At 38.6% G+C, this 144179-nt stretch overlaps 1 protein-coding gene across 2 annotated transcripts; it reads left to right on the top strand.

Moving 5' to 3' along the window:
- Positions 1 to 49141: 49141 nt before the first annotated feature.
- On the top strand, positions 49142 to 106340 carry lcorl.S (ligand dependent nuclear receptor corepressor like S homeolog). Of its 2 annotated transcripts, XM_018243065.2 has the most exons (9): positions 49142 to 49389; positions 76520 to 76585; positions 78312 to 78391; positions 79649 to 79778; positions 82641 to 82868; positions 84517 to 84592; positions 97522 to 101519; positions 104044 to 104147; positions 105770 to 106340. In XM_018243065.2, exons 1-9 carry the CDS (start codon positions 49293 to 49295, stop codon positions 105770 to 105772), a joined length of 4782 nt encoding a protein of 1593 aa, XP_018098554.1. In that variant the 5' UTR covers positions 49142 to 49292; the 3' UTR covers positions 105773 to 106340. The 2 variants fall into 2 exon arrangements, with proteins under 2 accessions (XP_018098554.1, XP_018098555.1); XM_018243066.2 differs by lacking the exons at positions 97522 to 101519; positions 104044 to 104147; positions 105770 to 106340 and adding an exon at positions 85298 to 86843.
- The last annotated feature ends 37839 nt before the right edge of the window (positions 106341 to 144179 follow it).

The raw sequence follows: 144179 nt of genomic DNA, 5'->3' as shown, positions 1-144179 counted from the left end.
GTATGGGGGAGGCAGGAAGCGCAGTCCGTTCTCACTGCCTGCTAGGGTTGTTACTTGTCCGGTTTTGACTTGGACAGCCCTGCCCTGTTTTCCAAATTAGGAAAGTCGGGCAGGACTTTCCTATATTGATGCAGCAATCAGCCAATTGCCAATCACCACATCATAACCTCCACCCTGTAATGGTGCCACCCCACCATGTGACATCATTGCCTAACTCCCTGTCCAGATACCTTGACAAAGAAAGGTGGCAACCCTTCTGTAAGACACGCCGGAGATTGTTGGGCTTGCCATCTGCCTTCAGCCAGATGTCCCCAGCCATCACCGCTGGTTGGAGTGCATGAGAATGGGAATGGCTTTGGCTGGGGGTGGAGCGGGATGGTGGACCCTTGACTCAAGTACGAGGTAGGCCCCAGATGCCCAGTCTGACTTTGGCTTTACTTCTCGCATCTGAGAACAAAAGTGCTTGATAAATGAGCATTAAGTGATAGGTTCTACCACTTGGATGCTCAAGGAAATATAAATGACCCCTAAAATCTGCTTAAATCCAAACAGTTTCTATCTGATTTATTGGCACAGATTGTATCATTTAATACAGGTCCCCAGTACAGTACAGCTGCCAGAGGACTGAGACAGTAGACAGTGTTGTTTTTTTATTGCAGACTTCAGTTGCCTTCCGTGTAATAGAGGTCTGCAACAGTGTGTGTGCAGGATAAATACCAGTGCAATTCCTTCGCCGCCATTCTCTTAAAGGAAACTAATTTCTGAAAACATATTTTCTTTTTTAGTGTGCTATTCAGCAAAGAGCCAGTTGCTGTTTCATGTTACATTTTAAATGTTCGGCGTTGTTTAACCTCGTTAAATCTCAAATCTCTGAAATCTTCCATTCAGGGAAGTGGTTGTTGCTAAATCTCTTTGTCAGTTATAAAACTGCGTAATTGAAATTTAAACCATTGTGAACAAAAAAAAATCACAAAAGGGATTGTTAACTTTTGCTTTTAGAATTCTTGCATTCCGACCTTCTCATTGTTTGAACAAATATTCTATGTCAAATAAGTGATGGGGGGAAAAAATCAACATCCAAGGGATCAAATTAAACTCGAAAATCAGGTTTCAAACCCTGGAGGAAATATAATACATGGCAAATAGTTGGACTATAGGGTTCATTTATTACTACGGGGCAAGGTGCAAAGTTCAAAAACAGTGTCAAATCATACCCACTTTAGAAGTCAGGGAGAACCAGCCAGTTCAAGGTTCAGTCAATGCTAGACCAAATGACAGTGTCACCCCCAAAGCAAGGCCCCTCACTTCCACTCTTGGTTGACCCCATACCATGTACACACACTTGTCACTATGAAGCACAATAGCACCCTCAGCCATGGGAGATACAGTATGGCTGGAACTAGGGGTAGGAGCGTTATGTGCCTAGCACCCCCTACAGTTGCGCCCTAAGCATATCCCTCTTCCAGACCTGGAATTCTGTTATTGGACACTAAAAAACACAAATGTTCGACCCTAAGTATTTTTGAACATTCATATGGGGAAATAATAAATCCATTTAATGGTATGTAATTTGCACATTTAATTAATTCCCCTTAAACAATGATCTATGATGATCTTGGTTTATGCCAGTGGCGCATTTCAATGTGTTTTGATACCTGAATCTATTAGGCAAGTGGCACACTACTAAAGAGAAAAGGCAGATCTGTTGACTTTCTGTCAGTGCACAAGATTTCAGCATAAAAATGCATAATATTCCACTCCAAAAATCACTCAAGTGTGTGCTGGCATGCTGCGCATTGAGAATCCTAAATATGTCTGAAGATTGGCTTTTTTAGTTTCTATGCAGATGGAGAGCATACAGGGCAGATCAACAACGTCCACTTCGCACCCCCAGTGCAACACTTCATCTGGCGAAAATTCATTCAGACAACGATATTTCACTAAAATGCAGAGTTTTGCGAATTTTGCGAAACGGCGAAAAATTTGCGAAATGGCTCCGGTGTCTCGTTTTTGACGCCGGCGTAAAAAAAAACCGGGCTCCGGTGTCAAAAACGGGCGTCGGCGTCAAAAACGAGACGCCGGCGGCGTTTCGTGTATTTTTCGCCGTTTCGCGAAAATTTTATTTAAATTCACCCATCACTAACCGATAGCGACAGTCCCATTCACTAGCCTCTGCCTGTTAGTAAATTGGCGATGTCCCTGCAGGCGGCTACGCCGGCAAATTGTCGCTGGCGTTAGCCACTTTGCCCTTTAGTAAATCTGCCCCCTAGTGTGCCACTGGCCTTTAGGTGGCCATACATGTATCAATCATGATCTTTCCAGCGACCAATGGCCATTTGTTTCATTACGTTCTACATTCAGCAGTAAACAATGGGCAATTTCCGTCTCGGTTGATCAACAAGACGACCGATATCTAAGTCTTTTGTTGATATTGGTTGTCTCTTCTCCCGCCATATACACTGAACGATAATATCTGTGCATGTATGGCCACCTTTAGCAGCTCAGATGCTTGGATCACAGTGCATAATACTGCCCCCATTGACCTCTACAACAACACCTAAAATGACAAACACTTTTTGGACAATTTCTGCATGGAAACATGGCAATGCACATTTCGGGGGTTATTTATCAAAATCCAAATTTTTCTGGTTTTTAAATAAAAAAAAAGTCTGGCTAAACTAAAACCCACGGTTTACCTTTATTTATCAATAAAAAAAACCCAAAAAAATAGATCGTCCAAAACCGTGACTTTTTCGCATTGTCACACAAAAAATTTGAATTCTACCTTCAGCAGTAAACAATAGTCGATTTCCGTCTTGGTTGATCAACGGGATGACCGATTTCAAAGTCTTTTGTTGATATCAACAAAAACTGTGACTTTTTTGGATTGTTGCATGAAAACCGTGACTTTTTCGCGAAAAATTCAGATTTGACACCTGAAAAGTCAAATTTTTTTGTGAAATCGTCAGAAAAGCCCTAAATGTTTGGATTATCATACGAAACCCAGCGCAGACAATTATATCTTCAAATTGCAAATAAGACCTCTGCCATTGATTTCTATAGGACCTCGACATCCTTGGTGTATGATAAATCTCTATTTTTTTTCCACTAAAAATTTGGAATTTATAGTAAAAAAACAATTTTTTTTTTAAAGTTTTTACCATTAGGACTTTAAAAAATAACCCCCTCACAAGCATGTTCTGCTGCTATCTATTAGCTAAAGCCTGGTCAGCCTTAAGAATGTTTACTGAGTAGTAGACGCAGATCATAACCATAACCTGTGTTTGTTTACTATAAAATGTTTGTCTAGCGATATATTCCGCTCATAGGCCACTGGAAACATTGAGTTTGATGTGGTGTCTCACAATGTGCTGATCTTGCTTTACTGACTGAGTGCAGAAACCTGCAATTTGATTTACTGTAACCAAATCTGATTTATTATAAATTATTATAATAATGATCAGATCTGAAATAACCCCTACACTACAGAATATTTCTATTTATATACACATATATAATGCATAATATAATAATACCTACAATACAAATAATATATATATATATATATATATATATAAATAATATATATAATACATTCTGTACAAAATGCATTATAGTACAGAACTGATATGATGATACTGCTGAATCCCAAAGGCAGACTACTAGAGATGCTGCAAATTGTTTTGTGTGTTCTAACAAATATTGTACATAGAAACAAAATATACCAAAAATATATTGTTTATAATAGGGGGCACATTTACATAGGGTCGAATATAGAGGGTTAATTAACCCTCGATATTCGACTGTCAAAGTTAAATCTGTCGAAGTTAAAACGAAGGATTTACCGCAATTCATTCGATAGAACGATTAAATCCTTCGAAACTAACGATTCGAAGGATTTTAATCCATCGATCGAACGATTTTTCTATGACCAGAAATTTGTTAGAAAGCCTATGGGGACCTTCCCCATAGGCTAGCATTGATGTTTGGTAGGTTTTAGGTGGCGAAGTAGGAGGTCGAAGTTTTTTTAAAGAGACAGTACTTCGACTATCGAATGGTCGATTAGTCGAACGATTTTTAGTTTGAATCGTTCGATTCGAAGTCGAAGTCGTAGTCGAAGGTCGAAGTAGCCAATTCGATGGTCGAAGTAGCCAAAAAAACACTTTGAAATTCGAAGTTTTTTGCATTCAAATCCTTCACTCGAGCTAAGTAAATGTGCCCCTAAGTGTTTTATTAGGGTTTATTTCCTTACTTGGATGATGGCAAACAGTGCTACTCTCCTAGCTTGACTTTCTTTCATTGCTCAAAGAAAGGGCAAGTCCGTGTATTTACTCAGATCAAATATAGGGTTAAATCCCCTACTGGTTTGGGAATGACTCTACTAGTCTGATTTTCCATTGAATTGCATCATAGCCCTGCCTTGTGATGGACCTTGCCCTGCCCCGTGATGTCACTGGCCTGCCCCTGTGATGCCACCACCCCACCACCTCCCCAGATCGTGAGCCATAGAAAGGTAGCAACCCTACTCAGGAGTTTGTCACCATATCAAAAGCTACAGGATACTAGGACTATGCATTAAACTTGGGACCAGTCTATAATACATACCCCAGGGAGCACAGAAAAGCTCCTTAAAAAGTTACAAAATCATTAATGCCTACAGCCTGGGAAAGACCCATGCAATTCAAACTGTATATGCTGAAGCTACAGTCGTGTATAGCTAAAATAATTGGGTTCACGCCTAAAAAAAGAGGTAAATAAGTAGTGAATAAAGTTGTTGGCCAGCAAAGACACACTTTTTTACCATGGGGTGCTTCTACCTCCATAACATATATGCTTTACTGACTCAACTTAAATCAGTATGTTATCGAAATCCCTATTCATACCAACTTTTCAGTTGGTCTCTTTTATAGTTATACTTTTTTTTATATATTTGCCTTTTTTTAGCTTTATTTACAGTTTTTAACTGGGGGTCACAGAGAGCGGCATCTGAAAAACAATTGCACTCTAGAGGCTACTGAAGCTAAAGAATTAGATCTACAAATATTTAAGTTACTGTTGGAAGTGAATTCATTTTTTTTATTGTTATTATTTTAATTATTATTATTACACTTTTCTTTCTTTTCAGGCCTACTCCTAGTCATCTTCCAGTTATTCATTCTTTAATGGCAACAGATTAAATTCTGCATTCCCAGGTGAACAAACAGCTTAAAATGATTTTATCCCCCCAAATTGGTTATAAGGTTTCTGAACTGTACTGCTACAAGGGACTGCGTTTCAGCATAGCCCTACGTAGCACATTGTTTTCAAATGTCCCTATTTAAATGGAGATTTCTATGATATATTCATCTAAAAAGCAATTTTACCTACATAAAGTTGGAAACGTTGAGAATTATGTTAATAGCGGCACACAGATATGTCATGTCCTACAAATTATGCCTCAGTGTAATACATTTACATGAATTAATTAAGTATAACCTAATTTGGGAATAAAACCACGTCTTAAATAATATATATACAATATACATTGTCTGTCTAATAAATATTCCAATTCCGGGGAATCAGTGCAGAATTCACTACTGTGCCTTTGTCGGGTTCATGGAGTTGATGCTCACAGTACAATAGCTGATGACAAGCTTGAAATGTCAGGTTTCAAGATACATAAAAACCTTGTCAGGTGTGTATTTATTACAAAAGATAAACAACTTTTTGCCAAGTGGGTTGGCAAAAAGATAATACAGTATGTTGCCTTTACTTACAAAGAGCCATGTGCATAGTGGCATTTTTTTGAAATGACTGAGCTTGTTTTTTTAAAGAATTTCAGCAACATTGCAGCTACGGGTGGACTTGCGTCTGCCACAATTGCATGCAACGTCTCAACAAAAACACACACACGTTTTCTTGAATCAGGGAAATATGCAACTAGCATTTTCAGAGTGGAGATTGAGTTACTTCTGAAGTGTATGTTAAAATCAATATTTGTGTTCAGATAGCTGGGTGCAACTATGTAGCACCAATCAGCGGAACCCAGCATTGTTCATCAAAGGATGGATCAATTATCAGTGCAGTTGCAGTCACACTTGGGGGTAAATTTACTTAGCGGTGAAAATTTACCAGCGACAGCTTTGCAGCCATCGCAACACTTCACCAGGTGATAATTCGCTCAGGTAACGCTAATTTACTAAAATGCAAAGTTGCATCCATGGCGCCAAATGCTGACGAATTTTCGCTAGCGTTATTTGGCAATGCAAGCAACTCAAAGCAAAGATGCGCTAGAGCTCAATTCTGCCTAGTGCAACTTCGTTGGAGGTCTTCGCTCAGGCTAATTTGCGGCGGTAAATTATAAAGTTGAATGGATGTATATGTTGCAGCAAATATATTACATTACACAAGACTAGGGAACCTTAATAAAGAAAATAGAGTTGTTATACGGCCCTACACATGAGCCCAGTGTATAGTTAATGTGCCATATATTAGAAAATGTATGGGGGAACCCAGTTACCCAGAAAATAAATTTTTTTTGCAGGCTATCACTCTGAAAAAAAGAAAAGACACCAGCATTTTTTGGACAAAAATATGATGTAAGTAACAGAAGATTGAGGAAGATCTATGTGCTCCAATGCACTTTGCCTGGTCTGCGAAGGCAAGTCTGGTGAAAGAGGTAATGTCCAGTAAAATCCACATCTTAGTGAATTTGGGAGTAGCGTCCATTCGCGTAGAGTGAAAAGTCGCCTGGCGATAGAGTGCAATTCACCGCTAGCGTCTATCTCCTTCACTAGCAAAGTGACGACTGTGCCCTTTAGTAAATCTGCAAAGTCCCTGAAAACGGTAACACTGGCGAATTTTCACAAGCATTAGTCACTTCGCCCTTTAGTAAATGTGCCCCTAAGTTGTTCCTAGTGAGCTGTGCAAAAAATCCCATTCAATTAAAGGTACATGTAACAACATGCACTCATTGCACCACTGCCATTCTACTTCCATCGCTTCCAGTTTTGTATATTTGAACCCACTGATGCAGGCGGTTAATGCCACCCTTGAACTAGGCGGTAGCTCCATGGTTCCCACAGTGGCCTGCATAATACAACGCCGCACAGTTGCATCGTTAACAGTAGGGTGCACATGTCACTCATGATGGAGATCAAATTGATTTTTCAGAACATTTTCAATGTAAGCGAAATCACAGAATTTGTCAGTTGCATCTCCCTAAACTATACCAATTATGCTGGAATAATGGGAAAAAACCTTTGCACCAGTGGCATAACTAGATATCACTGGGCCCCACCGCAAATTATACAAATTAGGGCCTCATGGAGCCCCTATAGATCCTGGGCCCCCCTGCAGCCACAGGGTCTGCTTCCTCTGTAGTTATGCCCCTGCTTTGCACTTAGTCCACTGCACCTGCACTTGTAAATGATCTGCATGCACAAAGCAAATATCTTAAATAGCGTCAATACAACTTTTCCTCCATTTTAGCAAGTCCTACTTGCACTTAAAGTCTAAAGCTTAGAACTAAAGCTTAAATAAAAATGTAATTAGAAATGTTGTACATTATGTTTTGTGCTTCTGTACCAGCCCAAGGCAACCACAGCCCTTTAGCAGTAAAGATCTGTGTCTCCAAAGATGCCCCAGTAGCTCCCCATCTTCTTTTCTGCTGATTCACTGCACATGCTCTGTGCTGTTGTCACTTACTGAGCTTAGGGACCCACTTACAATATACAGTACACATAGAATAGAAATGTCACAGTATGAGGCTGATTAGTAATTAATACAGATAATTACTACATGGCAGCACAGAAACCAGTGCAATTAGCATCAGAATTTAATAATCAGCAAACCTGTAGCATCAGCTTATATTACAGGGGAAGCTCATTTTCTGCTGGATAATTAGTGACGAGCGCTAAGCTTAGCTTCTCAACAGCTGCTCAGAGCCCACTGAGCATGTGAGACACTTTCCAAGATGGTGACCCCCTGTGACAAGTTTGAAGTCCTGGATCATTGCTGCTATTGACAAGCTGAAACTTTAAGGTTTAGTTCTCCTTTAAATGTAGCTTAATATCTGATTGCTTATTTTATCCTTCGATGATAGTTTTACTATCTGTATCTAAGAGGCAGTGCACCAGGATTAATTCATCTGGCGAGGAATGCCTAGAAAACCCGAGAAAGTCGAGCTCCTTGTCTCAGACGGAAATTGTTTTCCTTCCTCTGCATTACCCTAGATCTCTCCAAGGGTTAAACTGATGCCTGACCTAACATTTATTGTTAAATAATTTCATTTTCTCCTCTTATTTTTGTTGCAAAAGTAATTTTAACACCTAAGGACAACTGTAGACAGCTAATTACGAGCATATACAGTTTCACTGTTTTCCTGAACTGCTCTGTGGGATGTCAGAATATTTAATTCAGGATGTTAAAAAGATTCCAAAATGTCACAATAATTATATCACAGCAGGCAATTAAAACACAAGTAAAATGCCAAGCGACTGAGTGTGTTCCTTGTTATTTAAGAAAATGTTGAGTGACTGACAACCAAAAAAATCAAAATATAAATTATAGAATTTGCAACTGAAAGAAACCTGGTGCAGAAAATGGCAGTATTTGGCTCTGAAATAATTCCTGGTGCAGAACAGTAAATCTATGATAATAAATATTGGGACTGGCACTATAAGAGGACATACCATAAAGAGCATTTAGGAAAGGACAATGGGTGCATGCGTATTTTTTGCTTCTCATGAATCTATAATGGGGTACTTGCTGTGACAATGTTGCATATATGTCATATATATATATATATGCTTATGCCCTCTGTTGTTGCTTATACTTGCTTTCAGCTATATAAGTATAGGATGCATGACCAGGAAATCCTTTATCCAGAAAGCTCCATATTACGTGAATGCCATCTCCCATAAACTCCATTTTAATCAAGCAATTGATTTTTTTTTAAAATTATTGAAATGATTTCCTTTTTCTCTGCAATAATAAAACAGTACCTTGTACTTGATCCCAACTAAAATATAATTAATCCTTATTGGAGGCAAAGCAAATAGTGATAGGCGAAAATTTTCTAAACGCATTGAAGTCAATGGGCATCAAAATTATTGTGCGTTTTGCCGCCGACTAATAAATTTGCAAAACTCCTGCGAAAATTCGCCAGCGTCAAAAAATTTGGACATGTGTCAGAAAAGTCGCTTGTGTCAAAACTGTCACCTGTAAACAAATTGAAGCGGGTGTCAAAATTCAAGTTTCTTGGGAGAAATTTGCCCATCTCTAAAAATAAACAGTGATGCTCGAATTTGCCCAGTTTCCCATCTTAAAAAATTGTATGAAATGTCAAAATTTCCCCAAATTGGAGACAAAAGCAAGGTGTCAGCCAGGGGCGTAACTACAGAGGAAGCAGACCCTGCAGCTGCAGGGGGCCAGGAGTTATAGGGGCCCCATGAGGTCCTAATTTATATACAATTTAAATAAATATTGGTAAAACTAGTCAACATGGGGTCCTGAAAAATAATCTGCTGTGGGGCCCAGTAATATCTAGTTACACCACTGGTGTCAACATTTTTTCTGTTTTTACTTCCAACACCAAAAAAAAAAAATCAGACAAATCCTTCTCCTGTTTTTCTGTCTGTGATGTCATTTAGCCCAGTTACAGCCTAGTGAGCCGTAAGATTGGCTGGGTGCCCAGTGCATCCTTGGGAGAGAGAGGGAGTGCCTGACTTTGGAACCATTTGTGCAGGGTCTCCAACAGAGTTTAACGGGGGTTATATGCTGCAACATCCAGCAAGAACCAGTTCTTGTGAGACTGTCCAAGCTGTTGCATCTGTAGAAGTATAGAGAGAGTCCATCCTGTTCCCTGCCAAGCTGCTAGAGACTCAGAAGGAGAAAGGTGCCACTGGTGAGATTGATCCTGCTGCAGAGCTGCCTGTATCCTCCAGTGTGACTGCCTCTGAGAGCACCCCTGTGAGTGAGCCACCCAAGGAAGGATACTGGCAAGGATACAAACGCGGGGCCCTAATTTGAGGACAGGTCCTCTGCATTTACCTGCTATGTGGGAGTGGCTGCTAAGTTCCAAAGGGAGAGGTACTTTTGGAAAAGGTAGCGCTACCTGGGGTATAAGAGCTCTGGGAAAGGGACATTCTATTTGAACTGAACTGGACTTTGATAATAAAAATGACTGTGTTGGAGAAACAGTGAGGTACCTAATAGTAAGTTAGGTAGGTCCCACGTTTCCCCAGTGCAGTAGTGCATTGTGTGCTAGATTGCCTAAGTTCTTTCACTACTGTTTTATATTAAGTTTATATTTGTTTCATTTGCAAACTGTGTGTTTTATTTTTCCTAGTTGAAACCCCCTCAGTGCTCCTCAGTGTTCCATACGTGGAGGCACTGCACTGTAAATCACAGTACTTTTTACATGCATAAGGGACTCAGGGCCCCTGGATTGCTAAGGGTTAATTGCTATTTAAAGAGTCAGTAACCAAATTAGGGTTACACATAATAGAAATTTTAGGTACAACTTGGCTACCCAATTAAAACTAGGAAAAAGACTGCCAGAGTAACGTTAATTAAAGCATGTATATTAATTACTATAATATATTATGTATTATTAGTGGTATACATGCTACTTATTCTGCAGTGTTTGGAAAGGCGATGGTAATTGTAAGACCATAAGCTCTGACTTGTACAATTAATCTCTGTGCATTACATTTGAAATATTATCACTAGACAGCATTCTCACTAAACTGGTAAATTCATTTTCCTACCACATTTCAGAGATCAGAAACCTAGTATCCCACAATAGGGGAAAAAACTGATTTTCTGCCATCAGTAATTTGCATTTGCAAAAGGGTGCTTGGAGACAGAGCTTGTGAGAGGCAGGAAACAATCAAATATTCAGGAAAATGAATCAGGCAGCCTGTTTTGATATCTGAATTCAATTTGTTTCTTTAGGTACAATTAAACTCCTAGATTCTCACCAATATCCTGTAATAATTTTTTCCCATATGTCTCATTTAAATATCAATGTACCGACAATATTTATTTTGTGTTAGCCCTATGTTCTATTATGGTGTATGGGGCACTCTCTAGACTAGAGCATTTTTTGGACTAATCTCTGCCCAGTGCCGGCTCTGTCAATCATTTAGGCATCTCTGCCTGGATTCTGATTAGCCTGCTGAGACCTTGGCTTGACTGCTCATGAAACCAGAAAGAAAGACAATGGCAGCTTAGGCAAAGCTGACACATTTAATTATGCATTAAACTAATACAAAATAAAAAGTTACAATAAAAAAGGGCAACTAAAAAGTTACAATATTTTGAATACTGAGAGATGCTGGAGAACAATTTTGCCATTGGCTATAACAGTTTATGCGCCCCTAAGTGCATGCCAGGTTGGCCATCAGGGTTTAAAGGAGAAGGAGAGGTTAAAACTAAGTAAGACTTATCAGAAAGGTCCACCGAAATATACCAGTAAAACATCAAAGTAGTGTTGCTCTGAGTCCTCTTTCAAAAGAAACACAGCATTTCTTTCCTTCTATTGTGTACACATGGGCTTCTGTATCAGACTTCCTGCCTTCAGCTTAAACCTCCTTGCCCCGGGCGTGAGCATGCTCAGTTTGCTCCTCTTCCCCTCCCCCTTCTCTGCTGTAATCTGAGTCCAGAGCTATAAGTGAGCAGGAAGAGACTCAGGCAGGAAGTGATGTCACACCAAGCAATAATAATACTGCAGCTGCTATCCTAAACAAACAGAGCTTTTTACTCAGGTATGGTAAAACATTCTTCACAATAAATATAGCATTCTAGTTTGCACTATTGCAGCTGATCTATTGGCAATAAAATGCATCTGTAGCTTTCCTTCTCCTTTAACAGGGTGGACCGTTGTTCCAGGCCCTGTGGTTTTTATGGTTTAAAGGGGGGTCAGCCATGCTGCATTCCTCGGATAAGCCCCCTCCCCCTTGAGTTGCTGAAGCAGCAACAAAGCCTCTGAAAGGGTCTGCAAGTTGCCTTATGGAGCCGAAGAAGAGAAGAAGCTGCCTAAAGGTTCTTTAAAGGTAAGTTCAATTGAACGAAAACCCCTTGACGCCAATGTTTTTTTTAACTTTTTTTGCACAAGAACTATGACTTGACACACAAAAGCACAAAAAACATGAAAACCCAAATCAAAGAAAGATCTTCCAGATTGACTTGATTTTCAGAGGTTTTAGTAGGAGCGTTTTCAGATTCTAAATTGTTTCATATTTGTCACTTAATAAATCCAGAAAAAGCTGTGTTGGTTTTTTTATTGTGAATTTTTCTGGGTTTTAGTGTAAAAAAATAAAAGCTGCGGTTTAATATATCAACCCTGAAAAAATCGCTTCCTAAAAAAAAAGAGAAATTCCTGTGTAAATAGGCCCCTTAGGTAGTGTTGAGTGATTTTTTTGGCAGGCATGGATTAGTGGCAAACTCAGCATCTCACCATCTGTGAATTTTTTCTTGAAACTTTGGCAAAAATCCACCACGAAAAATTATGCCACGACAAAAAAGACACCAAGACAAAAAAATTGCTATAAGAAAAAACTCCCATTGATTAATGCGTTTGAACCAAACAAATTCGCTAAGACAAAAAAGTTGCCAAGGCAAAAAAGTCACCACAAGAAAATCACCCATTAACTTTAATGCATTTGGAGTGAGAAAAAATTGCTGCGTACATAAAAATTGTCGCACATAAAAAAAATTTTGAACACCTATTGACTTCAATGTGTTTTGCAAATTTTTTGCTGTTTCACAATTTTTTGTTTTACGAATTCTTTGGTTGAAACGTGACAGATTCTCTCATCACTACCCTCAGGTTCACAATGAGAATAAAAAAAAAATTGAACGTTATTCGAAAGTAGAAACATATGAAGGCTTTGTGCCATTTTAGTCACAGTATATATGTGTTTTCCATCCGAGGCTCATTCATACCTTACAGGAGTTTGAGTTTCCCTTGATTTCATTTAATTTTTCAGGGGGATTGATTTAGCTTCAGTGTTTTTCATGAATATATTAACATATGTAATCAGGGTTTGAGAAATCAATGGCTCCCTCTTTGTTGAGGAATCCTGTGAAACCTTTGCCTATTGCTTCTCTGTGCGTTCATAGAGGATTTCTGCAGAATAAATTTCCATTGTTTACTCAAAGCCTTATATTTGCAAAAATAAAATTTATATTTTTTATGGATTAATAATATATTATTAATATGTGGTTCCACAAAGGACTCATGTTGCTTTCACATCTATAAGCCATTGAAAGTCAAAGTTTTCTTTATTCCTTACTAGATAATTTGCACTAATTCTAATCCTTCTAGTGTTTTGGTATTAGAGCTTAGGTCCCAGCTAAAATATAATTAAATTTTATTGGAGGAAAAACATTCCTAGTGGTTTTATTTAGGGAGTTATTTACTAAAATCCTAATTTTCCTCTTTTTTTTTATTGACAACTTCGACCAAACCCCCCATTCCACAATTTTACCTTATTTATCAATAAAATAATTCGAAAAATCCGGTGTGGGAAAATGGTTAAAATTGTGAAAACATTTTTCCGGATTTGACTCCCGAAAAACCACATATTATTCGGATTATTGTACGAAACCCAGCCCAGATTATGATATCTTCCAATTGTAAAAGGGACATTTGCCATTGGTTTCTACATGACCTCGGCAGGTTTGAGATGGAGCATTTTTTTATTCTGACTTTTAGCAACCTTGGGGTATAATAGTAAAAAAACTCCTTAAATGTTTACATAATTTTTTTAGTAGACTTAGGGGCAGATTTATCAAGGTCCGAATTTATCTCTGTATTTCTAATATCCAACTCCAAATTCCCGAAAGAACCTTATTTATGAAGAAAAAAGCCCTGAAACAATAGAGTTGGCAATACTACAAAAACTTTGCAGCTTTCCTCGAAAACTCAGAATTGTTAAGAGTTTTCTGCAAAAACTACGATTTTTTTTGGAGTTTTCAGAGTTTTTTGTGCTAAAACCCCGAAATCATCTGATATCAGTACGGACATCAGTGCAGAAACAGGTACCTTCCCCATTGACTCATACAGGACCTTGAGAGCTTTTAGATGCCGGGGGTTTCGGATTCAGAGTTTTTAGACCATCAGACTTTAATAAATCTCAAAAAAATTGTAGGTTTTTTTATTTTTTTGCTCCGAAAACTACGAATTATTCGAGGTTCGGATATTCGGAGCCCCCTTAATGTATGAAGATCTAAACTATAGAAAGACCCCTTATCTGGAAAACCGCAGGACCGATGTATTCTGTATAACAGGTCTCATACCGGTACTTGAAATATTGCCCAAAAGCTCCATAGACATCTTTCATGTCATTAACCCTCCCCCACACACACACCCCTCATCTTTTCTGTATCAAATGGTTGATTCGCAATTTGAAAAAAGTTGGACAGTATGGCTCTGTGGAACGTTCACCTGGACAATAACCCAGGGCATCAAATGGTTAAGTAACAGAACACCTTCAGTGAAAGATTCACAACCTACAGAATAGTTTCCTTCAATTTTCAGCATTAAATTCACTCATAATTCTTTCCCCCCACATATATTTTATACAACGGTCTCATGGATATCACGCTAGACAATAAAGAAGCCTTGAAGAGAAAAAATAATCATCTCTTTTTATTATTGAACTGAGATCCCTGAGTACTTGTATATGTATGCTTTTTATATTATTTGTATCTGATGGCTAATGGACATTGTCAAGCATTGGAGAAGGACATGTTGGAAGTCTAGTTTTTGTTCGGCTGAGTGTTAATCTGTTGTCCCTAAAAACCATGTGATGACGGAACAAAGGATGGAGCAGAATGCTTCAGAAATAAAGGCTGTGTAGAATATTGCAAACACAAAAAAACATGTAAATCTACTATCATATTCATCCCCTTTTTCTCTTGCTTTAGTGTGAAAGCTGTCATGGGGCTAGAATATGGCTTTAAAGGCAGTGACAGATCTTAGCCTTCCATTAGCCCCTTCAATCAATGTGCAGCTGTACTGTGTTTAGCACATAAAATGCAGTGTATTCCAATCACCTTCTCTTCCAGGAGTGACTTTAGAAGCACCTACACTTGTATTATATGGACTTTTTTGTGCTTACTATGAATGGGTCTATACTATATATACAGTTCAATATACAATATGTGGTTGGATACAATTGTAAATAAAGCACAGTATAAATAGAAGAGGAGGCCTCGTTTGCGAATGGAAACTCAGAATGCAAAGCGCAAAAAAGGCAGCATTTTTAGTGTTTTTCATGCTGTTTCAGCCTTCAAATATCCACAGGGCATTTCAGAGAGCAGGGACCTCAGACTGCTCTTACAAACTATATTAGGCTACATTAAGCACTGCGTATCTTGACAGCGCTATATAAATAAATGATGATGATGATGATGATTAAATTCTAAAAGGGCAGGACATGTAGTTTCCCTTCCGTTCCGCCCCCACCTTGCGCATCATTCTGAGTCCACAGTTAGTGGCTGGATGTGCAACCTACATTGAAGACTAGTGGCATAACTAGATATAATACACAAAAGCCATGAATATCCTGTAAATTATATCCTTATAAACGGTGAGTTCTGATGTCATCAGTTATAAATGGTGAGTTCTGATGTCATTTCTGTCACATGACTCACTGAAACTTGTGTATTATAATAAATAATGTACCCCCAGTTGCAAAATATTAGGATATCCTTATAATTTACAAGAGGGGGTACTTTATTCACTATATTATTGGGCCCCACAGCAAGTTATGTTTCAGGCCTCCAAAATGTTTAGCGGTTGACTTGTTTTACCAATATTTATTGAAATTGTATATGAATTAGGGCCTTATGGGGCCCCTATACCTCCTGGGCCCCCCTGCAGTCGCAGGGTCTGCTTCCTCCATAGTTACACCCCTGTTGGAGACCCTCAGGCATCCTCTCCCTAGTGTAGATGTGCATCTTGCATCAGTCCTTTTATGACTTTGTCTCATACCTTCCTGATCCACTGCTTTGGATAACCAATTAAGTGCCTATGAACTTCTCATTATTTAAGCACATCTGATACTCTTTAACTGGGCTCAGTCCTCTTCTAACCTGGACATTAAATTCCCAGGGAGATGCAGTGAGCATGCTCTTGCACCCCTTAGTTTCCTTGAATAAATTACCTCTTGTGTTTTAAGGGAAATTGCATTCTATTTATGTCACTTGAGGCAACTGAAATTCATGAGAAGTGTTGGAAACAGGGTTGGACTGGAGCCTTGGAGGCCCTCCGGGGGCCGCAAATGAAGGGCCCTCCCGCCCGCCCTCCAATTTAAGGCCCGGTGCGCGCATGCGTGAACGCCACAGCGCAGGTTCAGTTCTTTAAGGGGCAGCAGGGGGGAGCAGGTCTGGGCTGGGGCTCACCGAGTTTTTTCCTGGGGTCCCACTGGCCCAGCCCAACACTGTCTGGGAAGCTTACTTTTGCCGTCAGGTTAGACACTAATTTAAACCCTAAATTCCCCAAATGTTATTGCACAAGATTTTAAGACTTCCTCTTTTTGGAAATCATATGGGAAGGCATAGTTACCAAAAATTCACTAGAGTGAAATGAGTTAAGACACGATCAAGTGATTGAATATAGATAGATGCCAAGGCAAGTCAAGGCACAGACCTGGGTCACTCTGGAGATGGTTAACAAGCTGAGATCAGATACTTGGAGATGAGATGGTGGGACAGGATGTGATAGCTGTACAGGAGGCAATAAGGGATCTTTCTGTACTTTGGATCTATATACCATAATTCTACTAAAAATCAATTAAACATTAAAGACAATAGCATTGTTTTGCCACCAACTGGATTCATGCAGCCTAGTTACCATCAAGTACAAGGTACTGCCTTATTATTAAAGAGAAAAAGCTAATTATTTTTTTAAAAATTACAACTATTTGCTTTAGCTTATAGTTGAGTCCCTCAGTTTGGAGCTTTCTGGATAACGGGTTACATACCTGTAATAAAAGATTTTGGGGCTTTCAACATATATAACAAAAAAAGCTGTATGTATCCATGTATCAACGCGGATTCAAACTATCAGCCTCTCACCTCAACACACTCACTCTTCTTTATCATCATTTTTATTTCCACATATTTTCTGTGTTTTACTTTTTTCTTTTTTTTATTAATTAATATTTACTTACACAGATTCTAGATCATTCTCGTCAGTCCTGCACCAGTGGCACATTCAGTCTAAGGTTACACACACACACACAAGTCATTAAACCTGCCTGTATACTTTTTGGAGTGTAGGAGTAAAACATAGTACCGGGAGGAAAAACCCACTCAGATACAACAAGAACGTTCAGATTAGCCTCCAGCACTGCAAGGCAGCAATACTAACCCTATTATGTTTCAATGCACTGCTTGAAAAATAACTTATATAAGAAAAGAAAAGCACTACTGGAAAACTCTTGCTTTTATATCGTTATAAATTCTACAGGATATTTGTGAAGGTGCTCAACAGATCTATTTAATAAGTAATAAAGACTTTACTGCTTTATTAAAATAAAATTGATAGGGACATAACAAAGGTGGATTTCACATTTTCGAATTAAGTTGGATATTTCTATTATGGGACTGATTAAACTGTATTTATTAAACTGCAACTTTTTGGCTCCAAAAAAACAAAAAAAAAGGCGCAGAAAAAAAGGGCTCCTTTTCCTGGGATTTATTATGCCACAAAACTGTGGCAATTCCTAATCCGAAAAAAAAACATTAAAATCATGAAGAAGTCAGATGTCTTTTTCAGGCAGAGATGTAGATGTCTCTTTTTCAACTGGAAGATCTTTCTTTGATTTGTGGTGATAGCAGTTTTCGGGTATTTTTGACGCTGGCTTTTGTGTAACAATATGAAAAAGTTGTAGTTACTATGCAACAAGTAAAAAAAATTGCGGTTTTCGTTGCTTTTCTTGTTCATGTTTCTTCAGCTCGGATCTTTTAATAAATTTCATGACATTCGTGGTTTTAGAGAAAGCGAGTTTAGTTGTGGCTAGTGATGGGCAAATTTGTCCTGTTTTGCCGGAAAATTCACAAATTTCCCACGAAATTCTTGAAACAGTGAAAAATTTTGTGAAACTCGTTGAATTCAATGGGCGTCAAAATTATTTTGACGCTGGTCAATTTCGATGCCTGTGACAGCTCAGCTGTGATACGCGCACCTATTTTGGCCAAATGCATTAAAGTCAGCAGGCATCCAAATATTTTTGATGCGCAACAATGTTTATGCGTGCGACTATTCTGACGCGCAACCAATTTTTTTGGGACTTCGTATTTTTCACTGGCGTATTTTCCACGGAGTTTCACAAATTTATTCACTGGCGACAAAACACAGAAATACCCCGCAAATTCACACCTGGCGAATTTATTCACCCATCACTAGTTGTGGCTGATAAGCTTCCGACTTGCTGAGCATAAATCTTCCCAGCTTAAGTTAAAAAATATGAAAAGTTGTTTTCAAGTTACCAAATTTTTCCATAGACTTACATTGCTTTACATTTTGTCACTGTTCAAATTCTCTGTAGATGGGATTCATTATCCAGAAAGCTACCATTTGAAGCAAACCGTTCTTATCCCTTTAATGTTTTCCTTTTATTCTGTAATAATTAAACAGCAATTAAACAGAATCCTTATGCCCCTAATGACACAGAGTTAGTTGGAATCAAATGTTTAAGTCATTTCTTTATTATAAAATGTAAGCAAGCTTAATGGCCGTTTCACCTCGGTGTGTCCAGCAGAAGGAAATCTGGAGATAGTTTGCCTTCAGTACGGGATAACATATGAGAAGTTTCAAGACGGAGAAAATAATATTACAAATAGAAACAAGCAATTAGTAGCTGATGATCTGCAGCTGGGTTTTCTCCTATATGTTAACCTTTTGAGCGCTTTATTTTTTTTTAACTGATAGAGGGAATTCATAATATATTTTTTAAAAGCAAAATATAGGGGGGGAAAAAAATCGAATTTCTCTTGATTTATTATAGCCCAAGGATGGAAAAAGTCAGAATCCAAAAATCCGGCACATCTCAGACCTGCCCAGGTTGTATATAAATCATTGGGAGAAGTCCCGAAGATATCCTGATCTGCACTGGGTTTCGTGCAAAAATCGGAATATTTCCTGGTTTTCGGGAAAAATCCAAAAAATCATATGACTTTTGCGATATTTTCAAGTTTTTTCTCCGCACTCGAATTTTTCAGGAAAATGTATTAACAAATAAGGGGAAATAAACCGTTCGGATTTGGTCGGAGTATATTTCAGAAAAAAATAATTTAAATTCAGATTTTTATAAATAACCCCCTTAGTTCTACACTGTAAAATGCAATGAATAATATATTTACTACCAGTACCAGCAAAGTCCAAACCTGGGCTGCATACAATTAGGAACAGATGACAAAGGCCTATATAAGCCTGGTTGGTAGGGAGCCCTGAGAGACCCAGGGAGTTCCGATAATCCAGGGGTAATTCTGCTTTAGATCCTGTGGGAAAGTAGCAAACCATACATACGCCTATGTGTGCCAGTAAAATAAACTGCCTAATGTAAGATCTGTCAGCTGTGGTAAGCAGCCGAGAAAATAAATGTCATCAAAAAGAAGATATTATAGTGCAATACAGGTAGAGGATAGTATAGGATACAGGTATAGGATACGTTATATAGAAAGGTCTAAATTTGTTAGTCAACTTGTTTTATTGTAAAATCGAATAAAAAGAATTTGAAAAGAAAGAAGAAAGGTCTTAATAACCGGAAAATTATCTCCAAATGACTCCAACTAATTTTTTTAAATGATTACCTTTCTCTCTGTATTAATAAAACAGTGCCTAGTACAGGTATGGGATCCATTATCCGGACACCCATTATCCAGAAAGCTCCAAATTACAGAAAGGCTGTACCCTATAGACTCCATTTTATCCAAATAATTTTTAAAAAAGATTTCCTTTTTCCCTGTAATAATAAAACAGTAGCTTGTACTTGATCCAAACTAAGATATAATTAATCCTTATTGGAAGCAGAACCAGCCTATTGGGTTTATTTAATGTTTACATGATTTTCTAGTAGACTTAAAGGGATCCTGTCATCGGAAAACATGTTTTTTTCAAATCAGTTAATAGTGCTACTCCAGCAGAATTCTGCGCTGAAATCCATTTCTCAAAAGAGCAAACAGATTTTTTTATATTCAATTTTGAAATCTGACATGGGGCTAGACAGTTTGTCAATTTCCCAGCTGCCCCTGGTCATGTGACTTGTGCCTGCACTTTAGGAGAGAACTGCTTTCTGGCAGGCTGCTTATTTTCCTTCTCAATGTAACTGAATGTGTCTCAGTGGGACATGGGTTTTTACTATTGAGTGTTGTTCTTAGATCTACCAGGCAGCTGTTATCTTGTGTTAGGGAGCTGTTATCTGGTTACCTTCCCATTGTTCTTTTGTTTTGCTGCTGGGGGGGAAAAGGGAGGGGGTGATATTACTCCAACTTGCAGTACAGCAGTAAAGAGTGATTGAAGTTTATCAGAGCACAAGTCACATGACTTGGGGCAGCTGGGAAATTGACAATATGTCTAGCCCCATGTCAGATTTAAAAATTGAATCTGTTTGCTCTTTTGAGAAATGGATTTCAGTGCAGAATTCTGCTGGAGCAGCACTATTAACTGATTCATTTTGAAAAAAAATTTTTTCCCATGACAGTATCCCTTTAAGGTACTGTATGAAGAAAAATCTGGTATCTGGGAAAGCCCCAGGTCCCGAGCATTCTGGACAACGGCTCATACCTGTACTTGATTCTAACTAAATCTCACCAAAGATGTTAAGCTTTTTCTCTCCTTGGCGACCGATTTTAGTGCGATCCAACAAATCTGTCAAATTATCGTGAGGTTTATGGGGACCAAACGATCGTGCATCTAACGATTTTCCATCCGACATTGGTCAGAAAATTGATTAGGCAGGTTAGAAGATTTTCATTGTTTACAGTGAAATGTAAACATTGTCCAATTATTTGCAGGGCCAAGCAAGCAGATACCCGCAGTTTTCCTGGCTTCAACTAGACGATATCACTTGAAATGATCGTTTCAGTTGGTCTTACAATAACAAAAAGATCTTTTAAAAATCTTAATGATTATTATTAATTATTATCTTTATTGGAAGCAAAACAATCCAATTGTGGTTATTTATCAAAATCTGATTTTTTAAATAAAAAAAGTCCAACTTTAACTAGAATCCTCGATTTGACCTTATTTATTATTAAAAAAATGCTTGATTTAATCGGTTCTGGTAAAAACTCAATATAACCAAGCGAAAAATCAAATCGTACCATTTTTTTCTCAAATTGCTTGATTTTTTTCCCAAAAACCCAGATTTTTTCCGGATTTTTGCCCGAAAAGCCAGACAAGGTCAGATTTTCGGGCTAATTCCACAGAAACAAAATAGGTTCAGGATCTCTGCCATTGACTTACACACAACCTTGGCAGGTCTGAGATAGTAGATTTTCTGATTCAACACTTTTTGCTGCATCGGACTTTAATAAATCTTAAAAACTTGAGTTTTATATAAAAAAAAATACGAGTTTTGCCACAAAAAGCCCAAACGGAGTTTAGTAAATAACCCCCTTAATGTTTAAATGATTTTTTAATAGATATGGTATGGAGAACCAAATTACAGAAAAATCTTTTATCCGGAAAGCTCCAGGTCCCGAGTATTCTTGATAACAGGTCTCATTCCTGTAATATCAGAAAAGATTCTTTTCTAGCACTTTATCTGGCACCCAAGGGCCCCAGTAATGCTGGGCAAGATTTCCCTGTGGCAGTAGTAATTGCAGAACAGTCACCTCTCTGCTCAGAGTAGTGTAAATGCACTATGACATGCAAATCTGACAGTTGATGATACTAAAGCATTGTGCCGGGAATGGAAAAAAATACACATAATCATTTATTTATATAGCACCAGCATCAAAGATAAATATCTGTGTTATTTTATAATGAATGATTGGCAGTCCTTAATATGTAGAGCAATATTATTGATTTCCATTGTAATACTCCAAGAACCATCTTATTAATCCTTGTATATTGCATAATGGCAATAATTCTGATTTTCTTCAACATTCAGTTTTTTTAAAGCTGAGAAGACACATTCAGTATTGCCATATACCCTTTTATTCAGACCTATGCCGTGCGGAGCTAGCCCAGGCACTACAAGAACAATGCATTGCTATAGTAATGAAAAGGTTAATTCTTTTTTTCCTTTCCAAGGTCACATTCAGTCCAATTACTCCTACAGTGTCCTTATAATTAGTCAATAATACTTCCTCAGTATTTGTTCAGGGATAATGGTATACAGGAAAATTGTATTGGTAGTTCAAAAGGTGCTCAGAGCCGCAGTGGTAATAACAGACATTATTAGACTTCATTTTATCCAAATAATCCAAATTTTTTAAAAACGATTTCCTTTCTCTGTGTAGTAATAAAACAGTACCTTGTACATGATCCAAACTAAGATATACAGAAATTAAACCTTAGTGGAAGTTTAACCAGCCTATTGAGTTTATTAATGGTTACATGAGTTTTGATGAAGAGCCAAATAACGTAAAGATCCATTATCCGGAAACCCCAGGTCCCGAGCATTCTGGATAACAGGTCCCATACCTGTATCAGGTTTTCTAGGGCCAACTAGAATGGGTCTCCTCTTCATCAACAGGGACTAGGTTTCTTGTAAAAACAAAAGGAATAATATGGTGCAAAATACAGGGTAATTCAAAAAATCTCTTTTTGAATTACCCTGTAAATAAAACTAAACTCTTGAGAAAAGTAAGTCTTTCAGAAGGACAATTATCCCAAACCAGGCCAAAGTAACACTAAAATGGCTCAAGAACAAAATGACTTTTTTTGTCCAGAGAATCTGGTTCTTTTTTACAAGCCTTATACAAATCCACCTAGAAGATTAGACCTAAAAATCATCTTCACGCTGTGAGGTTCATACTTACCCCAAAATGTTTGTGCAAAACAAACATTCACAAAGACCATTGCAAATGGCAGTGACCGTGTTTACGATCTTTTTGTCCACTTACAGTCCTGAACGACTTCCTTGCAATGTTTGTGAACAAGCTTAGTATATGTAGTTTTGCGATTGCAAAGGATTTTTTTGGCTGCAAAATGTTTAAAGAAAAGCAGGTTCTAACGCTAACCTTTACTTAGATATAATGAGAGGTGTAATATTCATCAGCGAATGATTTTACATTGCGAGCAGCGCTATACATGTGATTTTAAACATTGCCTACGATTTTAAAGCTTAAAACTAAGTAAGCCTTAACAGAAAGATCCACCTAAATATACCAGTAAACCCTCAAAGTAATGCTGCTCTGAGTCCTCTGTCAAAAGAAACACAGCATTTCTTTCCTTCTATTGTGTACTCATGGGCTTCTGTATCAGACTTCCTGTTTTCAGCTTAAACCTCCTTGCCCCGGGCATGAGCATGCTCAGTTTGCTCCTCTTCCCCCCCCCTCTCTGCTGTAATCTGAGCCCAGAGCTATGGGGGAAATTCACTAAGGTGCGAAGTGGTGAACACTGGCGTTAAGTAAGTCAGCCAGCGTTAAGTAAGTTCGATACTTCGCCTATTTACTAATAGGTGCTGGCGAAAATACGCTAGCGAAGGAGATAGACTCTAGCACAACTTTCGCACTCTAACGCCAGGTGAATTTTCGCCAGGGCTAAATATCGTTACTACGCAAATTCACTAAGAAGTTGATTTTACTGAACGTTACCTCTTACGCCAGACTTTCCTTCGCCAGCTCAGACCTGGCGAAGTGCAATAGAGTAGATAGGACTTCAAAAAAAAAAGTCAAAAAGTCCCAAAAAACACTGGTGTCTTTTCCATTTTCATGGGTGATAGGCTGCAAAAGGACGAAAAATTTTTTAAGGGGGAACCCTTACTTTTCATAACATATGGCACATAAAATATACTCTGGGCACATGTGTAGGGCAATAAAACATCTCTATTTGCATTCATTAAGGTTCCCTGGGCTTGTGTAGTTTTATGCATTTGCTGTAACATATACGTCCATTCAAACTTTAAGTTCCCGCTTTATGCAAATTCCCCTTCGCTAGTGCAACTTCACTTTGCCTGGCGAATTTTCACTAGCGCAACTTCGCTACCTTTCCCTTTGCTGAGCGCAACTTCGAATTTTAGTGAATTTGCCGAGCACTGGCGAAAATTCGCGAGGTGAAGTGCGGCGAAGCCATCACTGGCGCAACTCCGCCGGTTAGTGAATTTGCCCCATATGAGTGAGCAGGGAGAGACTCAGGCAGGAAGTGATGCCACACCAAGCTAATACTGCAGCTGCTAGCCTAAACAAACAAGTCAAGTCAAGTCAAGTGGATTTTATTGTCATTTCAGCCATATACAGTAAATAAAGTACATAGTAGAAACGAGAGAGAGAGAGTAGAAACAGAGAGCTTCTAGAGCTTTTTATTCAGGTATGGTAAGACATTCTCAGAATAAATATAGCATTCTAGCCTGCACTATTGCAGCTAATATATTGGCAATAAAAATACCTCTGTAGCTTTCCTTCTCCTTTAATTACATCCCTCATTTAGAGCTGCTTTTGCAGCAAAAGGTGACACTACAAAATATTTAAATACGGGGAATCCATTACCCAAGAAACGCATCTTATTTACGAGTTTTTTTGTAAAGCAAAGTGTTATTAACTTTGAGGTTTCATTGCTTTGAAATAAAAACATAGCAGAAAGGCTACTCGGGCATTAAACTGATTTTAATGATGCAATCTATCATATTCGTTTCAAACATCTTTTCTATCCCTCCTGCTGCTTTGTGTATGTTTTTCTATAGTTCGACATTGGTTTAGTTTTCTGATGGGTAGTCTCTGTAGCTAGCAATTAATTTATCATAGGCATTCTTAACCTGTGAGTCTCAGTAAAGCAGAGGGGTAGGCAGCCACTATCATTGATCACATCTGGCATCAGGTTCCCTTGCAACAATTACAGACCAGGAGCATACAGACTAGAAGCCAGGACCAGATCAGCATTCCAGTGAATTCATGGTTTATTTTTTTTATAAAATCGGACTTTTAAAAAATCACGGATTTTTCGGATTTTATTAAACCCTGAGGATGGAAAAGTCCAAATCGGAAAATCTCAGACCTGTCAAGGTTGCATATAAGTCAATGGGAGAAGTCCCAATGACTTTTGGATGTGGGATGGGTTTCGTGAAATACCCCGAAGTTTTTGGGTGAAAATTCCCGAAAAAATAGTGAAATTCATGAAAATCGGATGAAAAAAATCAGAAAAAATCATGAAAATCCCGCAAATTTTCGGGAAAATGTAATAATAAATTTCAGACTTTGATAAACAAGTGTCCTTGGCGGACACGAAACGCGTAAGGCTTTTTTTAACAAAATGTAAAATAAAAACCTTTTGTATTAGCTAAACTTTGGGCTCCTGGATTCTACTCTATGGTGTTCCGGATTAATGCCTGCCTACAATTGAATTTCCGTGACGTACTCCCCCTTGCTGAAAGTCTGGGGCATGAGCACCCGGACCCACCATGGAAAGCGGTAAGCTTATCCTATAATCCAAAGATTCAAGCTTCTTATAGTTTGGAAATATATGGACTGCAGTCAGGCAGCCTAATACCAAATGTAACACAACTAAAGATAGTGGTAAACAGTTCTGCAAATGAGGGTTGTAAAATGATGCAGTTATTTCATGGAGTTTTGGTATAAACCTCCATTTGAGTTTCAAGATACTGGACCAGCCATAATTATAACATCTAGGGTAGCAAATAAACAAAGTATTCACTAGGAGAACTAAACCCTAAAAATCAATATGGCTAGAAATCCCATATTTAATATATTGAACTTACTGAACCAGCCCAAAGCTTTATAGAAGTAATAATACAGACCTTCAAAGTTATCACAGGTGTTTCGCATCTTGGATTTTGTGTCAGTTGCACTGCACATGCTCAGTGGGCTCTGAGCAGCTGTTGAGAAGCTAAGCTTAGGGCTCGTTACTAATTATCCAGCAGAAAATGAGCTTCCCCTGTAATATAAGCTGATGCTACAGGGCTGATGATTACATTTGGATGCTAAATGCTGGCATTTGAGCTGTCATGTGGCAATAATATGAATTAATTACTAATCAGGCTTACAATTGTGACATTTATATCATATATATGATTCACTATATTGTGAGTGGGTCCCTAAGCTCAGTAAGCGACAGCAGCACAGAGCATGTGCAGTGAATCAGCAGAAAAGAAGATGGGGAGCTACTGGGGCATCTTTGGAGACACAGATTTTTACTGCTAAAGGGCTGTGGTTGCCTTGGACTGGTACAGAAGCACAAAACATAATGTACAACATTTCTAGATTACTTTTTCATAAAAAGTAAAGTTCTCCTTTAAGACTGAGTATCTAGAATAGCAAGTTAGCATTTTCTCTAAATCCTAAAGGAGAATTTAAGTAAAGAGTTAGGGCCATTTGCCCGGTGTAGCAGCTAGGATGGGGGGAGGAGGCAGGGGGGGGTCTATGTAGGGTAGGGTTTTTTTATTTAACGGTTGAATTCTCCTTTAACCCTAGTTGCCCCAAGTTGAGCACATCTGTCACTGCTCTGGCTAACCCCAAAGTTTGGGAACCACTGATCTAGTGTGAAGGATGGCGCCCGGTCTCCCAACACTCCATCATAGTCCTGTCATAGTCCATCATAGTTTGTTAGGTGAGGCACTCTTCCTTCAGTTTTCAGTTAGATTGCTGCCAGAGTAAATGGTGGTAATTTAGTAAACGAAGGGCAAAGTACAAAAGTAAACACAAGCCAACATATTTTTGTACTTTGTACCCTGCCATTAATAGAAATGGAGCTTTTAATTTTTACCAGTTTTGCAGAGCCGGCACACATAGGCCATAATGTAACCATTTATGTACCACTTGCCTTATGGCAAGGCCAGCGCTGACTTGTGTACCACCAGCGCTGCACTCTGCTGCTCTTACATCCAGACTCAAAGTAAATGGCCTCTAGTAAGTTATTCTAGAAATCAAATTCTGGGTAAAGTAGTCTATGGGGCACATTTACTAAGGGTCGAATATCGAGGGTTAATTAACCCTCGAATTCGACCCTCGAGGTAAAATCCTTCGACTTCGAATATAGAAGTCGAAGGATTTACCGTAAATCCTACGATCAATCGATCGAAGGAAAAATCACTCAAAGGATTTTCTTTCGATCAGAAAAAGCTTAGAAAACTGATGGGGAAGGTCCCCATATACTAACATTGTAGCTGGGTAGGTTTAAAGTGGCGAAGTAGGTAGTCAAAGTTTTTTTTAAAGAGACAGTACTTCGACTATAGAATGGTCAAATAGTTGAACGATTTTTACTTCGAATCGTTTGAATCAAAGTCGAAGTTGAAGGTCAAAGTAGCCTATTCGATGTTCGAAGTACCCAAAAAAACCCTTCGAAATTCAAAGTTTTTTTACTTCGAATCCTTCACTCGAGCTTAGTAAATGTGCCCCTATATCTAAGCGAAATGCATCTGGAGGCGACAGGGCTGCAAGAGAAATAATGTACAGGTATGGGACCTGTTATCTAGAATGTTTACGACCTGGGGTATTCTGGATAATGGATCTTTCCATAATTTGGATCTTCATACCTTAAGTCTACTAGAAAATCATGTAGACATAAAATAAACCTAATAGACGTGTCCTGCTTTCATTATATCTTAGTTTGAACCAAGTACAATGTACTGTTTTATTACTACAGAGAAAAAGGAAATTATTTTTAAAAATTTGGATTATTTGGATAAAATGGAGACTATGGGAGATGGCCTTTCCGTAATTCGGAATACCTGTAGCTGGTGAAACCTTTTTTGTTATTCTGTGCTCCCACACTTTAATTCTTCTTTAATAATAGAGGACTGATCATGAGTTATAACTCCATACACCAAACACCACCATTCAAGATGGCGTTATCTCCCCATTCTGTACATTGGGGCAACACGTATGGATCTGTCCATGAATATACCTTAAATGAATAGAAAAATATTTACCCAATGCAAAGTTATAAAAAAAAACTGTAGAAAATTCGAGAACAAAAGGACAACAGAGAATAGCAGGAAAAGGAGCTCAGAAAGAAACAGACAAGGCAAACTACAAATTACATTGTACAAATCTTAATATGACACATCAAATGTAAATAACAGGCAGTGAGTGATTCTAAAACAAATGCAACTGCTGCTTATTACATCAAATAAATGACAAACAGCAAGTGTTAAGTCAAAACATGTAATCAAAGGCTCCCTAATGTACAATATGCATAAGAAGATACAGTACATACATTCTCAGAAATGAGCGACTCTCATGATTGGTGGTCACTCTCTTCCACCCCTCGTGAGTGACATTTTTTTCCATTTTCTTTGGTGCTGGAATTTAACTGGAGTATATATTTATGTAAAATGTTGTGTATAATAAAAAAGTAGCTGTATGTAAACTGGGCACAGCCTTTGAAAGCTCCTCTTTCTTAACATACAAGGGGAGGCCCATTTATTAGCAGTCATTTTAGTGGATTTAGAGGTTTTTTAAATCATGAATAAACTCCTTTTCTCTAAAACTACGAATGTCATGTAATTTATTAAAAGACCCCAATATGAAAAGTAGGAACCCCTCTAAAAATGTGAGTTTTTAAGACAATTCCTAGTGAACAAAAATACACCGGGAAAAAAACCTGATGGGCCCATGCTCTCTCAGTTTTCCTTTTTTATTATTTGTGGTTTTTGAGTTATTTAGCTTTTTATTCAGCAGCTCTTTAATTTGCATTATAAACAATGTGGTTGCTAGGGTCCAAATTACCCTAGTAAACATGCATTGATTTGAATAAGAGACTGGAATATGAATAGTAGAGGACCTTACTAGAAGGATGAGAAAGAAAAATTAGCAATAACTATAGATTTGTAGCCTTACAGAGCATTTGCTTTTAGAAGGGGTCAGTGAGGCCCATTTGAAAGCTGGAAAGAGTCAGAGGGAAAAGGCAAATAATTATAAAACTATTAAAAATAAATATTGAAAACAAATGGAAAAGTTGCTTAGAATTGGTCATTCTATTACATACTAAAAGTTTACTTAAAGGTGAAACACCCCTTTAAAAGATTCAAATATTAAAAGTATAAACAGAAGAAAATGCTGAACAAAGAAAAAAAAAGAGGAAAATCTCAAAAAATTCAAGTTCTTTGAATAATTACTAGAAAAAAAAAACAGAAAACCTCTAAAAGTCCCAATTGATTAAAACTGGTCCAATGTTATCAGCACACCTCCTTTTGACCTCGGCAGCTTTACTTGGAGCAGTTTTGTACTAGAGGTTTTATGGTTTTTAAACTTTATGAATCTTGAATTTTTTTAGATATTAGAGAAAAAGAAAAAGACTAAAAAATTTTAGAGAAAAAATATGATTCCTAGAAAAAAAATATATAAATTCACTACTAACTCACAGGATTCATTTGGTAAAAAGTGTAGAGTTGAAGGTTCTGGCAGGTGATGGTGGTTTCTCGGTGTCAATTCGGGGAAGAGGATATCACGAGGATGGGGAGGAGTTCTGGCATAACCCACAGGGCCTAAAGAATCTTGCCTCTAAGGGAAGTGTCCAGGTGATATCCAGAACCATTTATGCATCACAAACTAGATTAGTCATTGTCATGCCAGGGTATTGCTCTGTCCCAGCAGGCAATAAAAAGGTGATAGACCCAGTACCCAAGGTCATGCAAAAGAGGCTCCATACCCAGATTGTATGCCTATTGTTTCCTAACTCTTGCCTCAGAGGACACAACAGGAAATTCTCAACTTGGTAAAGTAGGACTTTCTTTGTGTTTTACTCCTTTTTATTTTATTTACTGTATTTGCAATTTTATGTCTTCTTTGTAATATATTGTTTTATATACATGCACTGTTACTTTTAAAACTAAATACATTTTAATACCTTTTGTCCTTAGCTCTAACGAACTCATAGCCCATATGAATGCTTGTGCCTAAGTGTATTAACTCTGTGTATGCGTGGAAAGGGAAAGTTGCCTATTTATATGTTTAATAACTAGTTTGGCTAGTAGAAAAGTGTGTTTGACTGTAAATTAACCCTTTGGCTGCTGGAGTGCTTGTTTAACTAGTAGGGTCCTACCCTGACTAACTACCATAAGAGAGAGTGTTTGATGCATTTCTGTAGTGTGAGTTATTACCTGTTATAGAGGGCAGGGGAATAGTCACAAGTTTCTATGCCAGTTAATGATAGATGGTGGCAGTTAATTCATTTTGTGGGTATTGGTGTGTTTTGGGGTGTCTGGTGTTAGTCTAACCTGTGTGTAAGGTGATTGAGAGACTGAGTGTAACCCCTTATAGTCAAACCCAAGAGTTATGTGTGGTTGAGAGTCATAATGTTAGCCAGTTAGTGATAAGGCAGATTCTGTGGAGGCCCCTGTAGTAGAAGAAAGTTAAAGGGGAACTATTGTGAAAATGAAAATATAATATAAGCTTCCTCATACTGAAGTAAGGAGCTTTCTAAATACAATCAATTAAACATTCTGCATTGTTTCTGAAATAATCAAGTTTATCTTCACTATTCCTCTCTCGGCATCTGTTTCTCTTCATTCTGTCTTCATGCAGCAGTTGGGTGTCAGATATTCATTGACAATTAGATCCAATACATATTCCTTTTCTAGCAGATGAATTAGAGCTCATTTAAATAACTGATTCCAGTACAAGCAAAATAACTGCCTTTTGCACAAATTCTGCATGTAGAGAGACATGATATCTGGTGATTTTAATAGAGTGAGCTCTAATACTCCTTCTAGGCAAAAGGAGCCCTTATAAGATATATTGGATCATTCATCTGACACCCAACTCCTGCATGAAGAGATAAAGAGGAGAAACAGATGCTGAGAGAGGAATAGTGAAGTTAAACTTGATTATTTCAGAAACAGTACAGAATGTTTAAATTGATTATATTTAGAAAGTTACTTATTTCAGTATGCTGAAGCTAATATAAAATTTTCATTTTCATGATAGTTCCCCATTAAGGAGAGGGCAGCAAGGTAGGCTCCATCAAGGTATCACCACCTTGAAGTGGTAAAGCTATATAAAAAGGTTACTATGGAAAAAGTTCTTAGGCTCATGTTTAAATACAAGTGAAAGTTCACAATAAGATCACAAATATAGCCACAAAGTGCAAGTTGCAGGGGTTAGTGCTCCCAAACAACTTTCTGGAAAGAAGCAAATTAGGAAGGAAAATAATGGCAAACAATAAAATGAAAACTAACTGAGAAGTTTCTAAGAATTGGTCAGTCTATAACAATAATTACATACTGTGCAATCAGCCCCTTGTACAGTATGTCTTAGACCCTTTTAACAACACCCAGACCCATAATTTCCATTTGGTAGCTTCTTTTCTTCTCAATCTGCAATGGTCACTCCCAGCCTTTAATAGAGAAAGAGCAGCCACAAGATGGTCATAATTGTTTAAAATGTATTATTACTTCTTTGTTCATCTTTTTCCTTTCATCCTCCCATCAGACCATAAATAATAAAGTGTAAACAAATAATAATTAGCCCTGGCTAGTTGTTTAAAGGGTAGATAATCACTGTATGCAAAAAAAGAGAAGGACAAAAGGAAACATATCAAATAATATGTTTACTTTCCCATTAATGTATAGCATTGCCATACATCTGTCGGGTGCTTGAAAGCAGGGATTAAATCTATTTCTAAGAATCTTTATCAGATTTAATTTGCATAATCTTTCTAGTGAGTCTATTGCACGCAAATGCTCTTCTTTCTCATGAATAGGAGTGTGCCAGGCTAGCAGTGACAGCTGTAACATACAGTATGGGCTGCAAGTGAACCTTGAGCACTTATTTGAATTTATGTCTCTGTTAGTTTCAGTTAGACTGGACATACAATTCTGTCTACTGTTTTTTCTGTGAAGTGTGTGTGGCAAAGGAAAACGAAGGCGTAGATTCGTCAGGACAACGCTAATTCACTAAAATCTGAAGTTGCGTCCAGGATGCCAAATGTTGGTGAAGTTGCGCTAACGCTACTGCTCCAAGCAAAGCAAAGTTGCGCTGGCAGACGGCGGGAAGTTAAAGTACAATGGACGTATATGTTGCAGCAAATACATTACATTACACAAGCCTGGGAAACCTTAATAAAATAAAATAGATTTGTTATATTGCCCTACACATGAGCCCAGTGTATAGTTTATGTGCCATATGTTAGGAAATGTAGGGGGGAAGGCGGTTATCCCAAAAAAAAAATTACGCTCTTTTTCAGCCAATCATCCTGAAAAAGGAAAAGACGCAATATTTTTTTAGGAACTTCGCATTTTAGTAAATTTGCCCCATAGTTTCTAGGGGCATATTAACTTAAGTGCAAACTGTTGTTCGGAAGGCTCCGGCATACTTCACATAACTACGTCAGACGTTATTTTGTGGCGAATATGTGTATTTATCAAAATGTTAACAAACTTACGTTTACATCAATTTAAATATGGTGGCAACATACAAGTTATGTGTATGTATTTATTAGAGATGTTGATGAAATTGCAGGAAGTGTCCATTTATTATTAAAAATGTCTAAGGATGCAAAATAAAGACAAAAGAGATCCTCTATTGTCCTAGACATGAGCCTACCCTAGAACAATCGGGAATGACCTTCAAATGGTTAAAAGGTGTAAATAACATATATTTAACAGTTACAATTTATAAATATAATCCCACTTTAATACATGAAAAAACACCAGCATTTTGTCTTTTTTATGACCTTTTTGGAGTACAGGATATGATGTTACTGATATTATAATGTTGAGGACGTAGATTCATCTTATCAATGGCCAGCTAGAACCAGGCGAAATACCCTTGGAGAAAGGGGTAATGTATAGTCCATCAGGCAGTGCACATATATAAACATACATTTACAGACCTATCCGATTATGTGTATATCTGTGCTTCTATGCATATGAGTAAGTTTGGAGGTGTACATATATATGAGTATCCCTGCAAGTGCATAAGTGTGCAAGGTGCAAATATGCCTGTATTTTCCCATGGTCAGACTGGTTGATGTCATCTGCACAGCACAGGGGGTGACTGATGTTATTGGGTTATTGGTCGGTCAGTTGTGGCAGGTGCCCTTGAGCTCAGGTCCTCCAGAGGGCCCAAGGGTTCTCAGTCCAAAACTGTATTTTTTCCAAGTATGAAAATACATGCCTGCCATTAAGAGGGCTTATATATGTTTACCATGTTTACCATGTGTGTTTCTGAGCCGAAGTCCTGAAGAGCCAAAGCCGTGAAAAGACCCAAAGTCCCGAATCGTGAAAAGACCCGAAGCGTAAGGAGCAGAAGCTGAAGTCCCAAAGCGGCCAAAAGACCCGAAGCCACGAAACGATCCAAAGTCACGGAAGGAGCCTAAGTTGAAGTCTCAAAGCATGAAAAGACCCGAAGCCACGAAAGGAGCTGAAGTTGAAGTCCCAAAGCAGCGAAAAGACCCAAAGCCATGAAAGGAGCCAAAATTAAAGTCCTGAAGCCATGAGTTCAGTTCTACTGAACACCAATATGTTTTTTTAATTTTATTAAACCCCTGGCCACCAATGTATTATTTTAATACTCTATAGGCCCCTGCTACCAATGTTTTTTTAAAAAAATAATTCTCTGGGGCCCCAACGTTTCTCTTGGCCCTGTCATCAACTTTTTTTTTAACTTATGGGGGGCCCTGACCATCCATGATTTTTTAAAAACTTTTATGGGGGCCCTGATGCCACTCTTATTTTTTTAACTTATAGGGGGGGGCTGGTCACCAATTTTTTTTTTAACTTGTAGGGGGCCCTGACCACCAATGTTTTTTTAAAAAACTTTTATGGGGGGCCAGGGCATCACAGTTTTTTCTTTTAACTTATAAGGGGGCCCTCACCATGTAAATTCGTATAGAGGGTTTACTATGTTTAGCGCTAATGTGCGTGTGGTCTTTTAACTGTGGGCGGGCGGGGTCTACGTGGGGCTTGGGTGGGCGGGGCCCAGAAAATTTTGGTGTATGGGGCCCGAAAATTTTGTTGTACGGGGCCCCGTGATTTCTAATGGCCTTTCTTGAATATGTGTGATAAGATCTTCCAAAAAGACTCTGCTTCCTGTTTTGTTCATATTTTTAGTTTTCTTCTTTCTAATTCTTTTTCTTTTTGTTGAACTCTCCATTTTAATGAGACCCTTCCTATATATTTATCCACTGTATCTACTCAGCTCAACATGTTTTTTCCTTTAAATTCCTTATTTCCGTTGGAACATTTTTAATCATATCACACATATGACATTATTCATTTAGGAGAAATACTATTCTTTATTCCATATTATTTTGGATATATAGTAAATTCCTAGAGTTCTAAATATTTGTATGTAAATTCCTCCCTGCCTACACTGTTAATAAATGGCTCAGGTTTTTTTTTTTCCTCTGCACTTTGGAGAATGGGGGCTGATGCATTTGCAAATGCAAGGTCAAGTTAAATTTGTTTTCACATTACAATATGTCCTGTAGATGTAGGAAAGGCTATTTGGGGGAGGATTTGGGTTTCTATGGAGATTTCCATCCCCCTCTTCCTTATTTGCAACAGCACAGATAAGGCACAAATGAGGGATACTATGGGATGGCTTCCCATCAATGTTCCTCTGTATTTTGTCTTCCACCAAATAATTACATTTGGTATGTATTCCCTAAGGGCTTTGTATAGGATAAATGTTTGAGAGTTAATATAGATGGAATATATTTATAATCTTTTCCATCGTCTGTAATGCTTGAGAGATCCAAACAGAAATGGTAAGCTGATTACTTCATACCATATTTTACACATTAAGCAACAGTAAAAGATAATGGATCTGTAACGTATTCTGACTTCAGTTGTAACAATAAAAACATTAACATCAATCTTGTCCTGCTGAAATTATGTTGCTTTTCAGGTAAAAAAAAAAAAAAGACTTAAAAAGCTTCCACCTACCGCCTGAAAATAAAAGAAAATGTCGAGCTTGAGATTTACATTAACATAAAAATATATATATATATTCGCTCCAAATCGGCACTCACCATTCACTGTTCACTGTGACGCTGGCCCGGTGCTGACCAAATAATATGTAGTCCAATAGTAGAAAGCACTCACGGCACTACGGTTTTCATAAAAAAGGTGAACACCGTTTATTCAGTCTACATATATATGATATGAAGACTGAATAAACGTTGTTCACCTTTTTTATGAAAACCAAAGTGCCGTGAGTGCTTTCTACTATTGGACTATATAAATATATATATATATATTTATATATATATATATATATATATATATATATATATATATATATATATATATATATATATATATATATATATATATATATATTAATTGTGGTAGCATTCAAATTTGTCAAATTTTTTCTGTTTGTTTGGTTTGTTTTGTTGGGACTATAACAGCTGTTAGGCTATCAGAAATTTAAATGCTAATAAAAAGGTTGGGGGTACAGGTTTTGAGAGTTCCTAGCTCTCCCTGCCCCAGTGGAGCTTACAGTCTAATTCACTACCATGGGCACATGCATTAATCAGTTTCATAATGACCCAGTTAACCTGTTCTGTTTCATTTTAGAGATGGGGAGGAAATCAGATTAGACTCAGATGGAACACCTACAAACTCATAGCAGATAGTAACCCAACCAGAATCTCACCCAGGACCCAAGAAATGCATCAAATGTAGGCAGTGCACCACCACTCATATGCCCATTTTGCCCTTGCAAGCCCTATATGAGCTAAGACACTATCCTCAGTCTGCATTGCTGGTAAACACCACAGACAAGCCATTTAAGAGATAGGTGGCAGGCTGGGTTTAAAAATGAACCCTTAGTACAAAAACCTCTAGATAATATAAATTGTTTGAGATAAAAGTTAAGCTACATCAGGAAGATTGTGCTAACAGTAGCCCATAGAAAGTAATAATTAGCATTTATTGGTCTACTGCAGTCAGAATTCTGAAAGCAATCATCTGATTGGTGGCTATGGGTTACCATACCAGGACAAATAGTAGTTCAGCTAATCTCATTGTAAGTCTGGTCTATCTAGTAGAGGGGCCTAGAGCAATTGGACTTTCTGAGTAATCATTGAAGACTTTTTAATGCTCATCTGAGCAGCTTCAGCTGACTGGTATGAGAAGTCCTCAACATATAAACTCTATCCCTGGATAGTTACATTGCACTATTGTCATTGGATTATTTGAAGGGTTTATAGAGAACTTCATGTATCAGTGAGTTTACTGTAGAAACTGTTTAGATGAAACATCTTCAATGATTACTCAGCAAGTCCAGTTTCTCTAGATTTACTTCTACTAGAAAAACTATGACCTGGATTAATGAAAAACCTTCACAGATATGTCTAGTCATTTAAAGATTCAACCTTGCCATTTTACAAGGGGAAATCCCATTCTACTGAGGAAAAGGGCAGCCAGACATAATTATCATCTTTATGCCTTAGACAAATATGGGTTTTACATGCAGAAGGAGTTTTCAAGGTGAGCTGTGAGGAACACAAAGCCATAACTTTGTTTGTACTAGGCTCTTGTGCTTTGGTATGTGGTTATAGCAGCCACCTACTAATGGGCCCTTTGGTAAGTGGTTACTATAACCACATACCCTCCAAAAACTGACCACAGAATTACAGCTCATTAACTTCACCAGGCAATCTTCTATATTGATCCAATCCCTTCATAAAACATCTTTGCATTTTTGTGAGTACTGATCCAAAGCAGGCAGATACATGTTGTCTTTCTAACTTCTGCAAAAGGTGAATTACACTGTGGATTCCAGGTTCTCTGTCTACGATACTTCCAAGATTCTAAAGGCTTTTTATTCCAGGTGTACTGCATTTGGAATATATTCATTCCTTCAAGTACTCACTGTAGAGAAATCTACCCACCAAACCTCTCTACATCTTCTAGCTCAGCTGCCATTTTCATCACCTTCTATATAACCAAAAATATCTGGCCTTAATACTTTAATTTGAATTTGTTTCCTGTTTACGTTAACATTACTGGGGCCCATCCATGTGGATGAAGTAAAAGTGAGGAGGAAGCTTCCAGACAGATCAACAAAACTTAAGCCAAATATAGCAAGGACAGAGGGCAGGACCAGATCAAGGCAGGAGGACATTTTTTCACAGCTACAGTACATGCACAGCAGTGAGACAGCAATCACTAGTATATACTAGGCTGATTGAAGTTTCCAAACATCATCAACATCTAAGAGCACCTTGAAATAAAAGGAAGGTGTAATGTGGTTCCTCCACCACTAGAAATGCCCAAAACCATCTGTGCTACCTTCTATAGACTTGGACTGGAAACTGTCTGAACCCAGGGCCGCCATCAGAAATAACAGGCAGAAATTTCCTGGGCCCCCTGGGCTGCGCCCTCCGTAAGTCCCATCCCACAAGCCCACCCCCTACCACACAGTAAAAACCAAAAAAACATTGGTGGCTAGGGTCCCCACATGTTAATAAAAAAATATTGGTGGTCAGGGCCCCCCATTAAAAAATATTGGTGGCTAGGACCCCACACGGTAAAAAAAAATTGGTGTCCAGGGCCCCCCCACACTATAAAAACATTGGTGGCCAGGGCCCCCCTTAAACGTCCTTTTTAAAAAATCGCCCCCCCCCTAGAAGTTTTTAAGAAAAATTTGTGCCCAGGCCATTTAGGGGGGCCATGCCATGTTGCACTTACTTCATTAGTGTGGCCCACCTGCTGTAAGTGAGCTGCCAACTTCAGAAGGGAGGAGGGGAGCACAGGTGGCTGCATCTTCTTCCAGTGACAGCATTTTCTTCCCTTACTGGACACAGAATTTCAAGTCCTGGTAAAGCTGCATGGTGATTGGATGAGCTGGAGGAAGTTCAAACCTCAACTATCCAATTCCTGAGCAGCTCAAACGGGACTTAAACTCTCTGACCAATAAGGGAAAGGAATGGACAGAATATACCTCCCCTTGTGCTCCTGCCCTGCTTTCCCAAAGTCGGCAGCTCTCAGAAAGCAGGGGGCCCGGCTAATCAAGTAAGTGTGGTGTGGTTGGGCCCCCCTTACCCTCAGGGCCCCCTACAACTCTCCCCCCTGTCCCCCCCCCGATGTCGGCCCTGTCTGAACCCACTGGTACATACCTGATAATTATTCAATGTATAACAACATCTTAACTTTCTACCCAGTACGGTATATATATACGGTCTATATACGGTCTATATCAAGGCACCATCATCAAACCAAGGCCATAGATGTTCAGCATTGCAAGACAGAAGTTCTGTTTATGTAACCTCCTCACCTGCCCCTCTAGCAACCTGGTATGATCAGGGCCCATTACATATGTTCCTTCTGCATCCGGCTTAATATTTTTCCTTTTTCTCTTAACATACCAAATAGCTCAGTGGAAAAATGCTGCTGCTTTAGAATTAAACTCTAATAATAATAATTTGCTTCTCTGAGCCAGAGATGGGAGGTGAACACAGCCATTTCCTCTGAGTACAATATGCGCGGCTGCTTTCCAAGCTATCTAAGGAAACTAAGAAACAGCATCCTCAACTGACTTTCAATTATTATTTAGTGTGTCTCATAAAATAGCTCTGATGTGTTTACCTGTTTTGTGTTGACCAAAAGAAAATGCTTTATGGTTTGCAACTATTGTTATTCAGGGTTGCTGTCGCTTCGCCTGTTGAAAGCATAAGACATTCTCAAACAAGAATAGCTTTAAAGGAAAACTAAAGACTAACTTATGACTAACTAATGAAGTAGGCTAGAAATGTTGTGCATTATGTTTTGGGCTTCTGTACCAGCCCAAGGCAACCACAGCCCTTTAGCAGTAAAAATCTGTGTCTCCAAAGATGCCCCAGTAGCTTCCCATCTTCTTTTCTGCTGATTCACTGCACATGCTCTGTGCTGCTGTTACTTACTGAGCTTAGGGATCCACTCACAATATACAGTACACATAGAATAGAACTGTCACAATATAAGAATGATTAGTAATTAATACAGATAATTACTACATGGCAGCACAGAAACCAGTGCAATTAGCATCAGAATTTAATAATCAGCCTTGTAGCATCAGCTTATATTACAGACCAACCTCATTTTCTGCTTGATAATTTGTGACGACCCCTAAGCTTAGCTTCTCAACAGCTGCTCAGAGCCCACTGAGCATGTGAGTGTCACAGACACTTTCCAAGATGATGACCCCCTGTGACAAGTTTGAAGTCCTGGATCATTATGTAAAGTATGGCATTTTTACCCATAGTCATTTTTAAGGTTTAGTTCTCCTTTAAAGCACTTCTAGCTCAGTATTATTTGCTTTCACATTCAGTCAGGCATAATTTATTGCTGATTACTTTTTGTGACAACCTTTTTTTACCTACTTTAGTATTTAATTGCACCTGTAATTACTTTTAGGGTACAACATATGAGTTGCCCATGGTATAATCAATGAGCTTTATAGGATGTTGAATAAAAATGACTTTCAGGTTAAAAAACAAGATTCCTTTTGTTTGGCTGGTTTCTTTGTGTAAGAAGTTGTGTTTGACTATGCAAGAGCTAAATTTCAGATTGCATGAAAAATATGTAATAAAATATTAGTGGGGAAATGTTTTTCATTGCTCTTATTTCAACAATAATTTTGTATCATTATAAATGGAACCAGGGATTTAAAAAAAAAGTTAATTTAATTGATAATATTCAAAACTTACTCTTTCTTTGTAACATATCATCACGGAAAATGTGTTTTTATTTATTTATTTAATTTTTTTGAAAATGTAATTTTCTGCAGGAAACCGGAGCTACAAACCAGAAATTAAGTAAAATGAAGGTATAAAAAAAAAAAAGATGGTTCTGCGTGTCCCTGGTGACCTGAAGCCATCTGCTAACCTTGTGGTGAGGAAGAGGAAGCATGATATTTATCCTTTACATACAACAATTACCTAAAGCTGTGCTGACTCCCAGGAGGAACTGTTGGATCTTGTTCTGTCTTGGACCAAAATAGCTTCTACCAGACAAAGAAAACAGCAGGGATTACATGAAGTCATGTTCCTTGTAGAGCAGAATTTTAAATCTTGGCTTTCTTGTAATGAGTGTCCAAAAAGGTAGAACCAGCTAGCAACTAAACCTTCGAGGTACAGCAAAAATATTCCAGGGGAACTTGCATTTTAGTGAATAACTACTAGTTAAATGTTCAAATTTGTTCAAATAAACAGTAGTTATTGTGAGTCCCATAACAGCATGATGCAACTGTATATAATCATTGCTCACTACCCCCATTACTCACTGCTTAGATGATATTATAAACCTGTGTGATGGTAGGACACAGGATTTCAGAGAACATTCCACACCCTGAAATATCTCAATAAAGAAACAAGGTGTGGACTGTGGAGTATTTAAAAGCTGTGGTTGAAGCAGGTTGGTTGCTTGTTTAGTTCCTCTTAGCACCAGCTAGCTGTACGCAGTTACTTCAAGCTCCTAATACGTCAGTTGCATTGTGTCTTTGTTTACCGCTTGTTAATACTCACTAATAAGTCACCTAAAAGTAAAATTGTATTTGACTTATTTACCTCTACAGTTATGAACAATCTGGTTGTTAACGGTAACAAAGACTCCAATGAAGCAGGTACTCGAATGGTAGGTTAGAGGATCTATGGGAGAAGGACAAAATTAAAAGGGTAGTTCACCTTTAAATTAATTTTTACTAAGATGAAGACATTAATTTAAGAAGTTATTTAGCTTTTTGTTTAGCAGATCACTAGTTTGGTATTTGAGCATCCATATGTTTCCTAGGGTCTTATTTACCCTAACGACCAAGCAGTAGTTTGAGTGACAGGAAGATGAAGAGAAGACTGGCTAGAAAGATAAGTAATACAAATTAACAATAATAATAATAATAATATAATATCTATTATAATAATTATTTTAATATTAATATAATAATTCTATAATATAATAATAATAAAAAAATGGTAGCCTCACAGAGCAATATGTTTTAGCTGTCGGGTCAGTGACCCCCAATTAAAAGCTGGGAAGAGGTAGAAGAGTAGGTAATAGTTTAAATAAATTTAAATAGTTTAATAGTTTCATAAATAATGAAAACCAAATGTAAATCTGCTAGGAATAGGTCATTCTGTAACATACTAAAAATGAACTAAAAAGTTAACCACCCCTTGAAAAGAAAGGTAACAATCATTTAGAAGATTAATAAAAAACAAAACAAAAAAAAAACAGCCGCATAATTCTGTGCCAGGTTGACAGTCATTCATTTTAGGTTTGAAAAAAACAAGGTAAATTATTAAAACACCACAAAAATAAGATATAAAGGCAGAATGGAGGAATGCACAGGGGTTTTTTTTATCAAGGTCCGAATTTATCTCAATATCGGCTGCTACAAACTCCGATCTAACCCACTCGGGTTGTAAATGCTTATTTATTATTACATTTTCCCGAAAATTACCTTTGCGGGAAAAGCTCAGATTTTCACAATTTTTTTGTGACTTTTTCCCGGGAAACTCAGAATGTTTTCACCCGAAAGCCCTGAAAACATTGTGAAATTGCCCAAAACCCCCGACACAACCAAAAATCAATGGGACTGTTCCCATTAACTTTTAGGCAACCTCGACAGGTTTGAGATGCCGTATTTTTATATTCTGGCTTTTTAGCCCTCGGGGTTTAATAAATTCCGAAAAATTCGTGATTTTTTTTAAGCCTATCATAACACAAAAAATCATGAATTTTTCAGATTTTGGGAAATTGTGGGTATTCGGAGCTTAGTAAATAATCCCCTTAGTGTACCTACATTTACAAACACAGGTGCAACACCTTAAATAAATATATAATTTGTTCTATGTTATATTAGCATGACGTTCAATCTATAGTAACCTAGGAGGAGCTTCCAACTCTGTAAAGACACTCTTCTCAGATTCAGCAACTCTAGATTTGAATTTTCACAGCATTTAGTAGATTGCTGATGTTTTCAATAGACAATACATTCTAATTTCTTCAGTTTTCAAAAAAACATTTGTGGTTCTGAAAGATCTTACCAGCAATAAAAGTTAAAATAAAATGCCCCCCTATGATCATACGGCATTTCACTGCTTAAAAATGAGAAACGAGGATAATCAGGATGGGAATGTATGTCAGGATGTCCTTTATTCATAACCATATGTTTCCATGTGAGAAATACATTCCATTGTATGTCTTTTTTTTTCTGTCAAGCTTCAATAAATACAAAGTTTAAAAAAAAAAAAAAAAAATGCCCCATTTAATATCAGTCAGAAAAAAACAGCATTTGCTTCAGTTGAAGGTTAGGTAAGGCATGTACCTTTTAAAAGGTAAAGCAAATTTTATGTATTTTTCTACACAACCCAGCAATTGTTTTTAGTTATTACTTGAATGCCTTTTAATTTTTTTCATCTTCCTGCATATCGTGTACTTAATATAAATCAGAACTTGTTCTTTCTTGTCTTATTTCAAAGGACAGTCCCAGACTTTAGCTTTTACTATAGATTCACTATGCTTATTATTTGATTTGACGTCAACTAAGAAGTTATTATACTGCAGAGGAGTTTTAACATGCTGCCTGATATGCTCTGCAGTCTGCACCCACAAGTGGAAATAACTCAACCTCTTTTTTTTCTGTCCACCGAGGGCAATTTAGAGTGGGTTGTGCAGAAGTGACAGGGAAGACTTCATGGGGGAAAAAAACAAATAAAGGATGAAAGCAAAATAATGTTATACAACGGCAAAGTTTTCACCAGGTCAATTAGCCCATAGCAACCAATCAGATACATACCTTTAAACCAGGGCCGGGCCAAGCTGCATGCGCAGTAGCGGAGGTGAGGGTGAGGAAGGGGAGAGTGAAGGAAAGAAGGGGAGTAAAGAAGAGGAGGGAGGGCAGTGAACAAGGACTAGGGGAAGGCAAAAGATGCTTAATAGGTAACTACCAAGCACAGGTGCCTCTTCTGCCTACCCTTAAATCGCCAATAAATGCTAATTGGTAATTGGTTGCTATGGGCTACTAGACCTCGAACTTTATGAATTTTATTCCATTACTCTATCCACATATAAAAATAAAGTGAGGATTTTAGGAGCCATTTAATGCCTGTATTTATAACAGATGCATGATTACAAAATACAACTTTGCTCTGCACACACCCAACAACACACACACATATACTACATATACACATATCCACAGAAACACAAACAGCAATTGCACCTGCTGAGATGACTCCCTATTTATCCACAGTTTTATAATACTTACGACACTCACTTTTCTGGCAAGACTCAGAACTACTGAAACTGAATTTGTCAATGTCCAAATTCTGGTCACAGATTTGGAATAAGTCAGTAAATGCCCCCTAATTTTTAGAAATATACAGATATGAGATCCATTATCTAGAAAACCGTTATCCAGAAATCTCTGGATTACAGAAAGACCACTGTTTTATCCAAATAAGCCAATATTTTAAAAATGATTTCCTTTTTCTCTGTAATAATAAAACAGTAGCTTGTACTTGATCCAAACTATAATCTGTAATCATCATTGGAAACAGAACCAGTCTATTGGGTTTATTTAATGTTTAAATAATTTTCTCGAAGACTTACGGGATGAAGATCAAAAATACGGTAAGATCTGTTATCCGGAAAACCCCAGGTCCCGAGAATTCTGGGTAACGGGTCCCATATCTGGATATGGAAAATGACATATCACATTTTTATCTAAATGGGACCCTAAAATATAGATGGTGCCCCAGTGCGCTTGCTGTGCCACTTGTAGTTCCTCTGCAAAATGTCCAGAAAGTAAACTCATCTAAACCAGTTGTATTCTAAAATCATTATATACCCGTAGAACCTTTATTGTTATCCTAATCTGAAAAACGGTTATATGAGTTATTAATAAAACACGAAAACAAACTCCTGCAGAAATGCTGTTTGCACCGTCCTATAAAATGTTAAGTCGACAAACATTATTTCCCAAAACCCAGATAACGTAAATCAGTTTATATGGGTCTAGACAAAAACTGGCTCCAATGAATTAATCTGTTTGGATTGAACAAACTCTTTGCCTAAAAACTGACACAGCCTTTTAAAATACATTATCGCCTCATAATATTGCTGTAAAGGCTTAAGCTTCTAAACAATCTACTTTGCTTTGCAGTTTACTGTCTGTTAAATCTTTTGGACACTGGTGTTGTAAAAAAAAGGTAGTGTTATTGATTTTACCACTTTTGGAGTTAATTTATTAGTGTATTTGAAGCTCCAGCAGTAAATCACATCCACAAACATCACCGTTAACTAAATGCGTGTCTATTTAAAAAGGTGCCTGGAATGTTTTGTCCTTGATTCATCATAAATCAGTAACACAATTTAAATATATATATATATAATGTGTGTGTGTGTGTGTGTGTGTGTGTGTGTGTGTGTGTATATATATATATATATATATATATATATATATATATATATATATATATATATATATACATATATACCTATTTGTAGTTCAGCAACAGCACTCACGCTTCAATCTCTGTGTGTGTGGTGCAAGTCCAAAGCGAGGTTTCTGGTTTTCCCTCAGTATTTAGTATCAAGAAATGGACAGCACTCACAACTTAATGCAAAAAAATTTTATATTGTGAAAATTGAATACATCACCATACAGTATATGCACACATTCTGTAGCGACTTTCGATGCCAAGTTTGGCTCTCTCTCAAGCCATGTGAAAAATTTAAATGTATATTATATATATATTGTATATATATATATATATATATATATATATATATATATATATATATATATATATATATATATATATACTGTATCTATCTATCTAATCTATATATATATATATATATATATATAATATATATATATATAGTCCAGAAATAAAAGGAAGCACTCACGGCATAAAGTTTGTTAGAAGTCCTTTACTGAATCATACAGACATCAAGATGACGAGATGAGATGTCTGTATGATTCAGTAAAGGACTTCTAACAACCTTTATGCCGTGAGTGCTTCCTTTTATTTCTGGACTATATATTGAATTTGGTTAGCACCCGGCGAAATTACCGAATGGCGGAGGTGAGTGCCGGCAATCAATGGTTCAAGGTTGAGAAAGGCCCTAATGTGGGCGGAAACATTGGATATGCATTGAATAAAGACACATTTATTTCACAAATAAATGAACTGCTGGTCCTTCTATTAAGCTGGATAACAAATACTCTACATAAAATATATACAATATATAGTGAATAAAGTACCCCCTCTTGTAAAATATAAGGATATTATAAGTTACCGAGGAGTTTCATGACCATATAAAAACACGAGGCCGAAGGCCGAGTGTTTTTATACAGGTCATGGAACTCCGAGGTAACTTCTAATATCCTCATATTTTACAACTGGGGGTGCTTTATTTATTATAATACACAAATTTTAGTGAGTCATGTGACAGAAATGACATCACTACTCACCGTTTATAACTGATGACATCACTACTCACCGTTTATAAGGATATAATTTACAGGATATTCATGGCTTTTGTGTATTATATATATATAGATAATTATGAAGAGGACCAGCACTCCGTTTCCAAAACACAATCATTTATTGTAGTGTCACAATGTCTCCGAGACACTGGAGACACTGTGACACTACAATAAATTATTGTGTTTTGGAAACGGAGTGCTGGTCCTCTTCATAATTATCTACATATTATTTTGGCCAAGCACCCGGAAAACGATACATTGTGAAGGAGTGCGGGTATCATCTGTATTATCGTTTCCAAACCTGCAAAACTTTAGCTTTCCAAAACCTGCCACTGTAGGACCCGGACTGGCATCTTCCCACTCCATACACGACTTCTGCATGTGCTTCTAGTTACAAGACAGAAAATCTTCAGGAGCAGAGGAGGTGACCATTGCATACCAAACCTGCAATGGTCACCAAAAAATGTAAACTTTAATCCCAAGCATCACTGGTCTGCTGTGTACTTTATTTACTGTATCATACTCATACTCATTTGTTCCCCTTCTACTCCACTTCACTTTCCCTTCAGTTTCTTTACTGCTCTTCTTTTCCATATACACAGGGATGGGGAATCCCTAACATAAGGGAGGCTGCATTGCTCTCTGTTATTCCTTTGAACAACAAGTCAACTTATGTAAGCCTCCCTTAATCACATAGCAGAAATATAGCTGTGACATGTATAACTCTATTCTTTCATTTGGTTTTCTGCTGCACACCCCATAAAGCAGGGGTTGCAAATCTGATATGGGTTTCTGCAATGCAAGTAGGAAACCATAGAAGTCAGAACAGGAGGTGGATGTTCAAACTGAAAATCTGATGTCTCAAACCCAACACAGAAGGGTTGGCATTTCAATAAATATAAACAGTACTGTTTACACTGTTCACTATGAAACAGCACAATAGATTCCTTTATTTTAGATGCACGCACACCTCTGCTTGGCCTTGGGCTTCTGCAATGCCATGAATACATTAAAAGGGGAAGTGTATTCCCCCCTCCCCCCAATAAAATTCAAGTACACATGCTTAATGTTCTCTTCTGAGCAATTTTGCAGTTTATATAAATGTTTTACTTTTAGACATTTTAAAGATCTAAGTAGATTTATACTGCTAATATCTTGCTATTGACTCAGCAGCTCTGTTCTACTTTTGCTCTGGGCTAAAAGATAGAGGGAAGTGTCTCAACATGGGATGTTAAAGGACCCACATAATATTATATAATATTGTCAGCATTATGACCTGGTCCGAGTGTCCCCACTTATTTACCTAAGAATCTTTGACAAGATCTGATGTTAAGCTTATCTTAGAAACTCGTGCTCTAGTGATGTGCGGGTCAGGAAAAACTCAACCTGCACCCGACCCTAACCCAAAAAAACCTTAATCCGCAACCGACCCTAACCCGCAAAATGTTGCCACTGTAGGACCTGAACCAAGGCCCAAATTTGTGGAAAGGTTACAAAGGCCTGTACCTAGGGTTGACTAGCCAGATCGCAATTGGTTCGAATACCCTGGAGACATGCAGGGGATTCCCCCATGCTCCAGATTTAACGAGAAAAGAGTTGCACATACATGTGGGCGCATATGAAGAAGAGTGGCAGGAGGGGGACCCCTTATGTATAAATCCGACCCATACCCATGTCTCTCTCTGTACGATACTTCTGTACGTTCCTATGGTTCCAAGACATGAATTCTTCGGGAGAAAAGGCACTGCCCCAGTCTGATCCACACCCAACCCAAACTCAACTGGTACTCAACCCATGGATCACCACGGGTTTCAGGTCAACCAGCACATACTATTGTGCAGGGGCAGATTAATGCATAGGCTAACCTAGGCAGGGGCGGGAGAAAGGGGTAGCATAGGGGCCTAATATACTGTTAATCCGCCACTGCTATTGTGCAGGCTGGAGGGCAAGTGCTGCTTCCCGAGAGCCAGGGCCAGAACTGGTGGTAGGCAGAGTAGGCACATGCCTACGGCGCAAAGCTGGGGGGAGCCAGCACTGGCGTTTCCGTGATGTGGCATTTTCCAGACACCATTCCCCCTTTCCCCTATGTGCTTTCAACTTTTAGCGTCGGAGCAGGTCCAGGAGGGCAGCATCGCTAGTGTAATGAGCACTCTCTCCGTTCCCCTCTCTCCTCACTCTCATTGCCGGCTGTGCAGGCGTGCAACCGGCCAGACTGCCTAGGTCTTCTGGCCCCCCAGGCCCAGTGCTGGATTTATCAGAGCGGGATTTATATCTGGCACTGCCTAAGGCATAGTCACGTGTCCCGCCACTCTTCTACCCCATTGGCATATTATATAGTGAATAAAGTACCCCTTCTTGTAAAACATAAGGATATAAGTTACCGAGGAGTTTCATGACCTTATAAAAACACGAGGCCGAAGGCCGAGTGCTTTTATACAGGTCATGAAACTCCGAGGTAACTTCTAATATCCTCATATTTTGCAACAGGGGGTACTTTATTTATTATACACAAGTTTCAGTGAGTCATGTGACAGAAATGACATCAGAACTCACCGTTTATAACTGATGACATCAGAACTCACCGTTTATAAGGATATAATTTACAAGATATTCATGGCTTTTGTGTATTATATATGTATCACACTATTGATGGGCGAATTTGTCCTGTTTTGCTAAAAAAGGTGAAAAAAAAAAGACGCTTGCGTCAGTTCTGACGCTGGCGTTAAAGTCAATGGGTGTCCGAATAATGTTGATGCGCGACGGTTTTGACGCAATCGACTTTTCCGATGCGCGTCCAAATTTTTTTGATGCAGGCGAATTTTCGCAAATTTATTTGCCAGTGGCGAAACTAGGAAATTTGCCGCAAATTTGCGCCTGCCGAATTTATTCAGCCATCACTATATCACACACGTCCCAGCGTCAGCCAATGAAACGTAAAAGAATAGGAACCTTATTGCGGATGTCACCTGCCTCATTATACAGCACAGCAGTTGAGCAAAAAACAAACAAAAGTATAAAACTGCTAACATTCTGAAAAAAATATGCAAAAGTGCACAGAAAAGCTTTTGTTTTATTTATTTTTTTGGTTGGGAAGGGGTTAATAAAGGAAAATAACGATTATAACATTTGTCCCAATCTCCAGTAGCAGAAATGTACCAAACCCTCAGCTCCTGACAATGATCACTGATCCACTCCTGGTATTTCACAAAACCATCTTGTACTTTCTAATAATTAGTAAAGTGCAGCAAATTGGCCGGCAAAACCAGGACTGGATCATTTGTAACGCAGGGGAGATTCTGCTCCTCAAACACTTTCACTCGGCCTCCAACATACGATTTCTCCGTCGTTGTTAAAGCGATTTGCGCATTTTCTCACGACTTTCCCAGTCCCACTATATTTGGGAACCACCAGAACAAAAACAAGAAGTTCGGCAGAATGACAGTTAGGAATAGAGAAACTGAAAAGAATAACTGGAGCCGCCCCTTCAGCGCTTGACAGCTGGTACAATCCCTCGCCACGCCTATTCCTAAAAGCTTGTCACTCACAATAAGACTGGCCCATCCTTCTCCTCTGAACCTTCAAAGAGATCGTCCACCGCGGCGGGAAGCACCGCCCCTTCATCCGTACGTTGATTGGCCAGTCCGCCTGACAATCAGCGCACTAGCACTTCCCGCCTCCGTGTGAGTGAGTTGTAGGTTTGACGGGCGGTGACGTCAGAGGCAGATGGAAAAAGGGGAACCGACGGAATGGCTGCCCAGTGCCGGAGCCCGCGGTGCACGGCGGAGAGGAAGGGATTCAGGAGGGAGCTCGACTCTTGGCGGCACCGGCTCATCCACTGTGTAGGTAAGTGCACGTGTCGGTGGTCGGTTTCGAGGAGCTTCGGGAGTGTTCGGCGGTGGGTGTCAGTGCCCTGAGGGAGGGGGGTCTCAGTGACAGGAGGAGGAGGAGGGAGACGGGATGGTAATTAGAGGAGGGAAGAAAAGAAACAATAAGAGGAGGAATCCTTCTCATACCGACCCGCGGCTCTCCAGCTGTTATTAAAGGGGCCGCAACTCCCAGCACTAAGCGAAAGCTCCTCACTGGGGAGGGGGAGTCACGTGGGTAGGGGCAGGGTACGGGGCACCGGCCGGCTTGTTCTCTGTTAAAGGGCAAGTAACATCAAACTGACCGACTACTTTACTTATCTCACAAACTGACATAATGCAGAGAAATAAGCGGGGAGTTGACTATATATATATATATTTCCAGCTGCCGTCCAGTAACCACCTTCCTTCCTCTCCTCATAGACAAGGGCTGTCAGACTTGCACTTCTAATTCACAGCTGGAGGATCCTACATCCCTCCTCATGAACTACAACTCCCAGCCGCCTCCCTTCTTCTTCTCATAGACAAGGGCTGTTAGACTTGCTCTTCTAGTTCACAGCTGGGGGATCCTACATCCCTCCTCATGAACTACAACTCCCAGCAGCCTCCCTTCCTCTCCTCATAGACAAGGGCTGTCAGACTTGCTCTTCTAGTTCACAGCTGGGGGAACCTACATCCCTCCTCATGAACTACAACTCCCAGCAGCCTGACATCATCTCCTATGCTGCAGGCTTGCCTGTAGCTTCTGCAGGAGCTGGAGGGCAGTAGCTGATCCAGTAAGGCAGTGTGGGGAACTTAGCTCAGATACACACACACACCTGTTGGATAAAATAAACAGATCCCTACTCCTTCTACTACCCAAAAGGTAGATCGGAATTTACAAGTGGACCTTTAGTTGGTGATCAGTAGATCGCAAGACACTGTCAGCTTCTCTAAATCTCCCTCCTGTTTCATGATTTTCATTCAGATATTTATTATGCAGAGCTAACATAAAATATAATTTAGCCATATACATTTTCTGATTAATCAATATCTAAGTCATGTTTTCCATGGAACAGAATGCTAACAATGCTTTTGTGGATGTAGATCATAATGGGACAAGATACGGGCACTCCTGGTCTATACTTTATGGAAAGGCATAATCTGTATGTAAACAAAGACTTTGTCCTCTGACTTTTAGACACGTCCAGTCGCTGGGCTCTGCCTATGGTCACGTTGTCGTTTGGAAATGTGACAGTTTGCTGCACAGATCCGAATATCCTTTTTGTTTATTATTACGCTGTACCTGTTATAGTACCGTGGAACGAGACACTTATAAGGTTTCCTGCATTCCATCTTTATTGCTTTAGAAGCAAGGGGCAAGCACAGAACAGTTTATGAAATCATTTGAGCTCTCCGCAGTGAAGGATAACAGAATATATGGTTCAGTAACTTGAGTGCAAGCTGTTTGGCTTGTGCCTCTCCTGTTGGTAGATGAGCCCCTGTAAGTGCAATGGGAATGCTTGGCGTACGTAAATCCTTGTATGATAAGTGATTGTGTTTACTGTATAGGGCTGTATTGTCGTGTTTACTGTATAGGGCTGTATTGTCGTGTTTACTGTATAGGGCTGTATTGTCGTGTTTACTGTATAGGGCTGCATTGTCGTGTTTACTGTATAGGGCTGCATTGTCGTGTTTACTGTATAGGGCTGCATTGTCGTGTTTACTGTATAGGGCTGTATAGTGTTTACTGTATAAGCATGTATTGTTGTGTTTACTGTATAGGGCTTTTTTGTTGTTTTTACTGTATTGTTGTATTTACTCTATGGGGGTGTATTGTTGTGTTTACTTGTAGGGGTGTATTGTTGTGTTTACTTGTATATGGCTGTATTGTATCCCCCCAACTTCTGGCCAACCAGCTGTTGACAAGCTGCAATTCCCTGGGGATGGTGAGAGCCAGAGGGGAGCAGGATGGGAGCCAGAGGGGAACATTATTTCTTTTTAAAATATCGAAAGTAATGGGGGATTATGCAGGATGTGTTCATATGAGGTGTAAGTGTATCTATACAGTTCCCATCCACAGTCATAGGTGAAATCTTTTGTATGTATCACTCGGTTACCTGGATGTGTTTACTTAGGTAATAGCAGGGGTTATGTTATTTATTTTATTGCATTTTCCATAGTTACGTAGTTAAATCGGGTTGAAAAAAGACAGTCCCTCAAGTTCAACCCCTCCAGCATCCATACACACACCCCTCCCACCTGACATGAATTATATATACTCATATCAATACTAACTATAGATGATGATGTGTTTGGGCACCTAACAGGGGTTCAGTATGCTTTTACTTCAGCTTGCTTGCCCTTTAGAAACACTAGGGTACTATTTAAAGGAACAGTAACAACAAAAAAATGAAAGCGTTTTTAAGTAATGAAAATATCATGTGCTGTTTTCGTGCACTGTTAAAACGGATGTGTTTGATTCAAAAACACTGTTATAGTTCATAAAAGCAAGCTGATGTGTAGCAATGGTGGAAATTGAAAAAATCCTAAATGGCACAGAGGAATAGGGGATGACAGATAACACCATTATGTTCTACAGAGCTTATCTGCTATCTGCTGTGTAACCTGAGCCTTTGCTTCTTTGAATGGCTGCCCCCATTACGACACAGCAGTTCATTTATATAAACAATGGTAGTGTTTCTGAAGCAAACACATCTGTTTTACCAGTGCAGGGCAACACTGCATTATATTTATAAAGGAATTGTTCAGTGTAAAAATAAAAACTGGTTAAATAGGCTGTGCAAAATAAATTATGTTTCTGATATAGTTAGTTAGGCAAACATGTAATGTATAAAGACTGGAGTGACTTGATGTGTAACATAATAGTCAGAACACTACTTCCTGCTTTTCAGCTCTCTTGGTTTCCACTGATTGGTTACCAGGCAGTAACCAATCAGAGACTTGAGGGGGGCCACATGGCTCATAACTGTTGCTTGTGAATCTGAGCTGAATGCTGAGGATCAATTTCAAATTCACTGACCAAATATGTTCAATGTGGCCCCCCTTCAAGTCGCTGACTAACTCAGAGTTAGAGAGCTGAAAAGCAGGAAGTAGTGTTCTTGCTATTATGTTAGACATCCAGTCACTCCAGTCTTTATACATTACATTTTTGGCTGACTATATTAGAAACATTTTTTATTTTGCACAGCCTATCTATTCACACAGTTTTTATTTTCACACTGATCTGTTCCTTTAAAACACTTTCATTTTTCGATGTTACTGTTCCTTTAAACTGACTGTACTTGTGATATGACAGCTCTGTTTTTTTTTCTCTCTCTTTATTGCCATTGTTCTTTGTTGCTTCTTCTATCAATGTGAGCAGCAGGGACCTTAGCAAATGTACCGTAACTAAGTTAAGGAATAAACTGGGCTCTCTGGAGTCCTTTACTTAAACAGCAGATCTCTCTCTGGGAAACGACGACGTCTCTCAGAAGAAAAGAATATTTAGAAATACTGATAACGTTGTATTTAGTTTTTTCCTGAAAACGTTACACTTTAAATGAAGAAGAGGGTTTTTGCGTGGTGATATCCAGTTAAGAAGCAGCCTTTCCACGGGATAAACACTGAAGGGTTTTAATCGCCTTTAAATCCCACCACGTCCTACTCTGATGCTGATGGAGTCAATGGTAGAATCTGCATGAAGGGTTCCGAGGACACACCCCTCCTGTCAGACCTAAATGTGCAGCAGCCCGAGTGTGTTATTGGCAGCCATAAGAAGATTTGCACAAAAGGGCTGCATCTAATTGCACCTGCAGGGGGGAAGATAATATATCTGGCAGTCTAATTTCCTTAACCCTTTCACTGCCAGACTACCAAAGCGTACTTTTGTGAAAGCTTTTGCTTGCATCCGTAACCTTTGTGCACAGAGCAACAATCCTAACCTTGTGCTGCCAGTGCCCAGTGCACAGAAATACCAGAAAACCATGCGATTGGTTATCTTACTGACTTCCTGGTTAGTTATTTGAATTGCATTAAAGCTGCAGCCTTTAAAGGTCCGTGTATTTCTGTGACAGTCATTTCCTTGTCACTTAAAGGGGTGGTTCACCATTTAGTGTGCTATAGAATGGTCAGTTCAAAGCAACTTTTCAATTGGTTTTCTTTATTTATTTTGAATAGTTTTTGAATTATTTACCTTTTTCTTCTGACTCTTTGCAGCTTTCAAATGGGCGTCGCTGACCCCTTCTAAAAAAAACAAATGCTCTGAAAGGCTACACAATTATTGTTATTGCTACTTTCATTCCTCATCTTTCTATTCAGGCCTCTCCTATTCATGTTCCAGTCTCTTATTCAAATCAATAGGATAACTTGGACCCTAGCTACCAGATTGCTTCAAATGCAAATTGAAGAGCTGCTGAATAAAAAGCTAAATAACCCAAAAACCTTGAATAATAAAAAATCCAAAACTTATTGCAAATTGTCTCAGAATATCACTCTCTACATCATACTTAAAGTTATCTCAAAGGTTAACAACCCCTTTAAGGAGAAAGAAAGCTACCGAAGCAGTTTATTGCCAATACATTAGCCACAATAGTGCTAGCTATAACACTATATTTAATCTGCAGAATGATTTACCATACCTGAGTAAACCACTCTGGAAGCTCTCACAGTTTGTTTAGGATAGCAGCTGCCATAGTAGCTTGGTGTGACATCATATCCTGCCTGAGTCTCTACCTGCTCACTCATAGCTCTGGGCTCAGATTACAGCATGGAGGGGGGAAAAGGGAGGGAGAGAGGAGCAAACTGAGCATGCTCAAGCCCTGGAGGTTTAAGATGAAAACAGGAAGTCTGATACAGAAGCCCATGTGTACACAATAGAAGGAAAGAAATGTGGTGTTTCTTTTAGCAGAGGACTCAGAGCAGCATTAGTTTGAAGGTTTACTGGTGTATTTGTATAGACCTTTATGATAAAGCTTACTTAGTTTTAGCCTTTTCTTCTCCTTTAAGCACCTCAAATTAGCGAGAATTTTCATATTTATCAAAATGCTTCTTTTGCAGAAGGCATAAATCTAGTGTGTAAAGCAAAGTATTACCACTGACTTACTGGTTAACTGTGAACGGTTAATTTAAGTATTGCTTGATTACCAAGCACCTTGCTGACCTTGTAAATACACTAATCATCTTTTAGAGGACCAAAATAGTATTTTTAGCTTCGTCTTCTGCCGGATTTTGCAAACAATAGCAAGAGATTGTGCCTTCTGTACAAGTGTACTAATCAAGATTGTTGTTTGTGTTAATTGCAGTCCAAACTGTTAATGTTTATGGTGTAAACAGTGCTTGTTCTTATGTTATAAATAACACATACATTCTTCTTATGTTATAAATAACACATATTTTTTTGCCGTTATATGTTCATTTAACTTTAAGTGGTAGATATTTTAATACAAATTTTCAAATTTGTTTTTATGGTCAAAACTCTCAAATTTGAATTGTGAATAATCCAAACTCGATTCGAATTTCGAGATTTATCAAAGAATGGCCGTTTAAAATTCGAATTAGACTATTTGTCAACTAAAACCTGCCGAGTTCATGTATAAGTCAATGCAAGAGGTCCAGGGACCAATTTGAACATGTTACTAGTCTTCCTGACGTTCAAGTTTTTTTTTTTTGTTTTTTCAGAGAAAAAAAACTTGATTTGAGTTCAGTCAAATTTTATTCAAAGAGTTTACAGGACGGTAATATTTGTTCAAGTTTTAGATATACTATTGTTTTATTAAGTAACCCCCCAATCGAATTTCAAGTATATTCAAATGTATTCGAGTTAAAAAAAAAAAATTCACTTGAATCTAAATGTGACCTGTGCCTCTAAATGTCTACTCGGTGAAATGTCACCAGGAAGTGATTATATTTTTGAGCTTACCATTTCAATCGTTGTGATTTTTTTCCCAAAATAATTATTCTAAAAATGTAGAACTGCACTTCGTAGGAATTGGAGACTGCTTGCCTATATTATTAGTGCACCGTGTTAATGGAAAGACCACATTTACATTAAACCTCACAAGACCCACGCGTCTATTTTACTTTCTTTTTATAGCTTTTCCCTTTTCAGCGATGTGAAATAACGGCTCTCAAGTGAAGTCCTCAAAGGAGATACAAAAGGCAAACGATAGTGTAACAGTTTTACAATCCTGCATCCTGATTGAATTGTGCTCTCCTTTAGCTAGTTGTTTTTAAACACGGCGTACAATCACTATTAACCTGCTGTTCGGTGGCTCTTTTCGGCAACTCCTGCCATGTTTTTCTGCCCTCTATTTCTTTCAGATGTTTCCGGTAAATAGAGTGCAGGTTCTGCAGTGACCAGCAGCTGGACAAGGGAGGTCTGCCCCAAGACTGCACTTAAAGGGGATGGAAAGGCAAAAAAATAAAATCCCATTTTTACTTTCTTTATTGAAAAAGAAACCTATCTCCAATATACTTTAATTAAAACATGCGTACTGTTTTTATAAGAAACCTGACTGTATTTAGTGAAATTCACCCTTTGTTTTACTTGCTCTGGCAGCTGCAGATAGGAAACTTCAGACAGTCCCTAACTGCTGTGCAGGGAAACAATCCCCCACCTTTCTTCCCAGAACTCAAGCAGCTTTGTTTGTTTCCCTGTAACAACTGTGCAGATTTGTATCCACAGACCCAGTGCAGTCTGTATATTCTAATTATTAATCATTTCTGTTCCTGTATCGGCTTCTGACAGATTTTATTTGATCTGTGCTGTTTTGATCATTTATAACGATCCTTAAGGAAAACTACACCCCCCAAACAATGTAGGTCTCTATTAAAAGATACTGAGTAAAACAGCTCATGTGTAAAACCCTGCTTCATGTAAATGAACAATTATCATAATAATATACTTTTTTAGTAGTATGTGCCATTGGTAATCATAGATAGAAAATTGCCATTTTAAAAAATAAGGGCCGCCCCCCTGAGATCGTAAGATTCACTGTGCACACATACAAACCACATGTTCGGTCACATGAGCCAATTAACAGACAGAGTTCTGCCTTTTGCTTCCTTACTTCTTCCTGTTACAGTTAGTGTTGTAGTATTTCTGGTCAGGTGATCTCTGAGGCAGCACAGATAGAGTCACGAAATGGTGGTTCAAGGCAAGAGATGTAAAAGGGCAATATTTATGTAAATATATATTCCAGTTTGGTAAGATTCTTTAATATGTCATTCAATTTGATATAAACTATCTGTTGCTTAAGTATTCATTTTGGGGGTATAAGTTTTCCTTTAAGCTTAACCTCCCAACTGAAGCCCAGACCACACTGAGCATGTGCGCAGTCTTGGTATTGTAAAGATGTTTAACAAAGTTGCAAGATGACAGCCCCCTGCGCTAACTTTAAAAGCATAAATCCTTTGTTTAGTTTGGCTTCTGGTGTAGTAAGTTCATGTTTATATTTAGTATACAAAATACAGCATTTCTAACATTATTCTAAATTATTAAAGTAAAATAGACGGTGCGTGGGTCTTGTGATGTTTTCATGTATAAATTATTCTAAATTCACCCCATAGATTTTAGTCTAGTGCTGTTATATTTTTTGTAGTCCACATCATATGGTCATAAGTCTCCAGACACTTGCCCTCACAACATCTTATTCATAAAGCCAGGAAATTAACCTGAAACTTGCTTCTGTAACAATTTCTTATTTTCTTGACAGACTTTCTAGTAAAAATGTTATTGGATTGTTGGTGGGATTTGATTTTTAAGGACCTGCTAGCCTAGCATGGGCCAAACCTCATTGATGCTATCGGACCTTGCCTACACTTGGGGATTCAGTTCATCCCAGGGGGCAAATTCACTATGCGCCAAAAATGCGATAGTGACAGCTTCGCCACACTTCGAATGGTTGCGAAGTTGTGCTAGCGATAATACGATAAGCAGTCTGAAGTTACGCTAGCGATGCCTAATTAGCATATGCCGTGCAGTTTAAGTGCAATGGATGTGTATGCTGCAGCAAATACTTTACACTACACAAGACCAGGGAACTTTAATAAAATTAGAGTTGTTATATTGCCCTACACATGTGCCCACTGTATAGTTTAGGAGCCAAATATAGGGGGGAAAGGAGGGTACCCCAAAAAAAATTACGATCTTGTTCAGCCTATCACCCTGTAAAAAGTAAAAAACGCCAGCATTTTTTGGAACTTAGAAAAATTTTCAACTTTTTTTTTTTTTTTTTTTTTTACAAACTCCTATCTACTCTATTGCACTTCTCCTGGTCTGAGCTGGCGAAGTAAAGTCTGGCGCAAGAGGTAATGTTCAGTAAAATCTGCAAGTTAGTGAATTAGTATAGTTATGTCCCTTTGCCAGAGCGCAACTTCGCCTGGCGTAAGGGTGCGAAGTAGCGCTAGAGTAGGTCTACTTCACTAGCGAATTTACGCCAGCACCCGTTAGTAAATCAGTGAAGTGGCAAAATGACGTCACGCTGGCGAGATTTTCGCTAGCGTTAACCACTTCGCTCTTTAGTAAATTTGCCCCCAAGGGTGTATTTTTTTGGGTTGAGGTCCGTGCTCTGTGTTGGCCAGTCAAGTTCTTTACTCCTATAGAGGCATTATAATGCTGTAACAATTGAGTCTCGTCCCCAAACCGTTGGCTCGGTGTAAAATGCACTAAGTTGTCAAGAATGTAATTGTATGCTGTTGTGTTAAGGTTTGCTTTCACTGGACCCATAAGCTCTAGCACATCATTTTTTCTCCTTTCCCAAACCTTATTATATTTGGCATTGTCACCTAGTATATTAATCAGGGCTGGATTTACATAGTGGGCAGCCCTAGGCCCATTGCAATTTGTCACCCCGGTCCCCTCCCCTTTATTTGGGCAAATTGTCGTCATCGGGACCGGAGCAATGGGGATTGGTGCACAGGAAATTTAAAAAAAGATCGTATCTCCTGCTAATCACCAATGTTTCTGAAACAATATGGGTGTGGTTGGGCAGCATGCCCCTAAAATCCTGCCACCCTAGGCCCGGGCCTTGGTGGCCTTTCCACAAATCCGGGCCTGATTTTAATGGCATCTTATCAAACCCAAATCTTTACACCACTCTAGGCATTGCTAACTGTGATATTATACTCGTGTTTTCTGTTCTCCCATATTGAACCCATGCTGCTGAGGAGTAGGTTCTTTGCTGACATGACTTCCAGAGGCTGTTTGGAACCCAGCTGTAGTGATGGGCGAATTTATTCGCCAGTCATGGATATGCGGTGAATTTCAACATTTCTTTATAAATTTGCTGCAACAATAAAGTCGCACGTGTAAAAATTTTCGCACGTCAAAATAATTATGTAGCCCATTGACCTTAAAAAGATACTAAAACCAGAAATTAAACTTTTTTTTTTTTTTACACTTATCCTAATATTGTCTTCGCATAATATCTATAATTTTGCCATAAAAGTATTTACAGATGCTTTTACTGTACATTACCCATCTGATCCCCCCCGTGCTCCTCTCTGAGGGTGAGGGGGCTGCCATATTTGAGCTTCAGCAGTCTGTTAGCATTAGAAACTCTGACATGTTGAGAAGGGACAGTCAGGTTTAGGATCATGATCAACATGAGCTATAGGTAACTTGATGTACACTAATATTTGAATAATTATTTTCTAGTGTCAGTATCACTTTAATGCATTTGGACAAAAAACGCCTACTTTTTTCTGGGTTTCACAAATTTGTGACATATTCGCCCATCACAACTCAGCAGTGAGTGTTCCATCATGGGTCATAACATTTTAGAAGGGCTGTTTTTGAAAATTTCTTGCCAAAAATGCATATGCCAATATAGTTAACATGGCAGTTTGAAATGGGTCTTTATCCTTAAAGTAGGACTAACCCCCCCCATGTAATTTCAACTATTGGGGCCCCTGTACAGATATCTCTGCTCCCTCCTGAACCACACAAAAGACAGCCATCCTCCGCAGTACTGAATTTCCAAAGCAGAGCTGTGCAGTTGGGTTTGGCAATTTTGCCCCACCTTGTTCTAGGTTCCTGACTCTGATTACCAGAAAGGATCACATGCAGTGGACGCCAGGATAAAATTGGTCACTACTACAAATACTTCTGACCAGAACCAGCAACTGAAGTAATGCTGTCAAACATGGCCGACAGTCCCCTTGCACAGCTCAGCCTTTGAATATCTGGTATGGGGGAGTAGGGCTGTCTCTGGCAGTCATTTTGGTACGTTTGAGGAGGGATTAGGGTTATTGTTGTGGAGCCAGAATAGTTTAAAAAAGCATGTAGGGGGTTAATTCTCCTTTTAATTGGAATATTAACCAATTAAATTGGTAAAAACAAAAAAGTAGTGCCGCTTTTCACATGGAAGCAATAATTTCATGTATTCATGAGCCACATTAAAATGTAAAAAGAGTTGGGGAGCAACACAAGCATGAAAAAGTCCCTTGAGGTGTCAAATAAATAAATTGATGATGATGAAATAATGGCTATTTGGATTTGGATTTCCTATTTGGATTTTCAGCCTGCAGGAGACTCTACTTGGCAATATACTTAGTTTTAATGCAAATAAAACTTGCTTTCAAGCCAGGAATTCAAAAATAAGCACCTATATTTGAGGACCCTGAGAGCAACAGCCAAGGGGTTGGAGAGCAATATGTTGCTCACGAGCTACTGGTTGGGGATCACTGCTGGTAGAGTATCTAATATTTGTCATAGAGTTATGTGAGCCTAATCTTAACTAACCTGAAATCCATTCATTAATGCCGAAGCTGCTTTTGCTTTTGAATAAGAGAAAACACGAAATCCATTTAGGGTGAGTTTATCTCCTGTGTCTCATTAGACACCGTGAATACCTCCCCTCTCCCCAATATAATTTTGCTTAAAAATGTGTAATTAGTTTGAGAGCCCCATGTGGCCTATGCACACAGGCACTGCACAATGCAGTGTTTTGTCATGGCAACTTTTAATATACAAAATATATGCCATATACAGGTGTGGGACCTGTAATACAGAATGCTTGCGACCTGGGGTTTTCCAGATAACCGATATTTCTGTAATTGGGATCTTCATACCTTAAGTTTACTAGAAAAATATGTAAACATTAAATAAACCAGATAGGCTGGTTTAGATTTACTAAAGGGCAAAGTGACTAATGCTGGCGAAGATTCGCCAGCGTTACCGTTTTCAGGGACTTTGCCAATTTACTAACGGGTGCAAGCGCTGCTCCGCTAGAGAAGGAGATAGATGCTTGCGGTGATTTGAATTTTCACTCTGGCGAATGGACGTTACTCCGCAAATTGACTAAGAATCTGATTTTACTGAACGTTACCTCTTGCGCCAGACTTGCCTTCACCAGCTCAGACCAGGCGAAGTGCAAAGGAGTACATAGATCTTCCTCAATCTCCTGTCACTTACATCATATTCTTTATTGGAAAAAGCATCAAAGTTCAAAAAAACGCTGGCGTCTTTTCTTTTTTTCAGATTGATAGGCTGCAAAAGTCATTAAATTTTTTTTGGGTAATCGGGTTCCCCCATACATTTTCTAACATATAGAACATTAACTATACAGTGGGCTCATGTGTAGGGCATTATAACAACTCTATTGTCTTTATTAAGGTTCCCTGGACTTGTGTAATGTATTTGCTGCAACATATAACATAAAGACATCCATTCAACTTTATAATTTCCGTATGCAAATTAGCCTGAGCGAAGACCTGCAAAGCCGTCGCTGGCAACTTTTCGCCGCTTAGTACATTTACCCCTATGGGAGATGGCCTTTCTGTAATTCAGAACTTCTGGATAATGGGTTTCCATATAACTGATCCCATACCTGTACTTTTACAGCTGGGTGCAACTTACCTAAGGAGTCTGAGCTGGTACATTTGAACTAGGCAAAACTGCCTTTGTGATTTGTTTTGCTCATTCTGCTGAATAAAGTTACAAGTGGATCAATCAAACAGTGAACTGCTTGTTTCAGAAGACAGGATGGCAAATGGTATTGCTGGTTTCCAGAGCTTTCTGGATTGTAAGATCTTTATCATGTCCAACACTAGTGACTCTTACTAGTCAGAACAATAAATGAGAAGCAAAACACCTTATTCACAGTCTGATAAGAGTTGGACTTCCGACTCATCTGGTCTCAGAGTATAAAAGAGCTAATTTGACTGTTGGGCTGATTTCAGACTGACTTAGATGAAACTATAAGACTTACTGATGTAAAAGCCTAAGCCTAACATAGACAATTTTATGCAGCCCCCCCCCCCACACACACACACACACCTGCTGGATAAAAAATAATTACACAAAAAACTCCATACACATTTTTTTATAGTTCTAAATAGTAATAAATCATTATTATTGGTAAATAATAGCGTTAAAGGGGACCCGTCGCCCCCAAAAAAACCTTCAAAATCCTATTTCATCATGTTAATCAATTAAAATGAACTTTAATTACACTGTATAAATTTTTTGAATCTTGTTTCCATCAGTCTGGGAATTCATAATTATAGCAAGCAGACAGGAGCCATTTTGTGGACACTGTTATTAAGGCAAGCCTTGTATCATCTCAGAATCTTGTTTGTGCACCAAAATGGGGGACCTGATGGCCATCCCCATGCCCTGGCTACACAATTAAATGGTGAAGAGAACGGGGGAATGTGGGGAGAGCTGTGACATCTAGGAAGTGCTGAATAGAAAGTGAAAGTAATTCCCTGTCCTGCCTCTAGGCCTAAGGCTAGAGGAGGGGGAGACCATATTTGATTGACAGCTGAGATTTTTAAATGAGTTACAGCTATGAACGAATTTGGATTTCATGTTTAATTTGAAAAGGACTTTTATTATACAGCTTTTTGTGTCTGGGTGACAGGTCCACTTTAAGTCCGGCAGATATGGTTGCATTTGCAGAATATTTGTTTTAGGAAAAACTGTACCCAATAGACCATTGTCAAGGTTACATATTAGGTGGACATTGTACCATATAAACATCACCACCCAGCGATGGAGCCACTGTGTTGTCATGGTAGCTGTCATATAGGCAACGTGGGCATTTGGATATACAATAATAATTTGTCTCGTTCTTTGAGTTAAAAATCCGTGCCTGTAGTGTGTGCAAGATAAAAATGTGCGCTGCTCTAAACAATAAAAGTGTTAAATTGGGATCATCTTTTTCAGAAGGAAAATGATTTTGTTCACAAAATCACACTTCATTAAGTTATGGATTGTTCTGAAGAGTAAGTAAACGCTTTTTGATCTGCAGCACTCAAAAGGTCCTATGCCAGATGTCAGTCTGGGTTTCAGTGGGGTCTGTTACAGGGAGAGTTTCTAGAATAGGAAGTGACTGATCGAAAATTGAGTGCATTTTGACTAGGGTTGCTACTTGGTTGGTGTTTCACCAGTCTAGCTGGTAAAATATTATAGATTTACTGGTAATGTACTCGCTGGTAAATTTGTAAACCTTATTTGTTCTGCCCTCCAGCCCATCCCTGATCTGTCCCAATTCCTCCCTTACTCCCCCTCCATCCCGCCTATTACCTTTTTCACAGTAACGTTCCTAGAGGGGGGGCGTGGTGGGCAGCCGGGCCCCGGCCCCCTCCGTACGGCCCACATTTTCCATGGTGCGCGGCCTGCCGGGGGCCCTGAGGGGGTGCGGGCCCTGGCCCGCTCGCATCCCCTGCTCCCCCGGTAGTTCCGCCACTGCTTTTTCATCCAGTCTCTTTGTCAATACTGCCTACGCTTTGGTTGCAGGTGGATTCCATTCCAAGTAAATGATAGGCTGCTCTGTCACGTTGAGGGGAAAATACACTACACATGTCATGGGCATAAATGTTCAAGTATGTGTATATGTATGATTATAGCAGATTCTGCAAACACTGCAGACATTTATGGGCAGATTTATCAAGGTTCGAAGTGAAAATTTTCAATTCGAGTTTTCTATGGCCAAAACTGTCAAATTCTACTAGGGAATTGTTCAAATTTGATTCGAGTTTTTTTAAAAATTCAAATCCGATTTTTGAGATTCATCATATTCGCCAGCTAAAATCTGCCGAATTGCCGTTTTATTCAATGGGAGATGTCCTGGGATGAATTTCTTTCTAAATACAACCAATTATAATTTTTGTACCGTTTGTAAAATAATCAAGTTTATATTCACCATCCCTCTCGCTCTTCATGCAGCAGTTGGGTGTCAGATATTCATTGACAGTTAGATCCAATATATCTTATAGGGGGGCTTCCTTTCCTAGCAGATGTATTAGAGCTCATTCAAATAACTGATTCCAGTACAAACAAAATCTAACAAACTGCCTCTTGCACAAATTCTGCATGTAGAGAGAGACATGATTTCTGGTGATTTTAATAGAATGAGATCTAATATATATTGTAGGCAAAAGGATCTCCCCTATAAGATATATTAGATCATTCATCTGACACTCAACTCCTGAATGAAGAGAGAATGAAGAGAAACAGATGCTGAGAGAGGAATAGTGAAGATAAACTTGATTATTTCAGAAACAATGCAGAATTTTAATTGATTGTATTTAGAAAGTTTCTTACTTCAGTATGAGGAAACGTATATTAAACTTTTAATTTTTGCAATAGTTCCCCTTTAATATTAAAAATGGTGGTATTTTACACTATTGCTGCTGTATATTGTCCCACAGTTTATGGCTGATGGTGGGCTCTGTGTCATAAGAGTTTTAAACGCAAGCTGTGAAAGCCAATGTTTGTGAGTACCCGTTTATAAATAGTATGTGTTAAGAGAAATTGGTTTTTCAAATCTTGGGTATAACTGTGATCTTTTTTCTGCCTTGAGGGAAAAAACTCAAAGCAAAAATTTGCAGTTTGGCATGGAATGTCATAATTCCATATTTAATTTCAATAGGATGTGTTTTTTTTTTTTTTTTGAGGTTAACTTATGTTACTGCAGTTTTATATGAAAAATGCTTAGTTGTGGTGCAATGTTTTGCAAATTTTGCAGTGTACCTCTCAGGGGTTTTGATCTATTCAAGGAATTTCCATAAAACAACACATATTTGGTGTCTTTGGGAGGCAAGGGGCTTTCCGAATCGGTTGTATTTTTGCACATATAGTAAAACAGGTTAAAGAAATACCCTAAAGAGATCTGCTAAAATTAAGGAATTGCAAATTGACTGGTGCTTAAAGGCTTAATTGATGCATATTGTAAAGTTGCTTAGAGTTAGGTTTTGTTTCATTATGCAAATACTTTTTTAGGTGGCCCTAATCTCTGGGGAAAGATATTCTGGTGAAAGTCATCAGTGACTTTATTGTATGGTCCCATTCTACAACTATCTATAGTGCTTATATCCCCTTCCCCAAGTGCTCCTTCTCTAGTTGAACTGATTCCAACTTGGCCAGCCTTTCTTCATAACTTCTTATGACTCTCTCTATTTTCTTTTACTTGCCTGTTGAGCTTTGCAGACCAAAACTGAACTGCATATCCTTGATGGAGCCTTACCAGAACTTTGTGAAAAGGAAGCATTTCTCGCTTCTCTTTGTCAATCTTTAGCCATTTTATTGTAGCACAGTATTTTGCTGTTGATAAACTACAGTTGCCACCTGTTCGGTTTTGACATTACAGTTCGAACCACACCCTAGCGTCATAACTCCACCTACTTCAATGTGTCTGCCTCTTACAGTATGTCACCACTGCTCCACCCCAATGCTATCCGCCCCATCCCCTTTTTTGGGTTTAGGTGCCAGCAAAAGTGGCAACCCTATGATAAGCATACAACAAATTTCACATATAGAGGAAGCAGACCCTGCAGTCGTAGGGGAGTCCGGGGAACAGGGGGCCCGGTGAGCAGAGGGGCTCGGACTGTGGGGTCTGCTTCCTCTATAGCTAATTAAAAAAAGCCCCTCCTCCTTAGCCTCTCTCTTTTTTTCTGGGGAAGTCGGGAGTGTGCGGTGGCAAGGAGTGGGTGGGGTGGAGGCGGGACAGGAAATGGGCCAGAGGATTGGGATCGGAGTGCGACAGGCCCCCATGCAAAAAAATCCCATCCTCCCGCCCATTTCCTGTCCTGCCTCCACCCACTCCTCGCCACCGCGCACTCCCGCCTGACTTGCGTCCCCCTTCTTCGCCGCAGCTAAGGAGAAGACTTTCTCCTCATTTAACACTGTTCTTTTGTGGTCCCGCCAATGTATAATGCATAATACATTTTCCTAAGTTTACATTTTCCCAGGACTTTACACTATTCTTTCTGGTCCCCTAAAAAAAACTAAAATGGGCATTCTACTGTATATAGAAATGCCCTGCTGTGCAAACACCTGACAATATGAAGCTGAATCAAGTATATGCATGAGGTCCAATTTAGAGGTTGATACCAGTGAGTCAACCAGCATGGATATCCTATTCTATTAAATGGCTGGTGATATTTTCAATCAAAATTTAAATTTTTAAAGGCTATGTTCAACATTGGACAAATGCAGAGCTGTCAACGTTAGTAAACAAGGATTTCGCTAGTACAATAATAGAAATGAAAAATAATACCAGATTTTGATCTTATTTATAAGGATATTTGTTTATTCCCCTCAATTCATTTTCTTTAATTATTGATAATTTATTTCATTCTTCAACCATTTTTATTTTCTATAAAGCCCTTTAAATGGTTTCTATAAGCAGTTTACCATCAAACTAAACCGCACAATGGAAAGATCCCGTAAGCACATATTATTCTGTCTGCTCTCTTTTACATAAGTTGACACAAAAGCCAATGTTTTCATTTACTTTAAACGTGTAGGTATTAAGAAATTTCTTGATACCATGGAAACAATATTTGTGTCATATACATTATTCATCGGTTCCTATGGAAACCCAAGTGATAAGTGGTCAGTTGCTTTTAGGCTTAGTGGAGCTGTACATATCAAATTCATATAAGAGAAAAGCAGGCTCTTTTTTTTTTTTATGAGGGCCCTTAAATTGAATTTCAGGTATACCTGCTGTTAGTTTTACATTATTAAGGGGGTTATTTATCAGAATCTGCAAATTTCTCAGAATTTTCGGAAAACTACCCCGACCAAATCCTCACTGATTTTTTTTTTTTCCCGGAAACTTCTTGTTTGGGGAAAAATTTGTGAAAAAAAAACGTAATACCGTGAATTTTTTTGATTTGACGCCGAATACCGCAACTTTTTGAATTTGATGCTTGAAAACCAAGACTTTTTTGGAAACCCAGCACAAATCCGTAAATCTTCTGGGCATCTGCCATTGACTTGACATGAACTCGGCAGGTCAGAGTTGGAGTACTTTTTTATTTGGACTTTTAACATCATCAGGGTTTATTAAATCACGAAAAATTGTAGGTTTTTTTCTACAAAAAAGTTTTTCCCCATTAAAGGAGTTTTCAACACTAAACTTAAAAAAACCCTACCCTACATAGACCACCCTCCCTCCTTTCCCAGCCTAAGTGTTACCCCGTGCGAATGCCCCTGACATTTTACATACCCCTCGGTGCAGATTAAGGCATCCGAGTTTATGGGCGCCATCTTCTTCTCTACGGAATGAGACCGGCATGTTGATGCATGCGCAGTTGGAGCAATTTTCTGATTTGCGACAACTGCCCATGTGCCGAAACTCACAAAAATTGCTGAAGCACCGTCTCATTCCGAAGATTACCGAAGCGGCTGAAGATGGCGCCCTTGAACTCCGATGCCTGAATCTACACGAGGGGTAAGTAAAACGTTTGGGACATTTGCCTGGGGTAAAACTTAGGGAGCAGATTTCCTAAAGGGCTAAGTGACTAACGCTAGCAAAAATTCGCCAGCGTCCCATCGAACTTCCCCCGATTTCCTAACAGGCGCGGTCGACACTTCGCAAGCGAAGGAGATAGACGTTAGCATTGCTTCCCACTCTAAAGGCAGGCGAATTTTCGACCTGGCGAATGGACGTAACTTCGCAAATTCACTAAGATACGGATTTTACTGAACGTTACCTCATTCGCCAGCTCAGCCCAGGCAAAGTTCACTGGAGTGCATAGGACTTCCTCAATTTTTAGTGCAAAATTTTTCTAAGTCCCAAAAAACGCTGGCGTCTTTAATAGCCTGCAAAAGTCCTTAAAAATTTTTTTTGGGCAACTGGGTTCCCCCAGAATTTTCCAACATATGGCACATAAACTATACAGTGGGCTCATGTGTAGGACATTATAACAACTATATTTTATTTATTAAGCTTCCCTGGGCTTGTGTAATGTAATGTATTTGCTGCAACATATACGGCCATGTGACCTTATCATTTCTGCCATATGCAAATTGGGCAACGCTAGCACATTTTTGCTTTGATTGCTGAAGTAGCGCTAGTGAAAATTTGCCAGAGTTTGGCGTCCCGGACAAAACATTGCACTTTAGGGAATTGGCATTGTCCTAGTGAATTTACACCCGGCGAAGTGATGGCTGCAAAGCTGTCGCTGGCTAATTTTCGCCACTTAGGGAATTTGCCCCATAGGCTGGGGAGAGAAGGGAGGGAAGTCTATGTAGGGTAGGGGTTTTTTAAGTTTAGGGTTGCATTCTCCTTTAAAGGACAAGGAAAGGCAAAAAAATTTAATCCAATTTTTACTTTCTTTAATGAAAAAGAAACCTATCTCCAATATACTTTAATTAAAAAAATGTGTACCGTTTTTTATAAGAAACCTGACTGTATGCAGTGAAATTCTCGCTTCATTCACTGCTGTGGATAGGAATTGTCAGATGGTCCCTAACTGCTGAGCAGGGAAACAATCATACTTATGAACAGCAGGGGGAGCCCCCGCCTTACTTCCCAGCCATGCAGAACTCAAGCAGTTTTTCATTATGACGATCCCTAAGCAGCCCAGACCACACTGAGCATGTGCAGGGTCAGGGTCAGGCAAAGATGTTTAACAAAGTTACAAGATGACAGCCCCCTGTGGCCAAATTTGTAAGCATAAATCATTTGTTTGATTAGGCTTGTGGTGTAGTAAGACAAATACAAGATTCCTCTGCACTCAACCCATTATCAATATATTTAAGACAGAGACATTTTGTGCATACTGCTACTGAAAAATGCCTTACCCTTTAAACAAAACAGGGATTGTTTGTCCATATATTGCAATATATTTAAGCTGGCCAACTACGTCAAAGTCATCCCATATCTGGCCAGTCCTATGCTCAATTTTCATTTGATTCATTAAGAATTCTATGGTTTCATTATACATTTTATAAAAGGGACGAATACGTTTTACCTGCAACTTACTAGCTGCTTTCAAAGTAAAACTCCCAAACTTGGCTGCCCTTTTATTAGACACCAGTGGGATCAACTGACTATAGTTGGAGGGGGTGGGAGCTACAACATGGAGCTGGTCACTGCTCTTGTAGAACTATAACAAACAAGGGAAAGTTGTGCTCACCACTAGTTTTTAAAATCATTAGGCGGGGGTGCAATGAGGGTTTGACCACAAAATACATATAGACAAATACAAGATTCCTCTGCACTCAACCCATTATCAATATATTTAAGACAGAGACATTTTGTGCATACTGCTACTGAAAAATGCCTTACCCTTTAAACAAAACAGGGATTGTTTGTCCATATATTGTATATATTGTATTTGTCTATATGTATTTTGTGGTCAAACCCTCATTGCACCCCCGCCTAATGATTTTAAAAACTAGTGGTGAGCACAACTTTCCCTTGTTTGTTATAGTTCTACAAGAGCAGTGACCAGCTCCATGTTGTAGCTCCCACCCCCTCCAACTATAGTCAGGTGATCCCACTGGTGTCTAATAAAAGGGCAGCCAAGTTTGGGAGTTTTACTTTGAAAGCAGCTAGTAAGTTGCAGGTAAAACGTATTCGTCCCTTTTATAAAATGTATAATTAAACCATAGAATTCTTAATGAATCAAATGAAAATTGAGCATAGGACTGGCCAGATATGGGATGACTTTGACGTAGTTGGCCAGCTTAAATATATTGCAATATATGGACAAACAATCCCTGATTTGTTTAAAGGGTAAGGCATTTTTCAGTAGCAGTATGCACAAAATGTCTCTGTCTTAAATATATTGATAATGGGTTGAGTGCAGAGGAATCTTGTATTTGACTATATGTATTTTGTGGTCAAACCCTCATTGCACCCCCGCCTAATGATTTTAAAAACTAGTGGTGAGCACAACTTTCCCTTGTTTGTGGTGTAGTAAGTTCATGTTTATATTTAGTATACAAAATACAGCATTTCTAGCCTTATTCTATTTTAGACTTTCCTTGTCCTTTAAAAGGCCAATGAGAAAAAAAATCTGACTTCAATAAATAACCACCGAAGAGTTGCGACAAAGACGTCCAATTTCTGCATTTGGCTTTTGCAGAGGATACAAGGAAAGTTGTCTGCATCATCAGAGAAACGACGGAGAAATATGAGCTCACCGTTTGCTAAAAACTCATTTTTCTGACCATATGCCGATATATTCTCTATCTACGGTATATAAATCGCGCACAAAGAGATACGTGTATTTAAAAGATTTCATTTTCAGAAAAATGATCAAAGCTCTCCAATGGACATGAACAACCACCAAATGTAACACAGTGAATCTTTTTAAGACGTTGGGTAGTTAAGTGCTCACAAAGCAAATACATGTAACTGTTCATTTACAAGGGTGGGGGAGGGGTAAGCAGTGTGAAGCACAACAGAATATACCACAGAAAAGAGATCTGGGGGGGGGGGGGAGCGACCGATACATAGATTTAAAGATAAGAGATAGGAATGTCTTTATTTTTCTTTTCTAAAAGGACAGATTCCTCGTTCATTCTAAATAATTCTTATTATTATTATTATTATTATTAATAACAACCTTTAGTTATATAGCACTGATCTATACTGCAGTGCTTTACACAGGTTAAATAAACCTCTACATTCCTGAGTGCTTTGGTATACACACAGTATAATTGTATTTACTTTGCTCACAGAAATCACATTTTAGCTACAGGTTTTTTTTTTTTTCTTCTAAAAATAATGTTATTTGTGTCTTGTGTTGGTACCTACTGAAGATGTCCTATAATATTGGCATTAAAGGTGAAGTAAACCTGCTATGCATTCCCTATTGTGAAGCATGTGCAGGTTAAGTCTCAGTCACTACCTTACTTGTATATACAGTGATCACGCTTCTCCTCCGTTTCTCCCTTGTAGCTGCCATTTTTAAAAATGTAAGACCTCATAAGTAGTCCCCAGTGTTGATCTGAGTAAGGCTGTTGGTAGGGTAAACACCCTTCAGTACAGAGGGGAACCAGAGGATGGGAGGGGGGAATGAGAAACTATGCTGATCATTTACAGGGGAAATGTCCCCACCCCCAAGAAAGCATACCTCCCAATATTTCAAAAATAGAAAGAGGGAGAAAAAGATTTGCCGCGCGGAACATGATGGAATTTTAAGACCATGCCCGTTTTATGGCTGCACTCCCTAATTACCATGTACATTTTACAAAATTTGCCAGTTTATGAAAGTTTGAACGCATTTCTGTGGTTATGTATCATTACAGTTTTGCTAATGAAGGTGAATTGCCCTTTAAGCTGCAAGTCTCAGTTTCCCCAAGAGACCTGCTTAACTTTAAGGGGACCCGTCGCCCCCCAAAAAAATTGCAAATCCTATTTTATCACGTTGGTCAAGAAAAATAACTTTAATTACAGTGTATAAATTATTTGAATTTTCAGTATAGGAACTCATAATTATAGCAAGCAGACAGGAGCCATTTTGTGGACACTGTTATTAAGGCAAGACTTGTATCATCTCAGAATCTTGTTTGTGCACCAGAATGGGGGACCTGATGTCCATCCCCATGCCCTGGCTACACAATTAACGGTAAAGAGAATGTGGGGAGAGCAGTGACATCTAGGAAGTGCTGAATGAAAGGAAAAGTAACGTCCTGCCCCGCCTCTTTACCTAAGGCATAGAGGAGGGGCAGTAAATATTTGATTGACAGCTGAAATTTTTAAATGAGTTTACGACAGCTATGAATGATTTTAATAAAAAATAAAATTTGGATTTCATGTATAATTTGAAAAGGACTTTTAGTATACATGTTTATGTCTGGGTGACCGGTCCACTTTAAATAGTTACAATTGTTTCTTTGCTTATCTTAGATTGTTACAAAGTGCACTGACACGTATTCTGGGCCAAAAGCCTCTTATTTAATTAAGTTTTAGAAACTTTGTATCTTTTTCTGGCAGTTCATAGCAGGAGATCAAAGAGAATATCGGGACATTTCAGTAACAACCCGGGACTGCTGTTGAGCTGACAGTTGGGAAGTATGGGAAAGGGTATTCATGCTTCCAAGGCATAGCAAAAGTATTTATCTATAAAATCATACAGAGCCCAGCAGAAAAGCACATCATGTAATGAAAAGCAAATATAAAAAGTGTGTGTGTGTCAAGGTAGTGAAAATTGCATGTTCTAACAAAAGGCTTACACTTTATTCATATCTTCCCCAAGGTCAGGGGACCACAAATCCAATCTCATTTGTCATTATGCATTTCAATGGAGGTGCTCCTTTTCATACTGATGCAACTTACTAAATGTTTTTCATGAGTCCTTGAAGCCATAGCACCCAGCCTGAATATCACAAGCACAGAGTTATATAATTGGTCAAACCTCGTGTTCTGTGCTTGCAGATATATAGCCATTTTAGAGCATTCAGATTAATCTTGGGGAGAGGGCTTTTAAGATCACCGTATGGCTGCTAAAAGATTAGACTAGGAATGAGGAACTTCATGCAAAGTACTTTCTGTACCTGTTGAAAGCAAATGCAACTTGACTTGTATTGCTTGGAAAAAATATACAGGCCAATGCTAGAGGGCAGTTTTATCAAGGGTCGAATTAAATTTTATAGTGAAAAACTGTCAAATTTGACTAGGGCGTTATTCCAATTAGATTTGAGTTTTTTTAAAAATTTGAATTCGATTTTCGAGATTTATCAAACTCTGGCCATTTAAGAACTCAAATTTGACTATTCGCCACCTAAAACCTGCCGAATTGCTGTTTAAGTCAATGGGAGACGTCCAGGGATCAATTTGGAGCTGTTCAAGTTTTTTCAAATCGAATTCAATTCGAGTTTTCAGGTCGATTTTAATTCGATTTTTTAATAAATTTCGATCGGTCAAACTTCGAATTTATGGGAGTTTTTAAAAACTCACAAGAATTTTTGACCTTTGATAAATGTGCCTCTAGATATCTACTTGGCATCCTTTATTCCGTTTGTACCTTTAAGTGTAATTTACTTAATTTTGTTTACAAGATTTGTGATTCAGTATTTTGTAAGAATTAGTCTTCTGTAGAATGCATGCCCTGTACATTCCATCTTGCAGAAATAACTTAGTTATGATAATATTACTTTGAATCCGATAGATCTGGTTGAAAGAAATGTCCTATTAAAGGAGCCCTATATCTAAAGCACATATTTGCTATGTTTGATAATTGGTAATTTTTCTGGGTAAAAAACTGGCTAAATAGTAAAATTGTTTTCTAGATAATAAGAAATGTAATGTATAAAGGCTGGAGTGACTGGAAGTCTAACACAATAGCCAGAACACTACTTCCTGCTTTGCAGCTCTCTTGGTTTCCACTGATTGGTTACCAGGCAGTAACCAATCAGAGACTTGAGGGGGGACCACGTGGGTCATAACTGTTGCTTTTGAATCTGAGCTGCATGCTAAGGATCAATTGCAAACTTACTGAATAATTATGTCCCATGTGGGCCCCCTTAAAGGGGACCTGTCACCCAGACATAAAAAGTTGTATAATAAAAGTGCTTTTCAGATTAAACATGAAATCCATATTCTTTTTTTTATTAAAGCATTCATAGCTGTTGTAAACTCATTTAAGAATCTCAGCTGTCAATCAAATATTGGCTGCCCCTCCTCTTACTCTGACTAACTCAGAGTTAGAGAGCTGAAAAGCATTAAGTAGTGTTCTGGCTATTATGTTACACACCCAGTCACTCCAGCCTTTATACATTACTTTTTTTGCTAACTATTTTAGGAAATTTTTTTTTTCTTTTGCACAGCCTATTTACCCAGTTTTTATTTTTACACTGAACTGTTCCTTTAAAGAGGATGTCTGCCTAAATTGGTTCCCTATGTATAGCTAGGAAGTAGGTTATGTACCTGTGCAAATGATCTATATATTTTGTAGTTTTTTTTAAATGTGTTTTTAATTATTTGTGTTTTGGTAGATTGATTTACTGTTATTGATTTTTTTTTTTTTTTTTTTTTTTTAATTTTAGCTCAAACGTTTGCCTTGACAGGACGGTAGAGAAATGCGTATTGTCCTTGAACGTTTCAATGAAATAGTCCTCTTTTGCGCTTCTATTTTGCACAGAGATGTTGTAGAAGCGTAAGAGCAACATGGTATTACTGGATTGGTTGTGGTATTACTGGCATAATTTGATTTAAAGGAACAGTAACAAAAATGTAAGTGTATTTAAGTAATGGCCTGCACTGGTAAAGCTGGTGTGTTTGCTTCAGAAAGATTATTATAGTTTATATAAAAAAGCTGCTGTGTAGCCACCAGGGCAGGCATTCAAGCACAAGACAAATAGTAGATAACAGATAAGCTATGGGCTTATCTTTTATCAGCTGTGTATCCTGTGCCTTTTCTGCTTTTTCATCTTTGAATGGCTGCCCCCATAGCTACCCAGCAGCTTGATTATATAAACTATAATAATCTTTCTGAAGCACCAGTTTTAAAAGAAAGTGCAGGCCAACAGTGCATTATATTTTATATTAAATGAATATACTTAAATTTGTTGGTGTTACTGTTCCTTTAAATAAGATTTTTAGTGAATAATAACTTAATCATATCAGAAAATATGTAAAAGAAGTGTGATTTCAGTTCTTTATCCATTCCCGTGGTGCTGGGCACACAATCTAAAAAATGTGAAATGCCTGACTTCTGCAATTATTATTTACTCTCTATATTTTTTTATATTCTATGGCATTACATTTTTAGCTGTCCACACACAGCATGGCTTTGTGTAATTTCTGATTTGGTCATGTGACCAAGGTCCGCTGGTGAATGCATGTTTAAAGCAAAAAGTGGAACTATCGCAGCAATGTTTATTGCCAAAAAAAAAAAAAAAACAATGGCCTGCTTCCTACTCCAGGAGGTTTCTATGGGGTAGGGGGTGGCTTCTTTGCTTAATCTGTGTGTGACACCTTTAGGTTTAGCTTTTTGTAAAAAGAATGCAAAGGTCTAATACAGCTGGTCCGTTAAAGGGGTTGTTCACCTTTAAATTAACTTTTAGTACGATGTAGAGAGTGATATTATGAAACAATTTGCAATTGGTTTTCATTTTTTATTATTTGTATTTTTTAGTTATTTAGCTTTTTATTTAGCACCTCTTCAGCTTGCCATTTTAGCAAGGGCCCAAATTACTAGCGGCACCTAATCCACTATTTTGGATTCAGCCAAACCCCCGAATCCTTCGTGAAAGATTAGAACGAAAACTGAACTGAATCCTAATTTGCATATGAAAATTAGGGGGGGAAGGGGAAAACATTTTTTTTTACTTCCTTGTTTTGTGACAAAAAGTCACACAACTCATCTGTTTTGAAATCCAAATTCCTGTGTCTTTCACCCAGTCTCTCACATACGGGATGTTTTTAACACTTCCTAAACATAAATTTAAAATCATTATTTATGCTGAATATTACGTATACTTACAAATGTTTTAATGTGACAGTTGATTGGTGTGAATATGCTACTTACAGTTTACGATAAATACTCAACACTTGCTGATACACAGGTATGATGATACACCGGTATGATGATACACAGTTATAAGGCTACAAGTGAAATTGTTGAGCTAAGTGTAACACAGAGTCCCTGTTTTTGACTGTTTATTCAGAGAAATGTAATGCTGTATGGGGTACTTGGCTTGAACTGCAAAATGTCTAATGTTTTAACATTAGTGATGAGACAATTTTTCCCGTTTTCTCCCGAAAAATAAGCAGGAAAATCGTGAAATCAGAAAGTTTCACGAACAATCATGAAATTCAGATGTTTTCACGAAAAAAAACCATGAAAATCTGTCATTTTTGCAAAAAATCTTAAAAATTGGAATTGATGCCCACGTCCAAGCTGATGCTGGCGTTAAAGTCAATGGGTGTCCGAATAGTTTTTGCGGGAGATTCGCAAATTTATTTGCCAGTGGCGAAGCGAGGAAATTTGCCACAAATTCGTGCCAGGCAAATTTATTCGCCCATTACTAGGAATAGTTCAGTGTGAAAATAAAAACTGTGTAAATAGATAGGCTGTGCAAAATAAAAAATGTTTCTAATATAGTTAATTAGCCAAAAATGTAATGTATAAAGGCTGGAGTGACTGGATGTCTAACAGAACAGAACACTACTTCACTACTTCAGATCCAGGGACTAGTCCGATTGTCATTTTGGAGTCAGGAAGGAATTTTTCCCCCTCTAAGGCAAATTGGAGAGGCTTCAGATGGGTTTTTTGCCTTCCTCTGGATCAACTGGCAGATAGGTAGTTAATAAACAAAAAAAAAGGTTGAACTCGATGGACATGTGTCTTTTTTCAACCTTACTTACTATGTTACTATGTTACTATGTTACTTCCTGCTTTTCAGCTCTCTAACTCTGAGTTAGTCAGTAACTTGAAGGGGGGTCATATGGGACATAACTGTTCAGTGAGTTTGCAATTGATCCTCTGCATTCAGCTCAGATTCAAAAGCAACAGTTATGACCCATGTGGTCCCCCCCTCAAGTCACTGATTGGTTACTGCCTGGTAACCAATCAGTGGAAACCAAGAGAGCTGCAAAGCAGGAAGTAGTGTTCTGGCTATTGTGTTAGACTTCCAGTCACTCCAGTCTTTATACATTACATTTTTGGCTAATTAACTGTATTAGAAACATTTTTTATTTTGCACAGCCTATCTATTTACCCAGTTTTTATTTTTACCCTGAACAATTCATTTAACATCTCCTTTGAATTTTCTAATTTGGTGCATTTGTCTGACTTTTTACTGCTTTCCTCTTTCCTTCCTTTCCCTTGTCTGTCTTTAGTACTATCTTAACTGTTTGTAAATTTTAAAACATGCAAAATAAAATATTTTAAAAAAAACCTCTGATAATTAAATCCTTTTAATCCTTTGTGTTTTATAGGGTTCGAGAGCATTTTAGAAGGGCTGTATGGACCAGGATTACGTAGAGACCTCAGTTTGTTTGATGGTATAACAATATTCATATTCCACATTAATGTGAAGCAGCAAAACTAGGATTGTCTGTGTGTTGATATGTTTTTAATCAGATTTGGTGTCTCATTCAGCTGAATAGTCACTAAGCATAAGCACACCTAATACATCTGGAGGTCATTCACCTGATATGATTTTTAAAACAAAAACAAGGCAAATAATTGACCCTTGTGGCACAAAACTGGGGAGTTAAATAGCTCCCTAATTGCTAAAAAATAAAAATATTCTCCATAGCACCATGGACTTACAAGCCTTATAAGATCTATTGGATCATTGGGACAGATTTATCAAGGTGAATTTTCAAATTGAAAGAATTAGAATTTCGAGCTGTTTTTGTGTACTTCGACTAGGGAATAGTCCAAATTTGATTAGAATTTGCAAAAAAAATTGAATATCAAAATTTCTCACGTACTGTCTCTTTAAAAATTTGACTTCGACCATTCACCATCTAAAACCTGTGGAATTGCTGTTTTAGCCTGTAGGGGACCTCCTAGAACATATTTGGAGTTAATTGGTGGAAAAATCTAAGTATTTTTGGGGAAAAACTGAATCGAATTCAGTCAAATGCGCTATTCCTTTGATTCGAATGATTTGAATTCGGCTGAATACGGACCTATTCGACCCAAAAAAAACTTTGACTTAATTTCAGTTGGTCTTTTTGAATTCGAATTTCGAATTTTTTTTCAATTCGAAATTCGACCCTTGATAAATATGCCCCTAACTGTCAATAAATATCTGACAGCCAACTGCTGTATGAAGACAGAATGAAGAGAAACAGATGCTGAGAGCAGGATAGTGAAGATGTACTTGATTTTTTTTCAGAAACAGTACAGAATATTTAATTGATTGTATATAGAAAGTTTCTTATTTCAGTATGCTGAAGCTTATATTAAAGGCAGATTTATCAAGGGTCGAATTTCAAATTTGAAGAACTTCGAAATTTGAATTCAAAAAGACCAACCAAAATTATATAAGTTTTTTTTTTCGATTGAAAAGGTCCGTTTTCGAAATTCGAATCGTAAAAATCAAAGTAATAACACATTCGATCAAATTCGATTAGAAATTTTTCCAAAAAAACCCCCTTCGATTTTGCCAAGTCCACCAATTGACTCCAAATAGGTTCTAGGAGGTCCCCCATAGGCTAAAACAGCAATTCAGCAGGTTGTATATGGTGAATGGTCAAAGACAGTTCATGATAAATTTAAAATTTTCAGATTCTAATCAAATGGAGAATACTCACTAGTCGAAGTACACAAAAATTCTCGAAATTAAAATTTTTTAAATTTGAATTTTCACTTCGACATTTGATAAATCTGCCCCTAAATGTTCATTTTTGAAATAGTTCCCTATTAACAGGCAGGGCAGAATGCCATATAGGGGGGGTGCGAGGGGTTTGTGTTTTTAAGTGCCTATCCAACAGTGCCTGTGTTCCCCTACAGAAGTCAAAGAAAATGACAGTTGGAGAGACACTGCCAGTCTAAACCAGATGCACCAAAAATATTATCCATGATCATTCTGCTCGCCCTCCTCCCCTATTTCTAACCTACTCTGGACTCCCTTTACTAAGGATGTTTAATCTCCATTTAGCTGTGTGAAAAACTTGATGTAGATAAGTAGTTTTCCAGCTTATACAAAATAATTATAAAATACTTTTAAAATTTTCTATTGAATAATAATCCTTTTTTTTTTTCAATTCCTTTCAGACTGTGAACCAGAAGAACTGGTTGACTGGTGTGCGGACAATAAATGTTCATTATGTAGCATTCGCAAAGATTCAGTTGGCGTAAGTAATTGTCTGATTGCTTCCAATAAGGATTAATTATATCTTAGTTGGGATCAAGTACAAGCTACTGTTTTATTATTACAGAGAAAAAGGAAATTATTTTTAAACATTTGAATTATTTGATTATAATAGGAGTCTGTGGGAGATGGCAGTTCCGTAATTCTGAGCTTTCTGGATAACTGGTTTCCAGATATCGGATTCCATACCTGTATAATATTTCTATTGCTGTGTTGTTTCTAAACTTGCTTTTTTTTTTTTTTTTTCTTTTTGCACTTTTGCAATTTAACTAATTTTTTTTTTTTTGTTCCTCATATATTTTTGATAATAACAGTTTTCCACTGCTTTTCCACAGCAGTTTGCTGTCCAGGACACTGTTACACTGTTAGGATGATATCACACAGGGCAGTTTGTGGCCAGCAGGATATCTGTGATACCCACGTTCAACAAATCACATTAAATACAGTCACGTCTGGTACAATGAGAATTGCAGTGGGTAAACCACATCTATCAAGCAAAAGTTTCCTTCTGAAGCAATTTTGTGTACTTACCTGACTGGTGCTATTTACCCAAGGTGGATCTCATTGTTTTGGGTGCGAAAGTATTGCAGGTGTTTTGCAACCCCTGGACGCAGTCCCCCCTCCCCATGTACCATCACCTTTAAAGGGGTTGTTCACCTTTAAATGAACTTTTGGGGGCATATTTATCAAGGGTCGAATTTCGAATTTGAAAAACTTTAAAATTCAAAAAGACCAACCGAAAGTTATTTTCAATTCGACCCTTGACAAATCTGCCTCTTAATGTTAAGCAAAATATGATAGCACCCGTATTATTCTAAAGCTGCAAATAAAAAGTTTGCAGTTACCAGTTTGTATCTTAATTTACATAAGGTGTGTAATTCAGTTTTAGCTGCAAGTGTGTTTTTCTTAAAATGTTATATATATCTTTATACAGTGAATAAAGTACCCCCTCTTGTAAAATATAAGGATATTCTAAGTTACCGAGGAGTTTCATGACCATATATATACAGGTCATGGAACTCCAAGTTAACTTCTAATATCCTCATATTTTGCAACTGGGGGTACTTTATTTATTATAATACATAAGTCTCAGTAAGTCATGTGACAGAAATTACATCAGAACTCAGCGTTAATAACTGATGACATCAGAACTCACCGTTTATAAGGATATAATTTACAAGATATTCATGGCTTTTGTGTATTATATATATATTTAATTATCTTTTTTTTTTTCTTTAAGGATTGCACACAATCCGTTGGGTCAGCACAGTCCACTCCAACAGAAGAACTGATATCTCAGGGCCAGTTCAGTGAAGAGACAGTTGATTGCCAAGCAGAAGATTACTTAAATGCACTCTTTCAAAAGAAAGGTAGACATGACCGGTCCTTAAGAAGTGGGCAATATGAAATTCCAGATAAATTCTATATACAGTTATGGGACCTGTTATCCAGAATGCTTGGCACCTGGGGTTTTCTGGATAAGGGCTATTTATGTAATTTAGATCTCCATTAGTGATGACCCGTCAAAATTCACGAAAGGCAAATTTTGAAGCCAACGGCAATTCGCCGGCGTCAAAATTGATACCGGTGACAATTGGCGCGTATTAAAGCCAATGGGCGTCTGCTTAATTGTCGCCGGCGTTGAAACAAAAAAATTTGCAGCAAATTTATTCGCCGGCGGCAAAACACAGAAATTCCCCGCAAATTCGAACCTGCGAATAAATGCGACCATCACTAATCTCCATACCTTAAAGGGGTGGTTCACCTTTGTTAACTTTTAGTATGTTATTGAATTACTAATTCTAAAAAAACTTTTCAATTGGTCCTCATTATTTATTTTTTTATAGTTTTTGATATATTTGCCTTCTTCTTCTGACTCATTCCTTCTTTCAAATGGGGGTCACTGACCCCATCTAAAAAAGGAATGCTCTGTAAGGCTATACATTTATTGTTATCAATACTTTTTATTGCTCCTCTTTCTATTCAGACCCTGTCCTGTTCATGTTCCAGTCTTTTTTTTTTTTCAAATCAATGCATTGTTGGTAGGGCAATTTGGACCCTAGCAACCAGGTTGCTGACATTGCAAACTGGATAGCTGCTGAATAAAAAGCTAAATAACTCAATAACCACAAATAATAAAAAAATAAAACCAACTGTCTCAGAATATCACTCTCCACATCATACTAAAAGTTAATTTAAAGGTGAACAACTCCTTAAAGTCTTCTTATACTTTAAAGGTAATGTAAAAGCAAAAAAAAGCCAATTTTTACTTTCTTTAATGAAAAAGAAACCTATCTCCAATATACTTTAATTAAAAAAATGTTTACTGTTTCTATAAAAAAAAACCTGACCGTATGCAGTGAAATTCCCCCTTCATTTGCTTGCTCTGACTGCTGTGGATAGGAAACTTCAGACGGTCCCTAACTGCTCTGCAGGGAAAGGATCATAATTTCAAACACCAAGGGGAGCCCTTTCCCCACCTTTCCAGAACTCCAGCAGCTTTGTTTGTTTCCCTATAGAGCAACCGGCAATAATAATAAAAAAAAAATGGTTAATAAAATAAAACTGGGATTTTATTTTTGCCTTTACATCCTCTGTTTCCAACTCCAGCTGCAGGGACAAAGATCATAGATTTAAACAGATAAACAGGGATTCTATTTGGAAGATTATTTTGCTGCAGCCACTGGTTCTGCAGAGTTGGAGAAAGTTCGTATTAAACAATACAAAAACTATAAAATCCACATTAGATTACATGACAACACAGGACCCAGTGCAGTCTGAATAATCTGATTATTAATCAGTCTTGCTGTATCGGCTTCTGGCAGATATTATTTGACTTGTGCTGTTTTGATAATTTATGATGATTCCTAAGCAGACCACACTGAGCATGTGCACAGTCTTAGTCTTGCAAAGATGTTTAACAAAGTTACAAGATGGTGACCCCCTGTAGCCAACTGTGAAAGCATAACTTATTTGTTTGATTAGGCTTGTGGTGCAGTAAGTTTATGTTTAGTGTACAAAATACAGCTTTTCTAGCATTACTCTATTTTAGACTTTAGTTTTCCTCTAATTATTTGATTAAAATGGAGTTTATGGGAGATGACCATCCTGTAATTCAGAGCTTTTTTGGATATCAGTTTTCCAGATAACTGATCCTATACCTGTATTATTATTGTTATTATTATTTCATCTGGACAAGGCACTTTCTTTCAAATTCCATTTGTTAAAAACAGTAGAACTCATGGTTCCATTATCTGTGGCTAAGGCGGATGAGTAAAATTTGAGGTGACTTAACACGATAGATGACAGAACTAGTGATGGGTGGACTACACTTTTTCTCTTTTTCTTATTTGTTCCCCCACCTCTTTTTTTCCCCTGCCTCCACGTCAACTCATTTTAAAAAATAATGTTCTTCCACGGGTTTGTATAATTTATTCCACCGAAATAAAATACTTAAAAAAAAAAATACAGCTATGGGACCTGTTATCGAGAATGCTTGGGGTTTGGGGCTTTCTGGGTAATGGATCTTTCCGAAATTTGGATTTTCTTACCATAAGGGGGTTATTTACTAAACTCAGTAACTCACTTAATAAAATCAGACTATTAAAAAATCATGAATTTTTCGCAATTTATTAAACCCCGAGGATGGAAAAGTCAGAATCTGAAAATCCGGCATCTCAGACCTGTCGAGGTTGCATATAAGTCAATGGGAGAAGTCCCATTGATTTTTTGATTTGCGCTGGGTTTTGTGCAGTACCCCGAAAAGTTTCCTGAGTTTTAGGATGAAAAATCCAGAAAAAATTGTGAAAGCGAATTTTCGGGAAAATGTAATAATAAATAAGCATAAAAAACCCGAGCTTTGATCAGATTTGATCTGAGTTTGCAGCAGAAAATGTTGACATAAAATCGGACTTTGATAAATAACCCCCTTAAGTCTACTAGAAAATCATGTAAACATTAAATAACCCCAATAAGGATTAATTATATCTTAGTTGGGATCAAGTACAAGCTACTGTTTTATTATTACAGAGAAAAAGGAAATCAATTTGAAAAAATTTGGATTAATTGGATAAAATGGAGTCTGTGGGTCTTTCTGTAATTTGGAGCGTTCTGAAAAACGGTTTTCCAGATAATGGATCCCATACCTGTACTACTAAGCAGAAATCCAGCACACAGTTCTTATTTTCTTAATCCATGACTGGTGTGTTTTTTTGTTTTTTTTTCCTCATTAGATCTTCCTCAGAACTGTGATCCTAACATTCCACTTGTAGCTCAGGAATTATTGAAAAAAATGATACGTCAGTTTGCAGTTGAATATATTTCAAAAAGCAGCAAGGAGCGTCAGGAAAACGATGAAACCGCTATGGAACGAGCTCCTGCTTGCTGTGACAGTCAGGAAGACCAGGAGGGGCCCCTAGACCTCACTGTTACTCGCTTTCAAGGCCATCATTTTCTGGAAGGTAAGGTCAATTTTAACTTCTGTCGGAATTTGCCATTTTGTAATGCAGCATCTGTTCAGGATTGCATTTGGTTAATTTGTGTTAGATGCATCTAAACTAATCAGATGCAAACTATACATTTTGAGTGTAGAGGTTGCACCATTTTCCGGAGCTAATTGTTGAGCTCATGTTCCTATTCATGCAGGTCATGGTGGAAACCTTGGACTTACCCCTAATGATATTCCACAGTTGCAATTGTGGCAGTCCTAAAATAGCCTTCATTATCTAGCCCTAAGTATCTTTAGGGCTATTTTAGGGAATTTTAGCAGCTATCTGGTAACAATAACAATGTAACCCCAGAAATAAATAAATATATATATAGGAAGACCTGAAGACGGGTCATGTGGCTGAGCCGAAACGTTGAATAAATCACACCAATTTTTTCATGTAAGACCTATGCGTGCTTTTTTTTTTGTTATATATATATATATATACATACATATAATACACAAAAGCCATGAATATCCTGTAAATTATATCCTTATAAACGGTGAGTTCTGATGTCATTTCTGTCACATGACTCACTGAAACTTGTGTATTATAATAAATAAAGTTACCCAGTTGCAAAATATGAGGATATTAGAAGTTACCTCGGAGTTCCGTGACCATGAAAACTCATTGGTAACTTATAATATCCTTATATTTTACAAGAGGGGGTACTTTATTCACTATATATTATATCTTCAGTATCCGCACTCCAACAAAGCAATTTCAGGGGTGCATGGCCAAGTATCAATCATATACTCACAGTTTGGAATAAACCATTCCCAGGCCAGCACTTCCCTTAGTAGACATATATTATTCACAGTCCATGAAAGCACTCACAGCAAACTGTGAGTGCTTTCATGGACTGTGAATAATAAGTATTGATTGGTTAGCACCCAGCAATTGACTATGTGAATGGTGAGTGCCGATTATTTATATATATATATATATTAGGGATGCACCCTGCCCGGCCGAATCCGAATCCTGCTGAAAAAAGCCGAATCCTGGATTCAGTGCATCCCTAATAAATATATATATATAAATATATATATATATATATATATATATATATATATATATATATATATATATATATATATATATATATATATTTGGATCTTCATACCTTAACTCTACTAGAAATTAATATAAACATTAAATAAGCCCAATAGGCTGGTTTTGCTTCCAATAAGGATTAATTATATCTTAGTTTGGATCAAGTACAAGATACTGTTTTATTATTACAGAGAAGAAGGAAATCATTTTGAAAAATTTTGATTATTTTATTATAATGGAGTCTATGGGATTTCCGTAATTCTGAGCATTCTCGATAATGGGTTTCCAGATTATGAATCCCATACCCGTATATTAAAAAAAGACGACCACTTACAAAGTTGCTATGAAGTGACCAGTCTAACTTACTAAAAGTCAATGTAAAGGTGAACCGCCGCTTTACATAATCGCAGCTTTGTATGAAATCTTTGTGTATTGAATTTCTATTTACCACTTTCTTTTGAGTTTTGTTGTTTGTTATACATGCTTAGTTCTGAACAGGCACAATACTTCACTAGAATTTGATTGTACAGAATACTGACACATACCTCGATTTTCCTATCCTTTATAGAAGAGGAAGTGTTGGATCTCTCTATAAATAGGAACAACACGCTGGGAAGCCTGAAAAATAGAAATTCCAAGACTGCGTAAGTGACATTTGAAATGATTCTTTGAAAAACCAAATGCTAAAATAATTGTGTACATGCACTCTTGTTTCTTCCATTTCTCTGCGTTCAAATAATTATTTTCCATAATGTGCGTGATTTTTAATATATTGTAAAAATTGCAATTGTTATTAATTCCTACATAAGGGTGTTGTTATAATTTCTACATAAGGGTTACTAAATTTAGCTATAGCCAAATATATATATATTTTTATCTGACTACAATTGCCATAATACAGAGATGAAGTAAATGTGCTGTGTGTGTTTATGCAAAATTTTTAAGAGGGGTGTACTCTTTTATTACTTGTCGGTAACGTCACGTTTCTACTAACAAAAGCTTAATCTTAAAGGCTTACTAATTTTATAAGATAAAAATAACAGCTTTGCTGTGCAAGCAACTATCACAGGGATTAAAGTAAAGAAAAGTCTTGTAAATAAGCTAAATTCTAATTGTCTTGAATATATTTTGCCTGGGTTACTATTGAAGCCACAAATATGATTGACACCAGTGTTCAAGCTGAAGTGTAACGATATCTAAAACTTCTAACTACCGCCATTGAATAAAAACATTGTAAGAAGCGGTGATGTTACCTAAGCAAGGAGTAATAAAGGAGTGGACCATCCCCTACCATACCTGTGTGCACATCTCATGCATCCGTTGACCATCGTTTCATTCCATTCATCCAGGAGATGGCAGAATGACAGACCCGACTATCTGAAACGAAGTGCCGAATTTGCAGAAGGCTTGCTCTCGAAAGCACTGAAAGATATTCAGTTGGGCACACTGGACATTAATAAAGCTGCCGTACTATATGGCATACCTCAGAAAACTTTAATACTTCACTTGAAAGCCTTAGCTGCAGGCAAGCCTGCATATTTTAAAAGCCCAGCTCAAAACGGTTACGATGGGTATTTATTTAAAAACAACGTGGAAACGTGTGAAGTCTTGCAGAAAGTAGCCTTGTGGGCAAAAGCTCAGGCAGAGCACACAGAAAAAAATAAACTCAAACTACTTGAAACCTCGGAACTGAAACTACCAACAGCTTCCAGTTACCTCCATCAATTAACTCTACAGAGAATGGTTGCTCAGTTTAAAGACAAAAAAGAGAGCTTGCATTCTGAATCCTCAAACCCAACTGTACAGTTAAAAATTCCTCAGGTACGGGTAAATTCTATCCCCAAACCACAGACGGACTGCGCCGGTCTTTTGGATGTTATGTACCAGGTCACTAAAGCCTCCACAGGTTTGGAAGGTTCTTCTCTTCAGAAACTGAAAAACGTACTCCATAAGCAAAATAGGGTTGAATGTTCTAAAAGTAGAACCCACTCAAATGTTGACTCCTACAGTTTGCATGGGGATAGTTCTCCTTTGTGTCTTAATTCAAAGAACGGAACAGGAGACGCATCTTCAGATAATCTTGAAGATGATAAGAAAGATAAACACCCGAGAAAAAAACGTGGCCGATACAGACAATACGATCATGAAATGATGGAAGAAGCTATTGCTATGGTAATGAGCGGTAAAATGAGTGCTTCCAAAGCACAAGGAATATATGGAGTACCTCACAGCACCTTAGAATACAAGGTCAAAGAAAGATCCGGAACACTGAAGAGTCCACCGAAGAAAAAGATTCGCCTGGCCGATACAGATTTATACAACGTCACTAATTCAGGGACTGACAACTCAAGAAATGGCAGCAAGCCAATGTAAATTTCTCATGCATCTTTTTTTGTTGTGTGCATAGTCTTGCACATAACTACTATACACACAACTGAGTGTGACCAAACATGCTCCTCTAAGAAAAAAAAATATACAGTCAACAAAAAAACACATACATGCCTTTTAAAATAGTTAATTCAGGGTTTTCACTGTGGACAGAATTATTTTGTTGCACACTTAATTCTGATACTTTGTACTGAGCAGACCAATTGCAAAACTGGTAAAGTGATGAGCTTATTCAGGGCTTTGGTTCATAGTTAACAAGAAACATTCTCTTGTTTCATTTATAACAAACCGCCATTCCTCAATATTTACAGTTAAATAATGTTTTTATATGAAAAAGAAACCAAGTTTGGATCAGCTTACTGGGAAAGTCCCGAGGAGGAGAAGAGAAAAAAAAAAAGACATTGCTATTGAAGTATTACTGAAAGGCAGCCCAAGAGTGCATCCACCAGTAAAAGCACTGAAGCATCCACCAGTAAAAGCACTGAATATAACCGAATGTAAAAATATTAAAAAAAAATGCAGCATTACAAAAATTTGATATTCCTTTCCAACGAAAATATTATTTTAATTACTTCAGCTAGAAATGGGACACACTAACAAAATAAAGCCAACGTTCCCATAACAATAGGTATAGAAAGTCACTATGGATGTGTCTTTTAAAAGAAACATATAAAATATTAACTGTAAGTTTATAAAATTATTTATGAATTTTTTTTTTTCTTTTTAAATTTCAATTTGAGAATCTTGGAATGCAGGTAAAGCATGTTCATAATGTGCACAAGATAAGCTTATGAATTGTTTGTTTGACCTTTGTTATATGTTCTAATTATTGCATTTTTAGATATCTATATATATCTATATATATATATTTTCAAGGGTTTTCACACTCCTATTGAAGAACCTCAGTGAAACTGTTATGTATTTGCTGCTGTATCATTTTGAAACCTATTCAGTTGGTCACGCTTTCATTTTTATTTTTTTTGTTTTTTGTATGAGTATTTTTTTATTTTTCTTCTTTGCTAATTACCAAATTTATTTGTTTAGGGTCTTAAAGGAGAACTCAACCTCCCCACTAATAAAACCCCCTACCCAGTAACCTACATAGCTCCCCCTCCCTGCTCCCTCATAGGTGATAACACCTATAAGCGCAACTAATCCTCTACTCGCCTATAGGTGCAGTGTAAGCTCAGCGGAGCTCCTTGACGCAATCTTCTGGATCTTCGGATTTCTTCGGGAAGTGAGCTCCATATTAGCGCATGCACAGTTGGAGCAGTCTTTCAGTTAGTAGAAACTGTGACAGAACTTGCCGAAGGTAATTGACGAGCACTCCAAACACCCGTGGAATTAAAAGAAGTGAACTTTTATTTTCAACTTGTTAAAAACATCAATTCCCTGACACATGTCATATCAACTGATACGTAGTCATAGTCACCTATGACTACGTATCGTTTGAGACAAAATGCGTCAGGGAATTGATGTTTTTAACAAGTTGAAATTAAAAGTTTGCTTCTTTTAATTCCACGGGTGTTTGGAGTGCTCGTAATTACTTTCGACTGATCGTGACTCACCTACAGCTACGGGCTTGGGGCGATGCACCCGGGCCACTCTGGTGAGTTCTTTCAGGTAAATTACCCTTGATACATTTGTGAACCCAGGAGCTGGACCCGGGGTTTCTACACCATGGTCACCACCTTTTTCAGGTGAGCTGTTCTAATGCAACTTTTGTAATTGCCCGCTAGAGTAGCAAAACGTCTCTTACCGTATATACTCGAGTATAAGCTGTCCCAAGTATAAGCCGAGGTACCTAATTTTACCTCCAAAAACTGGGAAAGCTTATTGACTCGAGTATAAGCTTAGGGTAAGAAATGCAGCAGCTTCAAGTTTCAATCTCGTTTTTGGATGACTATTCTTAGGCGCCGGCTACTATTCTAAGGCGCCGGCGAATATTCTTAGGTGCCGGCGAATATTCTAAGGCGCCGGCTAATATTCTTAGGCGCTGGCGACCGTTTTTGCGCTTGACCCGAGTATAAGCCGAGGTAGAGTTTTTCAGCATATTTTGGGGGCTGAAAAACTCTGCTTATACTCGAGTATATACGGTAATAGCAAAGCTTATTTTGGTGCCTTAATTAGCAGCGTTCACTTTTCGTAAATATATAGTGAACTGAACCAAGTTTAGCATAAACCTCATTTATAATCAAAACTTGGAAGAGGACCCAAAGATATCTGAAGAGCCGGAAGATGGAGCCCATGAGCTCCACTGAGCTTACTCTGCAGCTATAGGCGAGTAAAGGTTTAGGGGCTCTTATAGGTGTTATCACCTATTCGGGGAGGAGCAGGAAGGAGGGACTGTAGTGTACTGGGTAGGGGTTTTATTAGTGGGGGGTTGAGTTCTCCTTTAAAAATATTTTCAGCTTTTAAATATTTGCATCTGAAAACTATCCAGGACGAAACTATGAAACCCCTTTAACAAGGCATCTCTTTATTGTCATTAAATATCTACCTTTACAGAACACTCCTCTTTGGTGTTTTCAACTGGTTTACACTTCTGCTCATTTGGGGGGATATTGTCTCGTTTCATTTGAAATGACCGTTGTTCAGGTTAACCAATCTTTTTGTTGCATGTGTAAAGTTATAACTCTCTATGAGCTTATGTCTGTATATTTTCTACTGTTGATCGGCAAACCGTTATGAATACCTTTTTTTTAATGTATTACTTTTATGATTCTTAAATTAATTTCCTCCATTACATATTCAGCCGATAATATGCCGAACACTGAGTTGAGGCGATATCAAGCATGTTTTTCTGTACATAGTTAATGCAAACAAACAACATTTCAAAATAGTTTGTATAAAAAGTTGATATAAAATACCTATCCGTTTCAAATATCAGGGACAGTCTAGTAACAGCCTTCACTACTTTTCTATACCTGCAGCTCTGTACTATGGTTCATTTTTAGGGATATTTATCTGTCGAACAATCCATTGAGTGAGCAACATGCAACTTTTACATGTGCTGTCTATTCAACAGTCCTGCATATGTAGATAAAAAAAAAACATTCCAATGCCTTTACTAAAACAATTTACAAAAATGTGTATTTATTACTCATCTTATGACACACATACAGAAGAAATATATGTTTAAGGGGGAAACCCTTTCAAATTTTATGCTTATTTGAATGTTTTTGAAATCTTTTAGAAAAATGAAACAAAAAAAAAAAAGTGTGCCTCTGTTTTTAAAACTACTGATCAGTAAAACAATTCAAACCATTTCTTGTAGTTGGCCGTTTTATATTTCCTTGTATAGTAACTTCATTGTTTACAGTTTGATACTAGTTTTTTTTTCCCCCTTAAATTTCTCACATCATTTCACAGTAACTGGGTAAAATGTGACTGCCTTGATTTTTTTTTTTTTTTTTTTTTTTTAAAATTTGCTTTAAATAAACACTTTTTAGGCAGTGAGTTCTAATTATGCATAAATCAATTGCACTATAATTCATGAGTTATTTATTACAATATTTTCTACGGAATTACATCTTATTAACGGTTGTGTTACGATCTAATTTCTGTATTCTTTGTGTTATAAAGCTAAACTGGATTGTATTTAGGAAATAGTTTTTTTGTTAATGTATAAATTCTAATTTGTAGTAGAGCACTTCACAATTATTTCTTGGAATTTTTTAAAAAGAACTATTGACCTCCATTATTTGATTTGTGCTGTGTTCCATAACTTAAATGTTAATCGGTTAATTATTTGCATTCTCTTTTTCTATGGTGAGTCTTTTATTCTTTTAGTAATACTACTACCTCTAAATGTTTATAACGTACATTTTTATGTGTGCTGGAATACCTTGACAGACAATACATGGCCGTAATTTTTCATCCCAAATTAATTTAACTTTTGAGTCTTAAATATTTAAACGACATACTCTTAAGTGAAAATGTTCTTAGAAAACTTTGATTAATCCATTTTACACAGAATAAACTTTTGTGTTGCTGGTAATCCTCTTTAGCCTTCTTATATTTAAAAAGAATGCCTGATTCAGTAATGGAATGTTCAATTTGATATGTGCAAGGTTTTTCCAAATATTGAATTCAACGTGTAAAACTATAATGCAAACAATCTTTAAAGGAGAATTCAAGCTGTAATAAAAAAAACCCTCCCCCCTACCCTTGGTAGTCCTTCCTCCCCCCATCCTACCTGCCCCCCCAGGCAAATGCCCCTAATTTTTTACTCACACCTCCGTACAGATTCTAGCCTCGGAGTTCACGGCAGCCATCTTCTTCTCCGGTAATCTTTGTGTCTTGACGGAAGTTTCGGCGCATGTGCAGTGGTGGGCGGGAGGGGGGGTCTACCCAGGGTAGGGAAGGTTTTTTTTTTTATTACAGGTTGAATACTCCTTTAAAGGATCAACTTTAATATGTGGTGAGCATTTAAAAAAATGTATGTTATTGGTAAATAAATATTCTGAATCATTAATAAATATTCAATTTTACATACCACCTATCCTGGGAGCAGTCTGTATTGGCTTGATTTATAGCCATAAAGTCATGTAAATGCTGGTGTGTCGCTCCATTTTTTGAAGTAAAGTCCAGAATTGAAAATTAAACAAATGAATAAAGAAATATACAAAATCAAGAAAAAGCTAAATGTTAATAAAAGATGGTCGCTTACCAGGGTAACCCCCAGTCCAAGGGCTTGGCAATTTTTGGGAAAACACAAAGCATTCAAATGTAGTAAGATGTCATCCTGTAGTAAAGCAGTAGCCAAAAATGTTTTTATAAAAAGTAAAAAAATCTTTATTAGGACATATGTAAGCCTGACGCGTTTCGTACCTGAGGTGGGCATAGGCGATTTATAGCCAGCTACCTTTGGGAAAACGATATTATATGTTATGGTGTAGGACAATGGCACACATGGTACTTTTAGAATGGCTTTATGTTCTTGTAACATTGGACAATTCCTGATTTTATATGTCCCTTCAACACCTGTATATACAATTTATGGACAGATTTATTAAGGTTCGAATTGGAAATTTGAATTTTCGAGTTGGATTTTTGGTTGAAACTCACAAATTCGAGTTGGGAATAATCCAAACTCCAATTCAAATTCGAGATTTATCATACGTGGACTCTTGGAATAATTGAAATTCGACTATTCACCACCTAAAACCTGCCAAGTTCATGTGAATGGCAGAGGTCAAGTGACCCATTTGACATTCAAGTTTTTTTTGGAGAAAATTTTATTCGAGTTTAGTCAAATTCAATTTAAATTTTCAGGTTGGGAATATTCATTTGAGTTTTATTTGTTCAAATTTTTTCTTAAATAACCTCCCATTCCGATTGTGAGTCTATTTGAATTTATTAGAGTAAAAAAAAAAAAAAATTCACATGAATTAGAAATTCGACCTTTGATAAATGGGCCTCATATTGCGAACAATGGTCTTGTTTTATAAAGCTGAGGTTTTCATCGTACAGGCCTTCATAGAGGCATGGATGAACATCACCAGTAATATTTAACTCCACTTTTACACAGCCTGATAAATAGACTCGTATGAGTTTGACAGCTTTAAACTCCTTACTTTCTACACTATTGACTGATACAGGGGGTATCTCAAATTATTAGGATATTAGTGAAATAGAGAAGGTCAAAAGAAGCAACTCAAGGATATGGAAGGTCTCCATTTTGAGGAAAGTTGTTGTCCAAGTTGGGAAGTTTACATTCGAGAAGAGGTGCTGAGATGGTCATGGGGAGATCTAGCATAGTTTAAATATAGAAGAAGACCATTCAGTATTATTGTTAACATGTATTTATAGAGCAAGCTAATCAGTAGATTTTTACAGCAGTTTCAAGGGCATCCATTCAGAAAAGATCACATTTTTTTTGTATTGGCAGATACATGAAATTGATTCAAAGGGTTGGATGCCTTTTTAGAGAGTGAGAAAATGCAAAGTTCATTCAGGAACTGGTTTGATGAGTGTTTCCTTCTTTTAGCCTCTCACTGGATAGGTCTCTCTCTTTATAGGTAGAATCCTCTTGGATAAGAAGGATGAACTTGATGGTCAAATTTTTTTTTCCAGTTTCATCTACTATGTTACTATACTAATAAAGTAACATCCAATTTGAGTTTGGCCTAAAGATAACATATTGAATTGAGCTGGAGGGGACAGGGCTACACATTTATTTTTTGTTTTGTTATTAATGAAATAAAAATGTTGAGAATATAAACAATAGAAAATCTTAGTAGGATACACAGAACTACACTGATCCCACAAAACATTAGGCAAGAGGCAATATACCATTTCTCAGTACAGAATATCATCAGCAGGTTATTACAACTACACCCATCCTGTGTTGTGGCAACCCTATTTTGTTTCAGTGAATGGCCTCCTCTGCCTTTCTATGGAAAAAACTGCCAAATGTTTGAAAGGTTTTCGTTACTCCAGGTTATGATATATTTTGTAGTTCTGGGCCTTCAGAGAAATGTTGAAAACTTTCCACTATTCCACCTAGCAGCTGCTTCGATTTCAACTCAGTGGTAGTAAATTTGCAATTTTAAAAGTAAAGAAAAGGTCTTTTTACTTGGGGGTGCCATAAGTTAGGCACCCACAAATGATCGCATTTACTTACCTGAAATCCCGGGCCAGTGCACCTATTAGAAGAAAACTGCACGGGCCTCTTTCGGCTTCTTCTTTCTTCTTGGGGCTGCACATCCGCAGTAGAGTGATAAGTCAAACTTTAATGAAAAATCGGTCTATTTCATCTACTGCGCATGCGTCTGCCTGGGAAATTTGAAGAAACAGGAAGACAATTGCTTGGTGGCATGTCATGACTGTTAGGTTTCTATTACTCTACTACACCTGCTAGTAAATTATTTGCCATGTAGGAATATAATTTCTACCAAAAACAGTAATTGATCAGGTTAATGATTTCAGACTGCTCTTATTCTGAACACTGTATATAATTATTAAAAATCAATTACATAGTACTCTTGATTAGTGTTCTTTGCTTTTATAATAAATGGACTTGGCAATAATCATTTACAATATTACTACTGACAATGCAAGTGTCCATTGTACTATAGGAGCAATATTTTAAGAGAACGTAAAAATACATATCTTGCTGTGTAACTAATATATGTTACTGATATTGATCTATTCACTGCTATGTTGATATGCTTATAAGATTAGTTTTGTGGTTGGCCAAGAGTAATACAAGTATCCTTAAATCATGTAAAACTTCCAGTTAAAAAAGCTCATCACTTGTATTGCATCACGTCCCACCAACACACTTCTTCTTTCCAAAAACATGGCATATGAAGAGAGCAACCTCAAGGTAAAGCTGAATAGCTTGTCTACAACTGGAGAGAAAATCAAGACAAAGAGAAACCTTTTTTCATACAGAGCATTAATAAAAAGGAAACCAAATCGTTTTGCAGTTCTGTGTGCTAATGACTTCTACCTGCTGTGAGGTTCCTTTGAAGGAATTGAACTGATTGTTCCTGTTGCCATGTTCAAACATTTTAAAGTAGTTTACCAATTAAAAAAAACCTTTATGTTCTAATTTATTATTGATAACTGCATTGACTGCAGACTCAAGCAGTTTGTGACATTAATATTCCCAGCAGCCATTAAAAATCATCTTGAAGCTTAAACACAATATTTATTAGATGCACTATATCACATAATGATAAAGCGCATCTAATAAATATTAGTTTACAAAGCAGTGATGTTAAAAAGGACATTTTTGGACTCACTGCTGTGTTACACAAAGATTAGACCACTTTTAAAATTCGTTTATGTCCATAATACAAGTGAACTGTAAAGGGGTTTATTGTATTACTAAAAGGTGTGTCGATTAATAGAGCTGTGTGATAAAGCAAGTATAAATACTGTCAAGTCTGTTTCTGATGAGCGAAAGTAGGAATATTTATTTTCTAAACTTAGTCTTAATTTGGACAAAAACAACAAGGGATTGAGAAAGCAAGTTAGAAAAGACTGTATTAATCAGAGTATGCACCTCATTTATACATTTTTAGCTAAGTTTAGCAAATATGAATTTTGTTCTTGAAAACACTTTAGCCTGTATATTTGGTATAAGTAATTCTAGAGCAACTGGACTTGTTGAGTAATCATTGAAGACGTTTCACTACAACTCCGAGCAGCTTTTTCAGTTCAACTGGGAAGTCCGTGACATATCAACTCTTCCAACAATCCAATCATAATGGCCCATTGTAACTATTCAGAGAGTTGACAGTGGAAACTCAAAGAGTTGTGATTTTCTGGGGTTACTGCCTCTTATTCTGTCTGTGTGAAATAAGAGGAAAGATGTGGGTTGAATTAGGAATCCAGGTTTCTATGCCTTTAGACTTAATTGTAAGGCTTTAAGGTATTTTTTCCCCTTAATGGTAATTTGAAGGAGATGTTCTGACTTGCCATAAAGTAATAATTGAGGCATGTTATTAAAGGCTACAGTGATTGTAGGCATGAGGTGAAATAGGTGACGCCCACAAAGAGTAATCAAAGTACTCCAAAGCCAAGAAGCAATCCTGTCTAGTATTTGGCAATACCTGAAGACTAGATCAAATTCTGCATCTGGAATGACTTTATTTCATTCACTAAGAGATGAGGGTTCTTTAGAAAAATTGAGTCATGGAGCACTTTTACTCTGCTTAAAAAGTAGTAGTACTTATTAGCCATTCCATTTGGTAAGTTAAATATATATATATATATATATATATATATATATATATATATATATATATATATATATATATATATATATATATATATACAAGTGTGGAACTGGGACAGGTAGGTTGCATACCTAAAGGTTTAAACAGGCTTAAACCATCTTGGATTACGCCATCTTCTTCTTATTTTTTTTTTAATTTAAATCTGAACTCTAGCCAAAATGAACATTTAATTAAGCTTTATCTTACTAAAATTCTGTTTCAGAATACTGTGAAATACTGTTTCAGAAATGATCGCATTTCTCTTCACTGTCTGCCTCTCGGCATCTCTTTATTCTGTATTTATGCAGAAGTCAGGTTTTGAATTTTCATTGGGGGGTGCTCTTTTGCGTAAAAATTGTATTGAAACTCACTGTTTTGAAGTTACCTGAAATCTTGTCTTTCTATATGTAGGATTTGTGCTAAAGTCAGTTTATTTTTTTAGATTCTGTTTGTGCTGGAATCAGTAATTTGAGCTCCAATTCATCTGATGAAATGGAGCCCCACAAAATATGTAAGATTTGTCAATAAAAATCGGGCTCCCATCACTTGCATGAAGAGAGACAGATGCTAAGAGGGAGATAGTGAAGAACAACTTGACTATATTTTGAAAGTTTCTTATTTCAGTATGATATATAAAATATAATACATTTTCCTTTATACAATAGTTATTTTTTTTAAAAAAAAAGTTTTATTTTTTGGTTCAGACCAGTCACACTCCGGTGCTCTGATGGTTATCAAATTATGCAGTAAGGTTAAAAAGTCATACTGGTTATCTGATTAACCGCTTTAACTAACCTCAATTACAGTGGTGTGAAAAACTATTTGCCCCCTTCCTGATTTCTTCTTCTTTTGCATGTTTGTCACACAAAATGTTTCTGATCATCAAACACATTTACCTATTAGTCAAAGATAACACAAGTAAACACAAAATGCAGTTTTTAAATGAGGGTTTTTATTATTTAGGGAGAAAAGAAATCCAAACCTGTGTGAAAAAGTAATTGCCCCCTGAACCTAATAACTGGTTGGGCCACCCTTAGCAGCAATAACTGCAATCAAGCGTTTGCGATAACTTGCAACGAGTCTTTTACAGCGCTCTGGAGGAATTTTGGCCCACTCATCTTTGCAGAATTGTTGTAATTCAGCTTTATTTGAGGGTTTTCTAGCATGAACCGCCTTTTTAAGGTCATGCCACAACATCTCAATAGGATTCAGGTCAGGACTTTGACTAGGCCACTCCAAAGTCTTCATTTTGTTTTTCTTCAGCCATTCAGAGGTGGATTTGCTGGTGTGTTTTGGGTCATTGTCCTGCTGCAGCACCCAAGATCGCTTCAGCTTGAGTTGACGAACAGATGGCCGGACATTCTCCTTCAGGATTTTTTGGTAGACAGTAGAATTCATGGTTCCATCTATCACAGCAAGTCTTCCAGGTCCTGAAGCAGCAAAACAACCCCAGACCATCACACTACCACCACCATATTTTACTGTTGGTATGATGTTCTTTTTCTGAAATGCTGTGTTACTTTTACGCCAGATGTAACGGGACGCGCACCTTCCAAAAAGTTCAACTTTTGTCTCGTTGGTCCACAAGGTTTGCTTTTTGCTTAAAAGTGGTTTGCGCCTTGGAAATCTGCCATGCAGGCCGTTTTTGCCCAGTCTCTTTCTTATGGTGGAGTCGTGAACACTGACCTTAATTGAGGCAAGTGAGGCCTGCAGTTCTTTAGATGTTGTCCTGGGGTCTTTTGTGGCCTCTCGGATGAGTTGTCTCTGCGCTCTTGGGGTAATTTTGGTCGGCCGGCCACTCCTGGGAAGGTTCACCACTGTTCCATGTTTTTGCCATTTGTGGATAATGGCTCTCACTGTAGTTCGCTGGAGTCCCAAAGCTTTAGAAATGGCTTTATAACCTTTGAAATTGAACTCAGGTGTGATAAACCACAGTTAAGTTATTTTTTAACAAGGGGGGCAATCACTTTTTCACACAGGCCCATGTAGATTTGGAGTTTTTTTTTCTCCTTTAATAACGTAAATCTTCATTTAAAAACTGCATTTTGTGTTCAATTATGTTATCTTTGACTAATAGTTAACGGTTTTTGATGAGCAGAAACATTTAAGTGTGACAAACATGCAAAACAATAAGAAATCAGGAAGGGGGCAAATAGTTTTTCCACACCACTGTAGATGAGTCAAGCCTAGTACAATATAGTATTGGGATAGAGACAAGGCATAGCAAGAAATAATCAAGAAACACAAACACCAAGAGATGATATTGCTGAGAATGGCATTTAAATAATACTCAAGAAGGTGGATTTAAGAAAAACCACATACTACTTTTTAAAGGATCAGAATTATGCTGTTCATGATAATGTGCTATTTATAAGTTGTCAACCATTTTATTTTGTTGTTTTTTTAATACAGTTAAACTTAAACTAGAAGCAATATGTTTTTTCTTTCCACAGTGTCATCAATTTCCATAACCAACTGAAATCTGGTAAAGCCACTAAGCCACCCACTGGGGATACTGTTTTATGTGACGTGTTAAACTCATTGTGCCTATATCACAAGCAACAGTTGACATTTCTACTGAGATTCCTGAAGGAGGAACAAAAAGTATGCTCAGAAGTTTGCTTCAGCAAAACAAATTTATATCCTGGATTAAAAATGTCCAGCAGGAAAGAGAATTCGCCAGCCGTCTTTTACAGCTTTGCAAAACAGAGACTTACAAGACGCGGCCGGTTAAAAAGAAAAGAACCGTATCACCACCTTCCCTATTTATCTGTTTGTCTAAAAGATATTCGTTTAACTTGTCCAGGTTTGGCCTCGGGAACAGTGAAGCTGGATTCCTTCCAAAATCAAAATCTGAGGTTAGAAGTAAGCAATAGACCTTTAAATGATAGCAATCTGTGTCAAAAAGAACAGCCTTGTAGACCCTCAGAATATTTTGGTCATTGTTCTGGTACCTGGGACAGAACCAGTTTTGAAACTCACTTAACTCCACAATCACTTCAGTTTGAAGGTGAAATGCAAGTACATGATACACTTTCACAGTGTGCTTTAAAAGATAACTGTGATCAACTACCATCTCTTGTATGTACAACTGGTGAATATAGGAAACGTAAATTAAACTGCACTGTAATATCTATGAAACAGGGCAAAATGGCAGTGAATGACCAAAGCAAAAGTGATTCTGATTTACAAAACCTAGAGGATACATTTAATGGCAAATTCAAGGAAACACGGATTTGCCCAAAAATCACAAATCCCCTAAACCTTTACAACACTGAAAGAAAAAGGATTAATGGAGTAAAATTTGGAAATCTGATCAAACATTTTATTAACAATGTTAAATTAAAGGACAGTAGTTTTGTGGAAATGTTTAACCTGCATAAAAACAGCACAGAGACCAAAATAATGCAAACAAGGTTTCAGAAACGTCAGGAAAAGTTGTCCTCCCTAAAATCACCCGGCTTTGCATTGTCTAGACACCGTTCTTTAGAAATTAAAAGCGAGATCAAGAGTCTAATAGAAACATTTAGAAAGAGAATGGCATCTCATCAAAAGAATAAGAAAAAACCAGCAAGACACACAGGTGAAATCAACAACTATATAAAAGGGAACACTTCTTTCATTTCAGAATCAGATTACTCTATAAACACTCAAGCTGTGACTACAGTACGGGAATATGTAACACATCTACCTCATACCAAGCGGAGAATTATTTTAAAGAATGATATCAGCACAAACAGTTGTAATAATGTACCAGACCACTTGCCACATTCTGCACCACAAAACCATACAGATGAGACCAAAGACTATGAAAGCTGTATAGAAACACAAGAAAATGCATTAAAAAAATCTAAACCAAGGAATGCTGCAACTGAAAATAGTGGTAATTTATTTTGTAAATGCACCTTAAACCAGATCTCAGGTATGCTAACAAATATCCCTTCCGACTATAGAAATAATAAAACTGCCAATTTGCCAAATAATAAAGCACATTTGCTTGTTGTAGTAGAACGTCTAAGAGAGTGTGATCATTTACATAATATATTATTGGGAAAATCAAATGCCCACCAGTGCCAAACAAGAAGTACATTTAATGCGAATGCACAACATGGATGTGAATTATGGAGTGAGAACCCCGACAGACCTGCTTTGCAAAAGTGTTTATCACTTGTGCCACAAATCCGATTGAGAAGAAGCAAAGACGCAACTATAACATCTTTTAAAAATAAGGATATTCTAAATTCAAACTCTTTGTCGGATTTAGCCAAAAATAAACAAGGCAGAACTGGGGCAACTAAAGTGCATCCTTTGACTGGGTTTTCCAGTCCAGTTAAAGTTATGTTTGTCTCAAAAGTTAATAGAAATGATGGAATACACTATACATTAAGCCCCGAAAACCAACCTTATAATAAAAATGTTATGGGGAGCCCTGTGTCATCCAGAGGAGATATGATGAAAACAAATTCTGCTGCAAGTATCTTTTCCCAAGACTATAATAAAACTAGACTGGCAGACAGACCTATGCAACACACATCTTCAGATAAAATGCATTCTAAAGAGGAGTGGTTTGTAAAGAGAAACCCAGAAGGGCCTAATACAATTGGTTCTCATTCTTTAAAGTTGGTCAGAAGAACCTCAGAGAGGCATACAAACTTACAAATGAATTTATCTAAACACTTTGGTAAACTGAGCAAATATAAAACTGGCAATGGATTGCTTGGGTTTAACACCAAGAAATCAAGGATTGCAAGACGTAGTATCAGGATTGCACAACGTATCCTTCTTATGTCTCATAAAGTTTCAGCAACCCAAAGAGGTGACTGTAATAAGCCTCTATCCGATGGCTACATGAACATTTCAGAACCAAAGCAAAATTTCAGCAGTCAGTCTAAAGTGAAGACTGCAGAAGAAACTTGCAGTGATCCATCTCTGCCAAGAAATTATAAAACAAATAAGTCGGCGCCCTCAGTTGGTAACAAGTTAATCATTGCAAAAAAAGACAAGAAGTGGCAGTGCAGGCAATCTAGTCAGAAACCAATCAAACCAAAAAGGAAAAGAAATGTCAGATCATCACTCTTTAGAACATACCAGCTGTGCCAGCGACATGCAAAACTGAAAAAGCCTGTGCTGCATTCACTTGCATCTTTGACTTCATTTTCATTTAGAAGTGCCTTATATCATCATTCTAATAGGATATTGTCTACCAGATATAAAGCTCACAGACGAAAGTTAAAAAACAAAAATAAACCTTACAACCTACAGTATAACTTGGGCTCTATAACCAGCACACGTCTCAATAGTAAAAATTCTGTGAAAAACTATACTGGGTTCATTTTGGAGGGTGCTTCAGATATTCAGTCAAACGGTCTCCTTAACTGGTGGTCTACATCCGCTTCAAATGAATCCTTATTGAAAGCATTAGATAATAGGTATGAAAACATGGCCAGCACATGGGTACATGAGAACAACCGAGAAGAAAGGAGGAAAATGGAAATCTCTGGAGGTACACTTCAGAAACCTTCTCCTATTCAGATGCTGTTCCAGAAAAAGATTGACTTAAATCACATATCAGCATGGTTTATGCAAACAACAGAAACTCAGTCCCTTTCAATAACCAGAAATCCAAATGCTTGCAATTCTTCAAAGAATAAACAAAAGGGGAAAAAATTTAAACTGTCTAAAGTGCATGAAAACAAAGAAACCAGGAAGTGTGCACACTTGGCAGTTTCAGATACGAGTAAGGAAAAACAACACATTGACAACTTATGCCAAACAGAACATTTTTGTACAAGAAATATAAAATATGTAAAACATGGAGTGTTACAACAAAAAGACTCCAGTCATGGAAAAAAGAAATTAAGTGGAGGTGACAAATGTCATAATATATGGTTAACCAAGCTTGATGCTTCATCAAGAAAACTAAACTTAGTGGACACTGTGCTTCATGGTAACATTCCTCTGTTAGAGACCTTGCTAGGTGCTAATTCCAAAGGCAAGAAATCTGATAACTTACTGAAAAACAATCAAACAAAGAAAATGAAAACTTACAAAAGTCTGACAATAAAGGACATTAGAATCTGTCTAAAAAGACTTTCAAATGAAGTACCAAATAAAAATGTTTCTTTGGAACTGGTACAATTTACTAATGCCAGTGAAGTCAACAAACGAACTTTAAGGTCCAATTCATGTCTAAAATCAAACATCCAAAGTTTACAAATGAATCGTGTTCAAGCAAAATCCTTAAATACAACACCCGAAGGAATACAATTCCCTAAAAAACAGGTCTGCTTAAGAAATTCACGAAGAGAAGCTCAACCTAGTCCTCTCTTTGCTCCCCTTTCTAAACGAAAAAGATCCAAACAAGCCTTTGTACATATGGAAAATGGTATCAAGAAACTTAAAACACAATATTCTGTTCATGAACAAAATGATTATTCAAATATCCAGTTAGGTAAGTCTTGAATTGTAATACTTCTTGAAAATATTAACCATTTGGAAATTAGTATTATATTATTTAATGCTTTGTCTTGCTGTGATTTGAGTATTATCTGGGGATGCTTAGGCTCTTTTGGAAGAGTTGCTTATGGACTGTAATATATATATCCCCTTTAGTGGAGATTTAGAAGCTCTGTGGGATGGTTGAAAGATACCAAGTGGTTCCAAAAGGAGATAGATAATGACCCTTTGGTCATCTATAATTATTAGTTATTATAGTTATTAGTTAGTGACTCAAAGACACATGTCAATTAAAATCAACCGAGAGTTCGAGGAAAGTGCACTACAGATGGTCAGCCATCATCAGAGACCTGGAAATGTTCAGCTGCTGAACACCAAGTTAGCCATCGACACACATCTATAGTCATTTCATATGATTTTTGGACCATGGCATTTGGTTGAGCGGACATGTTAGAAAATGTTCTAACAATATTTTAGCATATCTGTCAATATCCATGGGAGATCACTGCTATTTCTTGGACAATTTTGTACAATTGTTGTCGGCCAATTAATGGCCAGAACATTGTCTAATTTGTTTTTTTATTCCTAATTGAATCCTACAATTAACATCTGAAAGGTTAGTTTTAGATCATCTCATTAAAAGGAATGATCACCATAGAAACGTCCATCGTGAATGAAATCTGAACATCTATGGCCAATGGAACGATCTTGAAAACACTTCTGTTTCTAAGTTTCAACTTGTGGATATAAACTGTCATTCACTATAATGTTATGCAGAAATCAGTTTGTCATGGACCGTTCATTGGCCTTTGGCCAGAAATAACTGTATTTCTAAAAAAAACAAAGAAAACTGTCTACTGCAAAAAGCAGATATCAAGAGATATCAAGAGAATTGATGAGAAATAGAATATCTCTAGAAAAGATTTCAGGCCATTAGCACTGAGTTTTGAATTAATTTGAGGTCTCTTGGAATTTGGCCATTCAGTAGAAATATTTTGTATTGGAAATTGTGATGTTTCTCCAAGAAATACACTGGAGGACTATAACTGTGCATGTTGCACTATTAGCCTATTAGTCCTAATGGCAAAAACTGTTTTTTTACTATAAAATCCAAATTTTTTGTGAAAAAAAAACTTGAATATTTTGGGATTTATTATACCCTGAGAATGGAAAAAGTCAGAATCCAAAAAATCTGGCATCTCAGACCTGCCGTGGTTGTATATAAGTCAATGGGAGAAATCCCGAAGATATGCTGATCTGCACTGGGTTTCATGCAGTAATCTGAAGCTTTTGTGGTTTTTGGGCAAAATTTAAAAAAAAATTGGATTTTTCAGACTCAAAATCAGAAATTCTAATTTTTGTACGATTTTTTCCAGAACTGGATTTTTTTTGGGAATATGATTTTATAAATAAGAGGAAATAACCCGTGCGGATTTGGTCTGAGTATATTTCAGAAATTAATGAGATAAATAATCCCCTTAGTATACTAATGAATGAACTGAGGAACTTATCTGATAGATAATTGTCGTCTTAAGTTAAATTTGGAGAGAAATCAAATATTTTTTCCCCTCACCTTGAATTGGATTGAGCCCAGCACATATACATAAAAATGAATTCTGGAATACAGTTGAGAGCACAGAATCTATTCCTGATGTTTGAAACCATAAGTTGTGAAATGTACCAAATTTACCAATGCATGATTATTGGATATTTCTGGTAATATTCTACAACAGGCTCACAATGTAAAATGGGATATACATTTTCCTAGAACTGTATTCATGTTGATAATGGAGGAGGTAAGAGATAGTATTTAAAATGTTCATGTACAAATCTTCTATGATTTATCCGTGACATAGAAAAATGATTCCTCTTTCAATTTAATCAAAACAAATATGTGGATACTTCTACAATTACGCAAACCTACTTTATTACTGGCTAGAAGATACTGTTGTTGGTCAGGGGGATACTCTCTCCCCCCATTTTATTTTTTGATGTATCAAACGTGGCAGAAAAATGACCAAACTTGAGATTTAAGAAAACATACGGCATATTTGCAGGGTATTAGAAATGAACTGGGTGTTTTGTAAACTCTAGTGATAGAGGGAATAAACTGAATTTCTGGGGTAATATTATCAGTTCAGTATAAAGCAGCACAGAGTTTGAAGGGGTCAGTTATCTCCTGCACGGCGGTGTAATTTCAAGGCTAAATTCCATGTTTTGTTCCCCACAATACAATGGATTCCAAGATGAGATGGTGTGTCTGATGCAAATTGTAACTGACCAGTCTAAATTGATGCAGTTGTTCTTGCACTTCAATACAAGTGGAGTGTAACTGTGCTGGAAAGTTTTGGTTGGTGTCAATTCTGGAGTTTGGGCGGGAGAGTAAATGGTACTTTCTGTTCTTTTGATACAACAGAGACGCAGAGATTGATGCAGGCCTCTGTGGGAACAGAAGAAAGCTCTGATTCCAGACGTGGCGGCAAATAAATAGCTGTCATTTTTCCTTTTTACCCCCCCAGTGCCTCTTAAACCAGTTGGATTAAAGTCATTTCGGGGACTGTCAAGTAAAGATGGCTCCTTCTCGCTCACCCCAATTCGGATCCCATTTCATGGAAGCAGAAAGGTAAAAATGTTTTACTTTATTAAGAAAGTTGGTGGCAGTAAAACAACAAGTACCAGAAAGGATGGAGCCGGCTCAGAAACATACGTGGAGCTGGTGCCGACTTACCCTCTGGTAACATACGTGTGTGCGTATACGGTACCTATAAAAAGTATTCACCCCCTTGGTTTCATATGTTACTGTCATAGAACATTGTATTTTCTGTTTTTTGTTAAAATTAATTGAAATCACTTTTCAGAGATGTTTCCCTTGTTATGAGAGTCCATTTCTGTTGATGCATGTAGAAAAATAAATGAAATCCATTGTTATTGTGTGTTCGATGGCGAAAACATTCAAGGTGTGGATACTTGTTTTAGGTGTGTATTATGTGTATGTATATATGTGCAGTACATTGTGTGGAGGACCTATTATTCAGAATGCTCTGGACTGGTTTTCTGGATAACGGATCTTTCTGTAAATTCATATTTTAAAGGGGTTGTTCACCTTTTGGACAATAAATCTAATTTAACAGCCCATGTCATAAAAAAAACGTTTTTGTGATTTATCTATATTACCTAAAATGTTTGCTTTCAGAGATACATACCAAAGAAGCTATGGATCATCTCTGAAAACCTATGGGTCCCCCGACACTGTGTATGAGACGCCGGCTGCCAAATAAGGAAGTTCACGACTGAATCTGCACTGTCTCTCTCCTGCTTCATTTGCATATCTTCAATTCCATTGGCTGGCAAGATTCAGCCAATTGGATCAAATTACAAAAAACTTTTTTATGACATGGGCTGTTAAAATTAGTTGTATTCAGTGGCGGAACTACCGGGGGAGCAGGGGGTGCGAGCGGGCCAGGGCCCGCACCCCCTCAGGGCCCCCCGGCAGTCCGTGTGCCACTGAGAAATGCGGGCTAATGCGGCGGTACGGAGGGGGCGTGGCCCGGCTGCGCGTCACGCACCAGGGCCCGCCCCCCTCAACAAACGCTACTGGTTGTATTGACCAAAAGTTCAATAACCCCTTTAAGTCTACTAGAAAATCATGTAAACATTAAATAAACCCAATAGGCTGGTTTGCTTCCAATAAGGATTAATTATATCTTAGTTGGGATCAAGTACAAGCGACTGTTTTATTATTACACAGAAAAAGGAAATCATTTTCAAAATGTTTTGATTTCGTTCATTATTTCAATGGAGTCTATGGGAGATGTACAGTAGTACAGGGGTCCCCAACCTTTTTTGGCCCGGGGACCAAAAAAAGAGCTAATTTTTTTCCAAGGACTGGGGTCGGGAGGGGAGGTTGTCAGAGTGGGGCGGCGTCCAATTTGGGCGCGCCGGAGTACCACATTCATTATTCGGCAGACCAGTTCAGGACGGTCTGCGGCCCGGTGGTTGAGGACCCCTGCCGTAGAAGTCTATTTCAATGGTGTCTATGGGAGATGGCCATGCTGGAGCTTTCTGGATAACAGATCCCATACCTGTGTATATGTGTGTAAATGTATATGTACACACACACACACACAGAACCAATGATTCTTATAATTACAGTTGTCTTGGGCCATAGGCTGCAGGTGGCATTCTTAAGGCTGAGTGAGTTTGCCTGTGACAGTCACTAGTACTTACCCTTTTTTCTCTTTGCAGTGATGCAACGTTTCCTGATGCTGAATACTCACGGTGCCTTTACTCCTGGAGCAACCATCCTATTTTCCTACAAAAGAGCCCCAAGTTGCACTATTTACATTTTTTCCTGGAGGTTTTTTTGTTTTGTTTTTTGTATTGTATATGGCAATAAGCATATGTTCTGTCTGTAAGCTTGCCGTTCCTTAAATCTTCTCAAAATTTACACTGTACATTCTGATATGCAAAAAATGGTGCTCATTTTATTGTAGCTACAACCATCCCTTGGAGCAGTAAAACTCATATATTGTCCTTAAAATAAATTAGGGGCAGATTTATCAAGGGTTGAATTTCAAGTTCATGGGAGCTATTTAAAACTCCCATGAACTCGAAATTTGACCTATTGCAAAGTATTAACAAAAAAAACCAAAAAAACACATTTTTGAAACTCTGGTGAATAGGATCGACGCACAAATTCAATTCTCAGACAAAACCTTGAATGTCAGGAAGGCTGGAAACAACTCCAAACTGATCCCAGGACGTCTTCCATAGGCTCCTTCCAACAGCAACTCGGCAGGTTTAAGGTGTCGAATTCAAGTTCTTAAAGGGCCAGTGTAGGATAAATTTCGAAAATCTAATTTACATTGTTTTAAAAACTAGAATCAAATTTTAATAAACCATAGTCAAATTTGACCCTTTAGGCCATTAAAAAAAAAAAGCTTGAAAATTTGAATTTTCACGTCGAACCTTGATAAATCTGCCCCTAAACGTGCTCAGCAAGGAGACAGCATTTCAGGCATCTCAGCATTCTGTTTGCTGTCCAGCTGCAGAACAGCTGCTTCACCTTCTTAACATAAATCCAAAACTGGATTTCATTTTGTGTCATTTCTGGGGAAAACTGCAAAATAAAGTTGATCTTTTTTCACTCTGTATCTGCTTTATAGTGTGTACGTCTTTGTGCTCTTCCCCCTGCCCCAGTTCTATAATGTCCTGCTATTTAAGCACTATGGATGCACCGAATCCACTATTTTGGATTTGGCTGAACCCCCGAATCCTTCGTTAAAGATACGGCCAAATACTGAATCCTAATATGCATATGCAAATAAGGGATGGGGAAACTTTTTTAATTCCTTGTTTTGTGACAAAGTCATGTGATTTCCATCCCTGCTCCTGATTTGCATATGTAAAGTAGGATTTGGTTCAGCCAGGCAGAAGGATTCGTCCGAATCCTGCTGAAAAAGGCAGAATCCCAAACCGAATCCTGGATTCAGTGCATCTCTAGTAAGCACACAATCTCTTATTCTATCCTAAGTACTGTACAAACATGACACACACCAACTCAGCCATAAAGTGTGTCCTATAAAAGTGTCTAGTTGCTGCAAGGGAGCCTCTGCCTTTAATAAGGTGAATCAAACCCTGATTCATCTCCTCCCAACCCATGTGTGGTACCTCAGGTGATGCTGTGGGTGGGGAACCCATTCATACCCATTGGGCATCGGGGTATAGAACCCTATGAAATACCTGCATGTGAAAACCCTAGTACCGCACTGCCAACAATACAATGAAAAGGTTGTGTATGCATTTAAAGAGAGATCACTCTTTCCTGCACAGGTAAAACCCAGATGTTTGTTTAGGGAACACAACTCTGAATACATATTTTTAATCTATACAAATGAGGAACCAGTAAGTGAAGGTTTCCTTCTTGATAGTCCCAATTCTAGTAATACAACTAATGATGCATGGTTCACACATGAGGAAAATCAAAAGAGACTAGAACATGGTAAGATAAACAAAGGTCCGGGGCCAGATGGTATTCATCCCAGGGTAATTAGCGAGCTTAGCTCTGTGTTTGCCAAACCTCTTAACTTAATTTTTCAGGATTCTTTGAGGTCTGGCATAGTGCCGAGAGACTGGCGAATTGCTAATGTGGTGCGGCTATTCAAAAAGGGATCCCGTTCTCAGCCTCAAAACTATAGGTCAGTTAGTCTGACATCAGTGGTAGGAAAGCTTTACGAAGGTTTAGTAAAGGATAAGATACTGGACTTTATAGCAAACCATAATACTATGAGCTTGTGCCAGCATGGTTTTATGCGTAATAGATCTTGCCAGACTAATGTAATTTCTTTTTATGAGACGGTAAGCAGGGACCTTGATTCTGTGATGGCAGTGGATGGGATTTACTCAGACTTTGCTAAAGCATTTGATTGGCTTTGATTGGCTTGGATGATTTCTTGGACAGACATAATATCAAAGGCTATTGTGATATTAAACTCTATAGTTAGTATAGATATGGGTATATAGAATTTATGTGAAAGTATGGAAGGGTGTGTGTATGGATGCTGGGTTTTCATTTGGAGGGGTTGAACTTGATGGACTTTGTGTTTTTTCAACTATGTAATTATGTAACTTGCAGTTTCAATAGAAGGTGGTGTGTAATGGGCAGGGGCTATAGGGTGTTTAGGAGATAGTTTAGTTGCCTACACACACACACTCACACACACACACTGTGTGGAATACAATGGTTTGAGTTCTTACTCACTGTGTGATGTGCATGAAAGACCCTGGCAGCAGAAATTGGATACAATGAACTTTGGGTGAGCTCTTTCCAATGTGTTTAGCTGCACATTAGCTCTAGACTATCCGTAGAACCCAGGGATTTGCATTTTAGCCCATGGGGAGATTAGTCACTGAATCTGCCTGTGTGCCCTGAACCTAAGTCTACAAAAAAAAAAAATGAAACCCAGTAAATTTGTTTTGTCTTCAATAGGGATTAAATATATCTCAGCTGGGATATAATTAAGAAATTATTTATGTTTTCAAAGATGGACACAGGGGGCTGTCATCTTGTAATTTTGTTAAACATCTTTGCAAGACCAAGACTACGCACATGCTCAGTGTGGTCTGGGCTTCAGTTTGGAGGATAAGCTTAGGGATTGTCATAAATGATCAAAACAGCACAAGTCAAATAATATCTGCCAGAAGCCGAAAAAGCAAGACTGATTAATAATCAGAATATACAGACTGCACTGGGTCTGTGGATACAAATTTCTACACGGTCGCTGGAGAAACAAACAAAGCTGCTCGAGTTCTGGGAAGTAAGGTGGGAGGACTCCCCCTGCTGTTTGAAAGTATGATTGTTTCCCTGCAGAGCAGTTAGGGACTGCAGCTGTTGGAGCAAGTAAGTGAAGGGGGAATTTCACTGCATACAGTCAGGTTTCTTATGAAAACCATAGACATTTTTTAATTACAGTATATTGGGGATAGCTTTCTTTTTCATTAAAGAAAGTAAAAATGAGATTTAATTTTTTCTGCCCGACCGGACCTTATCCATAACCGGGACCCACTTCAGATGGGGTTTTTTGCCTTCCTCTGGATCAACTGGCAGTTAGGCAGGTTATATATAGAGTTAAAAGGTTGAACTTGATGGACATGTGACTTTTTTCAACCTAACTTACAATGTTACTATCAGCAGTAAAAGCCAGGAGCAGATGGAGGAAAAGCAGGAGGAAATTTGCCACGAGTTTGGTATAAACAATGATCCTGTTCGGCAGCCATATCGTGTCCAGTGCAAGAAGCGGGCAAGGCTACAATTCCCATTCAATAAGACAGCTGAATAAAAACTCACACAACTGAACACTACAGTGTAACTTGGCAACGTGTGACATTTTAATTTGCTTCCTCATTAAGTAACTTTGAGAGATTCATTTTTGTTATATCCATAGCTGCGTTTTTAGCTCTCGGCAATGGTCTTATATTGAAGGCAATGTAGAAAAACCTCATGGCACTCACGTCTGCATGAAAATTTCAGTGATTTATTGAAGCGGAGTACAATGCAATGTTTCGGGGTAACCCCCTTTGTCAAGCATCTGATGCTTGACAAAGGGGGTTACCCCGAAACGTTATAACCTCACTATCCCTTAGTTACGGACCCACCCACCCCTGTCTGTTCTCTTTTCTTCCTGTTTAAAATAAGGGTGAAAAAGCTTTAAATGAACACACATGGTGATTAAGTTAATTTAACACACAAGTGTACAGTATGTTCTTTTTGCATCACAGTAAAAAAGTGTTTTAGTAAGGTTTGGAGGACACTGTGGGTGTATTTTACTTAATATTGAAATAACTACACTATATAAACTTTCTGTTATCTCCCCCCTCCTCTCTGAGGGATACAGCAACATCGTTTATTTCTGTGAAGCTTTTGTGGATAGGAATTGTCAGCCGGTCCCCAACTGCTGAGCAGGGAAACAATCATACTTATGAACAGCAGGGGGAGCCCCCGCCTTACTTCCCAGCCATGCAGAACTCAAGCAGCTTTGATTATGACGATCCCTAAGCAGCCCAGACCACACTGAGCATGTGCACAGTGTGACAAATACTGAGTGTGACCAAAACCCCATTCTACTGGTCCCATTTTATCCATAGCTAACTGACTAGTACACATACAATCCAAGATGGTGTTTCTTCTTTGTTCTACTTTCCCGCCAAAAAGCTTTAAACAAAGGAGCTCCCAGGATTGCCCTCCAGAAGAGCTGGACAAACCCCTCCAAGGTATTTCCTCCTCCCCTAATGATGCAGCAGGGCCCCTGCCAATCAGACCTGCTTGGGTGGGATTAACCAGAAGCAGGGCCGGCCTCCCAGCCAATCAACCCTAGGTGGTGGGGAAAAGGCCAGAAATACCAGAGGGGAGGGGTAGAGAGTTGTTGTTGTTCTTCTGGGGTGTAACCTGGCTGTGGCAGGGCACCCTCCTCTTGGTTCTTTGGAATTTATCCTAGCTGAGGCAGGAAGACTCCTTCCAACAGTTTGGATTTCCCTTCCTCCCAGAGGACTGTTTATACCTGGATCCCCTTGAGTTATGGTTATTCGGTGGATTTACCCAAAGGCACTTTGCTCCTTTCCCCTTTGAAATTGCCCAAAGGAACTCCCTGACTTTGTGTTTGGATTTGCCTGGAGGGCGTGTGCATCTTAGTGTGGATTCCTCCAAGGGAGGCTCTTTATTTCGGACCAGGAGTGTTTTGGACTTGGGGATTTCACATGCTAATTCCATGTTCCTGATCTATTGCTTGTTTTGTATCTGAAATAAACTCCTGTGTAAACCCTTCTTACAAGTGTGGTATTTCCCTGTGTGTGCTAGTTGGTCATACGTCACACGTTTACGTGACACACAGTCTTAGTCTTGCAAAGATGCATAACAAAGTTACAAGATGGTGACCCCCTGTAGCCAACTTTGAAAGCATAAATTATTTGTTTAATTAGGCTTGTGGTGCAGTAAGTTCATGTTTATATTTAGTATACAAAATACAGCATTTCTAACTTTATTCTATGCCATGATTCTCTCAGCTGTACTTGGCCCAACACGTGGTTGTGCAAAGATTTATCCCTTTTATTACTTCTCTATAAGAGACTATTTTCCTGTGTATTTCCATCTTGAGTGGGACCAGATGTGACCCTGTGCCAGTAGCCAGGACCATGTATAAATATATATATATATATATATATATATATATATATATATATATATATATATATATATATATATATATATATATATATATATATATATATATATATATATATAGTACTTAGTAGTATTGTGGTTGCAGCATCTTCTGTCAGTGCTTGTCATCACAATGAGGAAGGCCTGTGAAGTCCAGCTACCAGTAGGGGCCAACTCTATTCACTGGCCAATCAGAGATGCTGATAACGAGAAGTCGGTGACTGAAGGTTGCTTGGATTTTACAAGTTGGAGTTATGAGTTGTGTGGGAGTTAGTCTGAGTTTTTAATAAAGAAGTTATTTCTTTTTCCCCTGTAATTGTGGTTGCTGGAGTTTATTCACGGTACCTCCCGTGACAGTGGTGACAGCTGTGGGATCATGTTAATGCAGACACTGTTGCCAGAACCACATATACTGGAGCATGAATTGGCTGAGCTTCCTTTTCCCATTCTCCAAGATCTATGTAAGAATCGGGGAATCAAAACTATTGGATTAACTAAAGGGCAGATGGCATCTCTCATTGCCCAACACACAAAGGCCACTCAGCTAGAACTGACAGATGTGGCAAGTTTATTGATGGAGCAGACAGATGAGCAGGTCCTTCCTCAGCCCAGATGACACATGTAAGTGGACTAGTCTCTACCATTACTGAACCAGAGGATGAGCTGTCAATGCATGGAGCATCAGTGGGTCAGGTGGAGAATGACCCCACTATGGTGAGGTATCAGTCAAGGCTCACAGCTCTGGGATCTGATCTCACTGGTTCAGAACATCTTAAGCTGCTTGAATTGACTATTCAGGAAGAACAGATGAAGAGAGTTCTCCTTTCCACTGCAAACACAGAACAAGTGCAGCATCCCAATACTGAGCACTTCAAATCTGTTGTTAAGCTCACCCATGCTGCCTTTCCCTCTTTTGATAACTACCAGGAAGGAATCGACAAGTTTCTACACATATTTCAGTTTATGTGCGAGGATTACGCTGTGCCTAAGGCAGAATGGATGAAGATTCTTGCTGGTAAATTAGGAGGGAAGCAAGTGATATCTATAGAGAGATCCCATATCTCCAGCGCACTGATAAAAACGTGTTTTGTTGAATCATTGTACCATCTCTCCAGAAACATATCGACAGTCATTTCGCACTCTAAATAAAATAGCTGGGAATTTGGGAACCAGTTGCGGAGAGCCTTTGACCAATGGGTTAACAAAAGCCAGGTTGAGACAATACAGGATCTTCGCAAATTGTGTCTACTAGAGCAGTTCATGGAAAAATGTTCACCAGAAATCCGGGGATGGATATGGGATCGTTCCCCAAAAACTTTGCAGCGCACTGGCTGACAAGTGCTTGGAAGGGCAGGCCCAAGTGCGCCGTGGCTCTCACATCTGTTGGCATCCGTCCTGGAACAAAACCTCAGACAAGTTCTTCAACTCCATGCCCTGTCTGGCCAGCACCACATCATACATTTAACAGGAACTGTTTTCGCTGTGGTTCTAATACTCATCTTATTGCACAGTGTCCGAAACCACCCAGAACCTCCAATAATGCAGTTGCTCATCCAGTAACTGCTCTCAGACGGGAAGTAACTGCTGCTCAACAACAGGCCATTCAAGCACTACAACAACACACCCATGGGGCACCTGTACCCAAGCCAATGGAGTATGTCATTTTGGGAGTCCACTGGAATGACCAAATTTCTCACCCAAAGCATATCATCCCGGTAATGCTCAATGGTAAACCGGCTGAAGGATTTCTTGATTCCAGGGGCCTACATTTTCCTAGTAGAACCCCATATGCGTTCTGCCTCTGATGTCCTCCCATGACAGTCTGCTCATATTATTCTACCTGGAGGTACTAAGGAGATTCCAGTGGCTCAGGTCAGTTTAGATGTGGGAAATGGACCTGTACAACATACAGTTGGGATCCTTGATCATCTCCCTGCTCCAGTACTAGTGGGCAGTGATGCTAGAGACATTTGCTGCAGTCTCACCCCAGGAGATGTGCAATGCATTTCCCCAACAACTTCAGGAATGACATCCAGCAACACATCCGAGCAAGTAACTACACAAACTAACTTGACAGACTTATGTACCCCATTAGATAACAAGCAACTGTCTGCTTTTGGAGATGCTCAAAAGACTAACCCAACACTGCTTGCTATCAGAAAAAGGGTTGGGAAACTAGATGATCACAGGGGTGACAGTATTGTATTTGAGCAGGAACGTTATGATATGGTCACCTAGGCACCTCCTGGACAACCATGGGCCTGCACTCGACAATTACTAGTTCCCCAACCTTATCGCTTGGAATTATTGCATTTAGCTCATGAAATTCCCCTAGCAGGACACTAAGGAGTGAAACATACACGACACACATTAACGATTTTATGCAAAGTCTCAACAGGAGGATTGAGGCTCATCCATTTCTGGTGTTCCAGGGTTTTACCCAACAATGGGCAAACCTGGTAACACCAATTCTGTGAAGGGGGAGTGATGTGAAGTGTACCCTGTGCCAGTAGCCAGGACCATGTATAAATATATAGTACTAAGAAGTACTCTGGTTGCAGAATCTTCTGTCAGTGCCTGTCATCACAGTGAGGAGGGCCTGTGAAGTCCAAAATCCACTAGGGGCCAACTCTATTCACTGGCCAATCAGAGGTGCTGATAAGAAGAAGTCGGTGACTGAAGGTTGCTTGGATTTTACAAGTTGGAGTTTTCAGTTGTGTGGGAGTTAGTCTGAGTTTTTAATAAATAAGTTATTTCTTTTCCCCCTGTAATTGTGGTTGCTGGAGTTTATTCACGGTACCTCCCATGACAACCGGTATTTTACCGCATCAACTCCCCCAGCACCCCCATTACCCATTATTCAATAATTTGAAGGCATCCGGGTTGATGTTTTGATCTAGGTGGGACAAGCATAATGAATCTTCAAAATATTTAAATCATGACACTTGATTTTAAATTTTCACAATGAATTTATTTCTTTATTAATTACTCAATGACATCACAGCCAATTAATTACATTCATCATTGCTTCTCTTGTTCATACCTTATTCCAATATATACATTAATTACACTATAGTTTATAGTGAAGATAAACTTGATTATTTCAGAAACGATGCAGACTTTTTAATTGATTGTATTTAGAAAGTTTCTTATGTCAGTATGATGATAGTATGATAGTTCCCCTTTAAACATTACTTAAACCCAATTGGATTGTACAGCACTGCATTGCTTGGGCAGGCAGCTAACGGGGCAGGCTGCGGACAAAAATATATATCCAAAGAATCATTTTATATAATTATCATATTTCTTGGATTTTCATATAAATATAAGTAATTATATATATATACATATATTTTTCTCAAATTATTTATTTATCTACGTGTGTACATATTTAACTAGGGGGGGTAGACAGACAAGGTGGGGGGGACAGACAAGGGGGGGTGGACAGACAAGGGGGGTGGACAGACAAGGGGGGTAGACAGACAAGGAGGGTGGACAGACAAGGGGGGTAGACAGAAAAGGGGGGTGGACAGAAAAGGGGGTGGACAGACAAGGGGGGGACAGACAAGGAAGGGTGGACAGACAAGGGAAGGGGGACAGAAAAGGGGGGTGGACAGAAAAGGAGGGGTGGACAGACAAGGGGTGGGTGGACAGACAAGGGGGGTGGACAGACAAGGGCAGAAGGAAAGACAATGAGGGGTAGACAGACCAGGGGGGGTGGACAGACAAGGAGGGTGGACAGACAAGGAGGGGTGGACAGACAAGGGGGGTTGGACAAACAAGGGGGTAGACAGACAAGGTGGGTAGACAGACAAGGAGGGTGGACAGACAAGGTCAGGGGGAAAGACAATGAGGGGTAGACAGACAAGGGGTGGGTGGACAGACAAGGAGGGGTGGACAGACAAGGGCAGGGGGAAAGACAAGGAGGGGTAGACAGACAAGGGGTGGGTGGACAGACAAGGAGGGGTGAACAGACAAGGGGTGGGTGGACAGACAAGGGGGGTGGACAGACAAGGAGGGTGGACAGACAAGGAGGGGTGGACAGACAAGGGGGGGTGGACAGACAAGGGGGTAGACAGACAAGGAGGGTGGACAGACAAGAGCAGGGGGAAAGACAAGGAGGGGTAGACAGACAAGGGGGGGTGGACAGACAGGGAAGGGTGGACATACAAGGGGGGTGGACAGAAAAGGGGGGGTGGACAGACAAGGAGGGGTAGACAGACAAGGGGTGGGTGGACAGACAAGGGGGTAGACAGACAAGGGGGGTGGACAGACAAGGAAGGGTGGACAGAAAAGGGGGTGGACAGAAAAGGGGGGTGGATAGACAAGGGGGGTGGACAGACAAGGTGGGGTGGACGGACAAGGGGTGGGTGGAGAGACAAGGGGGATGGACAGACAATGAGGGTGGACAGACAAGGAGGGGTGGACAAACAAGGGGGTAGACAGGCAAATTGGGTAGACAGACAAGGAGGGTGGACAGACAAGGATGGGTAGACAGACAATGGGGGGTGGACAGACAAGGAATGGTGGACAGACAAGTGGGGGTGGACAGAAAAGGGGGGTGGACAGACAAGGGGGGGTGGACAGACAAGGAGGGGTAGACAGATAAGGGCAGGGGGAAAGACAAGGAGGGGTAGACAGACAAGGGGGGGTGAAAAGACAAGGAGGGGTAGACAGACAAGGGGGGGTGGACAGACAAGGAGGGGGTAGACAGACAAGGAAGGGTGGAAGGACAAGGGGGGTGGACAGACAAGGAGGGGTAAACAGACAAGGAAGGGTGGACAGACAAGGTGGGTGGACAGACAAGGGGGGTGGACAGACAAGGGGTGGGTGGACAGACAAGGGGGTGGACAGACAATGAGGGTGGACAGAAAAAAGGAGACAATGGGGGTGGACAGAAAAGGGGGGGTGGACAGACAAGGGGGGATGGACAGACAAGGAGGGGTGGACAGACAAGGGCAGGGGGAAAGACAAGGAGGGGTAGACAGACAAGGGGGGGGGGGAAAGACAAGGAGGGGTAGACAGACAAGGGGGATGGACAGACAAGGAAGGGTGGACAGACAAGGGGGGGTGGAAAGAAAAGGGGGGGTGGACAGACAAGGTGGGGTAGACAGACAAGGGGTGGGTGGACAGACAAGGGGGTAGACAGACAAGGGGGGTGGACAGACAAGGAACGGTGGACAAAAAAGGGGGGTGGACAGACAAGGAGGGTGGACAGACAGGGAGGGTGGACAAACAAGGGGGTAGACAGACAAGGAGGGTGGACAGACAAGGGCAGGGGGAAAGACAAGGAGGGGTAGACAGACAAGGGGGATGGACAGACAAGGAAGGGTGGACAGACAAGGGGGGGTGGAAAGAAAAGGGGGGGTGGACAGACAAGGTGGGGTAGACAGACAAGGGGTGGGTGGACAGACAAGGGGGTAGACAGACAAGGAGGGGTAGACAGATAAGGGCAGGGGGAAAGACAATGAGGGGTAGACAGACAAGGGGGGGTGAAAAGACAAGGAGGGGCAGACAGACAAGGGGGGTGGACAGACAAGGAGGGGTAGACAGACAAGGAAGGGTGGACGGACAAGGTGGGGTGGACAGACAAGGAGGGGTAGACAGACAAGGATGGGTGGACAGACAAGGTGGGTGGACAGACAAGGAAGGGTGGACAGACAAGGGGGGTGGAAAGACAAGGGGGGTGTTCAGACAAGGTGGGGTGGACAGACAAGAAGGGTGGACAGACAAGGAGGGGTGGACAGACAAGGGGGTAGACAGACAAGGGATGGGTGGACAGACAAGGGGGGTGGCCAGACAAGGGGGGTGGACAGACAAGGGCAGGGGGAAAGACAGGGAGGGGTAGACAGACAAGGGTGGGTGGACAGAGAAGGAGGGGTGGACAGAAAAGGGTTGGGTGGACAGACAAGGGGGGTGGACAGACAAGGAGTGTGGACAGACAAGGAGGGGTGGACAGACAAGGGGGGTTGTACAAACAAGGGGGGAGAGAGACAAGGTAGGTAGACAGACAAGGAGGGTGGACAGACAAGGGTAGGGGGAAAGACAAAGAGGGGTAGACAGACAAGGGGTGGGTGGACAGACAAGGAGGGGTGGACAGACAAGGGCAGGGGGAAAGACAAGGAGGGGTAGACAGACAAGGGGTGGGTGGACAGACAAGGGGGGTGGACAGACAAGGAGGGGTAGACAGACAAGGAAGGGTGGGCAGACAAGGAAGGGTGGACAGACAAGAGGGGGGAAAGACAAGGGGGGTGTACAGACAAGGAGGGGTGGACAGACAAGAAGGGTGGACAGACAAAGGAGGGGAGGACAGACAAGGGGGTAGACAGACAAGGGATGGGTGGACAGACAAGGGGGGTGGACAGACAAGGGGGTGGACAGACAAGGGCAGTGGGAAAGACAAGGAGGGGTAGACAGACAAGGGGTGGGTGGACAGACAAGGAGGGGTGGACAGACAAGGGGTGGGTGGACAGAAAAGGGGGGGTGGACAGACAAGGGGGGTGGACAGACAGGGGGGGTGGACAGACAAGGGGGGGTGGACAGAAAAGGAGGGTTGGACAGACAAGGAGGGGTGGACAGACAAGGAAGGGTGGACAGACAAGGGGGTTAGACAGAAAAGGGTGGTGGACAGACAAGGGGGTGGACAGACAAGGGGGTGGACAGACAAGGAGAGGTGGACAGACATGGGGTGGGTGGACAGACACGGGGGGGTAGACAGACAAGGAGGGTGGACAGACAAGGGCAGGGGGAAAGACATGGGGTGAAGACAGACAAGGAGGGGTGGACAGACAAGGGGAGTGGACAGACAAGGACGTTGAAAATATAGTAATTGACGGCACCAGTCAGCGGTTTGTTATCTTAAAATGCCTTTATTGGGACATAGGCTCTGACCCCAAACACCCGGCTTTCAGAGCCTATGTCCCAATAAAGGCATTTTAACAGACATAGTAAGTAAGGTTGAAAAAAGACACCCGTCCATCAAGTTCAACCTTTTATGTTATTTTTTTATTCTGCCTGACTGCTAGTTGATCCAGAGGAAGGCAAAAAACCCATCTGAAGTCTCTGAGGGGGAAAAAATTCCTTCCTGACTCCAAAATGGCAATCGGACTAGTCCCTGGATCAACTTGTACTATGAGCTATCTTCCATAACCCTGTATTCCCCCACTTGCTAAAAAGCCATCCAACCGAGCTAGAACTGGGAAAATGTTGGCTCACTTGGCCAGGGCAGAGACCTCCCCCCCCCCCCGGTGATACCATCAATTTGCACTACCCAGGGGGCAACAACCGAAAACTCTAAGGAAATTAGCGGAATTTTCGGATCCTACTATGAACATCTTTACAAATTCCAGCTGGGGATACATGGAGATCAGCTCCCCCACTTCCTAGATGGAATTGCTCTAAAAACTCTAAACCCTGAACAACGAGACACATTGGACGCAGAGATCACAGCTGATGAGATAGAACTGGCTATAGGGGCGTCCCCTAGTGTGAAGTCACCGGGCAGGGACGGGCTGCCCATTGAACTCTATAAAACATATACAACCATCCTGGCACCTAAACATCTGGAATTGTACTCAGCAGCAGTAACCAGTGGGGAACTTCCCCCATTGATGAGAGAGGCATCGATCATTGTTCTCCCAAAGCCTGGGAAGAATTTGCAGGAATGTGGTTCATACAGACCCATCTCACTCTTAAACTGTGATGCCAAAATTCTAGCCAAGATCCTAGCCACTCATGCTGGTCATAGAAAGTATTATTGGACCTGACCAATCAGGTTTTATGCTAGGGAAAAGTACAGCAGTGAACCTACGAAGGCTATACACCAATCTATCCATGACACACGAAAACAAGGGCAATAGAATGCTGGTAGCACTCAACATTGCAAAAGCCTTCGACACGGTGGAATGGGCATACCTTTGGCAGGTGATGGGCAAAATGGGGATTGGCCCGAAATTTTTGACATTCACCCAACTACTATACACAAACCCTTCAGCACTGGTGACAGTCAATGGTATACCCTCCCCCCACTTCGTACTAACCCGCAGCACAATGCAGGGGTGCCCACTTTCCACGCTGTTGTTTGCCATGGCTATTGAGCCATTAGCGGCTATGATAAGGGATGATCCAGAAATCATTGGTTGGAAATGTGGACCAATCCAAGAGAAAATACAACTCTATGCAGACGATTCACTAGTTTACCTGGCAGATAGCAACAAGTCGTTGGGAAAATTGGCTAATGTTCTCACCACATTCGGAAATTTTTCTGGTCTGAAGGTGAACCTCTCCAAATCCAGTATGCTCCCAGTGGATGTTCGCTCCCAGTGGTCTCAATACTCAAGGGCTGACAGTGGGCTCGAAATTCAAATATCTGGGGGTGGAGGTCTCGCTGCCAACATGAATGTTCTTCTGCTATTGGGGATGGTAGAATCCAAATTCAAACAGTGGGCTTCTCTTCCCCTTAACCCACAAGGCAGAATCAGCTTTATTAAAATGACCATACTCCCAAAAATCTTGTATATGTTATCCCACTCTCCCATGGATATCCCTTCAAGTTTTTTTTCAGTCACTAGAGAAACTAATGTGACCCTTTATATGGGGGACAGGTAGACCCAGGCCAAGGCTTGGAATTCTAAAGAGATCAGCAGCGGGGGCAGCCTTGTCGGACTTTGAGCTCTATTTTTTGGCCACACAAATAGCCCATATTAAACCTTGGATCACTACAGACCCTCGTTGTTTATCCACAGCTCTTTTGGAGGTATTTGGGGAATCAGAGATGCCAATTCTACAAAGGATGCTGAAGACTCAGAAGAGTAGAAATACTAACCCGGAGCACCCCCTAATACTTAGGTCAAAATATGTGGTTGCGAGCACAAACTCTATGCCTCTCCCAGGCTAAACACCCTGATAGGTAGTAGATTTAGAGGCAGCGCACTCCTGGGCATCAAATAATGATCGCTCTTCTCCAGGTGATTAAAAAGTTAAATCCTTTATTTAAACATAATATCAATCAGACAGACTTAGTATCTGAGGTCTGACCAATTTGTTTCAGCTTATTAAAGTAGCGATTACAGGATTGTGTATAAGCAATTCCTACAGTCTTATACAATGTTGTTTTTCTTTATTATGAACTATTAGTTTTAAAATTTAAAAATAGCAACTAATGTCAAAGACTGAGTTTAGCCCTTCCGGTTGTCTGGTATGTAACCGAAAAATCTTCTGTTTTTTAATACTTTCGCTTGTAAATCACCACCTCACCACCAGGTGGTGATTTACAAGTGAAAGTCTTTGACATCAGTTGCTATTTTTAAATTTTAAAACTAATAGTTCATAATAAAAAAACAACACTGTATATGCCTGTAGGAATTGCTTATACACAATTATTATTATTTTTATTATTAACATGTATTTATATAGCGCCAACATATTGCGTAGCACTGTGATCGCTACTTTAATAAGCTGAAACAAATTAGTTACATATTTCTTATGAGTCTCCAGATACGAACTATTGTGTTAAATGATATTCTAATGATAAATAAATGTAAAAGTGAACTGAATGTCACATAAAAGAAACCCTGTGTATATTTAAGATATGAAATGTGGAATTATATTGTATTTGTACATAGTATTAATTAAGAAGTGGATGTGTTGAACTATCCGGTTTTTAATGTATTTTTTTGAAGTGATTAACTGACGTGAACTTTTAATGAATCAGATTTAAATATTTAATTTTTAAGTTGTATTAAAGGGATACTTTTATGGGAAAAAAATTTTTTTTCAAAATGAATCAGTTAATAGTGCTGCTCCAGCAGAATTCTGCACTGAAATCCATTTCTCAAAAGAGCAAACAGATTTTTTTATATTCAATTTTGAAATCTGACATGGGGCTAGACATATTGTCAATTTCCCAGCTGCCCCAAGTCATGTGACTTGTGCTCTGATAAACTTCAATCACTCTTTACAGCTGTACTGCAAGTTAGAGTGATATCACCCCCTCCCTTTTTCCCCCCAGCAGCCAAACAAAAGAACAATGGGAAGGTAACCAGACAGCAGCTCCCTAACAGAAGATAACAGCTGCCTGGTAGATCTAAGAACAACACTCAATAGTAAAAACCCATGTCCCACTGAGACACATTCAGTTACATTGAGAAAGAAAAACAGCAGCCTGCCAGAAAGCATTTCTCTCCTGAAGTGCAGGCACACGTCACATGACTTGGGGCAGCTGGGAAATTGACAAAATGTCTAGCCCCATGTCAGATTTTAAAATTAAATATAAAAAAATCTGTTTGCTCTTTTGAGAAATGGATTTCAGCGCAGAATTCTGCTGGAACAGCACTATTAACTGATTCATTTTGAAAAAATATTTTTTTCCCATGACAGTATCCCTTTAACTTAATTAATACACAGGTGTGTTGTTGGGGGGGAATTAAACCTGTTGTAATGTGACAGGAAGTGAGGTCTCTGAGGAAGTGTTGTATCACCTGACTAACAGATACTAAGTCTGTCTGATTGATATTATGTTTAAATAAAGGATTTAACTTTTTAATAATCTGGAGAAGAGCGATCATTATTTGATGCCCAGGAGTGCGCTGCCTCTAAATCTACTACCTTGCTATTGGCGTTCCCCCCCTAGTGACGGACTCGGGGCTGGCTGCACCCGGGTCACTACTATTGCAGGGTAAGAATTTCAGCTTTTTTCATCGCTGTTTCTATGAAAGAAGACTTTGAAAACCCAGTGTTCCTAATTAAGAGTAGGGTCCAGGGCATTTGGCACCTGGACCAGACAGTTTTTACGGTGAGCAAGGTTTAGTCTGTGATTAATTAAACCGCTGTAATTGGAACCCGCAAAACCTTTTTCTTTTATAAGAGAGTTAAAGGAAAACTATACCCCCCAAACAATGTAGGTCTCTATTAAAAGATACTGAGTAAAACAGCTCATGTGTAAAAGCCTGCTTTTTGTAAATGAACCATTATCATAATAATATACTTTTTTAGTAGTATGTGCCATTGGGTAATCATAAATAGAAAATTGCTATTTTAAAAAATAAGGGCCGCCCCCTGAGATCGTACGATTCACTGTGCACACATACAAACCACATGTAAGGTCACATGAGCCAATTAACAGACAGAGTTCTGCCTTTTGCTTCCTCACTTCTTCCTGTTACAGTTAGTGTTGTAGTATTTCTGGTCAGGTGATCTCTGAGGCAGCACAGATAGAGTCACGAAATGGTGGTTCAAGGCAAGAGATGTAAAAGGGCAATATTTATGTAAATATATATTCCAGTTTGGTAAGATTCTTTAATATGTCATTCAATTTGATATAAACTATTTGTTGCTTAAGTATTCATTTTGGGGGTATAGTTTTCCTTTAAGCCAGTTTACGGAGCCGGCTCTGTTCTTTATCAGTCTAAATGTATAAACACCCTGATACCCCTATTTGGGGCAACAGATTGCTTAGGGAATTCCACCAGGCCATGGTCTAATAGGTTTATATCAAAAACGATATAAGTCCCAAGGCCTCTTCAAGTAAAACAGGATTAATTTATTGTTATTCACATTAAAACAGTATCTAGTACATACTACCCCACATATCCCACCTTACACGTTTCGCACCCTCCGGCGCTTAGTCATAGGTGCCGGAGGGTGCGAAACGCGTAAGGTGGGATATGTGGGGTAGTATGTACTAGATACTGTTTTAATGTGAATAACAATAAATTAATTTTGTTTTACTTGAAGAGGCCTTGGGATTTATATAGTTTTTGATATAAACTTTTCTGCAGTTGATTGCCTTTTGGAACTGGGGCGGGTCCCTTCGGCCTGGCTGAATAATTATATGGACTCCCGATTTTGAATTGATATACATGGTCTAATAGGGACATAAAAGTAGTCAACCACATACTAACAGACAATAAACTTAAACCATTTGCAACTCTTCAACAGGAGTTTGGAATCCCAGAATCTTCTTGGCTACTGTATGAGCAGGTTTCCAATCCCTTCAAAATAGGCAAACCTCCCTTCTGTAAAGTTCTGGAGTTACAAGACAACCAACAACTCATTTCTAATATAAACGAGATATTGAGAATCTGTAAGCATGATAAACTCAGTGTAAATTTGCTTACAACCTGGCAAAAAGATATCCCCACTCTAACTGCAGGATGCCTTGGAGTCTCCCCGATATGTTTCCCCAAATGCTGATCACAAAATGATTCAGTATATTATTATACACAGAGCATATTTTACACCGATACGGATAAACAGAATGAATCCACAATATCCACCAACCTGCACTAGGTGCAATGCAGCGCGCGGCTCCTTTATGCATATGATGTGGGAATGTCCCAGCCTAAGTCACTATTGGCGCAAGGTATTCAGAACGATCTCGGCTGCGGTAGCAGTAAATATACAGCCAACTCCAGAACTGGCACTGCTAAACATAGGAGAGAGTACTCAATATAATAAGTCCCAACTGATTACTCTTACGCTCGTAGATGCGTAACTATGCATTGGAAAAACGCAGAAGCCCCGACCCACAAAGGATGGTTGGAACAAATGAAACTACATATTGATAGGATGCAATAATTGTTTACCAAAAAAGCCTCTTCTGAGAAATTTGAAGCAATATGGAGCTCCTGGCCACGGAATTAGAACACGGTTGGTTGATAGAAGTACATAGGTAAAAGAAAATAGAAATGTCATTGAGAGATACACAAGTACACAGATTTCCATTCTAGTTGGTTTTTTTGTTTTTATTTTATTATCTTTTTGTCTTATCCAGTTTTACATAATGTGAATAATGGATGTAAATTGCCATGCACAAAAGTTGTCTCTAGAATTACAAGACACTGTATCCAATGTACAACGTATAAATGCTGATATATACAATGCCATCCAATGTATCAGCCTGTACCACTGATTCAGGGAGAGAATTCCACATCTTCACAGCTCTCACTGTAAAAAAAACACTTCCGAATATTTAGCTGGAACCTCTTTTCTTCTAATCGGAATGGGTGAGCTCGTGTCAGCTGGAAAGACCTACTGGTAAAAAAAAGCATTAGAGAGATTATTATATGATATTATTATATATTTATACAGTACATAGTTATCATATCATAAGCGCCTCTTCTCCAGCGTGAACATCCCCAATTTGGCCAGTCTTTCCTCATAGCTAAGATTTTCAATACATTTTACCAGCTTAGTTGCCCTTCTCTGTACCCTCTCTAATACAATAATGTCCTGTTTGAGTGATGGAGACCAAAACTGTACGGCATATTCTAGATGGGGCCTTACCAGTGCTCTATACAGTGGAAGAATGACCCCCTCCTCCCGTGACTCTATGCCCCTTTTAATACAACTCAAGACCTTATTTTCCCTTGATGCTGCTGACTGGCATTGCTTGCTACAGACAAGTTTATCATCTACAAGGACTCCAAGGTCCTTTTCCATAATGGATTTGCCTAGTGCAGTCCCATTAAGGGTATAAGTGGATATTTTTACATCCCAGGTGCCTGACTTTACATTTATCAACATTGAATCTCATTTGCCACTTAGCTGCCCAGATTGCCAGTTTGTCAAGATCATGTTGCAAGGATTTCTCATCCTGGATGGAATTAATTGGGCTGGATAGTTTTAGTCATCTGCAAACACTGATACGTTACAGAAGAGAGTAAAGAGTAACTTGGATATTTTAGAAACGGTTTATAATTTTAATTGATTATATTTAGAGAATTTCTTATTTCAATATGAAGCTTATATTAAATTTTCATTTTAAAGGGGTTGTTTACCTTAGAAGAATCCATCTGAATTTTATTATGATGTAGAGTGATATCCTGAGACAATTTGCTATCATGTTTTACTATTGAAGGTTTTTGATTAATTTAGCTTTTTATTCAGCAGCTCTTCAATTTGCATCTTAAGCAATCTGGTAACTAGGGTCCAAATTACCCTAGCAACCATGCACTGATTTGAAAAAGAGACTGGAATATAAATAGGTGAGGGCCTGAATAGAAAAAACAGTAATTAAAAGTAACAATAACAACAAATGTGTAGCCTTACAGAGCATTTGTTTCTTAGAAGGGGTCAGCGACCCCCATTTGAAAGCTGCAAAGAGTCAGAAGAAAAAGGCAAATAACTATAAAAAATAAATAATGAAAACCAATTGAAAAGATGCTTAGAATTTAGTTTTATAACATTATAAAAGTTATCTTAAAGGGGTGGTTCACCTTTAAGGTAACATTTAGTATGTTATAGAATGGCCAATTCAAAGCAACTTTTCAATTGGTTTTCATTATTTATTTTTTATAGTTTTTGAATTATTTGCCTTTTTTCTTCTGAATCTTTGCAGCTTTCCAACGGGCGTCGCTGACCCCTTCTAAAAAGCAAATGCTCTGTAAGGCTGCAAATGTATTGTTATTGCTACTTTTTATTTCTCATCTTTCTAGTCAGGCCTCTCCTATTCATAGTCCAGTCTCTCTTTCAAATCAATGCATGGTTGCTAGGGGAATGCATGGTTGCTAGGGCAGAATATCCCTCTCTACATCATACTAAAAGATATCTCAAAGGGGAAAAACCCCTTTAAAGGTGAACCCATTTAAAGACAGTTCCCTCTTTACATTCAAACTATAGCACTGCATGTAAAACAATGTAGCAGAATCCATCTGACTGACAGACTAACAAATAAGGGCGTAAAGAAGATTGTGTGCCCGAAACGTTGCATTCAGCACAATAAGGGGCAGATTTATCAAGGTTTGAATTTCGAGGGTTGAAAAACCCTCGAATTCGACCCTTGAAGTAAAATCCTTCGAAATCGAATATCGAATTCGAAGGATTTTAGCGCAAATACTTCGATCGAACAAAAATCGTTCGAACGATAAAATCCTTAGAACCAAAGGAATCGATTGAAGGATTTTTATTCGACCAAAAAAAGCTTAGAAAAGGGCTGGGGAAGGTCCCCATAGGCTAACATTGTACCTCGGTAGGTTTAAAGTGGCGAAGTATGAAGTTGAAGTATTTTTTTAAAGAGACAGTACTTCGATTATCGAATAGTCGAACGATTTTAACTTCGAATCTTTCGATTAGATCGAATTTGACCAATTCGATGGTCGAAGTACCCAAAAAAAAACTTCCAAATTTCGAATTTTTTTTCATTCGAATTCTTCACTCGAGCTTAGTAAATCTGCCCCTAAAACAAGCAGGGTACTCCCTGCAACTTGAATGCCTTGTCTACTAATTTAAAGCCCAGGCTGGTTTTGAAAGTACAAACTAGCCAAGGTACGGGATTTGGGCCTTTGGCTGGTTTGTACTTTGGAAACCAACATTTTTTCTTGCCCTAATGCGCCAAACCTGTGTCTCCCAATAAATGTTGGGTAATGTCATTTTTGTTTTACAATTTCCCGACTGTCATGTTGTAATTTAAGACTACAATACCCAGCAGGCAATGGGACTGACTTGTGTAGAAGTCGGGAGTTATCGCATTTTGGCCTCTGTACCCCCAGTCTCACATTTTCCACTGACTTTCTTCAATTTTGGGGAAAAAAATCTTCTGGCCTCCAAAATGTCTAGAGGTTGAGCTGTTTTTTTTTTAAATTGTATCTGAATTAGGGCCTTATGGGGCCCCTATACCTCCTGGGCCCCCTCTGTAGTTTTTTATGCAAATTTTCAGATATTCATTTCTTTTTTAGACTTTGTTTTTCACTGCACATATTGGGCTATTTTTGAACTACTTTTGAAGTGCCTCTCGGCTAGTTTTGGGCTGGTTTGAAAATGAGACCTGGCAATTCTGATATGGAAGAAGCTGCCCAAGGGCCCCACTGACATCTAATTGCAGCTTTATTACCCCTCCCCCCCCAGTTACACTTACATTTCTTTACTTGCATTGCTGGGCCAGTGTGGGGCTTGACATGGTGAGAGTTGAAGTTCAGTTAAGTCACATTATTATAGGCAGTGAGGAGAGCAGCTTGACGTGATTCTGATGCGCTTTCTGAGACAAATCAAACTACTCTTTTACCTCCATTGCTTTCCCTTCTTTCACCACGGCTCACTGTTACCAGTATCTCAGTTTACAAGTAAACTTATTTCCAGTCTATTATGACGTAACAATGCTCGCTCTTTCCAGTCTATTATGACGTAACAAAGCCCCGCCTTTCCAGTCTATTATGACGTAACAAAGCTCACTCTAGTCTACTCAAAAGCAATCCAGCACATGCGCACTACCACTCGCTCAACACGTGATAGGAAGAGCCCGCGGCGCCTAGCAACGCCTAGCAACGCCTCATCAACAAGCGACAGTGGTCAACAGAACCGGATGCGCATGCGCCGGCAATTGTGATATTTAGACCAATGGGGGACTGATTTACGGACGTGTTTGTTATGCTGCCTGTGTGCAATTGCCGTTTAACAGATAATAATCTATATATTTTGCAAAGTGTACTACCAACTTGGAAGTGAATATAAAGTCCTGTCTGATTGCTGTTGGCCATTGATCATGTGCAGTTCCCATGATTGTAAATAAAGCTTGTGTAAGCTGGTGCCTGGATATGTCCATCAAGTTCACATTGCTGCTTGTAATGGTTTGGAACTGGTGATCACATTCATTGTTTTTGTCAATGTGGAGACATCAGAGATGACTGCTGGTGAAATATATATATATATATACACACAGTGAACCCCTAATTTTAGGTCTTCCGATTTTGTTTTCCCGTATTTTACATTTTTTATTTGTGGTCCCAGTCCCACCAATTTATAATACATTTCAATGGCTGCATTTCCCTGATTTTATTAATGTTTTCCCGGATTTTACATCGAAATTTTGTCCTGATGTACCCAAAAACTGTTTTTTCCCCGCTATGAATATTATTATTTGTGAAATAAAGAATACTATCAAGATGTATGTCCTGCACCAATCACTTATTGCTTTAGGTTGTGTATGTGACTGACAGAGAGTCGTGCACGTGCCCCCCATAGTGTAACATTAACACTGCAATGTTAAACCCTTGTTATTAACAAACTAGTAGAGAAGGCGCACAACCTCAAAAGTAAAATACGGGGTGCTAATCCATAGGAGGCTCCCCATCAGGGTCTCCAAATCCAAAAAATGTAATTTGTTACAAAAAGGAAAAAATAAACAATACAAAAATCATATTTGGAGAGCCCAACGCGTTTCGACCATAAGGATCTTCCTCAGGGGCACAAATAATAGAAAAAATAGAAAAAGCAAAAAAGCAGATGCCTTTTTTGATTTTTCTATTATTTGTGCCCCTGAGGAAGACCTTTATGGTCGAAACGCGTTGGGCTCTCCAAATGGGGCTGTCCAAGTGAAATCCAGACAGGTTGGAACCCTAGGTTGGGGGGCAATTTTTTTTTAAAAAAAAATTATATTACCCCAAACGTGAGTGCAGGCTCTATTAGCCCACACATTTGTTTGTGGATAATGTTTTTACCAAACAGGTGCCCTTTAAATGAACTTTTAGTATGATGTACAGAGATATTCTGAGACAATTTGCAAGGTCTTTATTTTTTATTATTTGTGTTTTTTTAGTTATTTAGCTTTTGATTCAAGAGCTCTCAATTTCGCATCACAAATTTGTATCACAAATCTGGTTCTTAGGGGTCCAAATTACCCTTGCAACCATGATTTGATATGAATAAGAGACTGGTATATGAATAGGATAGGCCTGAAAAGAAAGTGAGTAATAAAAAGTAGCAATAACAAATTTGTAGGCTTACAGAATAGTGATGTGGGGGGCCGGCCCGATGCCCGCGGGTTCGGGCTGACCTCGCACCCCCATTTGGCGGGTCCGGGTCGAGCTCTTCTAACTGCTCTCCCTGCCCTCCACCTTGCACTGCCGGCAGTGTGCCTGCTCGCCCGCCCCTTTTGTGACATCATTGGCGGGGGTCAGTGCAGGTCTATAAAAGGAACCCAGAAGTCGGGTGCAGGTGGAAGGAGGGTTTTACAGAACATTTGTTATTTAGATGGGGTCAGTGACCCCCATTTTGAAAGGTGGAAAGAGTCAGGAGAAGGCAGCAAATAATTTAAAAATGAAAAAATAATGACAACCAATTAAAAGTTGCTTAGAATTAGCCATTCTGTAGCACACTAAAAATTAACTTAATTAATATTTAAAAGCTGGAAAGAATGAGAAGCAGTAGGCAAATCATTCAGAAATTAAATAAAAAATATTAAGGCCAGTTGCTTAGAATTAGCCGTTCTATAACATAGGAAAAGTTAACTTAAAGGAACAGTAACATCAAAAAAATGAAAGTGTTTTAAAGTAATGAAAATATAATGCAGTGTTTCTCTGCACTAGTAAAATTGGTGTGTTTGCTTCAGAAACACTAACACTAATTTGGTTACTGTCTCTTTAAATAGCAACTTACCCTTGGCAACCCAGGGGACCTGAGTCCCTTTTGTGTATTAAAAGTACTGTGAACTGGGAATTACAGTGCAGTGCCTCCACCTAGTGAACACTGAGGAACACACCTCAGGGGGGTTTCACTAGGAATAATAAAACACACAGTTTGCAATTGAAAAAATATAAACTTTATACAAACAGTTTAACACTGGGGCAACTAATACACACCTCACTCCAACACTGGGGACACGTGGGGCACCACCCCCACTATTAGGTGCTTAACTGTTGCTTTTACACAGTCCTTGGTAAATATCACAGTCCCAATCCTCTGGAAGGGGTTAATAACCACACAGTTCAAATGATTGTCCCTTCCCCAGAGTTCTTATTCCCCAGGTAGCGCTACCTTATTCCCCAAAAGTACCTCTCCCTTTTGAAGTTGCCTCGTAGCAGGTAAATGGTTAAGACCTGTCTTCACTGTGGGGCCCCACACTTGTATCCGTACCGAGATCCTCCCTTGGGTGGCTCACTCACCGGGGTGCGCTCAGAGGAATTCACACTGGAGATCACATGTAGCTCTGTAGCAGAATCAATCTCACTAGTGGCACCTTCTGAGTTTCTAGCCGCTTGGCACGGGACAGACTGGGCTCAATCTTCCCAGATTCAACAGCTTCTTCTCTGTACCTTACAGTCTTACAACTACTCACGCTGCCTCTCTCAGCTCTCTCTCTGGGAGACCCCGTGCATTTGGCTCCAAAGTCAGGCACACCCTTTCTCCCAAGGATGCACTATTAACCTGTGCCATATAGACTTTTTTCAATTTCCACCATTGCTACTTAGCAGCTTGTTTATATGAACAATAGTAGTGTTTCTGAAGCAAACACATCCGTTTTACCAGTGCAGTGCAACAGTACATGATATTTTCATTACTTAAAAAAACACTTTAATTTTTTGGTATAACTGTTCCTTTAACATAATCCATGATTGCTGAATGGGCACAACCTTTTCTAGTATACACTGAAACTGACAAAACCATAGTCGCCAAATGGGTGCTAGCTTTGCTCCCCGGTTACTCCCCAGCACGAGCTTCACACATCTATGTCTCCCTCTATGGGGCAAATTCACTAAGATTCGAAGTTGCGCCAGGTGCAACTTCGCCGCACTTCGCCGCACTTCGCCAGGCGTAGTTTCGCCAGCGCTCCGCAAATTCACTAAAATCCGAAGTTGCGCGCAGGGGTAGTGTAAGGTTGCGAAGTTGCGCTAGCGTTGATTCACTATGTAAAGCGAAGTTACGCTAGCGAAGGCTAATTTGCATACGGCGCAAATTTCAAATTTCAATGGAGGAATACGTATCAGCACTACAAATGCCAAGAAAACCTTCAAATCATCAAATAAAAATTTTATTTTGCCCTACACATGTGCCCACTGTCTAGGTAAGTTGCCATGAGTCAGGAAATGTAGGGGGGAAGGAGGGGAGCCCCAAAAATTTTTTCGATCTTTTTCAGCCTATCACCCATAATGTAGAAAACACGCCAGCGTTTTTTGGGAAAAATTTTGACTTTTTTTTAAACAATCCCTATCTACTCTATTGCGCTTCGCCAGGTCTGCGGTGGCGGTGGTGAAGGAAGTCTAGCGTAAAAGGTAGCGTTCAGTACACTGCGCAAGTTAGTGAATTTGTGTAGTTACGTCGCTAGCGAAAATTCGCCTGCCGTAAGGGTGCGAAGTAACACTAGCGAAACTACGCCAGCGTGAATTTGCGCAGTAACGAAAATGCCAAACGCTAGCGAATTAATGCTAGCGTTCGGCGCTTAGTGAATTTGCCCCTATGTATCCAGACCAGATTTAATGTTGGGGCGTCCAGTCACTGCCTAACTAATCATAACCATGGACTTGCAGAGAAATCCTACCTCTGCAGTAAAAAAATTAGCATTACTGAAATATTTTCAATCCCTACAAAATTTACTTTTGCCGTAAATTCTACATTGTGTGGCCCTTAAATCACTGACTGACTGGAATTTTGGGGGGGGGGGGGGGGCTAGTGAGCCAAGAAACCAGATAGCATTTTAGATTCTAAAAAATGTAAGAGATAATCATTTTCAGCTAGAAGTTGCTATCTGTTTCATTTTGTCAATAGAATCAGTGAAGAACTGAAGTTGTAGCAGAATGCAGAACTATACAAAACAATTAAAAATCATCGGCAGGAGATCCAGACTATGGTATCTAAATTCAGCGCTACACAGACATTTCTACAGTCCAAATCATTTCCTTGGAAGCTGAGTAAGTCTTTCCCAACAAATCTACTTACAGTATATGGAGAGAATCTCAAACTGGCTGTATTAAAACAAAGACATCAAGGGGGTTATTAACTAAACTCCGAATGCAAAAATCACAAAAAAAATCGTGATTTTTTTTTAATAAAATCTGATTTTAAAAAAAAATCAAGATTTTTTTGGAATTTATTAAATCACAGAGGATGGAAAAATCAGAATTAGAAAATCTGGCATCTCAGACCTGTCAAGGTTGCAAATAAGTCAATTTGAGAAGTCCCAATGATTTTTTGATGTGCACTTGGCTACGTGCAATACCCCGAAATTTTTGGAGTTTTTGGGTGAAAATTCTGAAAAATCGTGACAATTGTGAAAATCTGGTGAAAAAATGCAAACAAATCGTGGAAATCTGATTTTTTTTACGCAAAGCACATTTTCAGGAAAATTTAATAATAAATAAGTGTAAAAAACCCAAGTGGATTTGATCGGAGTTTGTAGCATAAAATATTGAAATAAATTCGGACTTTGATAAATAACCCCCCAAAATCTGCTGCCTATCATTGCTCAGTTAGCTGCCTGCTGCTCCTATTTTAATTTATATTGTGCCCTGTGCTTCATTTCTCTCTCTTACTGTATATCTCCTGTACAAGCTGTTATCATGATGACATTTCATGTCAAGCAAATGGTTTCTTCCTTTGTACTTTAGTTCCCACCCCAGCTTCCTGCCCACAGACCTCAGACCACTAAATGCTCTGCAGCCTTTCCTCTGTGTATCAGCATCTGTTTCCTTAAAGGAGAATTCAACCTGTAATAAAAAAAAACTCCTTGCCAGAGCATTACATTGTTTTTCCCTAGTACTGTGGCAGGGCCCCTAACTAGGTAGTTCTAGCTCTCGCCCCTTATTCCTCCTTGCCTTTGTCTGCCTGTCCTTGTCTAGTCTTGTCTTTGCTTTACCCTATCTTGTACCTTCCCGGGCTTGACCTTGATCTGACCCTTGCCTGTTCTCATTTTGTATTCCACCTTGTACCTTTCACTCACTTCATCTTGTAGCTGCCTTGCCGGTTCCTGCTTCCTAACCTGCTCTGCCTTGTACCCTGTCTTGTTGCTTCCAGCCCTCTCTTGCTATCCTGCTCCAGTCTCCCTCTCTTGCTATCCTGCTCCAGTCTCCCTCTCTTGCTATCCTGCTCCAGTCTCCCTCTCTTGCTATCCTGCTCCAGTCTCCCTCTCTTGCTATCCTGCTCCAGTCTCCCTCTCTTGCTATCCTGCTCCAGTCTCTCGCTCTTGCTATCCTGTTCCAGTCCCCCTATCCTGCTATCCTGCTCTCCAGTCCTCTCCCGCCATCAACTCTAGTCTCCCTCTGCACTCTATCCCCAGTTTGATCTGATCTACGCCTGCACCATCCTGTCCCATCCAGTCTGTTCCTGTCCTGAGTCATCGCCCTCTTCTTCCAGCCTAGTCCAGTCCTGATCTTCGCCCTCTCCGTCCTGTTCTGCACCTGATCCAAACTGACTTCGCCCTCATCAAACTGTTCCTTCCTCCCCTTTAAGTGTTCTTAAGGCACATACAGCTCCTGTTTAAGGACTCGCCCTTTCCCTATCAGTCTCCACAGCGCCCCCTACCTAATCCTTGACACACGGCAGCCATCGTCTTTCTTCTGTCTTTTTCGGAAGTTTCGGCGCATGCGCAGTGGGAGTAAATTTTCGGTCCCGAGCAACTGCGCATGCACCGAAAGTCAAGAAAATTTCATCGGGACCGAAAATTTACTCCAACTGCACATGCGCCGAAACTTCCGAAAAAGACAGAAGAAAGAAGGGAGAGGGGGGGGGGTTCACCCAAAAAAATTATTCCAAATCCTATTTTATCACATTAGTCAAGCAAAATGAACTTTAATTACACTGTATAAATTATTTGAATCTTCTTTCTTTCAGTCTGGGAATTCATAATTATACAAGCAGGCAGGTGCCATTTTGAGGACACTGTTATTAAGGCAAGTCTTGTATCATCTCAGAATCTTGTTTGTGCACCAGAATGGGGGACCTGATGTCCATCAGGTCCCCCATTGTTTAATTACACAATTAAACGGTGAAGAGAACTGGGGAATGTGGGGAGATTAGTGACATCTAGAAAGCGCTGAATGGAAAGTGAAAGTAATTATCTGCCCTGCCTCTAGGCCGAATGCATAGAGGAGGGACAGACAATATTTGAATGACAGCTAAGATTTTTAAATGCGCTTACAACAACTATGAATGCTTTAATAAAAAATAGAAATTGGATTTCATGTTTAACTTGAAAAGGACTTTTTGTTTTTATACCGATTTGTGTCTGGGTGACAGGTCCACTTGAATAAATATGTTTTTAAAAATAATAAAAATAAAAAGATATTGGCAGAATTTCATTCTGGTGAAATTTGGCTGATACATTAGATAGCTTTAAGGGATTTGATGGTGTTTAGCAAGTGAAGGAATACAGGGTTATGGAAGATAGCTCATAGTACAAGTTGATCCAGGGACTGGTCCCATTGCCATTTTGGAGTCAGGAAGAAATTTTATCATTAGCACTGAGATACTGATAGCATGTATTAGGGCATTACACTAATAATCCGGGGTAATAGCCCATAGCTCTTGGCTGAAATGAATGCCAGCCTGATTTGAGCTTGGTTTTTGCCTCAGAAGTAGAAGAAATTTACCAGCAGCACACTGTTAAATTTGCAAAAGTGCTCAGATGCAGAATTTATTCAGGCAACTTTTTTCTCCAAATGCATTAAAGTCAATGGTCGTTTTTTCTTATGGAGACTTTTTTCTCCAAATGCGTTAAAGTCAGTGGCCGTTTTTTCTTAGAGACTTTTTTCTCCAAATGCAATAAAGTCAATGGGCGCTTTTTCTTATGCAGACTTTTTTCTCAAAATGCATTAAAGTCAATGGGCGTTTTTTCTTATGGAGACTATTTTCTCCAAATGCATTAAAGTCAATGGGTGTTTTTTTCTTATTGGCGGTTTTTTTTGACGAATTTCCGCAGCAAAAAAATTTGCACATGGTGAATTTATGGCTGGCTCATAAATTCGCTCATCACTATTCAGAAATCCAAAATGTGTAGTTTTTTGGTTGCTGACCTTAGCATTGGTAGAGCATTTGAAATGCAGGTTAGGAGGATGCAAAATAGAAAGGTAAATAAAATAAAAAATGAAAGGCACTTGCCAGTTGTATCAGAATATCAATTTCTTGATCATGTTTAAAGTTTATTCCCAGGTATTATACCCCTGTAATGAATTGAGCATTAATAGTGTTAAAGCCGATTATGTATTCATTGAAAACAGAAAAAGAAAATCAGTGAAGTGCTCACTAGTGTTACCAGTGTTCCAAACATGGCCGCTTATGAGAAATCTTTTTCCGAAACATCGTCAAAGAAATGAATCAATCCCATGAGAAGCTCCCAAAGTTTAGATCAAAGCGTGAAGCCTGGCTACACCCTTTTTAACACCCATCTTTTCTACTAGATGTCATCCTGCCAAACAGGTATTCAAACCTCAGATATTTGGAGCTTCAGAAACCCACACAATCATTCCTGCACTCCTACACTTCCTACACTTATTTCTACTTTATCATGTTGGTAGGGAAGGAAATATGGGGAGGAATAAATAGACTGGAAGTTACATGGTTGGTAATGGTAACTATCATTTAATTTATTTGTTAGACATGATCTATATTTAAGCAGTAGTGTAAGTTAAAGGAAAACTATACCCCCAAAATGAATACTTGAGCAACAGATAGTTTATATCATATTAAGTGGCATCTTTAAACAATCTTATCAAACAGGAATATATATTTAAGTAAATATTGCCCTTTTACATCTCTTGCCATGAACCACCATTTTGTGACGGTCTGTGTGCTGCCTCAGTGATCACCTGACCAGAAATACTGCAGCTCTAACTGTAACAGGAAGAAGTGTTGAAGCAAAAGACAGAACTCTGTCTGTTAATTGGCTCATGTTACCTAACAAGTATGGTTTGTTGCTATGTTTGTGTGCACTGTGAATCGTACGATCCTAGGGGGCGGCCCTTATTTTTTAAAATGGCAATTTTCTATTTATGCTTGCCAATGGCACATACTACTAAAAAAGTATATTATTATGAAAATGTTTTATTTACATGAAGCAGGGTTTTATATATGAGCTGTTTTATTCAATATATTTTTTATAGAGAACTACATTGTTTGGGGGGTATAGTTTTCCTTTAACAGGCACCATCATATCCTCCAAGTCTTTAGACCCTGCCATTTAAACAAGTTTAGGAAGAATTTATATTGTGTTGGACATGATTTTTGACAACTACAGGGACCTCTACACTTCAAGCACTTTGAACAGTCATTAGGTATGTTCCACACTAGTGGACAACATTTCCCATTAAGTCTATGGCAGTGTTTCAATCATTTTATTTATGAGTTCTAGTAAAGACAATATTAAGATTTAGTCCTAATTCTCAGCCACACACCGACTAGATTCTGTTTGCCTATAACAAAAGTGAGATGGACTTCTATGAACCTTTTGACTCTTTAGTGTACAAGATAATGGTTCTCCCATGGAAGTGTTTTATTCCTAAATAGTCTGGTATGATTTGAGAATAATCCCCTTAGATTACTGGTAAACGGCAATAAAAAATGTATTTATATATTAATAGCAATTTTTGTTATATTGTTTTTAAGGAGGAATCCTGGAGGTGTATTGGCAAAGAGAGAAACAAAGGAAGCGTCCAAGATACAGCCAAATATTTATCTTTCTGAGAGCAGGTGAAAGAGTTAAGGGATGAAGCTGTTTCTCATACTCTATGCAAATATTGCAGTGTGAATAGTAGTCTTATGTAGATTAAAGCACTACAAATTCTTTACATATATTTTTTTTTTTGGATTGCTGCTAAACGCTTCCAGTAAATAAATATGTGAATAAAGGCTGTGCTTTGCTGTTGTTGGTCACATCTGTATTTCTGTTTTACTTGATCCAGGCATTCCCCTAAAGTTTTGAACAGCTAAATGTGGTCCTTTAGAGACGGGTAGCTGATGGGAAACTCACATGTACTCCTCTTCTTCCTTTGGCTTCCATCTTCTTGGAAGGTCGGAGCAGGTTAGGAGCTGGGTGGAGGTAGGCCAAGTAGGTGAGGTTAGTGCAAGGATAGTTCTATAAAATCTCACTCCAAAAGTGAGAAATAGGGATAAGTACGACACTCGCGATAGGGATATAGGAGGTGTATCACCCTCAGGATAGGGATAGGAGAAATGTACAGACTTAAGGACTACTGTAACTTACCTAGGTTCCACTTGGATTGGACACTTCTGAGTAGACTAAATCCATTGTTCAATTATGGACCCCGATGGGTAATGCACTGACTTGAATCATTGTACGTAACTGCTAAATACTGACCATCTATTTGTGACTATCTTCTTTGAGAGTTTCTGCATTTCTGTAAATATAGGGTTATCATTTGTTTTAAGAATCACTGGTGCCCAATTCATTTCATCACCCTAGGAATACGCGAGGGTCCATCCCAGAGATAAAGTGTCATATGATTTATTGGTTAAGCTGATAGTTAAAAGGAAGTGCTGTGAGTTTCAGCTTACACAGTTTTTTTATTATTTTTATTTACACTACACAACAAACAGAGCAGATGTTGTTTCTATCTGCTATCTATTTTCCTTTTTGTATCCTATATGTAAATAAAACATAGTATGGGCACAAGACATTCCCTTTCTGCTTACTCGACTTAATATACTGTTATGGGATCCCTTATCTGGAAATCCATCATCCAGAAAGCTCTGAATTACAGGAAGGTCATCTCCCATGTTAAGCAAATAATTCAGATAATTTTTTTTTTTGTCTGTTATAATAACATTGTAGCTTGTACTTGTATACGATGGACATCTAAAGGGACATTGCTGAAATCCAGGGAAGCCTTACAGATGTAGGTCACATGACAATATATCTTAGTGCAGTAGTGATGGCGTGCTGGCCCCATACCCACGGGACCTGTGGGTTGGGTTCGGGCCGACTTTGCACCCCAATTTGCGGGTGGTAGGTGGGTCTGGGCTGAGCTCTTCCTCCTGCTCTCCCTGTTCGCCACCTTACACTGCCAACTTCCGGGTTCTGGTTTTATAGCAGTGCGCATGGCCCTTTTGTGACATCGGCGGGCGGCGCAGGTCTATAAAAGGAACCCTGAAGACGGGTTTGGGCGGGGTGGGTGGAGGGAGTGCGGGTCGGTTTTACAGTGCATCATATTAGCCATATAACCCTCTCTGCCGTGTTGCCTGTTGCTGCCAATACAGATAAGTTCAGTGTTTCATACATATTCATTAGTAAGTGACAGTAAATGTCATTTCAAAACCTGCACAACATTTTTTACAGTACATCATCTGGCCTCACTAAAAAAAAAACATCCAAAATGGGGTGAAAAATAAGAAAAAAATTGTGAAAATCAGATGAAAAATCAGAAAAAATTGTGAAAATATGATTTTTGACGATTTTTTCCCTCAAACAAATTTTACGGGAAAGTGTATTAATAAGTAAGCTGAAAAAACCCGTGCGGAATAGGTCTGAGTTTTTTTCAGAAAATATTGAGATTCATTCGGACTTTGATAAATAATCCCCTGACTGTAGGGAAACTATGGTGATACAATAGGAGTTTAGTTGATGATGCAAAGGTTATTTTTTTAAATTTGGAGATGTGTACATGGCTGTGAAATATGTATAATAGGACAAACTATATACATTACTGTGACTTATATGCAAAGCTGGGGGTTTCACTCTTGTTTCTTCTAAACTGTGTATACACACATTTTGAGGCCAGAGCACACAATAATTTTTTTATTTGAAAACACCTACTTTTGTACTTATTTTGCCGGATATTTGTTTGGTGGTCCTGTACAAGTAATTTATTTGCCGCCCCCCTTAGGCCTAGAGGCAGACATTTACTTTCACTTTCCATTACTAGATGTCACTGCTCTACCCACATTCCCCCAGTTCTCTTCACCATTTAATTGTGTAGCCAGGACATGGGGATGGACATCAGGTCCCCCATTCTGGTGCACAAACAAGATTCTGAGATGATGCAAGGCTTTTCTTTATAACTGTGTCCACAAAATGGCTCCTGCCTGCTTGCTATAATTATGAATTCCCAGACTGATGGAAACAAGATTCAAATAATTTATATAGTGTAATTAAAAATTAAAAATATCAAATATAAAAAAAATAATAATAATTTTATTGCAATAAACATTGATGTATGCTAGTTAGTGTAACATCAAATATGAAGAATTATTTGTTGAAACAGGATACAGTATTATATGGCATTTCGACTTGTTAGACAAAACTCATAGATCTTTCTCAGTTAAGGAAACTCCCACTGCCATTTAGGGGCCCATTTACTAAGGGTCGAAGTGAATTTTCAAATTCAAAAACTTCGAATTTCAAAGTAATTTTTGGGTACTTCGACCATCAAATAGGCCAAAATCCGATCCGGATTGAAAAAACTTCCGTTTTCGATTGAAAAAATACTTTGACTATCGAAGTATCCAATTCGATGGTCGAATTTCAAAGTTTTTTAACTTCGAAATTCGACCCTTAGTAAATGTGCCCCTTAGTCTATGACTTGCATTTATATAATTTTTGCAAAAGTGCATAACTTGCATTTATTAACATTGAACCTCATTTTCCAGTTTGCTGCCCAGTTTCCCAACTTAGACAAATCACTCTGCAAAGTGGCAGCATCCTGCATGGAACCTATAGTTGGTATGGGTGTAATATATAGGTATTCTGGACACTTATATGGGTAAATTGTCCATATCATTCCCTTACTCTTGCTTTCTTTAGTTCTGGTATAAGTTTCCTATCCACATGAACAACAGTCAATTCCAGTATATCACCAACGGGTGCCACAATCAATAACAGTGACCCCCATTTAAAAACTGGAAAGAGTCAAAAGAAGAAGGCAAATAATACAAAAACCATTACAAAAAATGAAGCCAATTGAAAAGATAGAATTAGCCAATCTATAACATACTTAAAAAAGTAGTGTTTCAGGCTGATTTATTGAATATTTCTGAAAAACGCTTATAATTCCTCCCTTCTCTTCAGCTTCCTGCTCCCTGAATTCCCAGGCTGTGCAGGGGAGCCGGCGACTCTCAGCTCACTGCACTGTAGGACAGGAACCAATCAGCAGCTAGCAGGACCTGATAGGGAACTGAAGCCTGTCTGTGTTTGTGTGACTGCAGGGCTGTGGTTGGCTATCCCCCTCCTACTGTGCTTCTGGCAGGGACCATTAGGACACGCCCACCCCTCATTAGAAACACAGACGGGACCAGAGAACATCTATATGGAGCTCCAATAAAGGGGCTATTTTTAAGATAATATACATTTTTAGCACCATGTAAAAGCAACACCATATATTACTTATAATTGCCTACAAAATTAGTGTTTTTTTCATTTATCCTATATGTCTCCTTTAATGGGACTGCACTAGGCAACTAATTGCAACTAAAAAAAACAACTAATTGCAAATTGTCTCAGAATATCATTCTCTACATCATACTACAAGTTAACTCAAAGGTGTACAAACCTTTTAACTAAGTAATTATGTAAAATACATTTGCTAAATTAATAATAATATCAATCAGAAATGAAAGTCATGACTTATGGATAGAAACACACCCATTTCCAAATAGTTCTATAAAAATTAATTCTCTGGTCGTATCATTGTGGTTGGGATAATCTCCATATCCATTAAGGTTCATCAAAGTTTGCTGACATCTATTTAGAATAAAAAACAAAATTAGTTGAAAAGCATTGACAAATAGTACATAGTTCTTATAACATATTAAACAGTTTTGTTGTAGACCTTGGCCAGATTACTAAAAAAAAGTGAGTCTGCCAATTTTCGTTTATGTTTTCAGAGTGGATTTGCTGTTTTGTCGCTTGCAGTACCATATCTTTCCAGTATCACTCTTTTGGGTGGTAATTTAAAAAGCATTAGGCTGCAGACTTGTACTTTTTGTTTTTTGAAATAGAATAACTTTTAAAAAAGCATTGCACTAGAAATTGCAGGGACCTTGTTTTAATCAAATGGAAGAACGTAACAACCTTTGTTTGTTAAAGGGATTCTGTCATGATTTTTAGGATGTATTTTTTTTATTTATAAATTACACTGTTTACACTGCAAATAATTTACTCTACAATATAAAATGTATTTCCTGAATTTAGCAAATGTATTTTTTTCAAGTTGTAATATTGGTGTGTAGGTGCATCTCAGGTCATTTTGCCTGGTCATATGATTTCAGAAAGAGCCAGCACTTTAGGATGGAACTGCTTTCTGGCAGGCTGTTGTTTCTCCTACTCAATGTAACTGAATGTATCGCAGTGGGACCTGGATTTTACTATTGAGTGCTGTTCTTACATCTACCAGGCAGCTGTTATCTTGTGTTAGGAAGCTGCTATCTGGTTACCTTCCCATTGATCTGTTGTTAGGCTCCTGGGAGGGGGCAATATTGCTCCAACTTGCAGTACAGCAGTAAAGAGTGACTGAAGTTTATCAGCGCACAAGTCACATGACTGGGGGCAGCTGGGAAACTGTCAAGAGGTCTAGCCCCATGTCAGATTTCAAAATTAAATATAAAAAAATCAGTTTGCTCTTTTGAGAAATGGATTTCAGTGCAGAATTCTGCTGGAGCAGCACTATTAACTGATGCGTTTTGAAAATACATATTTTCCCATGACAGTATCCCTATAAAAACAATTTATACAAATCCAGGATTCGTTTCGGGATTCGGCCTTTTTAAGCAGGATTTGGATTTGGCCGAATCCTTCTGCTTGGCTGAACGAATCCTAATTTGCATATGTAAATTAGGGGTGGGGAGGGAAATCACGCGACTTTGGTCACAAAACAAGGAAGTAAAAAATGGTTTCCCCTTCCCACTCCTAATTTGCATATGCAAATTAGGGTTAGGATTCTGTTCAGTATTCAGTCGAATCATTCGCAAAGGATTCGGGGGATCGGCCAAATCCAAAAAAGTGGATTCGGTGCCCCTAAAAATTGTTAGGATCCATTGACCAATGTTGTGTGATGTGCATGTTATAACTCTTTACTACATAACAGTATAATAATATAGTTTAATTATGAATGTTTTTCTTGCACAAGGTTCCTCTCTGATGCTGAGGGCCTAAAGCAAATGCCTCTCTTTTACTACCCTAAAACAGGACCTAATAGAAAAATGAAATCTTACCATCAGAATTAAATCATTGAGAATTTCTCTATTATTGTCTCCAGGTTGCCTTGAAATCACTTTCAGTTTGTACACCAACCTCTGCCACATCTTCGGAGATCCTCTAGACCTGAGTTTCCCATTTAGGCTTTTTAATCTAGAAAAGATTAAATGAGGTATATAAAGAGCTCTTTTTAGTACATATTTCAGGATTTACTGATGATCATTTATCAAAGAAAGATCAAAAGTTTTCTTTCAATTCATGACATTGGAAAGCTGTTGCGTGTATTTGTGCAGGGTAATTACTCGGTATCCATTTTTTGCAAATTAAACTTATATGGTTCTGTACTTACAGGAAGTACACAATCTTACAGAAAGTCATTCATGGTGTGTATATTATTACAGGTATAGGAAAGCTCATTATCCAGAAAGCTCTGAATTAAGGCCATCTCCCATACACTCCATTTTATACAAATAAACCAATTTTTTTTAAAAAATGATTCCCCTTTTTTCTGTAATAATAAAACAGTACCTTGTACTTCATCCCAACTAAGATATAATTAATCCTTATTGAAAGCAGAACAAGAGACTTATTAGGTAGGTCGGGTGACATTTTTTTTCTAAAGATTTATGTATTATCTTTAGGTTCTTAGATTACTATTTTGATATGGAAAAATTTTCCTCTGCACCAAGATTAATGCTTCTCTAAAGTCCCTAAAATTGCCTTCTTTTGCTATAAAAATTACATGGGAAGGTTTGAGAAGAACTTCACTAAAATCTATGCTATCTGTTTAACATAAACTTTGGAAACCTTTAACCCCTTGAAGGAGACTTTCACCTTTGCTTCTATCCTCAAACTTTCTTATCCTCCTCTACCTAACTTTGTTGAGGTTAAGGCTGAGGGTATTGGTTTGGGGGTTATTCTATCGTGGAGACAAAAATTTGATGGCAAATAACACATCTGTGTCTTTTTCTCCAGGAAATTCTCCCAATCCAACTTAATTATTATATAGGAAACTGGGATTTATGGGCCTCAAACTTGCTTATTAAGAACTGAGCCTCAGCTAGAAGGGACACCATTACTTATTAACATCTTTACAACAAGTTCAATGTGCCTACTTTCTTCCAAATTAAATTCAATATCACATATTGGGCCAGATTCAATTCAGTCAGAAAAAGTCATAGATGAGATTCAGTTTGTTTACATGTAAAAACTCTATTGAAGTCTATGGAAAAACTGGAACTCAATTATGAGAAAAGTTTTTTCGAATTTCAAATATTAAACAATGAGATAACTTTTACTCAATAAATCAAATTTGGTCCATTGTCCTAAAAACAAAAAACAGACGCTCTATCCAGAACCTTTACTCATGGCAATCCCACAGAGCACAAGAAGCCTATTATCCCTAATAAAATTATTGACTCTCATCTTCATCAGACTGCCTGTCATGGCCTATGTTCCTCTTGATCTATGTCACTTCATTCTTCAGCAGACCTATAGTTCAAAACAAGCTGGCCGGCCAGGCACTAGATGTTTTGCATCTCATAGAATTTATAGTGGTTGTTTATTTCTAGACATCTTAAAATCACATTTGAGGTAGTTTTTAGTATACTTTTATATATACTAGTATATTTTAGAATTTTCATTTTTATATCTTAACATTATTTGAATTTCTCCCTCCTGCTCTTCTGTTTCTTTCAAGCTTTCAAATATAGGTCACTAACCCCAGCAGAAAATAAATAATTGCTCTGCAAGGCTGCAATGCTATTGTTAAATTGTATTAGTACCAAAGGAGGTACTCACACAAAATATAGTTTGCCTGTGTGCTGGTAACAAATATTGTAATAGTCTTGTGAAGTACAGCACTCATCAGTTCTAACTGAAGGAGTCACAGTGGGACTTGGATTTTTACTATTGAGTGCTGTTCTTATATCTAAAAGGGAGCTGGTTACCTTCCCTTTGTTCTGCTGATGGACAGCTGGGGGGGGGGAGCAGTAAAAAGTGACTGGAGTTTATCAGAGCACAAGTGACATGACTGTCCGATTTCAATATGCAGTAATACAGGAAGTGGGAGACAGGATAGAGTGGTATTATTA

The sequence above is a fragment of the Xenopus laevis genome, chromosome 1S, assembly GCF_017654675.1.
Source record: "Xenopus laevis strain J_2021 chromosome 1S, Xenopus_laevis_v10.1, whole genome shotgun sequence".
Lineage (NCBI taxonomy): Eukaryota > Metazoa > Chordata > Amphibia > Anura > Pipidae > Xenopus > Xenopus laevis.
The sequence above is the reverse complement of the archived record's forward strand: the minus strand, read 5'-3'. Positions and strand labels throughout refer to the sequence as shown.

Bases quoted from the DNA above. Each gene is read 5' to 3' on its own strand.
- lcorl.S (XM_018243065.2), top strand. From the start codon at position 49,293: ATGGCTGCCCAGTGCCGGAGCCCGCGGTGCACGGCGGAGAGGAAGGGA. The intron at 82,869-84,516 runs GTAAGGTCAATT...TATCCTTTATAG, and splicing joins AGGCCATCATTTTCTGGAAG to AAGAGGAAGTGTTGGATCTC. The intron at 101,520-104,043 runs GTAAGTCTTGAA...TTACCCCCCCAG, and splicing joins TTATTCAAATATCCAGTTAG to TGCCTCTTAAACCAGTTGGA.